The sequence below is a fragment of the Budorcas taxicolor genome, chromosome 1 (genome assembly GCF_023091745.1).
Source record: "Budorcas taxicolor isolate Tak-1 chromosome 1, Takin1.1, whole genome shotgun sequence".
Lineage (NCBI taxonomy): Eukaryota > Metazoa > Chordata > Mammalia > Artiodactyla > Bovidae > Budorcas > Budorcas taxicolor.
The window spans coordinates 144,866,050-144,985,015 of NC_068910.1; the positions used below are offsets into that span (position 1 = coordinate 144,866,050).

The 118,966-nt window shown below is 42.0% G+C and overlaps 4 protein-coding genes and 5 non-coding genes across 10 annotated transcripts; 1 reads left to right on the forward strand and 8 right to left on the reverse strand.

Moving 5' to 3' along the window:
- The first annotated feature begins 20,125 nt into the window (after positions 1 to 20,125).
- Positions 20,126 to 33,070, forward strand: RFC4 (replication factor C subunit 4). The gene is made up of 11 exons (XM_052659969.1): positions 20,126 to 20,362; positions 21,475 to 21,627; positions 23,589 to 23,667; positions 27,241 to 27,320; positions 28,921 to 29,040; positions 30,821 to 30,964; positions 31,135 to 31,255; positions 31,719 to 31,844; positions 32,563 to 32,643; positions 32,717 to 32,833; positions 32,923 to 33,070. The coding sequence occupies exons 2-11, from the start codon at positions 21,497 to 21,499 to the stop codon at positions 33,016 to 33,018; spliced, it is 1,095 nt and encodes a 364-aa protein (XP_052515929.1). The 5' UTR covers positions 20,126 to 20,362; positions 21,475 to 21,496; the 3' UTR covers positions 33,019 to 33,070.
- Positions 33,071 to 33,073: 3 nt separating this feature from the next.
- Positions 33,074 to 39,396, reverse strand: EIF4A2 (eukaryotic translation initiation factor 4A2). 2 transcript variants are annotated; one of them, XM_052659866.1, is made up of 11 exons: positions 39,329 to 39,396; positions 38,492 to 38,537; positions 38,276 to 38,408; positions 37,844 to 37,983; positions 36,904 to 37,072; positions 36,699 to 36,808; positions 36,337 to 36,480; positions 35,899 to 36,036; positions 35,560 to 35,649; positions 35,110 to 35,189; positions 33,074 to 33,855 (listed from the first exon to the last, which is right to left on the reverse strand). In XM_052659866.1, the coding sequence occupies exons 1-11, from the start codon at positions 39,355 to 39,357 to the stop codon at positions 33,711 to 33,713; spliced, it is 1,224 nt and encodes a 407-aa protein (XP_052515826.1). In that variant the 5' UTR covers positions 39,358 to 39,396; the 3' UTR covers positions 33,074 to 33,710. The 2 variants fall into 2 exon arrangements, with proteins under 2 accessions (XP_052515826.1, XP_052515753.1); XM_052659793.1 differs by having other exon boundaries at positions 38,492 to 38,540; positions 39,329 to 39,379.
- Positions 35,395 to 35,533, reverse strand: LOC128058387 (small nucleolar RNA SNORA4). Its single transcript, XR_008200459.1, has one exon. It is a non-coding gene; the product is annotated as a small nucleolar RNA SNORA4 (small nucleolar RNA).
- LOC128058323 (small nucleolar RNA SNORA63) lies at positions 35,716 to 35,847 on the reverse strand. Its single transcript, XR_008200441.1, has one exon. It is a non-coding gene; the product is annotated as a small nucleolar RNA SNORA63 (small nucleolar RNA).
- LOC128058519 (small nucleolar RNA SNORA81) lies at positions 36,121 to 36,297 on the reverse strand. The gene has a single exon (XR_008200496.1). It is a non-coding gene; the product is annotated as a small nucleolar RNA SNORA81 (small nucleolar RNA).
- LOC128058540 (small nucleolar RNA SNORD2) lies at positions 38,086 to 38,154 on the reverse strand. Its single transcript, XR_008200500.1, has one exon. It is a non-coding gene; the product is annotated as a small nucleolar RNA SNORD2 (small nucleolar RNA).
- A 9,620-nt stretch (positions 39,397 to 49,016) lies between the features above and the next one.
- Positions 49,017 to 49,123, reverse strand: LOC128058668 (U6 spliceosomal RNA). Its single transcript, XR_008200510.1, has one exon. It is a non-coding gene; the product is annotated as a U6 spliceosomal RNA (small nuclear RNA).
- A 19,675-nt stretch (positions 49,124 to 68,798) lies between these two features.
- Positions 68,799 to 92,548, reverse strand: KNG1 (kininogen 1). The gene is made up of 10 exons (XM_052647086.1): positions 92,357 to 92,548; positions 90,142 to 90,252; positions 89,062 to 89,146; positions 85,649 to 85,821; positions 84,462 to 84,569; positions 81,237 to 81,321; positions 79,010 to 79,182; positions 71,119 to 71,226; positions 70,915 to 71,001; positions 68,799 to 69,536 (listed from the first exon to the last, which is right to left on the reverse strand). Exons 1-10 carry the CDS (start codon positions 92,546 to 92,548, stop codon positions 68,799 to 68,801), a joined length of 1,860 nt encoding a protein of 619 aa, XP_052503046.1.
- Positions 92,549 to 98,669: 6,121 nt separating this feature from the next.
- HRG (histidine rich glycoprotein) lies at positions 98,670 to 106,801 on the reverse strand. Its single transcript, XM_052649149.1, has 7 exons — positions 106,547 to 106,801; positions 104,700 to 104,816; positions 103,832 to 103,922; positions 102,523 to 102,689; positions 101,493 to 101,573; positions 100,672 to 100,773; positions 98,670 to 99,470 (listed from the first exon to the last, which is right to left on the reverse strand). The coding sequence occupies exons 1-7, from the start codon at positions 106,799 to 106,801 to the stop codon at positions 98,670 to 98,672; spliced, it is 1,614 nt and encodes a 537-aa protein (XP_052505109.1).
- Positions 106,802 to 118,966: the final 12,165 nt, after the last annotated feature.

Below are 118,966 nucleotides of genomic sequence, written 5' to 3' on the forward strand. Positions count from 1 at the left end.
TGTGTCATGGCTACCATTCAATCCCCTGTCAGCATGGCAACTAGGGTACTGAAAAGAGCAGGTCATGTGATCTCTCCCTCCCATAAGTATATCTCCCTCCCATTGCATATATTTTTGCTTAATCGTGATTTTTAAAAAAATAATCTTAATTAAAATAAGTCAGTATAATCAAGACACAGAAGAAACACATCCTGTGGCCTTCCTCCCACTCCATCCCCCAATTCCTAGAAATGACCAAAAAAAGTTTTCATTCCTTTATCTCTTCCAAAGACTTGACTACAATTGCACTTTATCCAAGGCAAACTCAGATACAAAATTAAGACTCTTGTTTTGTCATTCATTCTTTGGACTAACAGCAACCCACTTTCACCAACAAGGAGGCCAGTTCAAATAAGCAACCCTCAGTTCATATGTTTGAGAGCCTGTATCCTTAGAACACTCCTCACACCAAAATTCTCTATTAGTTGAAAGGAGGATGAAGTCCTAAGACAGTCTTTGGTGAGAGTTCTTTTAGGGTGAGATTTTCTAGTTCTGGCAGGGTGAGATTTTCAAGTGGGGGAAACTTTCTGAATGACTTTCAAGTACATCTGGCAGTCTCTAATTGGCCCATTATTTCTGTGTACATAAGTGGGGGCTTTCCAGGCTGAGCAAGGTCATATGGTCGTATCTTGCTTCATCTGAAAGGAAAACTGATGCTCAGCTTTAGAGTACTGCATTAGCAACTCATGTTTTAAAAAATAAGGTAAAATCTAGCTTTTTTTTTGCATTCTTAGCGTACCCAGCACCCATTTTAATACATATTTGTCTTTTACATTCTAATATTAAATGGTTTTTTTTTTTCATATAGTCAGTTTTCAAACGCATGGAGGGGATATTTCAGGATTCTCTATACTGATCATTGTGTGTGTTTATTCTTCATCAGGAGAAAGTATCCTCTTGGCCAATGAAAATAGCATGATGCAAAGCTCTAATATATAAGTAGTAAGGTCATATCTGAAAGTTTATCCACTTATAAAGCTTGATATTTGAGTAAACATGTAATTGGGAGACTGTATTTAAAAAAACTTTCCAACCCCATATTCTGACACGAAATTCGGCATTCAAGAGGACTCCATATACGTTGGCTAAGTCCAGAATTGCTACTGTGGCAATGAGGACTCTGGACCTGGAGTTGGGAAACCTGAATTCCAGTCTCTGCTTCACTACAGGCTGGTTGGATGACCATGCTATGTATTAATGGCCTAGTAGCTGGGAAATGGCCTCCATTATCAGGGACTATAATTCCTACCACCCCTTAAAGCTAGGAGTTAGGATATGACAAAATTTTTACCCATAGAATATTAGAGACTCAGCTAGTCCTGGCTGAATCTTAAAATATTACACCTGTGATTCTTCAATTTCTTCCCTAACAGTGAACAGGAGTGAAGATATGCCTGTGATCCAGTTTTTTGAGGGTTTTTTTTTTTTAGAATTACATATCACTTTTCCCCCAAGTTTATTGAGGGATTATTGAAAAAAATGATCATATATATTTAAAGTGTACAATCTGATGATTTGATATATGTACGTACTGTGAAATGGTTATCAAGATAATTAACACCTCCTTCACCAGAGTTAACTATTTTTGTGTGTGCCTGGTGAAAATGTTTAAGACCTACTCTCAGCAACTTCCAAGTATACAACACGTATTATTAACTAGAGGCCCATGACCCAGTTTTGATCATACAGGCAAAGATGATGTTCTAGGGGGTGGTGGAAAAACCAGAGGAAAGAAATCTGGGAGTCCCAAATGACTGTGTGGAACAGAACAGTCTTCCTACCTGCCCTGGACTGTTAGCTGAGATAGAAATAAACCTATCAATTCATTATATTGTTGGGTTGTTGTTGCAGCAGCTTACTATTCTACTTGGCCTGTGATATCCCTCAAAGAAAACTGTTTGCAAAGAGTCTGGGAAATAAAGGGTATACTAAAAGTATGCAGGTTTCCCTTCTACAGGACTTCTCTGCACCTGGATAAATGTTTCCTTTTCTCCTGTATATTGCAACTTGAGGGAAAAAACTGCTGATCTCTTGTATCCTCTTACTGTTTCTGAAAAACACATCTGGAAAATGCTGACTTAGATGATTTCTATTTCCTCTAAATATTGCATAACGCATGGCTAGTGTTAGTAGGAATTTCGAACAGTATCAAATTTTCCAGAATCAAGGATGCCTTTAGTCTAACTAGTTTTGTCAGAGCATGTTATCTCTAGGATAACAGAGGCAACATTATCTCTAGCGACAACAGGCAACATTATAAAATCATAAAGAATATGAATAATTTTTCAAAAGCTTTAGGGGAAAAAAAGGTTTAGGAGATTTTGATCTCATTGTTCTGTAATCTTTCTTACCTAATCAAATGGAAAGATGACAGAAGTTTTACCCACAGAGGAGTATCTTTTTTGTTGTTGTTTTTGGTTTTACTTTCAAAGGGCTTGAAAAAGGTTTTGCAACCAATTCATTCAGTAGCCTGGGTGACCTGGGAGGCTACTGTGTATAAGGGCCTGGAGAAGAGTACTCAGGGCCCATGGGGATCAGTGAGAGGACAGAATGCCTCTGTCCCAGAGCACCTGAGGCCAGCACCTGGGGGACGTCAGCAGTGGTGACTGGGAGTGAAATGGCTCCTCTGGCAGCCGGTCTGTGACAGGTTTGTGGAGAGGGCCTTCCTGAAACCTCCCTTCCTGACTGGGAGGTTTGAGCACTTCACGTTCTTCCAGTGCCATCAAGTGTGGCCATTTTTGTAGATTTATAAAATGGCTGAGGTCCAAAAGAATGAGAGAGTTTCAGGCTGTTTCCGTAGTGTGCGACTAGCCACCAGATGGTCTAAAGTATTTCAGGGAATCCAAGCGATGTGTTTGGGCTTCCCAGGTGGCTCAGTGGCAAAGAATCCGCCTGCCAGTGCAAGAGACAGGAGATGCGGGTCTGATGCCTGGGTCGGGAAGATCCCCTGGAGGACAAAACGGCAACCCACTCCAGTATTCATGCCTGGGAAATCCCATGGACAAGAGGAACTTGGCGGGCTACAGTCCATTGTGTCAGAAAGAGTCAGACACAACTGAGAGACCGAGCATGCATGCATGCAAGCAACGTGTTTTCTGAGGCTAGTAGTCAGAATCCTGAGGATTCCTCTGTCCAAATGGAGCTCTTACATATTCTTATTGAGAAATGTATTAGCGTGATTGACAAGATAATTGGAGAGACGAAAGCAGAGAAGTCCACTGGGAAATCTATGTGTTCAAAACTGACTATGTGAACATATGTTATAAAAAATGTGAAAATATGCCATTGTAGATTATGCTAGAGTACACTGTCTTTTGACCTGGTAGATTGACTTGGTAACTTATACATGTCCAATGTTGTTAATGCAGCAGTGGGCTCCGAGTGCTTAGAAAAACCCCCAATCTGTTGACCCACAAGCTTGAATTGGATCTAAAACAGGTTTTTCCCCCTCCCTTTAGGGAAGGAATCTGCACAACCTTTCAAGGGTTTCTGCATGCAGGTGGAGGATGTTAGGAGTGGTTTGCCAAGACCCCACTCCCATCATCTTGGTCTGCAGAACTCCCCTGAGGAATCCAGCTGCAGAGCTCCTTTGCTCTGCTCTGCTTCCTCTCCAGCTACACTTCACAGCTGGCTGGCCTACCTGTCCTTCTTCCCTGCAGTTTACAAAGCAGCAATCAGAAGGTGGAGAGGGAAGGACCCACCTCCAAGGCTTAAGTAGGAGTGAAAGGATCAGAGACACAGCCAGGGAGGGGCTGGAGAATTCCAGACATGGCAAGTCAGATGGTCTTCTAAACCGTGGTTGGAACAGTTAGCTCAGGAAGAGCCCTGACTGCTGGTGTTGCTTCCTAGCTTCATGCACACTGGCTGTGAGGACCAAAGGAGGCCATGTCTGTCAAGCACCAGGGCCAGCCTTTAATGGCAGTGTCTTTCTGAACCCTACGGCCCAATGGTCTTGGCCAATACATCCTCCCTGGTGTGTATACATTGCTCCTCTGTGCACAGATGTCCCTCTCTTTCCTCTCCACTTGGAGAAAATACTTGCTCCAGAAGACCCAGCTCACCCCTTCCCTGACTGCATCAGGAAGAGGAAGTGGCAAGGTTCTGTGCCCCCACAGTATTTGTCACACCATGTCACAATGATCCGTTTCCACATCCATCTCCCCCAACCAGACTGAGAGTTTCCCACTCATCTTCATCCCTCCCTGGTCTCTCCTGGTTGCCAGCTCCTTTCTTAGGATGGGGGTAGCCAGGAAATAGGCATTGAATTAAATGAGTGAATACATACATAAATAAGTAAATATTCTTACGGTCAAAATGGAACAATGTGGGTTGGAAAATAATGCAAATAGAAGGAAATAAAATTTCCCAAATTGGGGAAGAACTTTGTTTTAGTGTGCAAATAATAAATATTGTATCCAACCAATTTGAAACACACTCGACTGAGACAGATACTTCGTTGTTAGGAAAGGGAGCATGAGAGGGTGAATCCACAATCATAGCCTAACGTTCTGAAAAATTTCCAACACTCTGCTGAACAACTGTGCCTACGAGCCCCTCTCTGACAGTCTGTCCCTTAGTTTCTGCTCTTTTTTGGCCACAGTTAAAGGGCTTCTTTGTGAACACACGATTTCTATTTTCTTGAATTCTACAGTGATGTTCCGGAGTCTCATGGGAGACAGCCCCCAGCTGCCTCCTGGCCCAATCCATTCCAGGAACAAATCAGGCGACCGAAGATTCAGCCAGATCCCTCATCCAGTAAACAGAGAAGATCAAAACACCCTAACAATTCCCAAACCATTGATTACTAAATCCAAAACTACCTCTAAAACTAAACAACTCCAGAGCTCAGGATGCTGGTGAGTAGCCATGATCGCTCAGCTCTCCACCTACCCTCTGCTCTCTGCTTTGTGGTTGGGGCCATGCATCGCCTTTGCCAGCTGCTCCCAAGTCAGCCTCTGGCAACAGTGCTGAGGAGCGGAGGCTGGGGGAGGGGAAAGGGCTGTGTTTCTCCTTGGGCGCCTGGGTTCCCTTCAGTATTGCCCTAGCAACTGGCCTCCACCCGGAGAGCCCTAGACAGTTCCAGGACCTGAGGTTTACCATTTCCCCAACACTTCACTAAGCAGCCTCATCATACCCCATCCTCCAGCACCAGCTGGCAGTGCCCCTACCCCAGAGCTCTGAATCCAGTTCCCAGGCCTGTCTCTGAGTCCCTAGGGCACCTGTTCCACTGGGCAGTGCTGCCCCCTCAGAGGGCTACCCCCAGCCGGGTGGGGCCACCAACCTCTTCCCTGTTTTCCCTGAGACTTTGGGCTGCACTATACTTCATTATTTTTTTGTTTTGCCTTTTTCATTTTCCAATAGCTGAGTAAAAATTCTTTATTTAAATGTATTAAATGTTTTCTGTTATACCCAGTATGGAGTCTCTATCAGATTGGACTCTGACAGTAACTCTAAAGCTAAATAATTTTAAAAATAAATAAATTTTAAAATCAATTAAGTAAAAATAAAGAACAGAAAAAATTTTAATTTAAAAAGTTAAGAAATTGACAATTAATAGCTCTGAAGATAAAACTAAATAGGTGAAAATGTATGACAAAATTTTGAGAAAATTTTAAAAAACTGAAATTAAGTCTAATAAAATTAAATTTACTTGAAAATAAATAATTCAAAAATAAATAACTAAAAACTAAATCATTCAAACATAAAACAAAATTACATATGTCAAAAGTAAATAAAAATAGATTTAAAAAACTAAAAATAACTCAAAATTACAATAAATGAAGAGAAACTGAAAAATAACTCAGACACTGTCTAAAAATTAATAATTTTAAGTATTAACAAATAATTATCAAAGCTAATTCAAAAATAACTGAAGGTAAGTAACTGATAATGACCTTTGAAAAAAGTAAGTTTGAAAATAAGATGAAAACTACAAAATCAAATAACTAGAAATCTAAAGAACTAAATGGACTTCCTAGGTGACTCAGTGGTAAACAACCGGCCTGTCAAGGCAGGAGACACTGGGTTTGATCCCTGCTGGAGAGAGGCATGGCAACCCACTCCAGTATTCTTGCCTGGAGAATCCCATGGACAGAGGAGCCTGGCAGACCACAGTCCTGCTGCTGCTGCTGCTAAGTCGCTTCAATCGTGTCCGACTCTCTGCGACCCCGTAGACGGCAGCCCACCAGGCTCCCCCGTCCCTGGGATTCTCCAGGCAAGAACTCTGCAGTGAGTTGCCATTTCCTTCTCCAATGCGTGAAAGTGAAAAGTGAAAGTGAAGTCGCTCAGTCGTGTCCCTTAGCGACGCCGTGGACTGCAGCCCACCAGGCTCCTCCCTCCATGGGATTTTCCAGGCAAGAGTACTGGAGTGGGGTGCCATCGCCTTCTCCGGGGCCACAGTCCATGGAGTCGCAAAAGAGTCGGACACAGAGCCACTAAACAACAACTACAACAAAGCACTAAATAGAAATGAAAAAAAAAAAAGAAAGAAAACTGTCCCTCGGGCTGGTCTGCTGTCCCCCGGGTGCCAGTTCGGGTTTCTCCCAGGCTGGGTGAGCCTCCCGGGAGTGCGCCCCGCGTTGAACTGGACCGCTTGGTCCTCAGGCTCGGGGAAGACGGTCCGGTCGCCCCTGCGCAGGACTGCGGATCTGCGGGCTCCCGAGCCCCTGTGCCGCTTCTGCTCCAGTGCGGGCCGGCCTCCGCACCCAAAGCAGCGGCTCCCCGGAATGCAGGCGGGCGGGGCGCCTCGGGGTCTGGAGTGAGTGTCAGTTCTCAGCCTCAGGTCCCCTTCCTGCGCCCGCACACCCTATGCTGGAAACCAGACAGCTTCACCTTGGCTGATGGGGGTCTGTGATCCCCATTTTCCCTTTTCCAACTCAGAATTCTTTCACAAAGAAGTGTCCACGTGGTGCTCATACCCCTACCTCCCGGTCCTCAGGAAAAACCGGTCTTTTTGCGCGGGACGATCTTCCTGCTGTCCCTCCTTCCCGCCCTCCTTCCCTCCATCTCTTCCCTGATGACTGCCCATTTCCCATCTCCTTGGCAGCCTGCGCCAAAAGTCACTGCTCTCCCCTCCGTGGGGAAATCAGAGGGAGGAATACACCTTGCCTCTCTTGTCAAAGAACCAATTAGCCACACACTGTGCACCTGTCCTGTCCCCCGGCTGCTGTCCTTAAAGACACTGCAGAGACAGCCACCCCCACCAAATACGAGCCTACTGTGTGCCTACTAGGATGTCAGCTATTTGTCAAAAGTGAAGTCTCACACAGCTCTAACGACCTTAGCCCCATTTTACAGCTGAGAAGCTGAGATGAGAGAGGAATTATCACTTGGTCTAGTTCCATTGGCCTGTAATCACTGCAGCTGGAATCTACCCCATATTAATACATGGCGCAGGCTCCCAGAGCAGGTAAGGGAGGTGAGCATCTGCAGAGAGAGCCCCAGGCTGAGCATCAGCTGAGTTCCAGATCCCTCAGGAATCTGAGTGCAGGAGAGAGTTTTTAGTTCAGGTGAGAATTCAGGGGGAAGGCACTGGGGCAAGGCCCTCTTCTGGGCAGAGGAGAGGGAGTGGAAGGAGCCTGCAGTTGGGACGGGGTGGGGTGGGGCACAGTACCTCTGGGAGCAGGCAGCCAGCAGTCCGGAGGCCCCCCAAACTGTTCTGGGGCCTGGGGTCCTTCCCAGAGCAGGCAGTGGGGGCTGTGCTAGCAACACGGGGAGCAGCGGGGCAGCCTCCAGAAACACAGGCCAATGCAAGCGCACAGCCTGGTTTAATTCTGGCTCCTGGGAGTTAGTGGGGAGAGCAGAGGAGAGAACCTGGTTCTGCGAGGTGCCTCCCACTGCCCTCCTCCTGTCGTGACTTTGAGGCATCCACAGGAACCCCCAGAGACACTTCTTTAGGGCAATCATCCAGCCTGGGTGCCTTAGACCAGGGGCAGACAGTGAGGACAGAAGGATGGTGGTCTTGCTGGAAGGTTATTAGGGAGAAGCGGAGCAGCTGTGCCCTTGACCACCCCTGTGTGACCCGAAGAGCTGTGTCTCCAGGGGCTGAGGTCTGAGTGACCCAGACAATGCCAGACGCCAGGGGCCCTAGAGGTACCTGCTGGGGATGGGGCTGGGCCTCAATGCAAGGGCACAGCCTGGTTTAATTCCAGCTCCGGGGAGGCTGGCTGCCCATGTTTCAGTGATAGAACATGGGGGGAAATATGGGAACTGAAAGTCCTGAGGACAAGTTCCAGCCCCTCAGGGTAAGCAGCTCCTGGCGTTTACATGATGACCTGCTCCTTACCCTTACTCTGCTGCCAGCCCTACAGGATGGGTGAGGGGTGAGGGTTTCACCTGAGCCCAAGGGCCCTCACACACTTGGCCCTGTACTGACTGCATTATTATAGGGTCATCTGGGCCATCCTTGCCTCCAAGTAAGGATTTGCCTGAGCTGATGACCAATCCTCCGAGCAATGTCAAGACCCAGATGCCACCTCCCTGCTGGGGACACGGGCTCCTCGACTCCTGGAACCACAGGTGAGGGTAGGAGCTCCCATTCTAGTCTAGAGCAGGGTTTTCCTAATGTCATAAAATATGTGAAGTCTGCATCTTAACACAGGGTACACACACATGCAGACAGACACACTGACACGTTTCACAGGACATTACCTTCACTGTGATTGACACCCTTTAATAGTTTGTATTGGGTTAATTCATTTTTATTAATGTAGGTCCAGACCCACTGAGTTGATTTTGTGACCTAATAATGGGTTAAAACCCACAGTTAGAAAAACAGCTTTCTAGGGCAAGGCAGAGGGAGAAAGAAAGGAAACTGGAGTTAGAAAGACGTGGTAAGGACACATGGAAGAAAGAACAGAGGAGACAAGGACAGGGTAGAGAAAGGGGTTCGGTGGGAGGTGGCGCAAGGCCACACAGATGCCTGCCATGACGTCCTTTCCAAACCATCTGCTCCTACACTACATCCTACTCTGTGCGTGGCCTCCGCATCCCCGCGCTTCATGGGGCCCTGGGCTACTTGGTGGCAGGGACAAAAATCTTTTCACTTCTGAAACCCCCACAGCTCCTTGCAGAGGAATTCTTAGAATCAGGCAAAATCTTAGAGAAGATCTCTTAGTTAAAGCTTCTCATTTTCCAGGGGAAGTAAACTGGCTTGAAAGGGCCAACCAGCCAATCAGTGATTATTCACTGTAGTGAAGCCCTGGGCACAGTCAGGATTTGCTCATGGGGGCGAGGGGTGGGGGGTGGTCACAAGCATCAGTTTTCATCCAAAGTGAACACAGCAATATCTACTTTAGAGGTTTAGTGGAAAGATTAGCATTATGTATATCCATCAAGAATGGTCCCTGACTCATCAAAGAAGCTCAACAAATAGCACCTGCTCATTTTAGTAACCAGAGTGGAAAAGAGTCTCAGAACATCACTGGTCACTTCAGGTAAGCTGCTGTCACTAACTCTGGGGGGCTGCCAGCGTCTTCATCCCATCAAAATGGAAATCCTCATAAAGACCGAAGGAAATGACTTTAGAAATGGAAACAGAAAATGTGTGCATTCATACACCAGCAAAAAGACTAGTTCAAACACACAGGTCTTGGCAAACATCCATCTTGGTCACACCAACATTTTATGTTGCGGGACTGTTTTTACATGAATGGAATTATTACCCCACTGATTTCACCCAGTACTGGGGGGAAGACATAACGCTCAGAGGCCCTGGGCTACTCCCAGTCTGTGTGACAGAATAAACGCAGAGGGCTTTGCTGAAATGGATCATATAAATGGGAGAGGAGGGCCAGAAAAATTCACAGTAAGAACTTGAGGGCATTCTCTTCTTCCACAGACAATCTTCAGAACTCATAGCGTGTAAATATAAACATTTTGAAGAATTTAGTTGTAGTGCTTAAAGTTTAGAACACTGGATTGTTATTATGCATTTTAAAAGTTAAATGAACTTATTGAAAGTGAGTTCAGAGGAGAGTTTAAGTTATACTATTCAGATAACACATTTTTTATTCTTCTACTTCTTAACTGTATAATTTGGGGCAAGTTCCTTTACCTCTCTATTCCTCTCTTACCTAATTTATAAAATGGGAACTAAATATGGAACTTATTTCATGAGGTAAATGTAATGATAAGCCAAATACCTATAAAATTTCAACATGCCTCTGGCAGGCTATAAACCTGTAATAATGTTTTATAGTTTTTTAAAAAAAAGAACTCTTTCAGTAAATTTCAGATGTTGATAAACTTTAACAGCAATTATTTTGTTCTAAATGTCTCTTTTCCCTCTGTCCACTAGATGGCAGAATGGAACCACTCTGGATCCCACTGGTTGAGCGGCAGCTCTTCCTGCACAGATTTTAAATGGTTAAACTGTATTTTTGTATTTTGTTTTGGTTCCAAATTTTTCTTTTGTCTAATGAAAAAGAGAGGTAAGCATTGCATATACAAATTTTAGGACAATTTCTAGTGTATCAACAGAGTCATTGGAGAAGGAAATAGCAACCCAGTATTCTTGCCTGGAGAATTCCACGGACAGAGGAGCCCGGCAGGCTACAGTCCATAGGATCGCAGAGTCAGACACGACTGGGCAACTGAACAACAACGAGTTATTTTTGATGGGCAAGAGGCGGGGGTGGGGAGGTGGGGGCGGGTGGTGGCTAGAGCTGCATTAAAGAAGCCCCAGAACTTTCTCCCCTGCTTTTGAAGTACTGGATAGTACCCTTGCGCTAACGTGAATGTAAGCCCCTGAGCCAGGTGCTGTGCTAGGAGCTCCACCTCACTGAACCCCGCAGGGAGATTACAAGGTGTAAACTCCATTTGTGAAATTGGGAACGCAAACTGGGCTCTGTAACAACCTAGATGGGAGGGAAGATCAAGAGGAGGGACATATGTACCCCTCTGGCTGATTCATGTTGATGTTTGGCAGAAAACAACACAATTCTGTAATTATCCCTCAATTAAAAATTAATTTTAAAAATTTTTTAAAGATCAAGAATTTAAGACACATTGAGATTAGGTAACTTGTTCAAAGGAGCAGAGCTGGGCTTAGATTTCAGGAAAGAAGGGTTTTCGGGACTAGCATAGGTTACTAGGCTGAATCAGGACCTTTTGCAGAGTTTTGCTGTGTGTACCAGAGTTTACACCTATACATTTAGACCAGTAAATCTCTGAAGAGTGTGTTTCCTTTTCAAACCAGTCTAGAACCAAGAGAAATCAGAGTTACTAATAATCACTGAGAGGGGATTGGTACTGTTCTCATAAAAATCAAAAGTACCTTCCAGTGAGCTAAGATAATCAATCATCAACATGAACTTTCAAAATATACTTCTTTTAAAGATAAAAATAAAATTTACTCAAGCCAGAAATTTCTTTTTGCATGTTTCATGTAGAAACTGATTTCAGACTAAAAGAAAAAAAATCAGCACTCAGATTGAAGCCTGTTTTATTTTACACACACACACTTGGGTAAGCAAATACTAAAGGAATAAGGCCACCATGCCATAAAACATTATACCCATGTACTTAAATGTATATGAAAGTATGTACTTCAGCTTTTCTTGCCCTCATACGTTCTGAAGACATTTTGCAGTCCTGGCTCACCTGGTCCTGGCACCCTCTCCCTCCTCTCAGCCCACCTGCTGTGTTCCCCGCAGGCCTTGATTCTAGGCCCATCTAAGTTGTGATGGCTCTGTTAATACTGAACTAAACAATACCAGTGGGTTCACCATTCTCTATTCTTCCCTATGTGCACCAAAAGAGAATATAGATGATCTCAAACTGTATATGTTGGTGGGGCAGACTTACACACCCCTGGGTTGGTGATCACACTCCACGTTCAGGTGTGGCTCCCGCCGTGTTGTCCCAGTGGCCCGCCCCGCCCCCCACCCACTGTCTGCACCTATGTTAAACCCGAACTCCTTAGCCTGCTACTAGAGGCTTACCTCCCTCTCCCTCAACCTCATTTCCTTCCACTCTACCCAAGAACCTCTCAAGCCTGGCTCCAGGTCATCAATGAACGTGCTCCCTTGGAGGCAGCTCAGTAATTTTCAAAGGTTCCTGGGTCCACCTTCGTTACCCATGTGATGGGCAGAAGTTGTCCAGGTGTTACAATGGGCCTGCGGCTTGGATTTCCTGCCTTAGGCTCAGGTCCCTGCCAGGACAGGGAGAGACCTTATACCAGGCACCATGCTGCCCCTGCAAAGCCGCCTGCAGCCAGAGCCCCTCCCCAGTGAGCCTGGTGGGGGTGTCCCAGGCCTCCCTGTCACAGGGGGTCAGGCCACACGGGAAGTATGTGTAGAAGTTGTCCTAAACCACGGTGCCTGCTGCCCTCCTTGAGCTGTGCTGCTGTGTCCCACGCAAGGGTCACGCTCTTCTCTTTCCAGCCCACGGCCTCTCTGACTGTAACTCCCTCTGGGTGCAGGCCCCTCCTGCCTGGCTCTCTCCAGAGGCCCTGCCTCCCATTCCTCAGTGGCTCCCAGTGCCCTTCCTGTTGCCTTGTCGCCGGGCTCCAGGATGCCTCACCCAGAGCATGGAGTTATCACGCCCAGCATGTCCCTGTGGTTAAACGGAGGGGGGCAGGGTAGTGGAGGAATGAACGGGGGTGATAACGCCACAGATGCAGTGCCGTGTAAAGCGCTGGACAGGGCTGAGGTCCTGATGTTCCTGACCTGACCACCTTTGGAATCCCCCGCCCCTGATGCCTGATGCCCCGGAATCTGCGTTCTGCCTGCAATCTCATCTCCTCTCAGGGACCAGCCCAAGGCCCTGCCCCTGTTCACTCAGCCACGGGGCATGGAGGCCTCTCTGAATTCCTAGAACCCTTGCTGTTGGCATCCCTTGCAGTAACATTTCATCAGAACTTCTTGGTGAGCCAGGCTCAGGGGACCTGGTTCTGCTGCTGGAAACTTGTGTGAAACTGACCCTCTGTTTGCCTGTCTGAAGAGGGAAGAGGCCAGGACCACTCCTCTGGGGCTGCCTTCCAATTCTGAGGTTTTATGTGTGTAGACTTCTTCCTTCTTATCTGAACTTTATGTTCTTCATTCCCATCACAACCTGGAGGACAGTTCCAGGCTCACAGGGACCCTGTGTTTCTGAACTGGCAACTGAAAAATGGGTTTGTCCTAAGATGGTGAAGTGATTTTTCAATTTGACACTCCTAGGCTTATATTTTCTTTCCCCATCTCTTAACTGTTTTCTGGGAAAATTTTAATTAGGATACTGAATTGCGTTAAGGCCACTGACTAAGCCCTCCACATTCCACAAATACAGATTTCCAGACACCAAATCTAGAGATTCAGTAGGTTGGCTGGTTGGGAAATCTTCACTAGTGACAAGCCCAAGTGATTCTGAAGGTCCTGAGAAACATTACTCTGGGGATAAAAGATATTCAGGATGATCTAGAGAGTAGGAATTTGTTTCTGTGATATTTTCTGTCTTTATGAGGAAAAGCGTGGTAGGTCTCCTTGAGAGATGGTGCCTGAGGGGAGAGGAGTGCTCCGTGGTTTCTGTAAACAGCAGGTTGGACTTTGAACAGTGCAGAAGGTATAATGGCCCATGCTATCAGACTCACACGCAGCCTCCATCTCTGGCACCAGAGCCTCTGTTCATTGGACTCACGCGCAGCCTCCATCTCTGGCACCACAGCCTCTGTTCATTGGACTCACGTGCAGCCTCCATCTCTGGCACCACAGCCTCTGTTCATGAAATCACTGTCCAGCACCAGGATGGCCAAGGGCAGGGGCTGGCTGAGCACACCTGGAAGAGTCATTCTGTTTGGTTGACAGTACCTTTCCCAGGGGCTGCAAGGAGGTCACACCAGTCAGTCCTAAAGGAAATCAGTCCTGGGTGTTCTTTGGAAGGACTGATGCTCAAGCTGAAACTCCAATACCTTGGCCACTTGATGTGAAGAACTGACTCATTTGAAAAGACCCTGATGCTGGGAAAGACTGAAGGTGGGAGAAGGGGATGACAGAGGATGAGATGGTTGGATGGTATCACCGACTGGATGGGTGTGAGTTTGAGCAACCTCTGGGAGTTGGTGATGGACAGGGAAGCCTGGCATGCTGCAGTCCATGGGGTCGCAAAGAGTTGGATACAACTGAGTGACTAAACTGAACTGAACCTCTCGCAGGGGAGATGCTCGCTACTGGGTGTTGACAGATGTTACAGAGATGTTCACACTCCATGCCCACTGCTTTGGTCCACGTGCCACACACCCCTGCCCCAGACACCTTCATCTCCCATTCCCCCGTCTTCCTCCTTTCAAGTCTCTGGGCAACCAGCCAAGTGTGACCACTACCCACGAGTCTCTGGGCATGCCCAGGCCTCTTCCCTTTCTTCACGAAGTGGATGACCATATACACTGCCTGCTGCTGTCATCAGAGGGGGATGCTCCTTCCTGCAGTCTCTAGGAGCCACCCCGAGTGAGGCTGCAGAGCAGCTGTGGTCCATTTTTGTCTGTACTCACACACCAGGAGACCTGTCCATGAGCCAAGCTTAGCCTTTATCCTCCTCTGTCAGCTTGTCATTGGAATCCTCCATGCAGTCTGAGGCAGGCAGGTTGTAGAGTGGCCCCCATGACCGCTGCATCCTGGTGTTCATTCTCTCGGGTAATCTCCTCTTCAGTGTGGGAAAGTTCGGCAACTTGCTTCTCATCAGTGGAATAAAGCAAAGGCAATGGGATGTACATGAGAATCCGTACAGAATACATGACATAAGATGGTAAGGCCCCCGGGCTTCCCTGGTGGCTCACTGGTCATAAATCTGCCTGCCAATGCAGGGGACACGGGTTTGGTCCTTGATCTGGGGAGATCCCACATGCCAAGTGACAAGAGAGTCGGTGCACCACAGCTACTGAAGCCCACATGCCTAGCGCCCGTGTTCCACACAAAAGAAACCACTGCAATGAGAAGCCCATGCCCACCAGGAGGGCAGCCCCTGCCCACTGCAGCGAGAGAAATCCCCCACGCAGCAACGAAGACCCAGTGGGGCCATCAATAAATAAATCTTAAAAAAAAAAAAAAAAAAAAAGATGGTAAGGCCCATCTTGCAAGGCATTCCTCGTGACTCATTTGCTTTGAAGGAGCAAGTGACTATGTTATGAGCTGCCACATGGAAGGAACAGGTGACAAGGACCTAAAGTGGGGGGGTCTCTCCAACGGCCAATCAGAAACCAAGCCCCTCAATGTGGCAGTGGGCAAGGAACTGGATTCTGACAAATAAGTACATGCAGCTGGGACTGAATCACCCCGTAGTTGATCCTCAGATAATACAACAGCCCGTCCATGTCTCAATCACAGTTTTGTGAGAACCTGAAGAAGAGGGCCCAGCTAAGTCATGCTCAAGCTGTGACCCACAGAAACTATGAAATAACTAGTATCTACTAATGTAGGCTGCAGGAGGAGAAAGGGACGACCGAGGATGAGACGCCTGGATGGCATCACTGACTCGATGGACGTGAATCTGAGTGAACTCCGGGAGCTGGTGGACAGGGAGGCCTGGCGTGCTGCGATTCATGGGGTCGCAAAGACTCGGACACGACTGAGCGACTGAACTGAACTGAATGTAGGCTGCTAAGTTTATAATGTAGTTAGGCAACAATAGAAAGCTAATCCACATCCATATGAGCTGAGACAGAGGCACTGGTACAAAGTATAGTTGACAGAGGAACATGGGGCCAGCTGCTCATGCAGCTTGCTTATATTCCTGATTCATGGCTGTTTCCAGACCTACCACCTCCACCTGATGATGGAGTGCTGCTGACCCCTCCCAGCCTTAAGGCTTGGTGAATGTGACAGAACCCAGCTCCTGGGGGCAAATCTGGATACTCAGTCACTTTACGTCCCAGGTTAGGTGTGTAATCTCTGCCAGGGCCCGTTAGCACAGGAGGGTCTTTTTTCTGAATGCTTCTCTGATGCAGATGGCATAGATTTCCACCTATGGCCAAGCCCCAGGGGCCTGTGCTGCAATCCTGCTCTCCTCCACTGGCATCTTTTCTCACCAGACAACTCTAGTCCCATAGTGTCTACGTGGAGCCCACTGGCTGCACTGCCCACAAGCAGTGGATGCCTGTACCTCAGCCTCGATCTGCTACACAACCCGTGCCTGCTGTAAGTGTTCCTTGTCATTAAGGAAATAAATGAGAGCAGTATTTCTAAATATGGAATGTGCTGCCTCCAGAATCCAAAAGGCCTGCCACGCATCGTGCTTTCTTCCTAGTTGTGGGAGATGTCAGATAATAATTTGTCCTAATGCAGTGGAGATGGGAGGGCACGCCCCAAGCCACTGGATTTCTAAAAACCTCACTGATGTGGTGACCCCCTGAATTTTCATCTAGCCTTTATTCTGCCCTCTGGAATGCATGTGTCTTAGTCTTCCATGTATTTGCCACTTCTTACTCATTTGATCATTTAATATAATAGGTGATGTGATCTTCTGCCCATGTCCTTAAAACTATATTACGGGGGCTTAACTGGCAGCTCAGTGGTAAAGAATGCACCCGTCAGTGCAAGACTCACAGGTTCCATCCCTGGTCCAGGAAGATCCCACATGCTGAGGAGTAACTGAGCACATGCGCCACGACTCCTGAGCCTGCGCTTTAGAGCCCAGGAACCACAGCTACTAAAGCCCAAGCGCCCCGGAGCCCATGCTCCAGACAAGAGGAGTCACTTCAGTGAGAAGGCTGCAACGGCACCAAGAGTAGCCTCCGCTCTCCACAACTAGCGAAAGCCCATGCAGCAACACAGACCTAGCAGAGCCAAAAATAAATAAATGAAAGACTATATTATGGCAAAGGGCCATGGGGCTGCAGAAAGCAGGGCACAATGGCAAAGGGTAGATTTAGCATAGCTTCAGGGTAACACTGTGAGTGTATTCTGTGTCCTGGCCTACGTGGATGTGAGCTGCTCTGGTCCTCTGATACGGATGGAAACAAATCCATCCATACGCTTATCAGATTGATGGCTGTAAACTGTCTATCTAACGCCATTTTAATCTGATCTAGCAAAGATAGCTCACATCTGTAATTGGGAGGCTACTGCTTGGTTGAGCCTATGGTAACCCACTGCTATACTCCAAGATAAATCTAGTTTTAATAGGGACCATACTGATGGATGGAAAAGGCATGTGATAGAGACCACTATTCCTGCTTATTTCAGCTTGGGGGAGCACCATTATTTGCCATATACTTCATACAGTATTGTTTCTGACTTACCATCCTGGCTGGGAAGTGTAAGGTGGTTTCGGTCTAGTTGGCTTTCTCTACTAGCCCTTCCCACACAGGACAAGGAACCATCGTGGTTATTGCCAGTACCTAAGTGTGGCTGCTCCAGTTAGTCCTTTCAGAACCAGGGAAATGACCAGCAGGTGAGTTTGTGGAGCCAGTGACCTACCAGGAGCCAGAGCTAGGTCCAAACTCCATTTATTACCTGACACCTATCCATCCATTTCAACAAAGGCGTTCTATGAGGGTGCTTTGGGTCCCTAGATTGAGTACCTCAACTCACACCTTGTAGCCAATAGTCCTTGAAAGGTTTTCATGTCCTTTCCCTTATAGTTGCATGAATAAATGACTTTGGGCAAGGACTGAGGAAATCACTACTCATGTTGCCAAAATTCAGCGTCTGTGCACTAGTGCAGAAAGGCAAAGGGGGCCACAGTGGACTAATCAGGACCATGTGTCCTGCCATGAAGGGGGTTAGCGAGGAGTCTTCCAGTGTTCAAGGAGCAGGGCATGATCAGCTTGTGGACATTCTTCTGACTGGTTGGTGGTGAGGTATTTGGGAGTCAACATCAGATCTTTATCAACTTTATTTAGGTATAATTTACATAAAATAAAAATGTACAAACATTAAGTGTACATTTTGATGGTTTTGACAGTGTAAACCAGTGACCAGATAGGTAACCTGTTTGCTTTTTATACTGTCCAGAAGCACAAGCTGGAAACAAGATTGCCAGGATAAATATCAATAACCTCAGATATGCAGATGACACCACCCTGATGGCAGAAAGTGAAGAGGAACTAAAAAGCCTCTTGATGAAAGAGAAAATGGAGAGTGAAAGTTGGCTTAAAGCTCAACACTCAGAAAACGAAGATCATGGCATCTAGTCCCATCACTTCATGGCAAATAGATGGGGAAACAGTGGAAACAGTGTCAGACTTTATTTATTTGGGCTCCAAAATCACTGCAAATGATGACTGCAGCCATGAAATTAAAAGATGCTTACTTCTTGGAAGAAAAGTTATGACCAACCTAGACAGCATATTAAAAAGCAGAGATATTACTTTGACAACAAAGGTCCCTCTAGTCAAGGCTATGGTTTTTCCAGTGGTCATGTATGGACGTGACAGTTGGACTGTGAAGAAAGCTGAGAGCTGAAGAATTGATGCTTTTGAACTGTGGTGTTGGAGAAGACTCTTGAGAGTCCCTTGGACTGTAAGGAGATCCAACCAGTCCATTCTAAAGGAGATCAGTCCTGGGTGTTCATTGGAAGGACTGATGCTGAGGCTGAAACTCCAATACTTTGGCCACCTCATGTGAAGAGTTGACTCATTGGAAAAGACTCTGATGCTGGGAGGGATTGAGGGCAGGAGGAGAAGGGGACGACAGAGGATGAGATGGCTGGATGGCATCACCGATTCGATGGACATGAGTTTGGGTGAACTCTAGGAGTTGGTGATGGACAGGGAGGCCTGGCATGCTGCGATTCATGGAGTCGCAAAGAGTCGGACACGACTCAGCGACTGAACTGAGAGATTATATCAGGCCCTGCCTGTGAGTAAGCGTCTTTTAATTTCATGGCTGCAATCACCATCTGCAGTGACTGATCTGAAATGAACTGAACTGCCTGTGAGAGTTACAAAGTAGCACAAAGCACCCTTAATCTGGTTAACCCCTTGATTAGGCTAGGCCTGGGATGTATGTACTCATAGCCCCCTACTTCCTCTGCATAACACAATGCACTATCCCTGTCCTAGGCTACCTGTAAAGCTACCTGAGGGCAAGATCCAGCTTGTTCTCTGCCCCATCCCCAGCACCCCGCAGCCTAAGGACACGCCATAAGCATTTGTTGAAAGACAAATGAATAAACATGTAAAGTTAAAAACGCGTGATGAGTTTATGCCAAAGAAAATATTCATCTGGAGAAGACCCAGATCAATCCTGCGCATTAGAGTAATTAGAAAAAGGCCTGAAACTAAAGTAGTATTTCAAACGGGTTAAATTTCAGTAACATTTAGAAAACACTCAAAGCTAAAACAAGCAATGGGCAAAGATAAAAAGGGTGGCCTCAAACACTTGCCTAGAGGACACATTGCCTGTACTCTGGTGGCGCACCACCAGATTTCTGGGCAGGACTCCAGGATTAGCTGACCATAGCTGCACGGCAATGTCCTCCCGCTCACCAACGGACAGACACTAATAGAGATAATAAGCCATATGCACCCAAAATGGCAAGGAAAGGCATCTTCTTCAGTTCCCGCTCACCGTGAGCCTCGCGACGACCAAGCCGAAGGGAGAGGACAGGGATCTCCAGGGCGCCCTCTTCTGGCGAAGGAGAGACTCCATCCTCCCCTATTCTCGTCCTTCTTTAGGGTAAAACAGGTTGCAGGCCGAATTGTGTCGCCGCAGAAATGTCAGTGGCACGCCCCATGACTGCCAAAGCATTAACAGTGCGGTACAGGTTCCGCAGGCTCGTCCCCACAAAGAGAGTGGACCTGCGGGATTCGAGGCCCTGTACTCACCTCCCCAACCACCCTGGAGGGTCGGCTCTCGGAGCCCTCCCTGTCCCCAGCCGCTGAGGACGCGGGTTCGCGGCCCCAGCGTCTCCTCCAGAAGGCCGTGCTCAAGTTCCCTTGCCTGCAGCCTCGAGTCGGAGGGGTGCGCGAGAGCAGGGTGGAGCTTTACTTACACCACCGCATTCATTCCCATCCCACCTACAGCGTACCCGAAAATCTGCGTGTCTCATCAGTTTGGACACTGCAGACTGGGAGGACACGGCTCCCTTAAGGCTGGGCGCGCGCGGCGGACCGGAAGTGACGTGGCGTGCGGCGTATTCCCGCCCTGCCCTTCGCCGCCCTTCGGTGGCGGGAAGTCAGGCTGCTTGCTGAAGGCGGCAGCTGTTAAGTGTCCCCCCTCTGCGGCTCGGGGCTTCCTGGGCCTGAGAGTCTCAGCTTGGGGGACGAAGCTAAGACTTCGTGACCACCTCGCCCTTTCCCTGTCCCGGGAATCTCAGGAACGAGCCGGCGGCGTCCTCGCTCTCGATACGAGCGACTGAAAGGCCCAGGCACTGCCGGGGAACACACGCGGGGAACCGGGAAGAACAGGTGACCAGCCGGAGGAATTGCGAGGATTACCTTCGCCTTTCTCCACTCGCGCCTTCGATGCCCCTGTGATGTCTTCCACCCCTTGCGCGCCCCTTGGTGTACGGGTAGCTCAGTCTTATCATCCTTCAGAGCCCTGCTTTGGGCGATATTACAGCCTGTGGCAGGGATGGACAAATCCAACAACGTTAAAAACCTTAGTTTACAGATATTAACAGTCTGTTTTATTCATTGATTATATACCCCTATGCTAAGCACAGAGCTATGTATTTGCACAGTTCTTTTGACTCAGTTGCCTTATGAAATGGGCCTTTAGATTCTTTTACAGAAGGGGAAACTGGATCTGATAAATGGTAATTCAGTCATCAAATCTTACAGAGCATCTATTCTGTGCCAGGCCTTGGAAGCACAACAGTGAAAAAAAATTGCACTTCCAAAAAAATAAAATTGCTACTAATGCTGGAGATTTTCAGGCAAACTATCCCTAAAAACAGCCTTGTGCTGCTTGGGTGAATGTTTACTTGAATGTTAATACTTATTTTCTGGGTGAGATTTTGAATTTTTTAAACTCCTCATGCTTTTTTGCATTGTTTCGATTTCTTCAAATGAGCATGCAATCAGAGAAACAGCTATTTACATTTTAACATCAGTGTCTCCTCTCCCCCAGTTCCCTCCCCACAAAAGCTTCTGAAGACAAGCACAGGCTCTGCCAGTAAAATAGGCTCTTAAGTGGAGCTCTAGGCCCATGAGAAGCAGAGGGTTTTCATTTGTGGTCCTGGTACTCCTAATTTTTGAGTCCATTCTAGGGTCTGAGCTAGAGCTAGGCTGATGACTGTTGAGACCCCTATACAGTCTGGCCATTAATGCCATCGTACTTAACAAAAAGTTAGAAGTCCTTTTTTCTATAACTCCCTCACTATAAGTAGATTTTAAGTTCCTTTAGCACTTTGGCCTGTTTATGTCCCACTAGTCCTCAGTAGAATGCATTCAGATGCTAGGTCACGGAGTGATGTCCTTCGGGTAGTAGTTATTGAACGTCTATACGGGGTTAAGTGTGCTTTCAGGCTATACTTCCTCATAATGGTTTCAAAAGAGCTGTTCCCTTTCTGTCTTAGACCTGGTCAGGGTGAAGTAACCATGCAGGCATTTCTAAAAGGCACATCTCTCAGCACTAAACCACCGCCGACTAAGGATCGAGGAGTGACTGCCGCCGCCAGAAGTAGTGGAGAGAACAAGAAAGCCAAACCTGTTCCGTGGGTGGAGAAATAGTAAGAACACGCTCTTTTGTTGAAATGATAAATTACCTCTCAGACCAGTTTTGAGTCACTTTTTCTTTTTAACCTAAGAGGAGGATGATTTGCCTTGCTTATGAAGTGAAGCCGCTCAGTTGTGTCCTACTCTCTGTGACCCCGTGGACTGTAGCCTACCAGGCTCCTCCATCCATGGGATTTTCCAGGCAAGAATACTGGAGGGGCTTGCCATTTCCTTCTCTAGGAGATCTTCCGGACCCAGGGATCGAACCTGGGTCTCCCACATTGTAGGCAGGCGCTTTACCATCTGAGCCGCCAGGGAAATCCTTGCCTTGCTTAAGTGTTGCCAGTTAGGACTTCCGTAGTGGTCCAGTGGCTCAGACTCTGTGCTCCCAATGCAGAGGGCCCAGGTTCTATCCCTGGTGGGGGAACTAGATCCTACATGCCGCAACTAAGAGTTCACATGCCAAAGCAAAAATCAAAGATCCTGTATGCTGCAGCTAAGACCTGGCACAGCCAAATAAACAAATAACATTTTTCAAAAAATAATCATCTTTAAAAGAAAATCACCCAATTGTATAAGTCATAGAACCTTGGAACTGAAATGTACCTTAGAATACTCTAGCTCAATTCACTTATTTTCTGCATGAATTACAGCCTTCTCTGTAACTGAGGTCTGTGATTTTGCGGGCTGAGATACAGCAGTGAAGAATGCAAAGTTTCTATAAGCTGACCATAAGCTCTTAGGAGTTTTGCTTAAGTCCACGTAATCTGTTCCTCTTTTCATTACTAGTAACTGTAAATTGTTGAGTTTTTGTTTATACATTTTTGACAAAAACAACACTGATGGGGCTGTTAAATTTCAGTCAGTTAAGTGATATTATAACAAGTAGTTGTAACCGCTAGTGTACCCTCAGTTATTACCAAAGAATTGCAGATTACTTATAAGCCAAGTAAGGCCTTCGTAAGTTGTGTTTGGCATCAATAATGGTTTTAAAAATGGGAAATTTCACATAAAAGTCTAGAATCTTTTTACTAAATAAATTACACAAAGGTTAAAATCTAGATTTTCAGCTTCTCAGATTAGGCAGCACTGTATCCAGGTTCTGACCTGAAAACATTTAAGTGGAATACTACTCATTCTGGAAAGGTCGTATCTTCCTCACTTCACCATAGTCCCTACTAGCGTCTCTTGTCTTAAACTTGCATTTTTCACTCTTGTTATCTGCCTGGACTCTGCAGGTATTTGAATACGAAACCCTGGTTTATAATACATACTGGTTTTCTAAGATAACATCTGATAGAAATTCTGTCTGGGGTTGGCCTGATTACTTAGAGAAGTATAAACAGAGAAGAGCTTTTGATTAGTTAACTAAGCACAAAGCCTAACCTTAGTGTTGGGTAACTTAGCTTAACATCATTAGTTATGTAAAACAGAAGTTACTCTTCATATTGATTAACCTTGTTATTTTGTTAGTGCCCAAGTGAATAGGTATGTGAATAGGTATGCGTTTTTTGTGCACTTAGGTGATAAAAGAAATTGGTTTTAACCAATTAACAACACAGTAACATATATAACTGTATTAACCATAATTGTTACCTATTTTAAGGTTGCTAACTAGGTCTCTCTTTTCAGTTTCGGTGCATGTTGTCAAAACATGTTAACTTACTAGGCAAGTGTTCACTTTACATTTTGAACTGGTTGGCATTTGTGATGTTATAAAATAAAATCCTATTGCATAATTTTTGTAAGCACAACAGATGCAAACAATGCATCTGGAAGAGTGAAGAGTCACTTCATTTTATTCCTCAGTATGTATTTGGCTGAACTGAATGCAGATGGGGTTTCCATTTCCAGTTATGAAAGTTTCTCATTTCGTTACTGATATGAGAGAATTATCATTGGTATTTTAACAAAAGGAAAGACTTCTTTGGCTACTGTAATATACTAAATAAGTTTTTCTCCCCCCCGCCCACAGTCGCCCAAAATGTGTGGATGAAGTTGCTTTCCAGGAAGAAGTGGTTGCAGTCCTTAAAAAGTCTTTAGAAGGAGCTGATGTGAGTAGCATATGCTATCTGGAGTCCTAAAGTCATTGGGAGATGTAAGAATTCATGCACCGTCTTCCTTCCTTTATAGCCTCCAGTCCCTTTTAAATACTATTCTGTATATACACGGTAGGCCCTATATTACTATTTGTACAGTGGAGGAGTAGTTCAACAAATACTTGTTGAGCATCTCTTCTATCCTATGGTGGCATTGTTATAAGGTACACAAGTGGAAATCATTAAGCAAGATAGACTGGGTCCCTTTGCTCGTGAGCTTTCATTTAGGTAGGGAGAGAGAATAAACATGTAAGCACAATAAATGAGAGAATTATAGATAATGATAGCTACCATCCTAAAGGAAATCAACCCTGAATATTCATTGGAAGGACTGATGCTGAAACTGAAGCTCCGATATTTTGGCCATCTGATGTGAAGAGCCTCATTGGAAAAGACCCTGATGCTTGGAAAGATTGAGGGCAGGAGGAGAAGGGAGTGACAGAGGACGAGATGGTCGGATGGCATCATTGACTCAATGGACATGAGTTTGAGCAAACTCCAGGAGACAGTGAAGGACAGGAAAGTTGGGTGTGCTACAGTCCATAGGGTTGCAAAGAGTCAAAAACTACTTAGCACCTGAACAACAACAATAGATACTGTGAAGAAGAGTCAAAGATTCTTTGAAAGTATGATTGCTCACCTAATTTTAGGATTTGAACTCTCAACACAATACCAAAAAGAGTGTTCTATTTACAGCATCATGTCACCTGCTGTGATATATAGGATAAAATGTCCTTGAGTGAGTTGCATTTTTTATTAATTCAGAGACAAGATAAGCCCATGTGAAAAATTAGCAGTTTAAAATTGTATAAGGCAAAGTGTTATAAGAGCTTAGGGGAGGAAGGGAAACAGTTGCAGATGACAGTAGGATGTGGTTTTTGCTTTATTCCGAAAATTTTCTTCCTTCCTCTCAACCTGGCTGTTTTGAATTAGAGATTCTTTGGATTTTGATGCCATTGTTCTCGTCCTAGAATTACAGTGCAACAGTATATATTTTCAAAGAAGTTATATCTATAAAACTGTTGAATCTTCTTCACTAGTATTTGTCTTAATTTGACCCACGTACCTTTAGCTTTTAATTTTATAATGGCATACAATTTAAATTGCATGCTAATATTTACACAGATTGCAGGACATGATGTTTTTTAATTGCTATGATTCATCAACTCCTTAAAAAAATGAAGTGGGATTATGATCCAGTTCTTGACTTTATGGCATGTAATTTACAAGGCTGAATTAAGAACTTTCTTCTTTAGCCACTTGTTTAATAATTTGTTTCTTTTCAGATTTAAGTTTTTTGAAACTTAGAGTTGAAGTAATTTTTAATTCTAGAGAGTAAAGGAAATTAAAATGGATAACCTGTATAGCACAGGGAATTCTGCTTACTGTTATATGGCAGCCTGGATGGGAGGGGAGTTTGGGAGAGAATGGATAGTTGTATATGTATGATTGACTCCCTTACCTGTCCATCTGAAACTGTCACAACACTGTTAATCAGCTATATTCTAATACAAACAATTTTTTTTAAAGAGTAAAGCAAAATAATTCATTCCTTTATTTACACTAAAGTATATTAAAGTAGAATTATGAGAGTTTTTTTCAGAAATCAATTTTTAGAACTGATATTGCATGTACAGTCCTTGAATGCTCTATATGTATATGTTATCAGACTATTACATAATGTAAAGCTTAATAATTTTATTGTATTTTAAAGAATTTATTGTATGTAGTAGTTGACTGGATGAATCATTACAACTACTGAAGTAGTTGGAGCCAAGTAAAAATGAAGTCTTAAAAATGAAGATGGCTGGGAGGTTTTGTTTTTGTTTTTAAATAGTGAATCTCAGTTTGTATCTTAAACTGTATGTTACCAGTTTAACAGTAATAGTTTTTTAATATATTTATGTATTGGTTTATTTTCTTGGCACATACTGAGTACTGCAGGAGATGCTAAGAACATAGATGTGAGTAGAGCAAATAAGATTCTATTCAAGCTTTCAGTATAGTGAGGTGAATGGGTATTTTAAGTTAAACCCAACAGCTAAATAAATAACAATAGATAATTGCAAATTACATCAAGTGCAACAGAGACCAATGGGAGAATAAAAGAAGAGACCCTCTTTAGATTGGGTGGTCAGGGAAGGCGTCTGACTTGTCGTATGGGAGGAGTTGATAAACAGAAGAATGGAGTCACACTTCAGCTCATGGGGAAGTATGTGTGCAGGCCAGAAAGTGCTTAGCTGTTGGAGGCCATTGTGAGTTGGAATCTAGAAGGAGAGAGGTGGTGAGAGAATCATGGACATCCTTGTAGGTTATAGTAAGCAGGTTGACTTGGGGATGTGTTTTGCTTTTCTCAGTAGAGTATGAACATGGCGAATAGCTTTAAGTAGCAAGTAGTGTGGCATCTGATTTGAGTGAGGAATGAATGGATGGGAAGAGGGAGGAGGGGCAGGAGTGGAAGCAAATAAACCTTTACTGCTTAGCTTCCTATGTGCAGTGATTGCCATGCATGAAAGGACACACTGAAGAGTGTAGTTTCACAGACAAAGACAAATACCATATGATACAGCTTATGTACGGAAATTTTTAAAAAAAGATACAAATGAGCTTATCTAAAATAGAGAGCCAACAAGGACTATTTTTACTGTATAGCACAGGGAACTCTGCTTAATACTCAACCTAAATGGGGAAAGAATTTGAAAAAAAGATACATGCCTATATATATAACTGAATCACTGTGCTCTACACCTGAAACTACCAATTATTTTCCAATATAAAATCAAAAAAAGTTTTCTTAAGTATACAGTTTCATAACAGTACTTACTAGAATTTAGTTCATTTGTTAATCTGTACCACAGATCAGTTGACTGATGAGCCAAGCCAGCTAGATTTAAGGTTTGAAAGAACTAGTTATTTAATCTTATCCTGTCTTCTACTGATGAAATCTGTGCAGGCATCCCTACAGGCAGGGCACATAATCACAATGTGGACTACTGTGTGACAATAGATGCTTTTTTTTTTTTGCTGTTTCTATTCTTGGAACTTTAGCTCATGGAAAGCCCCAGTATGCCATTTTCATTCCTTTTTCCTTGATATTGGCCAAATCCAATTTGGTCAATGTCCCTTTTGAAGCAACTGACATCTTTATAAAATCTTGCCCAGTCATGAGTTCAGATGTGAGATAAGGAACAGACAGAGAAGCTCTGGATTTCATTCAGAAATAAAAGGTTTTAAATTCCAGCTTTGAAAATCCCGCCTAAGTATTAGATTAGATATAGAACAATTCTAAGTGTTGATTTAGTTTAAGATACTAGAAAGACATCTTGGAGAAAAATTATAGTGTTTGTGAAAAAGCAGGATTTAGTACGATTATTACTGTAATACCAGTTATATTAAGAAATCTTTGTTTTCAGACATATATGCCCTATTAAAGAAGTCATTGTACTCTTCCATAGACATTTTCAGTCATTTTTAACCTGTGTGTATCAGAATATAATTTTTTAAAACATAAAATCTTAACTTCTGCAGCTCCCTAATCTCTTATTTTACGGGCCACCTGGAACTGGAAAAACATCAACTATTTTGGCAGCAGCTAGAGAACTCTTTGGGTAAGTTGAAACCTCTCTCTTTTTAAGACTTGACACTAAGAATTCTAGTACTGCTTTTCTTTCTCTAAAACTTTGCATTTGGTTTTTCTGTGAGTTTGTTGTTGGGTTGATTTTTGTTCTGAATTTTTTTCTTAATAATCCAGTGGACTGTTTTCAGTTCCTCCCCTCCAGTAAATTAGCTTGCCTATACCTTTTGTAACCTTTATTCTGAAACTTGTTCAAGTGTTTGAATGTACTACAAGGAGCCTTGTGATTTTTTTTTCACCACTTTAAAACTCGTTGTCATTTTGGAGACTAGAGGATCCTGTCTGCAGTCATGCTTATAGTTTCATCACTCTTAATGGTCATGTTCACGTCTCTGTCATAGAATTTGCTATTTTGATGCTACTGATGTGGACCACCCCTTCCTGAGTTCTTTCTTGCTCTGGACTTCCCAGGGCCTACCTCCAGAGTGGCTGGCCAGCTCCATGCCCTCAAGTATCCTGAGTGTAAGCAGAGTGTCATAGTTGATGCAGTATGATTCCAGGTACAGCAGAAAATCTCTGTGAGCCACCTGCTTAGAGTCCTCTTCCTAGACTGACTGTGTTTGGCTTAGCCAGCTGTTGTAGTAATGGGGCCCGGAGCCCTTTATCTAAAGTTAAAAGATATATTTCAGCCCCTGTCTGGTATCCATGCAAAATGCACCAACATAACAGCATCTGTCTTTAATTTATCCAGGATTTTAATATCAGGCATATGGCCTAAGGGTACATTTGAAATCCTACACATGAAAATAATTAGATGCCTCTGAAACCACAGAATACGTAAGGATAATTAGTTCTGTTGAGATGTCAAGGAAGACAAAAGGGGAAGCTGCTCTGAACCTAGTATTTTGACAGAATATTTGTTTTCTCAAGAAAATTTTAAAGGAGCTTTTTTGACAATTCCGATCCAGTCTGAACCATCCTTAGCAATGCAGTCATAAAGAAGCTGTTAAGTATAGTTTACTATTAGTTGTTCTAGAGTTAAATTAGTCCAAATTATATAACTTGTAGAAAGGACTTAATTGTAAATCCCACATATAATAGTATATGTGGTTTTAAAATAGAAAATACATGTTCACAGCTTTCTAGATATTTATGCCCATAGAAAAATGCAGAGGATGTCATGCTATTTAGGAAAAAGAGAGACTAAATTCCTACTCCTGGCCAGCCACTCTGGAGACAGGAATCTCTTATGTAACATATTTAAAACTAAATGTTTAGCAATAGAAGGATGTTACCAGTCTTAGGTTAGAAAGTCATAGCTATTAAAATGGTTTTTACAGTGTTTATCATGACATGGCAAGATGTTTATGAACAGTACAAAGTAGAAAATTGATTCAAAATTTAGCACATTATGTGGTATCATCTACCTTTTTTTTTTTTTTTAATGTATCAGAAAAAAGCCAGAATGTGTATGACTTTGCAAAAGAGAAAATACAGGACTGTGTGCCTTATATCCATGTTGTTAACTAGGTGTATTTTAAACTATTGAAAAATGTACAGATGTTAAAATATGGTTTAAACCTGATTTACTTATATGCTCTATGATGTTTCTCTCTTTTTTTATTTTGACATAGGCCTGAACTTTTTCGATTAAGAGTTCTTGAGTTAAATGCATCTGATGAACGTGGAATACAAGTAGTTAGAGAGAAAGTTAAGAATTTTGCCCAATTAACTGTGTCAGGAAGCCGTTCAGAGTAAGTAAGCTCACCTTCCCTTTTTTATACCATGTCTTTGTATTTGTTTAAAATACATTTCTGCCAAAATTTCAACTTTTTTCATATTAGATCATATTTTTATCTGAATTATTTAAAATTAGAAATGACCTTTCCATTATTAACTAATTTTAAGTTATTTAGCCATCAGGGGTTTTTAGTTGATATTTTGTCTAAGGAGTATTCGTTAGTCAAATATGGTTTGGTGGTACACTCAAAATAAAAATCCTGATTTTTAATAATAATTCAATAGGGATGTTTAGTCAACTGTGTATACTCCTTAGGTGACAAAGTTCAAAGGTTAAATTTTTGGTACCTGGCATATATTTAATTTTATATGAGGGCACACTTGGGAATTTGTAGAAAGTAAAGGACAGTTTTTGATATCTACCTTGGATTGACAATATATATATATATATCATATACTTGATAAGGGACTTAGATCAAGAATAAAGAATTCTTACAACTCAGTAATAAAAAGACAACCCAATTTAAAAATGGGCAAAGGATGTGAATAGACATTACTCCAAGGACGATGTTGCTATTGTTGAGTTGCTAAGTCATGTCCAACTCTCTTGAAACCCCATGGACTGTAGCCCACCAGGCTCCTCTATCCATGAGGTTTCCCAGGTAAGAATATTGGAGTGGATTGCCATTTCCTCCTCCAGGGGATCTTCCCAACCCAGGGATTGAACCCGAGTCTTCTGCATTAGCCAGCGGGTTCTTTACCACTGAGCCACCAAGGAAGCCCAAGGATGATAAACAAAATAGTCAATAAGCATATTTCAACATGCTCATCAACATCATGAGCCATTAGAGAAATGCAAATCAAACCCATGTTGAAATACCATTTACACCCATTTAGAATGGCTATATGGAGAAGGCAATGGCAACCCACTCCAGTACTCTTGCCTGGAAAATCCCATGGACAAAGGAGCCTGGTAGGCTGCAGTCTGTGGGGTCACGAAGAGTCGGACACAACAGAGCGATTTCACTTTCACTTTTTACTTTCATGCATTGGAGAAGGAAATGGCAACCCACTCCAGTGTTCTTGCCTGGAGAATCCCAGGGATGGCAGAGCCTGGTGGGCTGCCGTCTTTGGGGTCGCACAGAGTCGGACATGACTGAAGTGACTTAGCAGCAGCAGCAGCAGAATGACTATAATCAAAAAGACAGGAAAAACTGGTATTACCAAGGATGTGGAGAAATCAGAACTCTTAAACATTGCTGGTTGTAATGTAAAATGGCACAGCCACTTTGAAAACAGTTGGCAGTTCCTCTAAAAGTTAAATATGACCCAGCAATTCCAGCCCTACAATATATACTGACAGGATATGAAAATATATACACATGTACACAAATGTTTATAGCTGCAGCTTTTATAATAGTCAGAACATGGAAAAAACCCAATATCCATCAACTAAAGAATGGACGAATGATAGTATATTCATCCATTTGGCAATAAAAGGAATTGAAATAATGAGATACAACATGGTTGAACCTTAAAAACATTAAGCAAAAGAAGCCAGTCACAAAAGACAGCATATTATGTTGACAATATATGATTCCATTTGTGTTGTGTCCAGAATAGGCAAACCTGTGGGAACAGAAGGTAGAGATTCCTGATTGCCTATGGCTGGGAAAGTTGGGAAAGAAATGACTCCTAATGGACACAGGGTTTCCTTTTAGAGTGATGAGAACATTCTAAAGTAGATTGTGATAATGATGTATGAATTAACTCCTGTGTATTTCTCTGAATCAGTGGAAAGCCATGTCCTCCTTTTAAAATTGTGATTCTGGATGAAGCAGATTCTATGACCTCAGCTGCTCAGGCAGCTTTAAGACGTACCATGGAGAAAGAGTCTAAAACCACCCGATTCTGTCTCATCTGTAACTATGTCAGCCGGTATGTGTATTGCCCTAAAGATAAAGATACCAGGGATAGCCCCAAACAGAGAAAAAAAAGTTTCAAGGTTACCCTTAGTTTCCCCTTCATCAAATCTTGATTTGTTCTTAATAAAGTTCTTTGAGGGAGTTTTTGTAGACAATGACTTATTTTTTCCCAATATTTTACAGAATAATTGAACCTCTGACCTCTAGATGTTCTAAATTCCGCTTCAAACCTCTGTCAGATAAAATTCAGCAGCAGCGGTTAGTAGACATCGCTGATAAAGAACACGTCAAAATTAGCAATGAGGTAATTACTGTTACAGCTACTGTAAATTAGTAATGCCTTTGATGAATGCCTATGAAGAGGCCCTTTCTGAAAGAGTCAATTTTGTATTGCTTCAATTTCTGATGCCAGTTGCTCAGGCAAAGTTAAATGAACAACTGGAACTGGAATGTACATGTTCCTGTTGCTATTAGAAATTTATGTCAATATTGCAGACTCAAAGCTGAGGCAGATTTCATACATAGACTACAAATTCAACAGCAAACCTCTGTATAGTCATTACTAATTATTATGTGCAAGACTTAGGTATGATGCAATTCTGCTAATGATAGAATATATACACCCCTCATTCATTGCAACAGAATGTAACCATAATTTATGTAATCAAGGCTGTCTCCATGAATCCTGCCACTGCAGAATTGACATTCTTTCTTAAATTCATCCTTAATTGGCCATTACAGGTTAAGAACAACTTTTTTCTCTTTAGGGAATAGCTTATCTTGTTAAAGTGTCAGAAGGAGACTTAAGAAAAGCCATTACATTTCTTCAAAGTGCTACTCGACTAACTGGTGGAAAGGAAGTCACAGAAAAAGTGATCACAGATATTGCTGGGGTAAGAGCACTGGGTATCCTAAAATTCTTTTAGTTAGACTTTTTTGTGATTTAAATTTACTTCAGCAAATAGAGTGCTTATTATGTGCTATCTATTCAAGCTGCTTTAACAAATGCCATAGGCTGGTTTATAAACAGAATTCTCAGTTCTAAAGGCTGGGAATTAAAGATCAAGTGCCCACAGATCCAGTGCTGAGGATACTTCCTAGTTCAGACCTGTTCATACCTCCCTGCATCCTTCTATGATAAAGGAATATTTTGTAAGGGCATAAATTCAATTTGCGAGGGCTGCACTCTTGACTAATCACCTCCCAGTGGTGTCACCTCCAAATACTATCATGTTTAGTCTGTAGCTTATAGTAGTAGCTGGGGAATCAGATACCAGGCAGGGATGTGGCAGTTGAAGGGTGGGTCCTATCCAAGGGATAAGTGACTAAAGGAATTCTCTTGTGCCAAACCCTTGTCTTCAGATAGTCCTTTCCAAACTTAGCTCAACCAATCAACGAGCCTCTGTATTGACATCTTGGAGAAAAGATTTTTGTCAATGCCTTCCTCTGGTTACATGGCAATGCCTGATCTTTATGCATTGGCATGCATAATCAAGGCTGGACCTACCTATCTGGACTGCAAAACGTGTGCTGCCTGAAGCATTTAACAGGGAGTGGGCACAAGACTGGTACAGAAGTAACTGTCTTCACCCCCAAAACTAATTCTTTTAGGTAGTACCAGCTAAGACAATTGATGGAGTATTTGCTGCCTGTCAGAGTGGCTCTTTCGACAAACTAGAAGCTGTGGTAAAGGTAAAGTGACTTTACTAGCCGTGGGGAAGGGTGAAGGGATAAGAATGCTAAAATATGTACGTTTTGGTTATAGGACTTAATACATGAGGGCCACGCAGCAACTCAACTTGTAAATCAACTCCATGATGTGGTGGTAGAAAATGATAACCTTTCTGATAAACAGAAGTCTATTATTACAGAAAAACTTGCTGTAAGTAGCCATTTTCTACATCTCAGCACAACATACACACCACACCTACAAAAGGACAGTTTTACTTACTATGTTTCACTTTCTTATAGGAAGTTGATAAATGCTTAGCAGACGGCGCTGATGAACATCTGCAGCTGATCAGCCTCTGTGCTACTGTGATGCAGCAGTTAACTCAGAATTGCTAAAACTCTCTTCAGTATGTGTTTCATAAACAATTTATAATAAAATAACCAAAGCACCTTTAAAGTGAATATACAATTTATTTAACATTCAAACTTCATTAAGACATGTGCAATATGGCAATTTTACTGGGGGTTTAACCCTACCTAGGATGATTGCTTGCTGGGGTTTAGCAACAGGGTCCAGTTCACACTTAACACTAATTAAATACTTTATTGAATAAATATAATACCAAACAAAATGCATTCAAATGCTAAAAAAAAAAATCAATTTTAAAGGCCTTTCTATTCAGGCTAATGACAAACACAATAAAGGCAGATATGCTAGTTTAACATAATTGGCTGATTTTATACAGCACTTATATCTTTTAGTCCACAAGTATATTATTAAATGATAGAGAACATCTAATACAACCATTTCTACAGAACTAGGAAATAAATTTCTAAGAAAGAAAGATTTTACAGACCCCATCTTTTATACCCACCCCAACAGTCTAACTCTAAAGAGGATAAAGCCAATGACTTTCCTCACAAGAGCTCACGACTAATGTCGCTTTGCTATCAAAATCTGTATTTCTGATCCGTTATGAGCATCGAGACAAGATTCAAATATTCCCAAAGAAAGAAGCACAATGCACGTTGTGATCGCCTATTCAGCAACAGCGAGCACTGCATTCAAAACTATCTCATCCCAGGAATTAAATAAGGTCGGCCACATTCATTGGCATTTCCTCCACTGTAGTATTGTAGAAAGTCTCAATGTCACGAAGAATCCTCTTGTCTTCTTCAGTAACAAAGTTTATAGCCACACCTTTCCTCCCAAATCGACCCCCTCTGCCAATTCTGTGTGAGGAAAAGAAATCAGTCATTAGAATATATTCCTTCTCACATGCTGCATGAACTACTGAACATGATGATCCACTTGTTAACCATCAGCTGCTGTTTACTTATCAAGGTTATAGTTCGTGCTTCTAATTGGAGCACTAGCTGCTCATCAATATCTAGAGAAAAAAATCTTCCTCTGCAGTTAGTGCCAAAAGGATTCAAGGCTTGTCTGGCTGCAAAATGAGATTTCATCAGGTGTTTTGAGCATTACTTTTTTTTAAAGCAGATGACAGTATTGTGTTTGGGGTAGTGAATTTAAAGCCCATACCAAAGTGGGCCAGCCAAGAGCAGATGTCGGCCTGGGACAGATGTAAAACACCAGGGATAAAACAAAGAAGTTATGTAATCCATTTCGACGCTCTTCTGGAACTGTAAACTGCAAATACAAATGCTTCAAGGTTAACTATTGTCTAAAACTTAACAACTTTTTCCAGTGGGAAAACAAGTATTTGGTATGGTAACCCAAACTTATCACTGCTTTTTTGCTCAGTTTCACACGTTGTAACTCAAATTACTCAAACGTGTTTACCTCCAAAACATCTCTTTAACCTTCCTGATAGAAACCAGACAATATAAACCACCTAACAGGCTAATATACAAAATGCCTTAGCTGGAGCATGTTAAAATATCAAATAATCATGACAAAAAAAAAAAACAAGTATAAATACCGACTCGCTCTTTATTCAAACAGTGTGCTGTTTCGCTTATGATTCCACGTCCTAAATTACGTCAACGCCGTTTCTGAGTGCCATCTCGTCATCAACTGCTGCTATCGACTCCTGTATTTTTTAAAAAGTCTTTTTTTACATCATATAACAAAGTACAATTCAATTTACTTAGGGATAAAGCCACTATAACTAAACCAGGGACTGCTCAAATTGCTACCAGACAACACCAAGAAAATCCCAACTATAGAGGAATCATCAAGAAATCACATGGACACAAGAGCATCACTAAAAATAAAGTTCAAAAATAAGACCAACAGATCTAAAACAACCTAATCTGTATGCAGAGTCCACAATTTGGGCAACGTTCACAACTGTTTTCCCACTGTGCACAATCTTCCCAAGTACAGTTTTAATTATATCCTACCAAGATACTATGCCTTAATACTTAATTCCCTGATTTGAAGTTACCTTTCAGACAATTTAGTCAGTAGAAAAGCAATGAGTTACACCAATACATTACTAAGTCAAGATGCCACCTACTCACCTGTGAATATAATTTTCACGATTGGTAGGTAGATCATAGTTTATAACCAATGACACTTGTTGCACATCAATTCCACGAGCCTGAAATACAGTGATAATGATGTTCAAATTCTATGTAATATAGGGGCTTCCCTAGTGGCTCAGCAGTAAACATTTGCCTGCAGTGAACGAAGGAGATGTGTGTTCAATTCCTGAGGTCTCCTGGGGAAGGAAATGGCAACCCACTCCTATATTCTTGCTAGGGAAATTCCATGGGCAGACAAGCCTGGTGGGCTACAGTCCGTGTGATGTAGGCCACAAAACAGTAATGAACTATACTAAGTGGTATAGCTCACTGTGGAGCATGGCCTTCTTTATTCTCCCAAATAGCCTGAAGTTGGTAAAGGCCATTAAAAAACCTTCCCCCAATAACAAACTTTTGGTGGATTAAAAAGAGCATTGAGAGACTTACCAACAAGTCAGTAGTGATCAGAACACGGCTTGACCCTGATCGAAATTCCCTCATGATAACATCTCTTTCTTTCTGGTCCATGTCACCATGCTGCAAAGTAACAAACCTATTAATTCAAGAATCACCAATCAAATCAGTAACTTAAACTTTATCAACATGTATGAGACCAAGCGTCCCTGGCTGCTACTGGAGCATAGCAGACAGGTATAGTAAAGAAACAACTTTATTTTTAGCAGGGGGAACGACAACACAGCACTTAGCAGCTATATTGTAGTCTAAATCCTGCTTTAGTGAAAGTAAAGGCTTCAATTACCATTACTAGGTTAGAATACCTCTTACCAGGGCAGAAACTGTGAAGTCCCTGGCATGCATTTTCTCTGTGAGCCAGTCCACCTTGCGCCTTGTATTGAGAAAAATAACAGCCTGTGTAATTGTCAGTGTCTCGTACAAGTCACAAAGTGTATCCAACTTCCATTCCTACAAGATTTCAAAGAGAAAGTAATAGTCACAAGCTTTCCAGCTTACATTATTTAAAAACTCATTTATTAGACTGGTCTAAAGACATATTGCACCAAATCTTAAGACAAAGGACACTGGACATTAAGAAAGAGGTCCACCCCAGTCTTTACAATCTAGTGCAGTTTCTCTTCTTCTTGTTTAATACTCTGCTAGCATTATTACAAAAACCAAGGTTATCTTGGTTTCTGTAATTTTAGCACAGTGCTTATACAAGAAGGTAAAAACCTAACTTTTTATTTTAACAATTAGAAAAATTACCTCTCTCTCAACATTAATATAAAACTGCTTGATTCCTTCAAGGGTCAATTCTTCCTTCTTCACCAAAATTCGAATTGGATCTCTCATAAATTTTTTGGTCACTTCCAACACATCCGTTGGCATTGTGGCAGAAAGCAACACCACCTTAAAAAGATATGTTGTCACGCGTAGTTAGCACAACTTCCACAATACTCAAGGGAAAACATTTTGAAGTCAAGCACCTCTGAACATGGAATTATGCCAGACAGAAATAAGTTACGCATCAGTTGCTGTTAAGTAGGGGGAATGACACAGAACACTTCAACTGTAATAGTGCCAGTGTTTAATTTCCAGCAATTTTAGGAGACTGAAACAAAGCTCACCTGAATACTAGTATTTAATTTTTGGAAAATCTCATAGATTTGATCCTTAAACCCTCGGCTCAGCATTTCATCTGCTTCATCCAAAACGAACATTTTGATCCATTTTGGAGCTGTTAAAAAATAAGAGTCATGCCATCATATCTAAACTCTCAGGCATACTATTTGCTTTATTATAGTAAAAACTTTACTCATCAGCAATACTTACAGAGATATCTTCTGTTTAACATATCAAACACTCTCCCTGGTGTTCCAACAACAATATGTGGTGCTTCAGCCTGCAGTTTTTGCATTTCATTTCTAACATTTGTTCCACCAATGCAGGCATGACAAGTTGCTCCCATATAATCTCCAAGTGCCAGAATTACCTTTTGGATCTGAAAGCCAAAAGCCTTAATTACTATCCTGCAGAGTTACAGGCTTGTGACTAAACTTCGAAAGCATAATGGCAAATATCTGGTCTGCAAATAGCTTTAATGCATGCACAGCACTTAACTACTTCCAAGCTTAAAATGCAGACCAATCTAACTACCTCAAAATAAACTGTGAAAACATCTTGTGCCTCATCAAACTTTGAATCCTAATGCCCCAGATTATCAGCTAGATAGAGAACAAAAAATACTTCCTGCACTATCCTTTACTGTGTAGCAAAGTGTAAGTAGTGATTAAAAAAAAAAAAGTAGATTTAGCTGAAGTTACTATTTATCCCTGAAGGATACTGCGACTTAATAATCTTAGCCTTAATAAAGCCTACAGGTATATTAGCAAGGCTTTACTGCAAAGCCAATAGAGCAGTGAGCTTTGAAAACGCAGCATGCAACAGATGTATCACAAACTACTGAGACTGTCAAAGGAGAACATGTCACTGCAGTTTTCATGTTGCACAACTGCATTCAAATGTAAAAATGAAAACGGGTCTAGTCCACTCTGAACAGAAATCTTCAGTTTCTCAATCTGTTACACAACCCTGCAAACCATACCTGTACACCCAGTTCCTGTCTAGCTTTCAACAAAACTCCCTGCATGCATGGACAGTCAAAAGGAGGGCTCTATAGGACAAATTTATACTAAGCTTTAAATTCTCACAGTTGTGAAACCTGAAACCTATGCAACACGCAAGCAGTTTTTTTCATCTACACTATCAATACCTGTTGAGCCAGTTCTCTGGTGGGGGCCAATACTAGTGCTTGGGTCTCCTTGAACTCAATCTCCAACTGTTGCAGGATGGAAATAGCAAATGTGGCTGTCTTGCCAGTACCTGACTGAGCTTGAGCAATCACATCATACCCTAAAAAAAGTAGGATACATATTTACCGATCCCACATCAAACCATTACTTCTAGTTCACACCATGTATTCCATTTGGAACATGAATTATGCCCAAACAATAAAAGTGATCAGCAGTGAGTATTCTCTTCATTTCAGGTCAGTCCCGAAAGATGATTGCCATCATTTCACTTTAAGGAATACAAATAAGTGCTAGTTTCCCAAAAGGTAATTTTCCCATATTAGAGGGGAAAAGATCCAGGTCTATGTTGAACAGTTAACTCATCTTTAAGAAGCGTCAACACGTTCTTTTACCTTTAATACATGGAATAATAGCTCTCTGCTGAATAGCTGATGGCTTCTCAAAACCATAAGCATAGATGCCCCGAAGAAGAGACTCCTTTAAGTTCATATCATCAAAGTTATCAACAATCTCATTCCAGTTGCTCTGAAAGTTAAAAAAAATAAAGGAATAAATGGGATGAACCAACCCACCTTTCCAACGTTCCAAATTCCACATCTATTTCTTACCTCGATGACACCATCGGGGTCCATTCCCTCTGGGCCGCCATGTTCTCTGCTGACAAAAATAACTGCAGTTAGAGAACATCCCTTCCCCATAACTGCACATTCAGAGGGATAAAAGCCCTTTTATAACCGGTCTGACCCGGTCGCCCTCCCCGGCACGTGTAAACTTTCCAAACGAGAGAAGATGGTGCCGTAGGGCACAAGGCGTACTGCGCGCCCACTCAAAGGTTAGGGACCAGGGACGCCCGGAAACCCTACGGACGCAGGCCCTGCCCCCCAGTCCCGAGCGCCGGGCGCTCCCCTCTCCGCCACGGACCATCTCGCGAGAGCTCCACGCGCCGAGCTCCGCCCCTAACACTGCGCAAGCCGGGGTGATTGACGCGGGCCGAGGCCCGGCAAGGCCTTGCCAACGGTTCGCCGGGAACGTGTGGCCGGCCCGGCCCGGCCTCTAGCCGCCGCCGTCCTACCCCTACCCAAACCTATCGTCTAGCGCTCCCAAACCGCGCGACTGGCCGCGAATAAAGCTTAGGGGCCCAGTTACACTGTACCGACTGCGGACTGCGCCACGGCTTCCACTAAACGCCGGGCTCCGCAGAGGCAGGGGAAACGGCCGCGATTTCAAGGCGTATTTGGGAACACACACTCTTTTACCACCCAGTTTTCATACTTACCCCACAACCCAGGCCCTACCCACCATGGAAGCTTCTCGAAGGACACTGGGGTACTGTACCCCAAGGCAATGCCTAAAACCCAGAATTCCCTGCCTCCTGACCACCTATTACAGTCTCCACCGGAGCCTTAGGACCTATACCACAGAGCACCACCGAGAAAGCGCCATACCTGTTATAATCCGCGGAGCCACCAGACATGATCCGAAGAACCACTCAGTGCCGGACTGAAAAGACAGCCGGGCCGCGCCACCCGTTTTTTATAGGCTCGCGGCCGGAACCCGTTTTCTGCGGAGGAATTTTCCTTCGCGCTTCGGCAACCACAAAATTGAGACCCTAAAGTGCTTATCTCAGAAAATATCCTAAGCAAATCGGTGTTAAAACCCAAATTAGGTTATTTGCCGATATTACAGGGCTGCTGAGAATCCCAGGACCCTGGGGAAGGTTGGAACTCTTTGCTCTGCAGCGGAAGAATATTGCAGCAAACGGTGGGACGACCGCGTTCCCGGCCCGCCCTGTTCCTACGGGGTTTCCGCATCCCCGAAGCAGAGGCAGCTGGGGCGCTGGACAGGACCGAGAGACGGAAACCTGGGGCGCCCGGGGCTCTGGGCTCCCCCGGCTTCCCCTCCGGTTAGTGGGGCCAAGCTCGCCAATCCCGCGGCGCTCCGTGCCGGAGGGGCAGGCAAGTCTATACGCTGCACTGGAGGGGACTCGGGTTATTCCGCCTGTTCCCACCGCTACCTAACTTGAAGATGAAGAGCCTCCTGGCCTTTCGCGGGAGCATTTAACATCCTGCAGACCTTGACTATGTGAAATTACTGCTTCGGAAAATGTCGGCTACCCAACATGTCCTGGAAGGTCCCGTTTACCGTGTATCGTGCAGGGCGAGAAGAAATAGTATGCTCTGCACATATCTCTGGGGTAGCCACCTCCATTCTTCTCATGTTGCCGCTGGTCTTTTCTCATTCTCTCTTTAATACAATGCTTATAATGTTTTAGCAGGCTTGAGAAATGGCAGATAAAATCATTGTGAACTTTTGCAAATATAGGGGTAATATTCCTTGAAACGCAAGCATTTAAATGGATACTTCCCCGTCAGGTACAGCTCCATGCTGCTTTGGAATTACATAGGTTTTGGTTCTGGTCTTTTTTTTTTTTCTCTAAAGATTTTTTGAATTATAACTGCTTGTATATAATGAATGTTGATTTATTGAAACTGAAAGCAATATAATCCTTGCTGCTTAATTAAGCTCCATGATTCGTAAAGCTCCAGAGGTTTTCCAACTGTAGCCCTAACCCAGCCTCGTTAATAAAAGCAAACAGAATAGTATGTTTAGTCATCTAACTTAAAAATACCGTCCCACTCATACCGCAAGATAACACGAATACTCCAGAAAATATTTTCTCATTAATTCAGAAGGACGGCCTAAAGTATGATAACTAGAGAAAATGACTCAACTTTCTATATTTGTTTATTATATTCAACAGAGTTGGTTCTAAATACCAGTTTTTAAATTTTTTTTATAAAATTATCATGCTGGAAATTCTGACAAAAAGTTATACCCAGATGACAAAGTGTACTTGGCCCTCCATCCAGGGATTTCGCTCCCAATCCATCCCTTCATAATGTTCAAATCCAGATTTGAAATAATGCCAGACATTTTCTGAGAATGGAGGTCAGAGGTCCTTGTTGGCTCATCCAAAACCTACTGAAAATCTCCTGGGATCCAGGAAACTGAAGAAAATACTTAATTAGAAATGTGGCCAACAGTTAAGTCTCACTTGAGTCTTTGGTGAATCAGTCAACCATGGGGGAAATCACTCAACAATTAACACCTAATTGTTGAGTGATTTCCTTAGGTTTAGCACTACTGTTACATGCTGTGGAGGATTTCCAGAGTATTTTAACAGGAAATAATCAAGGACTAAAACTCTGGTTTTAGGTCACAGTTGCTCAAGGGGTTTCAAGGTAAGAAAGCTCCTTAATCTAAAATTCAGCAAAAATCTAGACCCACATACCCTGCAAGTCTCAAATGTATCTCAAATAAATGCTGTGTTGACTACGTTTTCAAGTGCTTACTCAATAACATTGATAAGTAAAACATGAGATAAAGACCCAAACAAAACAGACACTTTAACAAAGTTTTGCATATCAACACAGAGCATACAGTTAAACTTTTTACTTACCCGAGATCTAAAAATAGATGGTGGTCTCTAAGTCAACTACAAACTGCCTCTTTGCTAAGCGGGAACATAGGAGGCTATTTATACCGCTAATATACTAAAACTGGGCTTCTATCCCTTTGTGAGCCACAATTGTAAATCTATCTAGCAATTATAAGTCAATGTTCAGCAGAGGAATCAAGGAATTAGTATAGATTTGTCAGTATGACATGAAAAAACAGTAAAAAAACATTAAAAGAGTATGCTTTATGTTGGGTGATGTAACCCTATAGAAAGGACCCAGTATTCTCATGATTCAGCGACATTCAACGACAACTACATTGTGTGCCTTCTTGCCAATCTAACATTGGTTTAAGGCCTCAGCTGATTTTTAAGCAACAGCTATGCATTTAAAGGAATGTCTTGGTAAACTATTGATACACAAAAGTTTGTTAAGGTGTGTTTGGATCTTTTGAGCTGGCTTCTCTGGTGGCTCAGGTGGTAAAGCATCTGCCTACAATACAGGAGAGTTGGGTTTGATCCCTGGGTCAGTAGGATCCCTTGGAGAAGGGAATGGCTACCCACTCCAGTATTCTTGCCTGGAGAAGTCCATGGACAGAGGAGCAGTCTGTCCAGGGGGTCACAAAGAATCAGGCATAACTGAATAACTTTCACTTTGGATCTTTAGTTCATTTATTACTTATTAATGTCGTGTATTATTTAGTAAACACAAGATAATACATCCATCTATACGTGTTTAGGAAGAATTGCCTTGAACTGAACAGGAACAGTGCCTCTTTATTATTCGGTTACTGGAGGAAATTAAGAGGCTAGATTCTGCTTGAATGGCAGCAATGTCCACTGAAGCAATTTGGACAGTGGCACTCCCTGCCGCATTCTTCACAATAACGTATTTTCCTTTGCTGCTTGGCTTGTGGGATCTTAGTTCCGCAACCATAGGTTGAACCTGGACTTTTGGCACTGAAATTACTGAGTCCTAACCACAAGAACACCAGGGAAGTGCCCTTCACAATGACTTTTAAAACATCTATGTGAAGATAGGTAAATATATTAATAGAGTTGAAAAAATGGAAAAAATTGAGGAGGACCATGGAATGGGGTGTTGAACAAGGACAAGTTTATACTCATTAATCCAAGGTTACGTTCTATTGTGTAATCAAGATATGGAGGTTTTTCTAGCTCTACCCTTATAAAAACTGAAATAAAGATACATTGTTGTACTTCAAATCAATACATCTTAAACCATGGTATGGGTAAAAATCAATAGGAAGAGCTCTCTGAAATGCAGATTATGGGGGACTCCACCCTCCCAACCCAGATCCAGTGATCTAATCTGAGGTGGGGCCAGCTTTTTATTTTGGAAAATTCTAAACCTAAGGAAGAGTTGCAAGAAAATGCAACAAATGCCAAATGTTTCACACACCAATTGTTAACGGTTCACTACATTTATTTTCTCTCATATTTATCCGTGACTTTTTCTTAACTTCTGAAAGTCACAAACGTAGTGACTCTTCAGTCCTAATGCTTCAGCACTACATCCTGAAAACAATGATACTCTTTTCATAAAAGCACAGAAGTATCATTATACTCCCAAATTTACTATTGATGTAATAATAACTTTAACAGTATTCAACACTTCTCAAATGTCCCAGCAATTTACTTTGTGACCTTACAAACAAAAATCTAGGATTTTCTCATCAGAAATTCTATTACATATATGTGTGTATACATTGTATGTGTGTGTAGTGTGTGCTTGTGTGTCTTCAGTTCTGTTCAGTTCAGTCGCTCAGTCATGTCTGACCCTTTGCGACCCCATGAATCGCAGCACGCCAGGCCTCCCTGTCCATCACCAACTCCCGGAGTTCACTCAGACTCACGTCCATCGAGTCAGTGATGCCATCCAGCCATCTCATCCTCTGTTGTCCCCTTCTCCTCCTGCCCCCAATCCCTCCCAGCATCAGAGTCTTTTCCAATGAGTCAACTCATCGCATGAGGTGGCCAAAGTACTGGAGTTTCAGCTTTAGCATCATTCCTTCCAAAGAAATCCCAGGGCTGATCTCCTTCAGAATGGACTGGTTGGATCTCCTTGCAGTCCAGGGGCCCTCAAGAGTCTTCTCCAACACCACAGTTCAAAAGCATCAATTCTTTGGCGCTCAGCCTTCTTCACAGTCCAACTCTCACATCCATACATGACCACAGGAAAAACCATAGCCTTGACTAGACGGACCTTAGTCCGCAAAGTAATGTGTCTGCTTTTGAATATGCTATCTAGGTTGGTCATAACTTTTCTTCCAAGGAGTAAACGTCTTTTAATTTCATGGCTGCAGTCACCATCGGCAGTGATTTTGGAGCCCAAAACAATGAAGTCTGACACTGTTTCCCCATCTATTTCCCATGAAGTGATGGGACCAGATGCCATGATCTTCGTTTTCTGAATGTTGAGTTTAAGCCAACTTTTTCACTCTCCACTTTCACTTTCATCAAGAGGCTTTTTACTTCCTCTTCACTTTCTGCTGTAAGGGTCGTGTCATCTGCATATCTGAGGTTATTGATATTTTTCCCAGCAATCTTGATTCCAGCTTGTGTTTCTTCCAGTCCAGCGTTTCTCATGATGTACTCTGCATATAAGTTAAATAAGCAGGGTGACAATATACAGCCTTGACGTACTCCTTTTCCTATTTGAAACCAGTCTGTTGTTCCATGTCCTGTTCTAACTGTTGCTTCCTGACCTGCATACAAGTTTCTCAAGAGGCAGGTCAGATGGTCTGGTATTCCCATCTCTTTCAGAATTTTCCACAGTTTATTGTGATCCACACAGTTAAAGGCTTTGGCATAGTCAATAAAGCAGAAATAGGTGTTTTTCTGGAACTCTCTTGCTTTTTCCATGATCCAGCAGATGTTGGCAATTTGATCTCTGGTTCCTCTGCCTTTTCTAAAACCAGCTTGAACATCAGGAAGTTCACGGTTCACGTATTGCTGAAACCTGGCTTGGAGAATTTTGAGCATTACTTTACTAGCGTGTGAGATGAGTGCAATTGTGTGGTAGTTTGAGCATTTTTTGGCATTGCCTTTCTTTGACCTCATAAATCTGGTTTGGCTGTTGCACTTGCCTGTCATAACACTGACATTTTTGAAGATTCCAGACCAGTTTGTTTCTTTGTTTTAGAATGTCCCTCACTTTGAATTTCTCTGATCATTCCTTCATTATAGATTCGTCTTCAATATTTTTGGCAAGAATATTACATGTAGGTGGCAAAGCATCTTCCCCAATCCTTCAGGTTAGGAGGTGTTAGAATTAGCCATTACCCTGTGTGATTTTGATTCAGGTTAGTCTATAGTCAATACAGTTTCCCAGGTGACTCAGTAGTAAAAGAATCCTCCTGCCAAGCAGGAGATGTGGTTTTGATCCCTGAGTCAGGAAGATCCCCAGGGGGAAGAAATGGCAACCTACTCCAGTATTCTTTCCGGGAAAAACCCCATGGACAGGGGAGCCTGCCAGGCTCAGTCCATGGGGTTGCAAGAGTTGGACACAACTTAACAACTAAACAATGATAGACAATACTTTGACAGAAACCTGCCTTTAAACATTTTTGAAAATTTATGTTTTATTTGAAGAAATGAAACTTGGTCAGAGTTTTGTATTATCAGCTCAAATCTTTTATTTAAACTGCTAAAAGCATTCAGTTCAGTTCAGTTCAATCACTCAGTCGTGTCCGACTCTGAGACCCCATGGACTGCTGCATGCCAGGCTTCCCTGTCCATCACCAACTCTCAGAGCTTACTCAAACTCATGTCCATTGAGTTGGTGATACCATCCAACCATCTCGTCCTCAGTCTTTCCTAGCATCAGGTCTTTTCAAATGAGTCAGTTCTTTGCATCAGGTGGCCAAAGTATTGGAGTTCCAGCTTCAGCATCAGTCCTTCCAATGAATATTCAGGACTGATTTCCTTTAGCATGGACTGGTTGGATCTCCTTGCAGTCCAAGGGACTCTCAGGAGTCTTCTCCAACACCACAGTTCAAAAGCATCAATTATTTGGCACTCAGCTTTCTTTATGGCCCAACTCTCATATTCATATATGACTACTGGAAAAACCATAGCTTTGACTAGATGGACCTTTGTTGGCAAAGTAATGTCTCTGCTCTTTCATATGCTGTCTAGGTTGGTCATAGCTTTTCTTTCAAGGAGCAAGCATCTTTTAATTTCATGGCTGCCATAACCATCTTCAGTGATTTTGGATTCCAAGAAAATAACGTCTGTCACTGTTTCCATTGTTTCCAGTCTATTTGCCACGAAGTGATGGGACTAGATGCCCTGATCTTAGTTTTCTGAATGTTAAGTTTAAACCAACTTTTTCACTCTCCTCTTTCATTTTCATCAAGAGGCTCTTTAGTTCTTCTTCGCTTTCTGCCATAAGGGTGGGATCATCTGCCTATCTGAGGTTATTGATACTTCTCCTGGCTAAAAGCATTAACAAGAAATAAATAACTAGTATGGTATAGTGCTGGGTCCTTGCAGACACCAAGAAAATTAAAGGGGGCACAATTCTTGCTTTGGATCCAATTGAGAAAGTAAAATAGCACATACAAACAACTTAAGAGAACAATTTTCCATCAGGTGATTAAAGATTACAAAACTTTATAATACTTGCTAAGAAAACATACTCTTATGTGGTTGGGAGTTAAGTGTAATATTTTTGAGGCTATTTTAGCAGTATGAAGAATTAGATTGCATACGTCCTTTGACCCAACAATTCCAGTTAAGAGTTTTAGGCTGGGCATGTAATAGCACAAGAACCCAAAACTCTGTCCCTCTTGCCCACCTGTCTTCCCTTCCCCACCCCCACTCCCCTCAGTGCACATTCCTTTCCTCGTTATTTTGAGACAGCTTAAATGCCTGCCAAAATTAGATTGGTTAATAAGTTATATACCACGCACATTAGTTAGTCTCTTCTGGGAAGAGAGAATAGACACTCTTTCCCTATTTCTCCCACTTAGTACAACTCAAACCCCTGCATGTTATGTATACAGCAAACCCAAGAACACTGAGAGGTACAGGTACTAGGAACTTGGAGATGGACTTGGTGGTTAAGTTCCCTGGGTTTTCCTCTTGCGTCATCTATCCCCAGTTGGAAATGAAGAAGATGGCAACCCAGATAAGCTAACAGGCAACAGATCAAAAACAAGATCCAGCAAAAGTCTGCTCCTTCTAGCCAGAAGCTGAAGAAAAGGGGCATCCTAGGAAGACAGAAAAGCTTCAGACAATAATCTATTCCAGCCAAACACCAGAGAAGAAACTAAACTGTGGTCCTACTCACAACCACACCAGCAAAGGCCAAGGGGGAAGCCTATGATTCCACCCCCACAAGACTCATGGGGCACCTTGGTATTCCCACCACTGCCACTGTGGTGTCACAGAGATCTCAGGGAAGCCTACACTTCCATACCCAGCAGGCAGTAACCAAGGCACTGTTTTCTCCTCACCAGGGTGGTGGCAATTCAGAACATCAGGATGCTCGCCATCTCACAGTGGCGACAAGGCCACTTGTCACTGTGCTGGTGGAGAGCACCTGGGAGCTGGAATTCCCAGCCCCGCCCAACAGTAACAAGGGACAGCTGAGGGAGGCTCGTAGGGGACTTTCACCTCCTCCTGGCAATAGAGAGGTGGTGCCAGAGCAGTGTCAGAGAAAGCCAGCTAAAACAAAAGATCAAATAACCATGTGAAAAAACGCTCATTATCGCTGATCGCTAGAGAAACGCAATCAAAGCACAAGGAGATGGCGCTTCACAGCCATTAGAATAGCCATGATAAAAAAAAAAAAGGCAACAGCACAGAAAGAACTAGAGCAGGCAAGGGCTGGGAGAAACTGAAACCCTTGTACATTGCCGCTTATGGCGACTCTTTAAAAAGTAAACTCAGTGAGAATTCCCTGGCAGTCCTAAAATCAAGTTGTCAGCAGAGCTGTCTCTGGTCCTTCTGAAGGTCTTAGGGAAAAGTCTGTTTTTTCCTTTTCCACCTTCTAAAGGCTGCCCGTACTCCTTGGCTCCTGGCCACATCCCTCTGCTTCCATTATTGCCACATCTGTTCTCTGACCTTCTCCCTTTCTTCATATAAGGACTTGTGGTTCCAGTGGGTCCACCTGGATAATCCAGAACAATCCCCCCACCTTGGAACTTTAACTTAATCACACCTGAACAGTCCCTTTTGCCATGTAAGATAACATAGTCATAGGTTTGGGGGATTAGGATGTAGACATATTTGGGGGGACATTATTCTGCCTGCCACAATGACCAATCAGCTTTGTTGAATAGTGTATAAAGTAAGAACCAAGAGGAGACAGTAATGACATTATTAAAATAAAGTTGAAAATTTCTAAGAAGTTGTGCATTTTAGTACAAAAATGGCAAAATTATTATTGTTATTTGCTTCTTTTATTCTTAGGTTAAACAAACCAATGACCAATGATGGAAAGTGTTTGTTTTTCACTGCTGGCAGTAATTCCTTACACATATAGTAAGCACTTAAGTATTTTTGAATGAATGAGTGAATAACTATAAGAATAAATAGTAGAACTACAAAGATCAAGGAATATTATCTATTTCCTATAGTGATTTGTAATGTTGATATGCTGTTTAAACTACTCTTTAAATTTTCTTTTAAAGATTAAAACTACTCCTGCTATTCATATTCAAAAAGGATATATCCTGATGTCTGTCCCCTTTAGCTTATATGACCATTTCTGTCCTTTGGATTTGTAGGCCTGCATTTATTTACTAAAATGATGATGATTTACATAAAGGTGCTTTTAAAAAAATATTTATTTTTATTTATTTGCACCAGGTCTTAGTTGCTGCACAGCTGCAGTATGTAGGATCTTTAGTTGCACCTGTGGGATCTAGTTCCCTGACCAGGGATCTAACCCAGGCCCCATGCATTAAAAGCATGGAGTCTTAGCCACCGGACAACCAGGTAAGTCATTACATAAGAGTGCTTTTAATAAGAAGCTGTTTTAAACTATCTGGACTCTAAAACAAATTGAGTTCTACTTGCAATTTTTTATCTTACTTTTTGGTTGCACAAGCAATAATTTAAAAACAATAAAGGGCATTTTAAAAATAAAATTTCTACTAACCCTACTACATTAAGGAACAAAGCTCAGCATTTTCCTCCTGTTCACTGCTCCATCCAATACCACCACTGCTTTGGCATTGTTACTTCTGCTGATGTTGTTTGTGAATTTTGTATGGTGAATTTGCCCACATTTAAAAGTGAGCCTAGAGCATGGGCTGGATAGTGGTGGTCCTTAGGTCCAATCTGTGCATCTGAAGCTGGGTTGCAGTAGACGTAGAAGTGAAGTGGCAGTTTAAGGACTTCATTTCCTTGGAATAAATCCAGGCATTCTTCAACTATTCAGGCTTCATAATTTTTACCATACTTGAGTACCATCTGAATTATTTACCTATTTTTTTATAAGTCAATTTATATTTACTTTTCTTGAGTTAAATCACAGGTTTAATTTGTTGTATTTTCTGTTTTTTTTTTCTTTTTTTGTGTGTGTGAAATGTCTTATTTTATTTTTAATTTTTATTTTTACTTTATTTTACTTTAGAATACTGTATTGGTTTTGCCATACATTGACATGAATCCACCACTGGTGTACATGCATTCCCAAACATAAAAATATGGAACGCTTCACGAATTTGCGTGTCATCCTTGTGCAGGGGCCATGCTAATCTTCTCTGTATCATTCCAATTTTAGTATATGTGCTGCCGAAGCGAGCACTGTATTTTCTAATACTGATTAAAATAATTACCTGTAGGGACTTGCCTGGTGATCCAGTGGTTAAGACTCTGTATTCCCAATGCAGGGGGTCCCCAGGTTCAATCCCTGGTCAGGGAACTAGATCCCACATGCCGCAGCTAAGACCTGATGCGGCCAAATGAAAGAATATTAAATAAAATAATTACCTAAAAAATCAAAATAAATACTGTGAATCAATATAGTTCATCTGAACTTTTGTGTTTGGGATGCACTGTTTCAGATGGATTGTAGACCTATGAAACTTGTAGTCATTAGCAAGACCCTGGCAGAGGGAAATTAGATCTTGGTTTCCAGTTTTGAATTCTGAATGAAAGGCCAGCTAAAATCAGTGACTAGCCAGATAAATATTAACCATCAGTTGTTTCTGATGAAAGCTTTTTTTATTATATTAATAAGACTTAAAAAAAGGGGGATGACTCTGCCATCATCCTGACTCCCATAGAGAGGCTGAGGTGATGCATAACTAGCTGGTGTTCCCTGACCTAGTTACACTAGCTGTTTGGGAAGGCCTTTGAGTCTGAAAAGAGAAGGTGGTCAAGGCATCATGCCCTTTGCTTGCTAGAAGCTTTTATTTTTCTTTTCCTTCAAAATCCTTTTGAAAAGTAACTTTAAATTTTTATACTTACAGTTGATCCAAAGAGAAGGAATTATATAAGACAGCTTATTCAGTGTCATTGAATAAGCTTTGGAAGAGGGGGTGCAGTCAAGAAACCTATTATGTTAAATACTTGAAATTTTCAAAGTATCAGGCTGACCATCATCCTCTTCATTAAGAAGGCAAGAACTAGAAATATGTACAATCTGGTGGTATCATGAATAAGCAGACCAGAGCATCAGAGGGAAAGTCTTACTTCATTGTAATTTATAAGGCTCTGTCTCTTGTTACATTCAATAAGAAATATCAAAAATTGTCCTGATATGTCCACTGCTACTTAGCTGTTTTTCCTGAGCTGATCATTCACGTTTAAACACCCTTCTATTGCAAAGCAAACACTTTGCAGTGTTTCCTTAATCTACAGAATATGTTTGCAGTAGAAAGTAGAATTTGTTCACTTAAATAGTCGTTGCACTATAATAGCCTTAATTTAATATGACCTATCTTTCTCTATAACCTGATGTCTTTTCAGTTCAGTTGATTAAAAAACCCAGGCCCTGTGTTTAGCTTTTTGTTCACTGTACAAGTTTGAAAAAAGAAAAAAGATGATTCTAATAGATTTAACTCTAAATACACCTCAAAACTGCTCTGGGGACTTCCCTGGTGGTCCAGTGGTTAATAATCCATCTGCAAATGCAAGGAACATGAGTTAATCCCTGGTCTGGGAATATCCCACATGCTGTGGAGCAACTCAGCCCATGGGCCCCAACTACTGAAACCGGCTTGCCTAGAGCCCGTGCTCCACTGCAAGAGAAGCCACGGCAATGAGAAGCCAGTGCACCACGACTAGCAAGTAAACCCCACTCACCAAAACTAAAGAAAAGCCCTCACACAGCAAGGAAGATCCAGTGCAGCCCAAATAAAGAAATTAAAAACAACAAACAAAAAACTGCTTGGCCTGAACTCCCTGTCCGGCCCAAGAAGGGGAAAAGCAGAAACTCTGGGGCCTTCAGTGGAATGCTTCCTGTTTTTCTTGCTCTGATTCAGGATTAGCTGCTCAACCTGTTAGACTCACTGAAAGGAGAATCTATCAAATGAACTAAAAAATGAGATGCTGAGGTTAAAAAGTAGAGTCAGGGAGTGCATTCTTACATAAATTTAGCTTAATCTGCCCAAAGGTATTTGATAAAATAGAAGGATACTGGTAGACTGTAGGAATCACTGAGGGGATAGACTCTCAACAAAGTACAGATTGAGGAGTAATTACTATGTTTTCCTTGTTGTCCTTCAGTCGCTCAGTCACATCCAACTCTTTGCAACCCCATGGACCGCAGCACACCAGGCTTCTGTCCTTCACCATCTCCCAGATCTTGCTCAAACTCATGTCCATTGAGTCGGTGATGCCAATCAGTCATCTTATCCTCTGTCATCCCCTTCTCCTGCCTTCAATCTTTCCCAACATCAAGGTCTTTTCCAATGAATCAGTTCTTCATATCAGGAGGCCAAAGTATTAGAGCTTCAGCATCAGTCCTCCCAATCAATCAGTTCAGTTTAGCCGCTCAGTCATGTCCGATTCTTTCCAATGAATATTCAGGACTGATTCCTTTAGGATGGACTGGTTTGATCTCCTTGCAGTCCAAGGAACTCTCAAGAGTATTCTCCAACACCACAGTTCAAAAGCATCAATTCTTCGGCACTCAGCTTTATTTATGGTCCAACTCTAACATCCATACATGACTACTAGAAAAAACATAGCTTTGACTAGACAGACCCTTGTCGGTAAAGTAATATCTCTGCTTTTTAATAGGCTATCTAGATTGATCATAGCTTTTCTTCCAAGGAGCAAGCATCTTTTAACTTCATGGCTGTAGTCACCAATTTGGGTTGCCTTCCTTCTTTGACCCTGATTCCTAGAGGCAAAAAAAAAAACTGTGGAGGGATTGGAAGGTACAAAGATTAGAGAGATTAAATGATTTGCTTCAAAATGCTTGCATTTCAATGCATTCCTTGAGAGAATAGCGATGATAAGTCCCCCTGGGCAATCCCTTAAGCTAACTAGTGGGAACTGAGGTTTCAACTCAGTTCAGTTCAGTTCAGTTCAGTTGCTCAGTCACGTCCGACTCTGCGACACCATGAATTGCAGCACGCCAGGCCTCCCTGTCCATCACCAACTCCCGGAGTTCACTCAGACTTACATCCATCGAGTCCGTGATGCCATCCAGCCATCTCATCCTCTGTCGTCCCCTTCTCCTCCTGCCCTCAATCCCTCCCAGCATCAGAGTCTTTTCCAGTGAGTCAACTCTTCGCATGAGGTGGCCAAAGGACTGGAGTTTCAGCTTTAGCATCATTCCTTCCAAAGAACACCCAGGGCTGGTCTCCTTTAAAATGGACTGGTTGGATCTCCTTGCAGTCCAGGGGACTCTCAAGAGTCTTCTCCAACACCACAGTTCAAAGCATCAGCTTTCTTCACAGTCCAACTCTCACATCCATACATGACTACTGGAAAAACCATAGCCTTGACTAGACGGACCTTTGTTGGCAAAGTAATCTCTCTGCTTTGAATATGCTATCTAGGTTGGTCATAACTTTCTTTCCAAGGAGTAAGTGTCTTTTAATTTCATGGCTGCAGTCACCATCTGCAGTGATTTTGGACCCCCCAAAAATAAAGTCTGACACTGTTTCCACGTCTATTTCCCATGACATGATAGGACCAGATGCCATGATCTTCATTTTCTGAATGTTGAGCTTTAAGTCAACCTTTTCACTCTCCTCTTTCACTTTCATCAAGAGGCTTTTGAGTTCCTCTTCACTTTCTATTATAAGGGTGGTGTCATCTGCATATCTGAGGTTATTGATATTTCTCCCAGCAGTCTTGATTTCAGCTTGTGGTTCTTCCAGTCCAGCGTTTCTCATGATGTACTCTGCATAGAAGTTAAATAAGCAGGGTGACAACATACAGCCTTGACGTACTCCTTTTCCTATTTGGAACCAGTCTGTTGTTCCATGTCCAGTTCTAACTGTTGCTTCCTGACCTGCATATAGGTTTCTCAAGAGGCAGGTCAGGTGGTCTGGTATTCCCATCTCTTGAAGAATTTTCCACAGTTTCTTGTGATCCACACAGTCAAAGGCTACTGCTAAGTAGTTTGTGGATCTAGGTAGATTGTTAGACTCCTAAGGGTATCAGTGGCCCCACCTTTTCTCCACCCCACCCTCCTCCTTCAAATGGGGACCTATATTATTTAAGTCTTGATATTTGGTTAAAGTTAGAAGGCTGGTAGTTAACCTCTGCCATCTCTTGAAAGCTCATTAAAATTATGGTAAAAATCTTGTTGAAAAGACTTAAACATTCAAGAAAATGGGAAAAGAGACAACAGCCCACTAAACTTACATTGGAAAACAAATGGGAAAATCATGAGACAATTAGCAGATGGGAAAAAGCTTAGTCCTAAATTCAGAGCGGGGAAAGTTGATAAGCAACTTCATTTATATTGCAGAGTAATCAAAAGACTAAGAAATTGGTAGGGCCGTGTTCTTGTGGGGATGTGAGATTAAAACATGAACACTGGTTGAAAGTCTGTTGAAAACACATGTTAGAAAGTGCCAAAGCAGAGAGAAGCAAGCACATTTCTACCCTCAATCACCTCCAGGCTCTGCTGGATTCCAGGAGCCCAGAATAAGTGCCTATGCGGCCAAACCCAGGTTTGTGTGCATGAACCTGGAAGTTCATGTTTGGCCTCACTAGGTCAAACAAACTGAAAGGTCAGGGTTTGGAGCAGAGAAAGGTTTACTGCAAGGGCCAAGCAAGCAGTACAGGCAGTGGTGCATGCTCAAAAGACCCTGGACACCAGCTCTTTCTTTGCTGACCCTGGATTAGAACTCTGTGGCTGCAGAGAAAACTCAGGAATAAAAATAGAGAAAGTGACCCGTTAGGCTGAAATCACTGACAACCCTACAAGAAGTAAAGGAGGAAAAATAAACCCAGGGATCAGAAAAGCCAACAGAGCAGTTAATTAAACCTTAGAGTGATTGTTAAATTGAAGTTTCCTAGAACAATGGGAGGAGAAGGCAATGGCACCCCACTCCAGTACTCTTGCCTGGAAAATCCCATGGACGGAGGAGCCTGGTGGGCTGCAGTCCATGGGGTCTCGAAGAGTCAGACACGACAGCAACTTCACTTTCACTTTTCACTTTCACGCATTGGAGAAGGAAATGGCAACCCACTCCAGTGTTCTTGCCTGGAGAGTCCCAGGGACGGGGCAGCCTGGCGGGCTGCCGTCTATGGGGTCGCACAGAGTCGGACATGACTGAAGTGACTTAGCAGCATAATCTGGAAGAGCATTATTATATGACCTTTTTGATAGGCAGTTATACACACAGTACAAAATGCAAAAGAACAAAAGTAGATGGTAATTCATATTCCTCTCCCCAGAGGTAACCTCTGCTACTTGCTTCTTGAGTATGGGCAGTATTTCCGGCCACTTTAACCCAGGTTTTTCACAATCTTTAACCAATGGGTTGGTCCTTCCTTCCTGCCTTCTCCTCCTCTCTTTCTTCTCCTCTTCTCCTTTTTCTTCTTTGAAATTTCTATTTTAACATCACCCTTGATTACTCTAAGATGGCAAAATCAATGAAGGCGTTACTATATATATGTGCAGCCTTAAAACAAAACTTTTTTTACAATCTATCCAGTGAAGTGTATCCAGCTATTATTAACAGGCAGAGTGTTCCAGACCTGGAAATAAACTATTTCTTAGAAGTCTTTTCTCAAATAATCATTGTGTCACCTTTCTACATGTGCTGTTTCCACGCATCCCAATCATTAGGGCACGCTCATATTAACAGCTCTTCACTGAGTTCCCAAGGAAGGGAGGAGTGCTACCAGGGCAAAGACTAATAGAGTTTTGCCAAGAGAATGCACTGGTCATAGCAAACACCCTCTTGCAACAACACAAGAGAAGACCCTACACATGGACATCACCAGATGGTCAACACCGAAATCAGATTGATTGTATTCTTTGCAGCCAAAGATGGAGAAGCTCTATACAGTCAACAAAAACAAGACCAGGAGCTGACTGTGGCTCAGATCACGAACTCCTTATTATCAAATTCAGACTTAAATTGAAGAAAGTAGGGAAAACCGCTAGACCATTCAGGTATGACCTAAATCAAATCCCTTATGATTATACAGTGGAAGTGAGAAATAGATTTAAGGGCCTAGATCTGATAGAGTGCCTGGTGAACTATGGAATGAGGTTCGTGACATTGTACAGGAGACTGGGATCAAGACCATCCCCATGGAAAAGAAATGCAAAAAAGCAAAATGGCTGTCTGGGGAGGTCTTACAAATAGCTGTGAAAAGAAGAGAGGCGAAAAGCAAAGGAAAAAAGGAAAGATATAAGCATCTGAATGCAGAGTTCCAAAGAATAGCAAGAAGAGATAAAAAAGCCTTCTTCAGCAATCAGTGCAAAGACATAGAGGAAAAGAACAGAATGGGAAAGACTAGCGATCTCTTCAAGAAAATTAGAGATACCAAGGGAACATTTCATGCAAAGATGGGCTCAACAAAGGACAGAAATGGTATGGACCTAACAGAAGCAGAAGATATTAAGAAGAGGTGGCAAGAATACACGGAAGAACTGTACAAAAAAGATCTTCACGACCCAGATAGTCATGATGATGTGATCACTAATCTAGAGCCAGACATCTTGGAAAGTGAAGTCAAGTGGGCCTTAGAAAGCATCACTACGAACAAAGCTAGTGGAGGTGACGGAATTCCAGTTGAGCTGTTTCAAATCCTGAAAGATGATGCTGTGAAAGTGCTGCACTCAATATGCCAGCAAATTTGGAAAACTCAGCAGTGGCCACAGGACTGGAAAAGGTCAGTTTTCATTCCAATCCCAAAGAAAGGCAATACCAAAGAATGCTCAAACTACCGCACAATTGCACTCATCTCACATGCTAGTAAAGTAATGCTCAAAATTCTTCAAGACAGGCTTCAGCAATATGTGAACCATGAATGCCCTGATGTTCAATCTGGTTTTAGAAAAGGCAGAGGAACCAGAGATCAAATTGCCAACATTTGCTGGATCATCGAAAAAGCAAAAGAGTTCCAGAAAAACATCTATTTCTGCTTTATTGACTATGCCAAAGCCTTTGACTGTGTGGATCACAAGAAACTGTGGAAAATTCTGAAAGAGATGGGAATACCAGACCACCTGACCTGCCTCTTGAGAAACCTGTATGTAGGTCAGGAAGCAACAGTTAGAACTGAACATGGAACAACAGACTGGTTCCAAATAGGAAAAGGAGTACATCAAGGCTGTATATTGTCACCCTGCTTATTTAACTTCTATGTAGAGTACATCATGAGAAACGCTGGACTGGAAGAAACACAAGCTGGAATCAAGATTGCCAGGAGAAATATCAATGAGCTCAGATATGCAGATGACACCACCCTTATGGCAGAAAGTGAAGAGGAACTCAAAAGCCTCTTGATGAAAGTGAAAGAGGAGAGTGAAAAGGTTGGCTTAAAGCTCAACATTCAGAAAACAAAAATCATGGCATCCGGTCCCATCACTTCATGGGAAATGGATGGGGAAACAGTGGAAACAGTGTCAGACTTTATTTTTGGGGGGTCCAAAATCACTGCAGATGGTGACTGCAGCCATGAAATTAAAAGACGCTTACTCCTTGGAAGAAATGTTATGACCAACCTAGATAGTATAGTCAAAAGCAGAGACATTACTTTGCCGACTAAGGTCCGTCTAGTCAAGGCTATGGGTTTTCCAGTGGTCGTGTATGGATGTGAGAGTTGGACTGTGAAGAAGGCTGAGCGCCAAAGAATTGATGCTTTTGAACTGTGGAGTTGGAGAAGACTCTTGAGAATCCCTTGGACTGCAAGGAGATCCAACCAGTCTATTCTGAAGGAGATCCACCCTGGGATTTCTTTGGAAGGAATGATGCTAAAGCTGAAACTCCAGTACTTTGGCCACCTCATGAGAAGAGTTGACTCATTGGAAAAGATTCTGATGCTAGGATGGATTGGGGGCAGGAGGAGAAGGGGACGACCCAGGATGAGATGGCTGGATGGCATCACAGACTCGATGGACTTGAGTCTGAGTGAACTCCAGGAGATGGTGATGAACAGGGAGTCCTGGCGTGCTGCTATTCATGGGGTCGCAAAGAGTCGGACATGACTGAGCGACTGAACTGAACCATCGTTTTCAACATTGAAGTGCTGACCAAAAAAACAGCAGCTTTTACAAGACTCTGGAGCAATTCTGGGAAAACTATAGCAGATAAATCAGGCCCATTCACTCCTGGACTCCCTTTCTTGTTGGCAGGTGCTGACCTGAACGAGATAAGGGAGTCAATCTTGGTTACCATGGGGAGCAACAAAGATGGTTGGGGTGAAAATGATATCCTGTGAGTGCCCAGATCTTCTGAATTTGTGGTTAAGTTGTAGAAATGATATATGATAAGGTGGCCCAAAAAGACTGGACAGTTGATAAAAATAATGGCAAAAGTGACTGAAAATTAAACATGGATATATTATAACAGCCATAGAGAGGTGACAGTGGAAAATATAATTTTTAGTAGTGAGGAACCTCGGTACAATCATGAAGTACTCAAAAGTACCCCAAGGATCAGTATAAATATTGACACACTTGGGAAAGGAGAGAGGGCACACACAGAGGTGTGACAATTTTCACTCCCATGTCAGAATATAATTTAGGAAAAGAACTTCCACCTGCTTCATGTTAACAATAAACAACTTGCCCAGAGACCAATTTTCCTTTCCTAAACAAGTCTCCTCTGTTATACACATATTTTAAAAATTATTAACCTTAGTATAACTTGGATATGCACATATGCGCTCATGCATGATACAGTCATCTAAGTTTAAATAACAATACTTAAAGCTTTAAAACTCCAGCTCTTAAAACAACTTTATCAAGTATATCATCATTTGATGTTTATGTATATAATGGCTCATCAGGTAAAGAATCTGCCTGCAATGCAGGCCAGGAGATGCAGGTTTGATCCCTGGGTTGCGAAGATCACCTAGAGGAAGAAATGGCAACCCACTCCAGTATTCTTGCCTGGGAAATCCCAGAGACAGTGGGGCCTGATGGGCTACAGTCCATGGAATTGCAGAGAGTTGGACATGACTGAGCGACAAGCATGCACATGCTTTTTTATCTTGGGTATTCTGAATAAAAAGTGTTCATGCATAAATGAGAAAACATGTATAAAACCATGCATAGATATTATGTAGGAACTATGAATTTCAGTTTTTATTTCTCTCTCTGTTGGGAGACCATTCACCATGGGTTTCTCAGGATTCTGCACATCCTAAGAGCAGAAGCAATGACTTCCTTTGTTCTGGACTATCTTTCAAAGATGTCTGTACAGTGAACAACCAGGAAATAGAAACTGTTTCTCCCTCCAGAGCAAAGGATGTGTTTTATTTACTGCCCATCATGATAATGTCCCCCTCCAGTATAAAGGTTAGATGGTCTTACTGCTGATTGGGAAATATCTGTGTTCTTTAAACTCATGTGTCCTCTCTGGTAAATGCAGTCCACTATGTGGGCACTGCAGGTCCATCCTGACCCTCTTTGTGTCACTCTGTAGAAACTGGCACACAGGAGACTGATGAAGTGCTGGGTTGCTGGGACGAATACTGACTCTGACCCAGGCATCTTATGTTTCCTCCCAATGTCCATGAAACTGGGGATGACTAGCCTGTTGGCTGAAATTAGAGTAAAATCTTAGATTCTTCACAGTTCTTGGTTCTCTGAATTTTGATATTTTTTTAAGTTCCCAGAGAAATATTGATTCATCTCAATAAACTATTAGTCGAAGTTCCCAAAGACAGTCTACAATTTTAGACAAATATATTAAGTGGGCATTAAAGTCCAATGCTGATTTTAAATTTTTATCAGAGAGCTGTCATAAATTATAGGCTTATACATAAAAGGTAGTGGAGAAACTCCATAATAAATTACAGTATGGTCTAAGATTTTTGAGACTAATTTCTAAAGATACCAGTCATTCAAATAAAAACTCAATCCAGTTGTATGTCTATGTACATGTTTATATGTTTTAAGCAATAATAATTTATAGGGCAAGTGTTTAGAATTTTGGAACTTTAATTTAGCATTTTGTAAAATGTTGAATTTCTCACATGAAATAAAATGCTATGTTTGCATTTTTATTTCTCACAAAGCAAAACCAGGAGAAATACAGCTACCTTCCATATCCAGAATATATGAAATAAATTAGTAAACTATTTGAATAGTATTATATAAATCTGGCTTATAGTTTACTGTTTATTTACTTTTATTCATGTATTTTAAAAGTAACATGAAAACCTTAAATCTTTGTTAAAAGGATTTTTCAAAGTCTTTTCAGTTGGAAGCTGTATCTTTATAATTCATCATCTTACAAATGAAAGGGGTCTCCTGTATTTGTTTAATCTTTTCCTTCCCTTTTAATAACTACTCACTGTTGGCCTGTGGTCACTCTGCTATATTTTACATTATAAATTCTATCTCTATTTTTTACAGTATAAATAAGAGAGACAACAGTTCGTTCAATGAAGTTAAATTTTCCTTTTTCTCATCTGAAAATGTTTTGAGAGTATTTATAGTAGAAAATGATAGTGTTTAAATTTGTATTATTAATAAATTATATTAAATTAGTATTAAAATATATAAATTATATATAAATTATTATTAAATTTGGATAAAAATTTAGTTATCTTTATACATTTATATGTTTTAAATTTTATTTTGGTTAGAGTTTTAACTCTCATCTAAATTTAAAATTTTCCACTTGGAAGTTACCTTTTCCTAGAAAAAAGACCTTTTAAGTTTCAGTTTTCTGATGACTGATGTTAACCTACTTGATTCCTTTCTATAAACTCTAGAGTGTAATTTTATTGCCAGGCACTTGCAGAGTGACAACCCAGCATTTATCTTTCTTCACAGCTTAGAGAATTTCCCATCAGGCTTAATGTTTCACTCTTTTTGGAGAATCTTTATGATCCTTTCCCTTAGACTCACTCATAAGTCTTAGTGGTCTGTCACCAATTATAGGAGGCCCATTGAATTTGAGAAATTTAACTCGACTTCCTTTTCTAATTTCTTCCATGCTTGAGTCATCCTATATAATGCAAAGACTTCTACCAAGGGAGGCCCTTGTCCTCTGTCTTTTGTGGCATATCTACACTGGTCCTCCAGGACAGAAATCTTTTGCTGCTTCAGAAAGGCTATGGTGCCTTTCAGAGTCCTACATCTTCCTGGGTACATAAGAACTTTCATATAGGAAAAAAATCCACAGCATATGACAAAAGGAATTGGTGAACTCTTAGGCAAACTGAAATGATGCAGCAAGCAGCCCTCTAAGAACAATGAAAAGAAAGGATGGCAATACATTCATTAAAAAGAAAAAGCACTTTCTTCAGGTGGCCTTGAGTAGCCCGTGAGGCTCCTCTGTCCATAGGATTTTCCCTGACAAGAATACTGGAGTGAGTTACTATTCCTCCAGGGGATCTTCCCCATCCAGGATCGAACCTGCATTGCAGGAAGATTCTTTACTGGTAAGCCACTACGAACATCCCACAAAGACTGTCACTTCTGCATTTATCCTCTGGGAGGCAGCAGTTCCCCATATAGGAGGAAAGAAACCAGGGGGAAGGTGAGGGCCACTTGTGCTCTTTAATTTGTTTCTCATTTTTCCTGGCCATGAGGGAAAACTTGCTTCTTGCTGGGGCTGAACTCTAACAAAGAATCCTCACTCACTTGAATAAGATTTAAGCTGAATCACCTTTCAAATTTAGAACCACTTGTTCAGAAAGTACAGACTACTGTGAGTCAGCTGCTCAGATGAGTCTCCACCTATTTTATGGCTCTACCTTTTGTAGCATCTCTAGAGTAACAGCAACAACAAATACCATACTTACTGAATTTTCTTACCCGCTACAGTTTCTCAGCAGTGTATCATTATTAAAACGTTGTTCATATATTTATCACAGTTGTGAATGAATTTATGAAAATCAAATCTATGGGCATAAAAAGTGGTCATGATATATATTGAGTAAAAAATAGAGATTATATGTTATATTTATGAGATAATTTCCATTTTGGAATACCCATACCTTCAGGTAGTTGGAGAAAATATTTCTGAAAAGTCATAACCAAAATTTCAACAGTAGTTTCCTTTGGCTGATGAGATTGAAAGCAGTCAAAGTGTTAGTCACTTAGTTGTGTCTGACTCTGCCACCCCATGAACTGTAGCCTGCCAGGCTCCCCTGTCCATGAAATTCTCCAGGCAAGAATACTGGAGTGGATTGCCATTCCTTTCTCCAGGGAATCTCTCCGATCCAGGGATCAAAACCAGGTCTCCTGCATTGCAGGCAGATTCTTTATCATCTGAGTCACTAGAGGAAGTCTGATGAGATGACAGGAGTTTTTATTTCTTGCTTACCTTATTCTATATTTTCTACATTTTCCACACTAAAGTATGTTCTATAAAATAGTATATAAAAAGAAAGAATACAGATGTCAGGAACCTTAGAGAAAAATTAATAGTGAATTTCAACATTTATATGAATATTTGCATGTGAATAGCCTCCATCCTAGTCCTACATTTTCCTGTCTTATGTTCTGGTTTTTATTGGTTAATATTTACCTAGAATTAGCACATAGAACTTCGGTACAGTTGTTTAGGGCTTCCCTGATGACTCAACTGGTAGAAAATCTGCCTACAATTCAGGAGACACAGGAGAAAATCCCTGGGTCAGGAAGATTCCCTGGAGAAGGAAATGACAACTCACTCCAGTATTGTTGCCTGAAAAATTCCATGAACAGAGGAGCCTGGTGGGCTATAGTTTATGGGATTGCAAAGAACTGATACAACACAGCACCAAACAAAAGTTGTTTTGAGGTGAATAAGATTTTGGAATGAGGGTATAGATGTTCAAAACAGAGATGAAATGCGGGAGAGAGGTATCTGCTCATTATTAGTCTTTCAGGGCAACTGAGCAAATGTCACTGCCTACCTCTTTCTCCTCTTGGTCCATAGGTACTAGATTGCCTCATTACAGAATTCTAGAATCTTGGAGGACAGTGAGCCATCCATGTCATTCTGCCCTGCCCGCCTACCCAGCTCAGAGACCCTCCCCAGAATACCTCTAACTTCTGACCTCTTCTTCAGCACCTCTGGAAATGTGGAGCTCAGTACTTTAGCCTGAAATACTCTTTCCCTTGGTCTGCCTGGGACACTTCTATGCATCATTCAATATTCAAATCAGGTGTGCAGTTTCTGTGAGGCCCAGTCATTGGTTTTCAAAGTGTGGATTCTGAGATCAGAAAGACAGTTCAATCCTGCTTCGCCTCCTAACACTTGCTATGTGATTTTAGCCATCTTATCTCACCCCTCTGAGGTTTTCTTACTTGTAAAATGGGGTTCACAGATTGAAAATGCATATGGGCTCTTCAGATATGTCCAGAACATAGCAAGCAAGTAATAAACGGCAACTGCTGCCATTAACATCAGTGGTTTCAACCCTGACCTGCAGATTAAAATAACCTGCAAAGCTTTTAAAACATGATTTAATAGGTCTGGGATGATGCTGTAACAGAGTTTGTATTTTCCAAAAGTTGCCCAAGCCTGCCAGGTGGGGAACTGTTACACCAGCAGTTCTGAAAGTCTGTTACCTGAACTGGAAGCACCAGCATCTCCTGGGAACCTGTTAGAAACTCAAATTCCAGGGCCCCACCACACACCCACCTTGTAAGAAACTCTGGAGATGGGCCCCAGCAATTCAGGTTTTAACAAGCCTTCCAGGAGAGTCTGATACATGCTAACGTTTATGAACCACTGCACTAGTTGGAAGCAGAACCACTGTGAGAACCACAGTATGAGGAATTTATCTTAGAAATTAGACTTTACACCATTGCGGGAGGGGCTAGGGAAGTAAGATCCAGGGAAAGGGCAAGAACTGTTTGTCTTGTTCAATGTGTATGAATTTTTAGGGCTTAATGCTGTGCCATACACAAGTTCAGTTTACTTCAATTCAGGAAATGTTGACTGAACACTAAATTTCTTTATGGCAATGTGCCTGGGCCCTGGCAATACAATGCTGTAAGAGGCATCTCAGGTTGCTTATAGCCTCTCAGACTCAACTCTTCCCTCCTGCTCTCACTGCGCCTTAAGCACACCTCTACCTGCTGCTGTAATCATTATGCTGATCTATATACACTTCTTAAAAGTTATAATTTACGTTTATTTGATAATGATGGGTGTGATAAAAATTGTATACTTTTCGTATGTTTATTGACCTTTAAATTTTTTATTTATTTTAATTGGAGGCTAATTACCTTACAATATTGTGGTGGTTTTTTCCATACATTGACATGAATCACCCATGCAGGTACATGTGTCCCCCCATCCTGAATCTGCCTCCCACCTCCCTCCCCACCCCATCCCTCTAGGTTGTCCCAGAGAACCAGCTTTGAGTGCCCTGCTTCATGCATCGAACTTGCACTGGTCATCTATTTTACATATGCTAACTATATATACACGTTTATATGTCTATGTCCACCACTAAATTGGATCTTCTTAGGGCAGGAACAAACTTTACTTATTCCTAGGAGATGCTTAAAGCTAGTTGTATTCTTGGGCCTGGCTCTGTGTTCCAAAGCCATGGGTTGTGTTCCCCTAGCGAAAAAAGATAGGAGGGAAAAGCCTGGTGTATGAGTCAAGGTTTGATCAGGAAAGCAGAACCACTGTGAAGATTACAGTACAAAGAATTTACCTTAGAAATCAGACTTTACACCATGGTGGGAGGGGCTAGGGAAGTAAGACTCAGGGAAAAGGAGTTGAAAGGTTACAAATCAGCCCTCCTCAGGCACTGGTACTTAAAAAAAAAAAAAAGACCTATCTTATATTGGAGCATAGTTGATTAACAACGTTGTGTTAATTTCAGGTGTATAGCAAAGCGATTCAGTTATACATATATATGTACCTATTTTAAAACTTCTTTTCCAACATTGATTATTACAGAATATTAAGCAGAGTTCCTTGTTCTATACAGAGGCATTGGTGCTGTTAGAAACCAGAACTTTTAGGGAAATCTGGACAAACATATTCGGCTGCCAGAGGGACAGTGAGGGAGAATTGGTGAAGACATCTGTGGAAGATTGTGGTCCTGGTGGGACTCGTGTGGCTGGAGGTCCACATGGCTGGTATTGCCCGGGGGGGTGGGGGGGGGGTTGTCACATTCAAAGCAGGGAAGATGAGACCAGCAGGAGTGAGCAGCATCTCTGCGTCTTACCCCACAACTTTTGGGAGTTGAAGCACTGCTTCATTTCATTTTCTCAATCACAAATGAATTTCTCCTCTGAACAACTCTAGCCTAGAGCCACATAGTAAAGGGTTTTTTTTCTTTTAATAATTCCTATTTAGCCCAGCTGACACAGTACTAAGTCACTCAGCTGGCAAATATTACTCCACTAAAAAACTTGTATTAATGTTCTCTCCAGGAGCTAGTGTTTCATCCATTTTTAAACTGCAGTGATAGAATAGTGTTATTTCCAGACACAATAGAGTACCATCTCCAAACGTCATGTAGTTAAGATAAAAGGCAGGAGAGCTGTTATAACAAAGGTCTGTTGCTAGTTTCGGGTTTCTAGATCAGTAGTAGAAGTTAAGGTTATTTTCAGAGAATGATCTCTTCACGTTCTTTTTGATATAAGGAGTCACGTCATTGCAGGTTCTCATATGTTTTCTACAGGCTTAGTCCATAAAACTAAGCTATCTAATGCTACCTCCCCATTTATATGACAGGTCCCACATGGATTATTTCAATCCTAGTTAGACTAGGAAACCGAGTCCAAAATGGCAGTGGCTAAAAGACAAGGAAGGGAAAAGCCCTTGAAAATAGAACAAAGGAAGGTCAAAGGAAGGTCCAAGGACCTGAGTGAGGACCTCAGGTAGAACAAACAGCACTCCTGGCTAGCCCAATTTACATAGGGCAGACCCAGGGGGAGGAAAAAACAAATAAAAAGAGGAGCCAAAGCGCAGGCTTTCTCCCTCTCTCTCTCTCTCTCCCCCTCCCCACCTCCACCCCCACCGCATGCTGGCGCGCTCCCCCACTCTCTCCTCTTTGCGTCTTTGAGTCGGCATGCCCTCAGCCTTGAGGATGGATTCTCTTGCTATTTTCTAAATAAAATAGAGCTGTAACACTGATTTGTCTAAGAGCTATAACACGGTCTGTCCAAGACCCGAGAGCTGTGACGTGCTGAGGGCTTTAATGTCCGTCGCTCCAAATCTTTATTGTGATGAGAAAGAACCGAGGAGCATATACTCGCCTGACAAATCTAAACTCCCACTTGGCAGCACAGGGAACTATACTCAATATCTCTTCATAACCTATAATGGAAAAGAATCTTAAAAAGAATACATCTACCTATCTATCTGTATATATACACGGAGGTATACACACATATGGGCTTCCCAGCTGGTGCTAGTGGTAAAGAACCTGCCTGCCAATGCAGATGTAAGAAATACAGGTTCAATCCCTGAGTCGGGAAGATCCCCCAGAGGAGGGCATGGTAACCCACTCCAGTATTCTTGCCTGGAGAATTCCATGGACAGAGGAAACTGGTGGGCTACAGTCATAGGGTCGCAAAGAGTCAGGCATGACTGGAGAGATTTTGCACTCGTATATACACATGTCAATCATTTGCTGTACAGTTGAAAGTAATGCAACATGTTAGGTCAACTATATTTCAATAAAACTTTTTTTTAAGAACCATCTCACTTGGGCTTCATTTTCTCTCTCCACTTTGGTCCTTCCACCTCTTCAACATCTTCCCATCACATTAGTCAAGTTCACTGCTCCCCAAAGATGCTGCTTGGATTAAATATCTGTTCCCTATGCTTTGTCTTGGTTTCCCAAAGGGATTGTAAGCTCTTCAAGGGAAAGCATTCATGTCTTTTGAAATTTTTCTCTTCTTTTTGCTTTGAGGCTCCCATAGGCTGAACGTGAAGTGAAGTGAAGTGAAGCGAAAGTCACTCAGTCACATCCAACTCTTTGCGACACTATGGACTTCTTCATGGAATTTTCCAGGCCAGAATACTAGAATGGGTAGCTTTTCCCTACTCCAGGGGATCTTCCCAACCCAGGGATCGAACCCAGGTCTCCTGCAGTGCAGACGGATGCTTTACTGGCTGAGCCACAAGGGAAGTAAAAGAATACTGGAGTGGGTAGCCTATCCCTTCTCCAGCAGCTCTTCCTGACCCAGGAATCGAACTGGGGTCTCCTGCATTACAGGCGGATTCTTTACCGACTGAGCTATCAGGGAAGCATATAGGCTGAATATGTGAACCCAACTCGACTAAAGATGAGTAGAAGCACCAATCACCACACACATGCTCCGAGCACTCAGGACACCTCAAACATGTGATGAGCTGTCAAGTATTTAAACTAAGACTGACAAAAAAGACACACCCACTTCTGCCATCTTGTTGATGGCATATTCATCTTACTCTGTAATTCTTTAAAAAGATTGCACAAGTTTCTTTTTGTTGACTGCCCCTTCAGTCTGGACAGTACAATGGAGGGGAATGTCTTAAATAAAAACTCAACATTTAAGATACAATAAAAATATTTCTTTTTCTCAGGACTGACTATGTAAATAGCTAATGCCTATGCTTGACTCTATTCTAGTTTACCATGAGCAGGACTCAGAATAGCACCAGATATAATGAAATATTTCATAAGGGTTTTGGAGTTAAATCATAATCATCCCAGAGTCAGAAATTATCTTGATGTGTTTTTTGTAATGACAATATTGATAATACTGTAAAGCCCCATGATAGCACAGTGTGATAAAGTTCAAAGGTCTGAGTTTGAATACCAGCTCTGTCACATATTAACTCTGTGACTCTGGGAAGGGCTCTATGAGCTACAGCTTCCTCATTGTAAAGGAAAGGTGATCACGGAGACCTCAGAGTGGTGGTGAGGATTAAGTTACACCACGAAAGGAGGCTTCAATAAGTGTTTGTTACAGAAAATCCTAAATCTCTTATCTTTTATTCTAATGGTTTTCTATTTCTTTTCTTTTACCCAGATCAGAAAGATAATTTTACATTTTCTTTCAACTTTTTTGAGACTCAGTATTTTTTGATAATGAGAAGTTGGTAGATATATTAACAAAAGATTTTTTTCTTTTTTGGTAATAATTTAGATCATAAAAAACTAATATAAGACAAAATCTCTCAGCATTGGGTTGGGAATCAGGAGGAGAAGGAAGAAAGAAAGGGAGAGAGTCCTTAGATCCATGGTGGAAACATGACCCACTACCCCTTGATTGAACACCCATGACAAGGTCTCTGTGATAGGGAAGCCCCAGCTAAGGGATCCTGCCTCAGTGAACAAGAATGCTCCAGGGCTGCACTGTGAGCCCCTAGGGCAGAGCCCTAGTGCTGGCTCTCTGATCATCTTGACTTGGCTGCAGGTTGGTTGTGACTGAAAGGAGACCAGCATGAATTAACCAGGAGGGGAACATAAGGACAGAACTTTATTTCACTCAGTCACAGAGGGATAAAATGGCATTCTTCTCTATTTAAATTCTACCCCATCTTCTCGTCCTTCCACGCAGGGCTGCTGACAGAGGTTGTCGGGTCTATTGTGCCAACCGTGGAGATTCTGCCGGTAAATTGACCTCACCCTGAGGTGCCGGCTCTGCCCCTGCCTCTTGAGGTCGGCCCTTGTACTCGCAGGACCTTACGTGCCTCTGTAAGTATAGTAAAACTCTGTTAATCTGAGGTTGTCTTTCAAAGATAGGGTGGTGAAGCCACTAATTGACAAGATGAGACCTTTTCCTGAGATCATTGGTACTTTATTTGCAAGTACAGATAATATTTGGAATGAAATAAAAACTCAGTGGCTCAAATGCATCCAATAAATTGAAGAAACAGTGACGTGCATCCGCAGGTGAGTGTAGGTGTACAAAGCCCTATTTCCCTAGGCAAAAGCACAGCAGGGGTTGTGAAAGACATGCCTCCCTCACATTATCAGTAAATTAAAGATAATCATATTATTCTTTCCTGCAAAAGTCCATATACTTCAATGTTATAGCAAAAGAAAATGCAAGTATAAAGGCTAGAAAGAATTTCTCATAAAATCTCTGAACAAAATTTGCATCACATCTCATGATATTCCCCTATCAATTATTAAAAAAAATATTTCCTCAAGCAGGCCAGCCTTTGTATTACTTCTGCTTTCCATCCTTATCATTAAACTCAGAGCTATTGAACAGTAAGGGTTACTCAGTCTAAAGCTGGCAACATACAAACAAACAGAAAACTCCTATTTGAAAGCCCTATTGCAAAGCGTAGTTAATGAGCAAACAGAAACTACTGACTTACAAGAAACACTCTCACCCAGAAAGAGAATTATCAGCATAGTTTTGTCACATGGGAGTAACTGTTTGAGATTACTAGCCCATTTTGGAAACAGAAAGTCAATTTATTTTCTCTGTCCTCCCTTTGGCCAATCTGTCTTTCTTTCTTATTCTCTTTGACCTCTGGAGGTTTTTATTATTTTTCTTCCTCCATTAAGAAGTTCAGCATTCAGTCTCTTAACTTCTCTTATTGCCACATATGGACCAGATGTTACAGTTTATGCAAAATGTCAAGAATCTTTGTATGAAAATTGATGATGTACATTTTAAGGTACACATTCATTATCAGAAAAGCAACTGCAGTAGGCCACAGTATATTAGTTTGTCCATTTTCTGTGCTAGTTAAGAAAATTTGGGAGGAGAGCTCAGAAAGGAGTTAGAATTCTGCACAAAGTTTTATGTCATCCATAGAGATTGATGTTGTTCCCATGGGGAGTCTCACCATTTATTTCTCTCTAGGCTGTTCTGAATGTTCATGGGTTTTGGTGTATTATATGAGGATCTTTGGACAATGGGGACAGGGGTTGATGAGATGTTAAAGAAATAACCCTGGCTGCCTAAATTAAGAAAGAGCATCAATGAGATCAAAATCATGAGACTCTTTCATTTCCACAGTTGGATTCACTCCATTAACTGGCTTCCAGGGGCGACCAGGACATTTGGGGGAGGTTGTCTCTGGAAAATCCGAAATCAATTTAAATGCAAGGCTATTTGGCTCTATCTGGATGTCAGGGATCCAGTCATCATCACTCTCTGTGGGAGGTGGTAGTGTACTAGGCATCACAGTTGCAATGAGATCTGAGTCCTGAAAGCCAGGAAAGGTAACGGCTACACCTGGCTGGGCTGGGGAAGGGAGTGTTGTCTCCTCTGTCTTCTCTCGCATCTGTGCAGAGGATGTAGTGCTATCTTCATAAGAACTTGCCAAATAGTGTGTCCTCCAATCATACTGCTTTCCATGGTTTTTTCCTTTGTTTTTATGTTTTCCGTGGCCATGACCATGCTTATGTCCATGGCCAAGACCATGCTTATGTCCTAGGCCAAGACCATGACCCCTATGGCGCCCATGACCTTGCTCATGCTCATGTTTATGGCCAGGGCCAAGGCCATGTAATTTTATTTGCTTTCCATGGTCCCAGCCATGCCCATGAGTGGGTCCTTGTTCTTTTCCTGAATCCTGCTCTTCATCTTGTACAGGTGACATGGCAGAGTGGGGTAGACTTACAGTTGTTTTTTCTTCAGGTTTCATCACTTGTACTGATCGGAAAGGTGAAAAACCCGGAGGCCTTTTCATGAGTAAGGTCTAAACAGGAAATATTAAAATGAATGCATTACTGTGAAAACCACACTATCAAAGAAGAAAGAAGGGATGGGGGCCTGACAATGTTATCTCAGTTTACGATGGGGAATGTCTTTGCCAGATTTTAAGTGCTATATACATTAATATTCCATAAAGGATGAAAATGAATAATTTTTTCCTCTTTTGCTTGATTTAATAATTTAGAGATATTGATTCTTGTTCCTAATAATACTCTAAAATAGAGAGTTTTTAATCAGGAAAAACTGGATGGTTAACTACATAATCTTTAGGGTACTCTCTAAGCCTATGATTCTATAAGCCATGGCACATTATTTATTAATTGATACTATTTCTATTAGCACATTACTGCTTTTTATCCAAAAAGACCTGAACTGGTTTTAAGAATGGAATATATAAGCAGCATATATCCACAGTCACTCCGTTGAATTGAAACACAGGATATATATGTTCACAAGCTTGAAACACAGCCTTTGTATAATATTTGTATTAGACTATATACATACCTACATATGGCAAAAACCTAAATGCAGAACAAAGGGAGCAGAGGCAACTTGTATTGAAGCTATGGATTTGTGGGTCATTTCTACCTACACACTTACTACCTGTGAGAATGTGGTGGCTGGAGGCAGTGTTTGGTGATTCAAAGAGCATGGTCTTTGAGGTCAAACAAGCCAGCGCCTAGTAGTTCTCAGTATGATGGTGAACAGAGTAGGCTCTGATTTTACCTAGATTTGTATCTGAGCACCACTAGCTTCACTTTCCTTGTATGTAAAATAGGAATGATAAAATCACCTGCCTCGTAGAGTTGTCAGGAGAAAAATATGTCTCAATGTCAAGTCCTCAGTACAGGGTCTAAGATGGAGGAAGCACTTGATAAAGTTATTATCCACTTTAGGACTTTAGCATCTTTGTAATTTTTAGTGTCTCAATCTTGAAAGTAGGGAAAGTACTACTTACCTCCCAGGGTTCTTCTAAGAAGTAAAAAAATGATGCGACCTAATGCTTCTCAAACTTGCATATGGGTATCACTTTCCTGGGGACTGTGTTAAAATATAGCTTTTGATTCAGGAAATGTAGAGTGGGGTGTGCGACCTGCATTTTTCCCAAGCTCCTTGGATGTGCTTCCCTAAGAGAACCTGTGTTCTCACGGGACACTGGCCGTGTCGGAGAAGTGATTAAGGGGACAGCCGCTCTCCCTTTCTAGCCATAAGAAGAGAGATCAGCACAGAAATGTGTGTTCTCCCCATTTAAAAAAGATAGTCCTCTCCAATTCATGTAAATAGTGGTTCATTTTCAACCTCCAAATATGATTTTCAGAATGAGCATAGCTAACCCAAACCAACTGCAATTAGAATCATACCCGTCCAAGTGATTGACAGTTGACAGTAGGGTAAACTTTTTCCTCCCAAGGCACCACATAAACATCAGCATCACAGTTTAGAATTAGCTATCCATGAAAATTGAAGCCAAAAGAAAAAACAGTGTTATTCATGGGATACATATATAAGCATAAAACATCATACAGATTTCCAGGGAATCAGTAAGACAGCTGCATTATACTCACACCATGTTTATTGATCTCACAACTCTTGGTCAGCTCTTCATTACTTCCCTTAGAACATGTGGTTTCCCTTGCTATGAACACAATAGAATACTTTTTTCCAGCTACCACCTGGAAAGTGAATTAGCACCAAATAGGAGCTTAATTAATGCTGTGTAATAAATCATACATTTTTATCATAAGGGCTTTTAGGGGAGAATCTTGATATTTTAATTATGTACTGAACAAAGGAGAGTAACCCTCAAAAAGTACAAATATTTGATAACAAACCTTGTATGCACATTAAAATATTTGGCAATTGGGCTTATTTCCTTTTTTAAATGGGAAAAGAAAACAATGCTATCATTTTAATTTTTCTATTTTCCTGAGTTTTATTGTTCAGCAACTGCAAGATTCACCAGAAATTCAAAGGCTCAAGTCATAATATGTAGAATCTAGGACAAGTAAGAAGAAAACTTAAATATTTCCTTTAAACACACCTTTTTGTTCTACCAAAGCTTGAATCAGAGAAAAGCCTCTCGATGAAAGTGAAAGAGGAGAGTGAAAAAGTTGGCTTAAAGCTCAACATTCAGAAAACTAAGATCATGGCATCTGGTCCCATCACTTCATGGGAAATAGATGGGGAAACAGTGGAAACAGTGTCAGACTTTATTTTTTTGGGCTCCAAAATCACTGCAGATGGTGATTGCAGCCATGAAATTTAAAGATGCTTACTCCTTGGAAGGAAAGTTATGACCAACCTAGATAGCATATTCAAAAGCAGAGACATTACTTTGACAACAAAGGTCCCTCTAGTCAAGGCTATGGTTTTTCGAGTAGTCATGTATGGATGTGAGAGTTGGACTGTGAAAAAAGCTGAGTGCTGAAGAATTGATGCTTTTGAACTGTGATGTTGGAGAAGACTCTTGAGAATCCCTTGGCCTGAAAGGAGATCCAACCAGTCCATTCTAAAGGAGATCAGACCTGGGTGTTCTTTGGAAGGAATGATGCTAAAGCTGAAACTCCAATACTTTGGCCACCTCATGCGAAGAGTTGACTCATTGGAAAAGACTCTGATGCTGGGAGGGATTGGGGGCAGGAGGAGAAGGGGACGACAGAGGATGAGATGGCTGGATGGCATCACCGACTCGATGGACATGAGTTTGAGTGAACTCTGGGAGATGGTGATGGACAGGGAGTCCTGGCGTGCTGCAATTCATGGGGTCGCAAAGAGTCAGACACGACTAAGCGACTGAACTGAACTGAACTGAACTGCTATAGAAAATATGTGGATTAAATTATGTGATTAGGAAAGTTCTTTGGATTTCTAGCTTGCTTCTCTGAGGGTTTTTTTTTTTTAATATTAAGAAACTATTTTAAGCTCTAGCAAGTTTTAATCATTATAAATACTGCCTTCTGTTAATATTTGTGGCCCAATTTTTTTCTTTTTGGTCTAGAATACATGTACTATATTTACTTAAAAAGTAAAAGTCATTGTGTGGTTTTTTTCAATACACTGACTTCAACAAAATTGCAAGCACAGTTTTTTTTTTAAAAAAGCGTACAGCCTTTATATACTTGAGAAATATACTTTATAAAATGTTTTAAAAATATATATATAAATTTAAAAGGTAGTTAACGTGACTCAATTTTCAGACTAAGTTATTCAGCATTTCATTCTAGGATTTAAATGTGTATATGCATAATATTATATAGTTATCAAAAAGAATATATTATACATACCTGTTTCCTGGAAGGTTGACCATTATTGAAAAAATAAAGTTACGGAGTGATAGTATAATTCCACAACATAAGTCTTCCCTTTTTCTTTGTGTTTTTTGAAAAGCATGGAGGAATTACAATGGGAGGAGGATGAGGAGAGCAGAGAACAGGAAGAGCTAAACTACTCCTCTACCTTTTCTGGCATCGTTTTCTAGGTAAGCACAGTAAAATTTATAAGACAAATTTGATAACTTGTAAAACTCCAGACGTGTATAAGCTGGCCAGGGAAGTCCAAAAAGTGTTTTAGAGTATATCCATTGGTGATCATGAATTATGTTGCTTAGTTTGAGAGTATACTTTAATCCAGTTTTCTGACATTGTTGTTGTTATTTAGTCACTCAGTTGTGTCCAGTTCTATTGAAACCCCATGGATTGTAGCCCACCAGACTCCTCTGTCCATGGGATTTCCCAGGCAAGAATATTGGGGTGGGTTACCATTTCCTTCTCCAGGGGATCTTCCTGACCCAGGGATTGAACCCCAGTCTCCTGCACTGGACTTTACCTCTGAGCCACAGTTGATTAATATGATGTTGCCTAGAAAAGTTGACAATATATGACAAAACTCACAGCTGTTGGCTCAATTCTATTCAGGGTCCAGAGGGGAGGAATAAAGTGGACCTGGTCATGGCAACCCACTCCAGTGTTCTTTCCTGGAGGACCCCAGGGACGGGGGAGCCTGGTGGGCTGCCGTCTATGGAGTCGCACAGAGTCGGACACAACTGAAGCGACTTAGCAGCAGCAGTAATATCTTGTGTTCAAGAACCTCAAAATTGCATCTATATTGCTGTTCTTATCAGAAGTCTTCCCTGCTTAAGTCTATCCTGTCCAAGTTTTGTTTTTAAAGTATAGAATACTACTTAGTAATGTAAGTTCCAATCCTAAAACATTTAAACTAAATAAGCTAGAAAGGTATAAAAAACATTCATCAGTTCTTAGGATGATGAGGCTTTTCATAGGTGAAAAGCAGAGGAAAGAACCTAAAAGAAGGGGGAAAATGTCAAAATCTAACTAGACAAAAATGAAAACTGATTCTCAAATGTCACAGTGAATAAGATAAAAAGGTAAACTGGAAAAAATATGATGTAGGGTCAGTATTCTTATACACAGAAAGCCCAACACTAAGGAAATGAACCAAAGACATAACCAGCTCTTTTGGAGAAGTTAAAAAGATAATTACTATAATGAGAAAATAGAGAAATTAAGGAAACAATTCCATTCACTATTGCAATGAAAAGAATAAAGTACTTAGGAATATATCTACCTAAAGAAACTAAAGACCTATATATAGAAAACTATAAAACACTGGTGAAAGAAATCAAAGAGGACACTAATAGATGGAGAAATATACCATGTTCATGGATTGGAAGAATCAATATAGTGAAAATGAATATACGACCTAAAGCAATGTATAGATTCAATGCAATCCTCATCAAGCTACCAATGGTATTTTTCACAGAGCTAGAACAAATAATTTCACAATTTGTATGGAAATACAAAAAACCTCGAATAGCCAAAGCAATCTTGAGAAAGAAGAATGGAACTGGAGGAATCAACCTGCCTGACTTCAGGCTCTACTACAAAGCCACAGTCATCAAGACAGTATGGTACTGGCACAAAGACAGAAATATAGATCAATGGAACAAAATAGAAAGCCCAGAGATAAGTCCACACACCTATGGACACCTTATCTTTGACAAAGGAGGCAAGAATATACAATGGATTAAAGACAATCTCTTTAACAAGTGGTGCTGGGAAAACTGGTCAACCACTTGTAAAAGAATGAAACTAGAACACTTTCTAACACCATACACAAAATAAACTCAAAATGGATTAAAGATCTAAACGTAAGGCCAGAAACTATAAAACCCCTAGTGGAGAACATAGGCAAAACACTCTCTGACATACATCACAGCAGGATCCTCTATGACCAACCTCCCAGGATACTGGAAATAAAAGCAAAAATAAACAAATGGGATCTAATTAAACTTAAAAGCTTCTGCACAACAAAGGAAACTATAAGCAAGGTGAAAAGACAGCCTTCTGAATGGGAGAAAATAATAGCAAATGAAGCAACTGACAAACAACTATCTCAAAAATATACAAGCAACTCCTACAGCTCAATTCCAGAAAAATAAAAGACCCAATCAAAAAATGGGCCAAAGAACTAAATAGACATTTCTCCAAAGAAGACATACAGATGGCTAACAAACACATGAAAAGATGCTCAACATCACTCATTATCAGAGAAATGCAAATCAAAACCACAATGAGGTACCATTTCATGCCAGTCAGAATGGCTGCAATCCAAAAGTCTACAAGCAATAAATGCTGGAGAGGGTGTGGAGAAAAGGGAACCCTCTTATACTGTTGGTGGGAATGCAAACTAGTACAGCCACTACGGAGAACAGTGTGGAGATTCCTTAAAAAACTGGAAATAGAACTGCGTTATGACCCAGCAATCCCACTGCTGGGCATACACACAGAGGAAACCAGAATTGAAAGAGACATGTGTACCCCAATGTTCATTGCAGCACTGTTTATAATAGCCAGGACATGGAAGCAACCTAGATGTCCATCAGCAGACGAATGGATAAAGCTGTGGTACATATACACAATGGAGTATTACTTAGCCGTTAAAAAGAATACATTTGAATCAGTTCTAATGAGGTGGATGAAATTGGAGCCTATTATACAGAGTGAAGTAAGCGAGAAAGAAAAACACCAATACAGTATACTAATGCATACATATGCAATTTATAAAGATGGTAACAATAACCCTGTATGCGAGACAGCAAAAGAGACACAGATGTATAGAACAGTCTTTTGGACTCTGGGAGAGGGAGAGGGTGGGATGATTTGGGAGAATGGCATTGAAACATGCATAATATCATATATGAAATGAGTTGCCAGTCCAGGTTCAATGCATGATACTGGATGCTTGGGGCTGGTACACTGAGATGACCCAGAGGGATGGTATGGGGAGGGAGGAGGGAGGGGGGTTCAGGATGGGGAACACGTGTATACCTGTGGTGGATACATGTTGATGTATGGCAAAACCAATACAATATTGTAAAGTAATTAACCTCCAGTTAAAATAAATAAATTTTATATTAAAAAAAGATCATTACTCCTGAACAAGTTGACCTTCAATAATAACCAAGGATAAACACATTTAAAAAACTATACAATATCATGTTTAACCTTGCATCTTGTCAAGGATAAAAAACAGAGATGACACCTGGTCAGGTGCGGGAAACATGGAATCTCAGTCACTGCTGGTAGTATTTGAATAGGTCAAGTCAAGACCATCAGCCAGTGTCTTACATCCACATGGTGTGAATGAAAATTGACATAATTGCAAATTATTTGGTGATCTGTCAATTTGTATCATAAATCTTAAACATCTACATATTCCTTGACCTTTCTAGGACTTTTTGTCAAAGGAAAATTCCTGAATGTGCACCCATAGATCCTTGAAGTGTATTTATCTCAGCAGAGGCAGGGAAGAACATTGACAGCAGCCATGGGGATAGGGCAAAATGAACGGTATATGACAGAAATCACAACCATTCACATGAGGAAACAAAGGATTTATGAAATGTTTGGTATCTGAAATATGAAACCAACCTGGAATGGACATGTACCCAAATAGGACTAAACATGCAAAGCCAAGGCAAGACTAAAATTGTAAAACAAATTAGCAATTTGGCAAATGGGTCACTAAGAGACTGGCTATTGCAAATTCATTATGGTAAGCTGATTTCCAATAAATCAGCTGCTTCCACTAGGGCTGCCTTGAGTGACCAAATCACTCTCTTTAAATGCAAAAATAAGTAAAGAGTCACCTCTTAAAAGTAAATTTGAAATTCTCACAATATTCCAGATTAGTTTAGCAAGTAAAGGGATGTAGCTTATTCTATTGTGGCTTTCCTTGGACCCTTAGCATAAACACATCCATTCTAGTATGTTGACTAATTTACAGAAAGAACTGGGACTACCAAGAGGACTAGATATACACATTGAGAATGAGTGGTTCTCTCCTGACAGCAACTCTTTGACATGCATTATGTGGTGGAGTACTGGACTGTTCCTGCATCAGTAAGAATAAGGGAATTTTACAGAAAAACAGAGTGAGAAGAAAAGCTGACAAAGACAAGAGCAGCATGAATTGGTACTCCTTTCAAGTAAGTCTAACATGGGTTATGTGCTAGTGAAATCAGGGAGAGGATATGGCATCCAGAAATAAGTGTCTGAGTAGGAGAGAAATCATAGTGTCAGTTTTGATTTATTTTAATACGGTTCAGATCTTCCTCCCCACCAGCATATAAAACTAATACAGGAAATAAGGAAGATTACAATAAACAGCCCACTGTGACATCAGCTAAAAGCTATGAATAATCTGAGACATTTCTTTTCAGTACTTTTTTCTGTACTTTTTAATAACATGATCGAGAACAGAATGTTTATTCAATTTTATGGCCTATTTTTGCATAGTATAACACAAGCATTTTCTACATCAAGAACTCCTCACAAAGATGGTTTAAAATTGCTGCTTTATACTGCATTGTAAGGATATGCTAGATACAATTTGATCAGTTCTATATTATTGATCATTTTGAGAGTTTACCATTTTATTTTTTGCTTTTACAGTTAAAGCTGCAATGAATATTATTGTATTTAAAGACTTTTCTATTTTATATTTCTAGAAATTCAATTACTGAGCCAGAATTATGAACTTTTAAAGTGAGATTTTCTTTGTAGACTATAAAAATCATATTTTGTGTGTGTTAACCACTTAGTCATGTCTGACTTTTTGCCACCCCATGGACTGTAGCCCGCCAGGCTCCTCTGTCCATGGAATTCTCCAGGCAAGAATACTAGGGTGGGTTGCCATTCCCTTCTCCAGGGGACTTTCCCAACCCAGGGATTGAACCTAGGTCTCCACAATTGCAGGCAGATTCTTTATCATCTCAGCCATCAGGGAAGCCTAAAAAAATCATGTATGTTTGCTATAGTAGTTTTATCCCTTTGGTCATGTTGCACAGCTTGTGGGATCTTAGTTCCCTGACCAGAGTTTGAACCATGCCCTCAGTAGTGACAGTGTGAAGTCCTAACCACTAGACTTCCAGGGAATTCCCAGTTTGGCTCCTTTTCGATGACTTTTCTTTAGCTTGTATTTAGGAAAGCCAGTTCTGAGGTTCCATAATAGGAATCTGTCCATAAATACATTGGTCATATGCTGTTGGAGTTTGAAGGGATTTGGGCTTTTCTGATCCAGCCACAAAGGTTTCATGAGTCTGAATAACTGCCCAGGGTCACCCAGAATGTGAGGGGCAGATGCTGTTGCAGAGCTAGGCCCTCTGACCTCCAAACAAGGATACTCCTTCACCTCTACTGACAGGCATGGAAGGAGAGATGAATTTCTAGAAGGTACAATTGTAGAGGGGAAGGCACCGCAGGCAGGGAAAAAATGAGACAGAGATGAGCATGCAAAGAAAGTTTGGGCAATGACTGGCTGATGTGGCTGAGCCCAAGGCACTGAGTGATGTTATAATGAGAGCTGGATCTACAGAGGCAGAGGATAAATCTTGTTTTTCCTAGCTCTCAATTTTCTTAATTATACAAGTTGCTAGTACTTATATGGCACTTTAGATTTTGAGAAGTGATTGACATATGTTATTTTTTGACCCTTCCTGTAGTCCTTTATGGGCTTCCCTTGTAGCTCAGTCAGTAAAGAAACTGCCTGCAGGGCAGGAGACCCGGGTTCAATCCCTGGGTTGGGAAGATCCCCTGGAGAAGGAAATGGCAACCCACTCCAATATCCTTCCTTGGAAAATCTCATGGACAGAGGAGCCTGGAGGGCTGCAGTCCATGGGGTCGCAAAGAGTCAGGCACTACTGAGCAACTAACACTTACTATAGTCCTTCATGGCTAGAAAATGGAGACAGTGCTTTAAATGACTTGTCCAAGATCACACATCAAGCATGCTGTGAGGTTGGGACTTGAAATTCAAGTCTACCAAATTCCATTTGTGAGGTATACTGTTTCCCAATCCAGAGCCAAGATCAGTGGCAACATTAGTAAACAATTTGCAATCACTATAATTTACAGACTATCACTATAATTTACAGACCTGTACTGTTGCTTTTTTCACAGTGTCAATCTTGAAATAGAAGGTTCCATTATTCTCTGCATTAAGCTTTGCAATAGAATGGTTCAGAGGCTCCTCCAGTTCTGGACTGTCAACAGGTATAGGTTTGGGGCAGCCAACACAAAGCCTGGTGGGTGGTTGTACAAAATCCTCCCCTGAAAGAGGCAGATTTCACGTCAGTGTGTGCCCTGAAGTAGCAATCTAGCCTAGTACCTTTTCCACATGTGATCCAGCATCCACTGACAGAGGGCCACGTGGCAGCCCAAGATCCAGCAGTGGAGGTTGTCTGTCAGACCTCCAACTGACTATCTCTCCTCTTTTCCTCTTCTAAAAGCCAAGTGTGTTTAGGGAAACTTTCAATCAGAAGGTGACTCAATCAATATGCTGCCCTTTTCTAAAGTTTTTGCATTTTTGATGGAAACTGTAAAAAGCAATGCTTAACATAAAGGAATGATTTTCTAGTGGGAAAACTTTAAATCCTGTGATTCTGGTGAGCAGGAAACTTCAGTAATGCTTCATATTGTGCAATGTACACAACTATCTTCCACGTATAAGAAAAGCCAGCCCTTGGTATAAGAATATTCAAGATGAGTCCAGATGTTCAAGCTGGATTTAGAAAAGACAGAGGAACCAGAGATCAAATTGCCAACATCCATTGGATCATCGAAAAAGCAAGAGAGTTCCAGAAAAACACCCATTTCTGCTTTATTGACTATCTCAAAGTCTTTGACTGTGAATCACAACCAAATGTGGAAGATTCTTCAAGAGGTAGGAATACCAGACCACTTGACCTGCCTCTTGAGAAATCTGTGTGCAGGTCAAGCCGTGAACAGTTAGAAATGGACATGGAACAACAGACTGGTTCCAAATCAGGAAAGGAGTATGTCAAGGCTGTATGTTGTCACCCTGCTTATTTAACTTATATGCAGAGTACATCATAGAAATGCTGGGCTGGATGAAACACAAGCTGGAATAAAGATTGCCAGGAGAAATACCAGTAACCTCAGATATGCAGATAACACCACCCTTATGGCAGAAAGCGAAGAAGAACTAAAGAGCCTCTTGATGAAAGTGAAAGAGGAGAGTGGAAAAAGTTGGCTTAAAGCTCAACATTCAGAAAACGAAGATCATGGCATCTGGTCCCATCACTTCATGGGAAATAGATGGGGAAACAGTGGAAACAGTGACTGACTTTATTTTGGGGGGCTCCAAAATCACTGCAGATGGTGACAGTAGTCAATTAAAAGACGCTTACTCCTTGCAAGAAAAGTTATGGCCAACCTAAACAACATATTAAAAAGCAGAGACATTACTTAGCCAACAAAGGTTCATCTAGTCAATGCTATAGTTTTTCCAATAGTCATGTATGGATGTGAGAGTTGGACTAAAAAGAAAGCTGAGCGCCAAAGAACTGATGCTTTTGAACTGTGGTGTTGGAGAAGATTCCAGAGAGTCTCTTGGACTGCATGGAGATCCAACCAGTCCATCCTAAAGGAAATCAGTTCTGAATATTCATTAGAAGAATTGATGCTGAAGCTGAAACTCCAATACTTTGGCCACCAGATGCGAAGAACTGACTCATTTGAAAAGACCCTGATGCTGGGAAAGATCGAGGGTGGGAGGAGAAAGGGACGACAGAGGATGAGATGGTTGGATGGCATCACTGACACTATGGACATGAATTTGAGTAAGCTCCGGGAGTTGGTGATGGACAGGGAAGCCTGGCATGCTGCAGTCCATGGGGTCACAGAGCATCCGACATGACTGAGCTGACTGGTATAAGAAATACTAACTTGACCTTAAATGTGCACTATCACCCTTTCCGCATATTATAACATGCAAAGGGGAAAAACCTATAATTGAAAAGATCTTATTCTGATTATTTAAAAATGAGATACAGCTTCCCCAGTTCACAATATCTGATGCAGAGACAGCTGGTACACAAGAAAGACCAGCTGATGTAATCGAAGGGCAGCTTTGCCCAGAAAACATAAATTTTTCCTTCTGTCACTGTGTTCTCTTTGGCCACTTGCTGAGCAGTCTCAGGTGTACTTGCTGTAGCACAGCAGGGCAGGGATGGGACCCAGTGTTCCTAGTAAGGTCTGTGGGTCATGTAGACTTTATCATGGGAACCAAAGCACAATAACTATGGAAAGACCTAGCCAGTTGTCTGGGACCAGCATGAACACCAACACACATTATCCCTTACCTGGATAAAGGTCACATTTCTGCAAGAAGGAAGCAATTCTTAGCTGGAGATCCACATATGCCTTATCTGAACATTCACCAATATCCTGTTTTTTTAAAAGCATATAAGAGCATAAATTAAAAACATTTTTAAGAATCTTTAAATGACTAGTAAAATTAAAAATAGGATGTTGACTCTGCAAATTATTGTATAGAGAAAAACAAAGCAAAACATAGTCTATACGCAAAAGACAAAAAAAAAGAAACAATGAAAAAGTAGCATCACCACCAACAAATACACACACAAACACACAGAGACATGAAATAAGATGACAAGAATACCTAATGTAGAAATAGTAGCTATACAAGTGAGTGGGTAACATTTTCTTTTAGCAAGACAAAGACTTTCAGATTAAGTTAAAACCAAAGTCAAGGTACTCCATCTTCAAGAATAATAGCATATAATAAAAAACATAATGAAAGATTAAACATAATGGCAAGGGACTTTCTGTGGTGGTCTAGTAGTTAAGTCCCCATGCTTCCACTCCAGGAGGCATGGGTTTGATTCCTGGTTGAGGAACTAAGATACTACAGGCTGGGTAGCACAACCAAAAAATAAAAAAAATTCAAAATTTTAATAGAGTAAAATAAACATAAAGGACAAGCAAAGCCATATGAAGCAAGGGTTAAGTCATTCAGTCATGTCTGACTCTTTGTGATCCCATGGACCGTAGCCTGCCAGACTCCTCTGTCCATGGGATTCTCCAGGCAAGAATACTGGAGTGGGTTGCCATTTCCTGCTCCAGGGGATCTTCCCGACCCAGGGACGGAATCTGTGTCTCTTGCGTCTCCTGCATTGGCAGGCAGATTTTTTACCAACTGCATCACCACCCAAAACACAGAAATAGCTTTATTCTAAAAGATATTAGTTGAGGTATTAATTATAACAAAAACAGAAACAACATATTTTGTTGCTTTTGAACACAGGACCAAAAGTAGGAAAGTAATTTAAAAAGCAATCTATGGTATCTTCACTGGGATATTAAAAGTTATTTAAAAAGAAGTTTATCAAGAGTTTTGAAGACATAGAAAAAAATGTCACATATAAAGTAATTACAACTAATAAAACTCACACACAAAAACAGTCAAAATTGGCCATATTCCCCACCAAAAAAAGATAAGAAGGATATACACTCAGATAACTTTGAGTGTTTGGATATATGATGTAACATTATTTTTTTCCTTTGTTTTCTTATTGTCTTGAAGATGCCTATAAATGTATATTTCCAACAAAAGAACACACATGAATATAATAAATGTCATGTTTTTTAAAGATATAGGAAATACCACACTTACAATACCTTAATTTTGGATGGGGAGAAGTATACTGGAGGTAACTCAAAAGTTCTCAGTATCACCAGCACCTTTGGTCTACCTGAGAAACTTTTGATCATCTGACCCCAGACCAATTAAATCAGAAGGTCTGGGGGAATGGTTTGGGAATAGGTGTTTTTTAAAGCTAGGCTAGTGATTCTAAGGTAAAACATGACTAAGAACTACTTAGGAAACTCCTTAAATCTTTGCTTTTCAAATTTTAATGTGCAGATGAATTGCCTGAGAATCTTGTTACTGATAATATACAGATTCTCATTCAGTAGATGTAGGTGGACTTGAGATTCTACTTTTCTAAGAAGCTCCCTGGTGTTGCTGATGCTGCTGCTCTATGGACCACACTTTGAATAGCAAGGCCTTAAATCTTACCAGTTGTGGGCAAAATAATTCATTTGCATTTTATGTTATTTAATTACTGTAATAACTCTGTGAGATAGATACTATTATTCTTCACGATTTTACAGATGAAGAAGTGAAAGCTTAGGAAAATTATACCAAAATCTGACTGGCTTTGTTGCCTCAACCAGCCTGTGCATTTCTGTGTGGCAAAGCAAAAACTTAACTGGGGCTTTTATAAACAGATGGAGCAAGATTAAAGCTAGATAACATTTAGGCCTATATAACCTCAATTTGAAGCTAAGCATAAAAAACAGAAGATGTTATAGATGCTTAAAAGGCCAGATTCAATTCAAACTGACAAAGTTACACAGTGACTAGAACCTATGATTTTAGAGGGTTTCTCTCTCTCTCTTTTTTTTTACTATTTTAAAAAATTCTGGTAAAATATATTTACAATTTGCCATCTTAACCATTTAAAAATAATTTATTTATTTTGGGCTGTACTTGGCCCTTGCTGCTGTACGGGCTCTCCTCTAGCTGCAGCGAGGGGGCTACTCTCTGGTTGCTGTCCAGGCTTCTCACTGCAGTGGCTTCTCTCATTGCAGAGTACAGGCTTTAGGGTGCTTGGGCTTCAGTGGTTGCAAGTCCTGGGCTCTAGAGCACAGGCTCAGTATTTGGGGCACACCAGCCTAGCTGCTCTGCGGCATGTAGGATATTCCCTGGTCAGGGATTGAACCCATGTCTCCTGCATTAGCAGGAAGATGGCTTTACCACTGAGCCACCAGGGAAGCTCCTTAACCATTTTTAAGTGTATAATTCAGGGACATTTTAGAGGGTTGTGCAACCATCCCTACTATCTATTTCTAATAGTTCTCATCACCTAGAATGACTAGGCGAACAGACTTGCAGCCACCTCTTGCTTAAAGCACAGCCTTCTGCTAAAGTGCATATACCCCTGGGAGGGACCTCATGCCTGATCATCTTAACGTGCATTAACTCCTGCTACCTTGAGATGCTCTCTTTTAACATAATTTTGGTTCCGTAATAAGATATCATCCTAGAAAGCGTCACTAAGGGAGAGAGACTCAGGATGTATTTATTAAAGAGAAAAGTAGGGGAGGGAGGGTGAGAAAACAAGCAGAGACAGTTGGAAGTATTGTCCTGGGTAGAGTTCAGAAGCCTTGTCAAGCTGTTGAGCACACAGAAGGAAAAAGAGATAGGAAAGCATGAAGACATGAAAAGACAAACTTGACTGTGGCATCTTTTGTCTCAGGCTATTGCTAGTCCCCGGATATAACTGTAGATGCTTATTGCCAGATGTGTAGACTCTGACCCTTGGGTAAGCAGCTTGACAGGTGACGTGACTTTCAGATTCTCAATGGGACATGAAATGGAACAGTTGAATGTCATCTAAAATTTTAGTGACTGAGTCTTCCTGTACAGCTGAGTTCCCACACCTGTAAATACTGGACACAAAAGGCTAAGAACTTTATAATTAGATTTTTTGCCTACTTACACCATTTGAAAGGGACTTGCAGTCTGGAGTTAAGAATAGAAATTTCTCCTTGGAACAATTAGTTTGTGCAATTGAGTAAGTAATTTCATAGTTCCATCCAGCCACCACCTGAAACAATTTTGGATTGAATATTTAAAGGTCAGTTTAAACATTATTCACAGTGTTAGAAGGAGCTTAGAATAATATCTGGCATTTGGTAAGTGCTCAAAAATACAAACTATTATTATTACTAGGCAAAAGTCATTACCAAATTAATATTGAGCACTTTATGATGCTCACACCCTTCAACACAACACACACATACACACATACAGCTATGCATCTGAAAATGAAAAGCAATTTATAGATAGAGTTACTGTATTTTCTTAAGTAAGACCCAGCAATATTTCCTCTGTGGGCAGCAGGAAAAAAAAATGATCTGTTAAATTTTGTAAAATATTAATAATGCTAGACAGCTGGGCAGTAAGATTTCTCCTGCTTTATCTGAGGTGGGTCCCACCCTGATAGCTGGATATGAACAGAACCAAGAAGAGCTTGCATCTTGCATGAAGGCAAGCTCCAGAAGGCCAGCTAAAGGTCAGTTAAAAGCAAGGAATGCTACTGACCAAAGTGAGTCCTCCATAATTAGAGGCTGAAATTCAAAGGGCCCAGTCAACTGTCAGTAAAGGCTTCAATGGAAAAACCAGATTTATTAATACAAGTATTTGCTCTTTTCTCTGATGAAACAGAGACTATAATTTAGAGGGTACCCAGCAACTGTGCCAACCTTTTTAGGTACATTTTAATATTGGGGGGGGGGTCATGTTTGCCTCATGGTAGCTAGGTGATGATAGAGTCTTCTTAAACTCCTAAGGCCAGAATGACTTTCTTTTTCACCAACGACTTTTCCATTTCACAGCACAGCAGAGCTGACCACCCATTTATTAAAAACAAATCTCCCAGGAAGGAAGTCTGATTGGCCTCCTTTCCCGTCTTTATACATTGCAGCATCCAAATCACTGTGCCTATGGAGAAAGCCTTTGTCTCCCCGAGCTGGTCATATGAGAACACGGAAGAGTTCCTCACCACCACCTGTGGAATCATGTTGTCCTCTGGCCAAATATTTATTTTAGGTAAAGAAATTCTAAACCTTAAAGGTCTAACACATTTTAGCAATACTATGGCAAGAGAAAAATGAAAGAACAGACCTGTCTTTGGGCTCTTTTTACTTCTTTCAGATCAAAGAGGTGGGGATGATCGGTGTTGTTGTTAAAATGTTGGATGGCATGTCTCAGAACAGGCTCCAAGTCAGGGCTCGTGGTAGATATGGGATGCACACAGCCAAGGCAGTCATACTGGGCTGTCACCACGGGGCCCTCGGCTTGACAAACAGTAGGCAAAAGGGCAGCGTTAAGGAGCGAAACCTATATTCACATACATTGCCCTGAATAAGTCAGATAATTCATCAATAAAAAGCCTTGGTAACAAACTTTCCAGTAAATCCTAGTAAGCACTAGAAAAGGGAACACGAGACTGCTTTTGAGTCAGAGGGAAGGCCAACCATTTGCTTAGGAACATCTTGTATGCATTCTGTTGTGCATGGTTATTTAAAATTTATTTTAAAGTCACTTAAAATTACAGGAGTGATACATGAATCTATCTTCATAAAAATCAAAACATTACAGATGTATTTTAATTTACTTTTCAGTGTTAATGAAAGCTGCTTGAAGCTGGACTCGGGGTGTAATACATTCTGTATCCTTTCTACTGAACAAACATGTATTTCACACCTGCTATAACATGTCCTGTGCTGAGCCTGGCTGTGTGGATACATAAATTCATTAGTAATGTTCACTGCCATGAAGAAGTTGGACAAAGTCAAGGGGGAGAGATAGAACTGGAGATGGATGATTTCAATATAATTCAGCAAGAACTCGGCAAGGCAGGAGCCAAGAGTAAGCGCAAGAAAGACTTTTCTGAGGAAAAGAGACTGAGCTAAGAAGGGTGAAGAACAGTCAAGGTAACCTCACAACCTGAGGTGTGAGGCCTGAGAAGGGACAAGTGGGTCTGGATGAAGCGGGATAAGGCAGGGACAGAGGTGTGGGACAAGGGGTGCACACATCTTATCAGTTTATAGCAGGAGACAGGGAGGGGTGATCTGAGGTCTGAGCAGTCGGCGGGGAAGCAGGGGCTTCCCTGGTAGCTCAGCTGGTAAAGAATCCTCCTGCAGTGCAGGAGACCTCGCCTCGATTCGTGGGTGGGGAAGATTCCCCAGGAGATGGGATAGGCTTTCCACTCCAGTATTCTTGGGCTTCCCTAGTGGCTCGTGGCTCAGACGATAAAGAATCCGCCTGCAATGCTGGAGACCTGGGTTCCACAAAGAGTTGGACACGATTGAGCACAGAACTCAGCAGTCAGTAGAGAGGCCTCTGGTGCGCAGCCTGAGCTGTGCTCTGTAGGCCTGGATTCCCATCTCCCTGGGTCACCCTCTCCTCTGACGACCCTGATGTAAGCTATGGCGCCCTCTCCTGGAAGAGGCACATATTCACAACTTTCTCCACTCAGCTGGGGGCCTTCCTAGACCTTCTGAAGGGAATTAAGAATGGAGTGCAAGCCCTTAGGGCTTCCCGATGGCTCAGTATTCTTGCCTGGAGAATTCCATGGACAGAGGAGCCTGGCGGGCTACAGTCCACGGGGTCGCAAAGAGCTGGACACAACTGCGCGACTTAGGACACTTTTCCTGCAAGAACGGGCAGCCACTGAACGCGTTTTGATAAAACAGTGTAAAATATGTTTTAAAGGAGAGAGTTTGTATTAGATTACCAGTGTCCATAACAGACAGCCTCCCCACCCTCTCACCCCCCCCCCCCCCCCATCAGTGACAGCACATGTGGCAAAAAGGGGAAGTAACGGAGTCCTGGGTCCCTTGACCCTGGGGCTCTCACTATCCAAGGGGGTAAGATCCCTCAGTCAGCAGCTCAGCACAACCCCCTTTGCAACTGTGTGTCAGCTTTCTTTCCATAAACGTGTCAGGAAAAGACTTACTGGGAAATATTCACAGCTTTACCCCCTCCTTTCCTTGTAGAAGTTAGATTGAATCAGGGTAATAGGCAAAGTCAAAAAAACCCGAGGGGATTACATGAGAAAGATGAGAGAAATTACTGATGTGAAAACAAACAAACATAGATGAACACAGGAGATAAAAGGAGCAGATGGAGAAAAGCCCAGAGGCTGGTTTGCCTGACCTCAAGGGCAGCTCCCAACTAGGGTAGGGGAAGAGATGGAGCAAACTTCTGAGGGTGAGAAGAGCAGGGAAATATGCAAACTCAGTTTTTCTGGGTAACAGAATGATTTTCCACCCTGCCCCAATTTCTAGAGAGACTTTTAAATTAAAATAAAGATTTAAAATTTTGAAATTCCAAAACATATCTGGCCAAAAATGTTTCCGATAAAGGACTGTGGACCTAGCAATAATTTCTGAAGGTGTGGCAGAGAGTATTTTCTCTCATGGTACATATGTGCTGTGCTCTGGATAATGTTAAAATCTGCTTACAATATAGAGTTCTTAAGCTGAATAATAAAAAGCTATTCTCATCAGAAAACTTTAATGACTTGTGATTTCTGTTTTGGACTATCTTTCTTTGAATGCAACTTCTTGCACGAATGGGAACTCAAGGGATGTAGTTTTTGTGGGTATGCTATGGATGATTAAGGCTGAAACAGAAGAGTCACCACGACGGTGAGGTTCCCCAGGGTGGCTGAAGATGCTGTTCTGGAGCTCGCTTGTAAGCAAAGGCCAGTTCCAGGATGGCTTTTGCGACTAACATCACCTAGGTGTGTCCATCCTTCTGTACCTGGCACCTCTGCCACAAGAGGGAAGGAGCTAACAGTGGTTATCTTCTGATAAGCTGCTCCATACTTAGAATCTAAAGGAATTTCATTTATGAAGGGTCTATTCCAACCACTCTGCTAATTACTAGCTGTGGGATCTTGGGCAAGATACTTGCCTGCTGTAGGCCTTAGTTTCTTCATTTGTGAACTGGGATATTACTATTTGACTCACAGAGTTGTTGTGAGGATTAGATATGTTACTGCATATGAAGTGGTTAGAACTGTGACTGGTAATAAGCGCTCAATAAATGTTAATTGTTACTACTTTTATCTTGATTTCCTTAATACATTATTATGATTACATCTTCAGATGTATCATCTAGCTTCATCCGAAAGAATGGTACAAAGTGGAAATTATTGTTATCTCCTTTCACAGGTAAGGAAAAACGAAGAAAGTGAGGGCTTTGAAAGATTCCAGGCCAGATCTGACTCAAAACCTGTGCTTTTCTCATGCTAGGAACGCTACCTACAGTTGAGGCCAGTTCTGTCTTCTCATTGTTTCGTACACACCTAATACAACGCAGCTCCTGAGGAAGAGAATACGGATAAGACCAAGGGGATGATTGGCATGAGCCTGGGCACACCTCAGGAGTCTGCCGCTCCACCCCCTCCAGCGCCCCCACAAGGCTACAAATGGTATCGCCACTGCCGCCCTCAGGTAAGAGTTTTTGGCACCCTACGGAAAAGGTTCATTTCCCCCCAGGGCAGCTCCAGCAAACACATCAGCTACCTGGAGTGATCAGGCAGGTCTGGGTAGCCACGGAGAACTTCATATTCCCTCTCTTGGCCACGGTCGCTGTGCACTCTCCTGTGGCCTAGGGGGGAAAAAAAGATTGAAAAAAAAAAGATTTATTCTAAACTTCCAGATGAAATCCACTTAGTACTATTGCTAAATATGGCTTTACTTTTTAAAATCTTGTCGAGATATTTTTTTTTTCTAAGCAGAGTTTTGAGACACAAGGATAAGTATTTTTCAGCCAAATCATTATTTTTTAAAAGTCACCAATATTCATGAGATAGAGGAGAGGCACTCTAAATGATGAGATTTTAAAGTATGAATCTTTGTTTTGAGCCCTGGAGATATTTCCTTTCATCAAGATGCACACCATGGCTGTGAATCAGCCTGCTAAACTCTCCTCTTGATTAACTTCTCAATTTCAGTGTTCAAACTGCATCCTGGAAGCCAGGGTTTTGACATTGAAGAAATGGCTCCCTGGATTATGAGCAGACTGGCTTGGTTCCTGGCAGGCAGCATCACAATCTCCCTCAATTATTATGGGCAAACCAGCAGCTGTGCTGTGCCAGGGCAGGGTAGGCATTAGGTTAAGACCCCTTGTTATTAAAACAAAACTGTTTGCATAATGTGTCTCATTTTTTCCTTCAACAAGATCATGAAGTCAATTTGATCGCCCCTTGCAAGGGAGCACGCTGGTGGCAGCTGGTGGAAGGTAGAGCAGGATTCATACTCAGGACTGTTCAGTTGAAGCAGCCACACTCTCCACTCACCAGCCCCAGATCTCAGCCAAGTATTGATCTATTGCCTCTCTGGGGCCTGGCCCACATATCCCTGTCAGTCATTAGAGTCCCCTTCCTCTGGGACAGCTTTCTCCATGTTTAACTGAGTGCCTCTCTACGCCCCTTCTTCCTATGTGAGAATACAGACATCAAGCATTTGACTGTTCTACACAGTTGAGGGTGTATGTGCCTCCTATAAAAGCAGCCAGCAATATGAATCATCTCCAGCACTGTGGACAAGTCTAGCACACTTGGCAGAGAAAAATGGAGCCTCAGGAACGGTCAATACACTCACAGCTTGTGCAGAGTCCTTGTAGTCACAGTCCTGCCAAGTTTTGTCACTTTGAAAAGGACAGTCGCCCTCCTTGATTTGGTACTTCAAGGAATAAAATATGTCAGGATTATCCTGAAAAACAGCAACCATGGATTGGTAGGTCTCATCTAACTGACCCAATAGCACATCATTTGAGATCTTGTACAGTTATGAATATTTGACCTCTATTTGATTCAATTAAGGCAAAAACATTTATTAAAATATTGAAAAAATATTGAAAGTTTATAAATATTTGCTTGGAAGAAATTCATAATATACTATTTACAAATATACATATTTTTAAGTTACAAAGTAGATCCAAAGTATTAGCCTATTTTTGTAGAAACCAATTTATACATAAATATATGATTTTTAAAAGTCTGGAAAACTATGCAATGAAACTGTTAAAATATGTGTCTTTCAGTGGTGGGAGTAGAGTTCTCTTTCGGTTTTCTCTTTAAACAAACATTCCTGAATTATCTATTTTAAAAATTAACATCTATCATTTTTACAGTTAGAAAACAAACCATACACCTTTTTAAACTTTCCCAAAAAAGTAGCAGTTATCTGGATGGTGAGATTAATTATGAGTAATTTTAGTATTTTTGTTTGCATTGTTTTGCTCTTTAGTCTAGTATTTCATGAAATAATAAATAAACCTTTTAAAGTTTAAAGGTGCTGAATTAGATGAGCTTCCAGATGCAAAGTCTGGGACCTCAGAGAGGATGTTGCCCAGCTTTTCCGTTGGTAGGTGAGAGTAGGGAGGCCCCAGGTGGATGGCATATGGCTTAGGCAGCCTCCCCACCTTGGAAAAGCAGAGCCAGCCCGGGATTGCAGGTCTCTTGACTCATTGGAAAGTGCTCTCTCCACAGTATTTGCATCAACAAAATAGACTCTGAAGTTCCTTCCAGGTTTCAGATTTTAATAAAACCTATGTGATCATGGTATAGGCAGTGTCCACATGACAAAGTAAAGATGACTAGTGATTCTATGGACATTTTAGAATAAACTAGAATAAACCACATTTGCCAAGGATATCAACTAATAAAGACAACACCAATAAACTGTTGCTAGAGAACACTAGGACTCACATGTGTGCACAAGTTTGTGAAACAGAAAGACTGGATTTCCAGAAAACAACAACAAAAAACCTCTATCCACTGGACTTTTTCCTTTTTCCTTATTGTATCAAATAGCCGTTTTTTTTTTTTTCTCCACCAAAGTAATCAATTGCTTAGCTATCACAGAAACACAGTGTTTTATAGTGAAATTCATTTAAATAAACTATTGAAAGGTTTGTATTTCTTAAAGTCACACACGCTGTCAGGCTTTGTCTCCATCCTGTGTGTGTCAATCAGTGATTAAAAAAAAAACCAAACTAAAACCCAGCTGGAACATGGCTGTTACCTTGATGCAATGAGCCACATTGATTTCATGAGAGACATTTGGTTCAACACAGCTGACTCCTCTTAGACAAACCTTCCCTTTCCCCAAGCATAACTGAGGTTTAGTTGACAAATAAAAGTTGTATGTATATTGTGCAATGATTACCACAAACAAGCTAATTAACACACCCATCACTTCACATAGTTACCTTCATTTTTGTAGTGAGAACACTTAATCTTTTAACAAATTTCCAGTAAAGCTTTAATAGCTGTAATCACCGCACTGTGCATTCGATCCTCAGTACCTAGTCATCTTATAACTGGACATTTGTGCCCTTTGACCAGTATTTCCCCATTTCCTCCACTGCCCAGTTCTGGCAATCACCATTCTACTTTTGGCGTTTGTGAGATGGAATTTTTAGATTCCACACAAATAAGGTTGTATATTTCTTAGATGTACTCCTTTAAGAATGGGCTTTCCTGGTGGCTCAGTGATAAAGAATCCAGGAGATGTGGGTTTGACCCCTGGGTCAGGAAGATTCCCCTAGAGAAGGAAATGGCAACCCACTCCAGTATTCTTTCCTGGGAAATTTCATGGACAGAGGAGACTGGCAGGCTACAGTCCATGGGATCGCAAAAGAGTCAGACGTGACTTAGCAACTAACAACCACAAAGCTTCCCTTTTATTGTCAGTTCTCTGGTGATTGGGGTGCGTGTGTGGGGGTGGGGTGGGGTTGGGGGTGAATGAGGCCTGGGCTCCAAGTGACAGCACAAATCCCAAGTGACCTCAGGGTTAAACACAGCTCACTCACCGTTCTGCTGACCTCGGTTACGCGGTACAGTACAAACTGGTTGCCACTTTTGTTTCCACTGTTATATTTCTTCAGAGCAGTGTCCACAGCTTTAAATACATCCTGGTCATTGCAGTCGATTTCTTGAGAGGACTCTTGAGTTAAACTTGGTAGCAGCCTGGAGCAAAGGAAAAGGATGGTGATTAATTTCATGATTTAACAGTCTCCCTTTAGGAGTTTCACCAGGAATTGGGAGCCAACTGGGAGCCAAGACAGTGATTTTAACTAGCTTCAGCCTCTGTCTCCTCTGGGCTCTGCTCTCTCTGTCTCAGTGCTCCGGGACCCTGGCTGATTCCTGCTGCCATGCACTATTTGCCCTATTCCAAAAGGACAAAGGACCCTGCTGGGTTATCCAAGCAGATTTCAGGCTGAAACATTACAACACTGGGGTGGTTGGCCTGCTTGTTTGCATTTGGGGCACATGTAGGAGCACAGAGCTCATTTCCCGGTGATTGCACAACTTTGTTTAGCAAATCAGAGCAGACTCTCATAAAGGAGGAGGAAAAAACCCACCAGTCACCTCTGTTATTCCCTTGTGACTTTCCCAAAGCCATTTATGAAGGTCACTGCACGTGACAACAATGCCACAGTAGGTACAATATGCAGACACCTTTCAGTAAAATTTCTCTGCAGGATAACTAGCTGCAGAGAAGCAAGCTGCCAGCAGTCATATTGCAGGCCTGGAGAACCCATGCACAGGGACATAGCGGGTGCTGCTGGGGGCAGGGGTGTCCCACATCAGGATATTGGTGCAACTAAAAATAAAACATGGACATCCTTTCTGTGGTCTGTGGTCAAGACAGGCTCTCTCTCCACTCACTTGCATTAGTTCTAGAAAGGAAAATGCTCCCCGAGGGTGGAGGAGACAGAGAAGAAGCATAAGAAGAGATGAGTTGGGTGAAGCCCTGCATCCCCAGTCCTTGCTTCTGGTTTGGTGGCTGTGGGTGTCCTTCACTGCCAAGTCTCAGCCACCTGTCTGAGAAGGATCAATTATTCAGGGAAGGGTGGTTTAAGAGTAGGCTAAAGATGAGGGCTAGTCCCTACAAGATGTTTACCCTCAAGTCTTCTCCCCTCCCCCACAAAAAAGATGATTGCCTTCTTTGTCGCTGATAGGGTCTCTAGCTCAGCAATTCGGTCTCCCCAAGAGTCCTTGGAAAAGAGGAGTTAGTGTGGACTGAATGGTGGCCTTGCAGCAGAGCGGCAGGAAATGACACTTGATTGTCACCCGAACTCGAGTCCAGACTAGCTCTGCTCCTTCATTGCTCTGTGATCCTGAGCCAGTCAGGGTCTCAAAACCTTTCTGAGCTTCAGTTTCCTCCTCTGTAAAATGTAGACTACTATCTTCACTTTTATTTTTTAAGAAGTGATTGTTAATATAATACATGCACAGCGCCTGCTAATTAGTTCTTACAAATTATAAATACATTTAGAGTAGGATGGTTAAGAATCCATGACTTATGGAAGTGGTTTCATGTGCATGGTGATGGTATATGTGTGGTGTGGTGTGTAGGGAAAAAAGCTAAGGGTGAGAGAGACTTGGGTAAATTCCTAGGCGAGAAGGAATGGTAAAGAAGGAGACGTGGGTTTGATCCCTGGGTTGGGGAGATCCGCTGGGGAAGGAAATGGCAACTCATTCTAGTATTCTCACCTGGGAAATCTCATGAACAGAGGAACCTGGTGGGCTACAATCCGTGGGGTTACAAATGGTCAGGTATGACTCAGCAACTAAAATCAAAAACACATGAGATGATGGATGTTAACTAAACCTATTGTGATGATTATTTCACAGTTATGTAAATCAAATCATCATGCTATACACCTAAAATTTATACAGTGATGTGTGTCAATTCAGAGAAGGCAGTGGCACCCCACTCCAGTACTCTTGCCTGGAAAATCCCGTGAACAGAGGAGCCTGGAAGGCTGCAGTCCATGGGGTCGCTGAGGATCGGACATAACTGAGCAACTTCCCTTTCACTTTTCACTTTCATGCATTGGAGAAGGAAATGGCAACCCACTCCAGTGTTCTTGCCTGAAGAATCCCAGGGACAGGGGAGCCTGGTGGACTGCTGTCTATGGGGTCGCACAGAGTCGGACATGACTGAAGTGACTTAGCAGCAGTGTGTCAATTATTTCTTAATAAAACTGACAGAAAAATTAAAAACACAGGACTTGGCAGTGTATGTGCACATGTGTGTGTGCAGTCACACAGTTGTGTCCACTCTTGCAACACCATGGACTGTAACCTGACAGGATCCTCCATCCGTGAGAGTCTCCAGGCAAGAATACTGGAGTGTGTTACCAGTTCTTCTTCAGGTGATTTTCCCCACCCATGGACTGAACCCATGTCTCCTGCATCTCGTCTCCTGCATTACAGGAAGATTCTTTACCACTGTGCCACCTACAGGAAATAAAATAAACAGCAAAGGTTGTGACTTTGGAGGAGGTCGACCTGGGTTGTAATCCCAGCCCCACAATTTACTTACTGTAAGATCCTAAAAAAGTAATTAAACTTCTTTGGGCCTCATCTTTCTTCTCTAAAAATTAGTCATCGTGGATGCCTATTTTCCTTTTCTCCTTGAAATACAGCTAGGCTTCATTTCCTGAAGCCACAGTGATGGTACTAGTATTCAATACTAGTGTTTAATAACGAGTACCATGAAAACACTGACCAAGCAGACCAGATACAACTCATCAGAAGAGTCACCAGCGATAGACAATTAGTGGCACACCCCACTGAATGCCAGCCCTGCAGAATCATATTTCTCCATGAAGGCATGGACACAGTGCTGGCAGCTTAATTAGAGAGTAGAGTAAGGTGAAATCCAGGAAGATCAAAAAAAAAAAATACATAGCTTAATAACTCTCAGAAGCATTTGAGCAGTATTTTATAATTTATTAAGTCTTTTCACAAACATTGCTTGAATTATTAAAACAGTTTCCTGGAAAACACAGTATTGAGTCCTCTCAATTCATTTCAATTAAATGCATTCATAATATGCAAACAGTTGATACAGGTGAAAAAAGGGGTAAGAAAGGATTCCTACTTTAGGGATTTTACATTGTGCTAGAGGTTTGGACAATATACCATTGATTGCTTCTTGTCTAGATGCTTTTTTTACATGATAGCTAAAAAGTACGTGAATGTTTAACTTTTGCTATAATTAGTAAATTGTGGGGCTGGGATTAGAACCAGATCAATGACCTTCAAAGTCACACTCTTTCTTGTTGGTTGTGTATGTAACTATACGGGCTTCCCAGGTGGCTCAGTGGGTAAAGAATCCATCTGCAATGCAGGAGATACAGGAGACATAGGTTCAATCCCTGGGTTGGGAAGATCTCCCTGGAGGAGGGCATGGCAACCCACTCCAGTATTCTTGCCTGGAGAATCCCACGGACAGAAGATCCTGGCGGGCTACAGTCCATGGGGTTACAAAGAGTCGGACAGGACTGAAGCGACTGAGCATGCATGCACGCACACACCTGTATATACAGGGAAATCCTGTTGAAACTGGACCCTTTGGGGCCTTCCTGGGACAAAACCCCACCCCGTGCCCTCTGCCTGCCTCTTGTTTGTAAAAAGTTTCCTAAACCTTCCCTGAGTTCCAAAGAGCAGATTCACACAATTACTAACTAGGGAAGTGAGGTAGTACAAAAACAAAGGAAAAGCAAGCCCAATATAATCTTAAACCATGACTTTTATTTTAAACTGATATCTTGCTTTATGACCCCAAATTGCCCTGTGGCTTTAACCAACTGGCTCCAAGAGGGCTTAAAATATATGACACTGGAGGGGTGGAGTGGGGCGGTGTGGGGAGTCAATTAAGAACCGAAACTCCTGACCCATCACAAAGGCCCTGAGAAATAATAAAATGCCTCAGTCATTGCTATTACTCTCTCCTAGAGAGAAATTGAGGGATCACAAGACATTGATTGACTGATTTGCTTTGCAGGAACCCATAGATTAATCACAAGAACACATCTAGTCACAAGACAGTGCCAGGGTATCTGCAACTGAGACATCCTGAAATCACAAAGATCCCCTCTCCTTTACCTTTTGTGCCTTTCAGAAACTTGTGCCCCGGGCAGTCAGCAAGATTAATTGAATTTGACACAAGTCTAGCTCTCCCATCATCTATGTTGGTGCCTCTTCATCTAATAAACCTTTCTTTGATCCAAACTCTTTTTTGGCCTCACAGTATGTCAGGCACACAAAGTTAGGTTCAACAACACTCTAGGCTGGGGGGCGCAGGTGGGTAGGGAGGAGTGGGGAGGGCGGGGGGGGGGGGGTGCAGGGGAACGGTTGCTTTTGCTCTTTAACATTTATTTTTATTTATTTGTTTGACTCATCGGGTCTTAGTTGCGGCATGCAGGACCTTCTGTCTTCTTCGCGGTATGTAGGATCTGTAGCTGCAGCATGCAAACTCTTGGTTGTGGCATATGATCTCTATGTGATCTCCAGTTCCCTGACCAGGGATTGAACATGGATCCCCTGCATTAGGAACGTGGAGTCTCAGCCACTGGACCGCCAGGGAAGTCAGTTGACAACACTGCATTTGAGTCTTCACTTGAAATACCACCATCATCAGCCTGTATTCCATTCCAGCTCTTGGACTGTGCATCTTCAGTGACCTTCTTACGCTTCAAGTTTCACTTTCTCTATCTTTGTGCATTTCTCTTTCTTCCCAGCTTAAGAACTTGGTCTCTTTCACCCTTAGCTTTTTTCCCTGTCCCTGACCACCCCGACCCCGCCCCGCTCCATCCCCCAGCCTCACCATTAGAATCTACCTCCTTCTGCCAAACCCACACACCTGAAAGTGTTCATTAAGTCAGGTGGAGAGAATCTGAAATCTTGTTTTTGTCGTTCAGTCTCTAAGTCATGTCCCACCCTTTGCAACCCCATGGACTGCAGCACGTCAGGCTTCTCTGTCCTTCACTCTCCTGATTTTAGCCTGTGTCTGAACACTTGATATTTTCCCTGGTGGTTCAGCAGAATAGAATCCACCTTCAGTGGTGGAGAGATGGGTTCAATCCCTGGGCTGGGAAGATTCCCTGGAAAAGGAAATGGAAACCCATTCCAGTATTCTCACCTAGAGAATTCCATGGACAGAGGAACCTGGAGGGTTACAGTCCATGGGGTCGCAAAAAGTCAGGCATGACTTAGCGGCTAAACAAAAAAACCAAAATACTTGAGACTTGATGTGGGAAGAAGGGAAAAGAAAGATTTGAGTGTGAAAAAGGAGTCTGTTGGCAGTGAAAATAAAGTGAAAAGAGGCTCTTATCTGAGACTACTCTGGGGAGAAGATAGGAAAAGGACAGCAGAGGGCATCTCAGTCCTGCTTTCTAGAAGCGTAGCCTGGAGGCAGCAGGATCTCAGGAACAGAGCCATATGACCATGTGGAATGACCTCCTGGCAGTCATTCCATTAGCTGTCTTACAGAGATTCCTGTATCACCAGTTTGATATAGAAAAAGCAGGTAAACTAGACCTAAAGAGTCATGTGAACAGAGCAGTAAGCATTCCTCAGCAGGGGGACCTGGTGGGCCAATGGTGAAGAATCACACCTCCTTCTCATGCCTACCACACAAACACCTTGGCACTATGAGAGTAAAACCCTAGAACTGCTTTGTGTGGGGAGTAGCAGAAAGTCCAAGAAGGCCTGAGGTTAAATTTCCCATTAGCTCAGTAAGGATGCCAACTTAAAATAGAAATTAATTTGTTCCAAAAATAAAGTCGTATTTTTTGTGCACTTGAATTTATGGTTACGATTCATGCTTGCAGCCTTTTTTTTAAAAAAACAATTTATAGCATGAGCTTTGTTTCCTTAATAATTGAATTGAGAATTTGTTTTCCCAAAAGGAAATTTAGGGGACTGGATAACAAGTGGAAGAGAATTTGGGTCGCTTTTATAAAAATAATCCTTTTAATGATAGTAAATTCCTTCTTGGTAGGTCCAGCCTCAGCATAAGTACCAGCAAAGGAAAAATGCCAGAATTAAAGGAGTTTAATCCAAGAAAGAAATTTTGAGGATCAGAGATTTGTTTCAAGTGATATAGTAGCCAGTGATGGACTTAACTTCCAATCTGTAGCACTGATATCTTTCCTCTCCTTTCCTTTTGTCTGTCTATTCTTATGTCATTTCCTCCCCTATCCACATTTTGCCCTATCCTAAGTATGAAAGTAAGGTTATAATAACTTGCCATTTTGCATATATTACTGGTCACATTTTATTTATGGTTCTCATTCAGGACGTGACTTATTTTTCCCCATCAAGGATTTATTTTGGCAATGTATACGCAAAAAACTTTGAGATATGTAGAAACTTAACGTTGAATGTCCCGGGACATGATTCAGAGGCTGACTGGGGGAAGGCCTGGATTTCTGGCTGTAGGGGATTATTGTGGTTTGGCGATGAGAAGGTGGGAAAATTGGCTTCTGGAAGAGGGAGAACTTCACCTTTCTTTAGTGAAGGAAGTCGGTGAATATATCCAATTGGTCTCCAGTGGAAGCGAAGGTGTCCTTCACCTGGACCTCTTTTTTTGGAGTGCCAAGGTGGTGGGCCATGGCCTTGGCGATGGTGGTCTTGGGGACCTTGGCTATGTGGTGGTGGGTCACAGGGTCCATGGTCGTAGAAATCATGGTCATGGGGGTGGTGTCCATGAGGATGGTGTCCATGGGGATGATGTCCATGAGGATGGTGTCCATGGGGGTGGTGTCCATGGGGATGATGTCCATGAGGATGGTGTCCATGGGGGTGGTGTCCATGGGGGTGGTGCTCATCAGAACTATGGTCATGAGGGGGCCTATGTTTACCCTTGGTGCCAAAGGGAGGGTGAGGACATCTTAACCCTGGAGGGGGAAATGGTAGAGGAACACTTGCTTGAAATGGTGGACTGTCTGAGTGATTTTTGTGTTCTAGAGGAGGTGGGCATCTAAAGTTATGTGACTCATGGGGATGACCATGATCTTTAGATCCACTGGGCTTAAATGGAGGCCTTCCAGCAGGAAAATGCTCATGCTCGCCAGAGTGGAAGGGACGGCCCAAATGATGTTGCACACCACTGAAGTTTCTATGTTCCTGATGATGGAAACAGAAGAGTGGATATCATCATGTAACACAGAAAGAAGCTGGATGTTTAATTTAATTTATGTCAGTAGCACTAGATTTTAGATTCCACAACTATTTTTAAAAGTAGGATATCAAAAAAGGATTTCTCAAATTCTTATCTAGCCAACTCTCATTCAAAATACAAACAAAATCAAAATACAAACAAAACTATCATTTACTATCATCATTATTTCACAACAGAAATATTTTAATAATCAAATAACATTTGATTATTTTAATATTTTTGTTATTTTCTGACTCTTGAGTCAGAAACTTAATCTCAGAGTAAAGAGTAGTCCTTTAGATGAAATAAATGTTATGTTGTGAAAACACTCATTATTATCCTTCCCATCTCAATATAAACTGATGAAATTATACTATAAAATGATCCTTATCTATAGATCAACCTTTGGAAAATTAGTGCCTTATAATTTATATTCTCAACAAGTCAAGGTTTTATGGTACAAACATCTCCTACTCCTAAAGAATGATCAACTACCACTGTGTACTTCTCCTTGTTCAGATTTTAATTTTTAAGAAATCTGTGGAGCCATGTTCATGGTGAGAAGCCTGCCCCCTCCACTTGGGGTGGTGCTGGTACATGGGCACTTGGATTATGCTCAGGTTTTGTTTTTTTTCTGATATAAAAAACACTGTGAAGAATATCTTGGTATCGAATAAAAACTTTCTGGGACATATGTAAACTACTGTTTTGAGTCTTATTTCATACACGTTTATATAGTAGATTTTAGTCTCATTCATTTTTTAGGTTCTATGCCTAATATTGAAAGCTAGGAATTAAGTGTCAGCACTGGAGTTCTGACTACAAGAGCTACTTTCAATTCATTAGAGGTTGGTTGAATTAATCATGATTTTACTTTTCCGGCCAGTCTTACCCTTCTCAATTCTTGGGGGATGGGGAGAAATCCATATTTTCCGTGTCATATCAGCAATTTGTACTGTCCCAATTGTACTTTCCCTGTTCTCTCTGTATTTCTCCTCCTTGTCATCCCTACTGCCTCATCCACCATCTCTCTTTCTCCCTCTTCTGTCCCTCTTACACATACACACACAATACACACCAACAACCATAAGAACAATATATGCTGTGTGTGTGAAAATATCACCTAGTTTGGTGCTGATCATGACAAAGCCTATTTAAGCAACCCACCTTAAGGTTGAAGACTTCACAGTTTGTGACAATGGTTTTTGGGGTTTCCGAGTCAGAGGCTTCCACATCATAGAACAAATCTGCTCTGCAGAATCCAAAGATCTGTAAAGAAACGATAAACCTGTTAGGGTGTGTGTGTTTGAGTGTGTATGTGCAGATGGTAGCAAAGTATCCAGCTTTGTTGTGAACTCCCAGACATTTGGGAAAGGAAAAGAGGCTCTAGAAAAATCAGGGTGGTTGTTGTTCAGTCATTAGGTTGTGTCCTGAGGAGGGTAAAATACTCCAGAAAATAAGGAGATCTTCATGCAGATACCTGAGTATCAAAGGATAAGTGACTAGGGGAACAATCCCTTTGCTTGAGCATCAGAAAGACTGGATTCTAACCTCAGCTCGGTTGTGAACATCAGGTTGTGAACATCAGGCAGGACCCTTTGCTGAGCCTCAGTTACCTCTTTGTCAAATGGAGTCACTGTGAAGTGTAAATGAGGTGACATGAGTGATAGTGTTCTTGGGTGTCAGGTCTTAATACAAGCTAGTTATCTGTTTTAGTTTAATCCTAATGGATTAAAAAAAAAATCCAGTGCTAAGTGTAGGTAAATAACATGAATACTTTTATAATATATGTGATACTCTCACGATTCACTTAACTGCTCTGTGCCTTAGGTTCCCCGTCTGTAAATCAGGAATAAAAGTAGTATCTACTTCGTAGGGCAGCAGCGAATTAATAGGTAATATATGTAAAGCACTTAGAAGGATGCCTGGCACATAATAAGTGGTTTCTGAATGTTACCTAGCACTTCACAGACACTGATTATACTCACATGAGAGTGTCTGGGAAAGTGGTGACCGGAACAGTTCCTCACAGAGAAGTCCAGGAAGTAACTGGTACCTTTCCCTCCTCTCTAGAACAAATTGAATTCAAGCAGTTTCAAGAACATAAAAAGTTAAAAAAAAAAAAAGCAGTAGATGCTTACTTTCCAACATACTATAAAGTACTATGAGGATTCAAAATCTCCAATATGCACCATTTTTCTCTGCCTTTAAGAAATTTATCACATGAGTGATAAGGTGAATACTAACTATTTCATTGAAAATTTCAACTAATAAATACAGACATAACTAAGGGTAGTGTGAAAAATCAACCTTTGTGCCTCTCATTCTCAGAGGTACCACTATCATCCACTTGATGGATTTTTCCTTCAAGCCTTTTCCTAAATATGTTACACATATACACATATATCTAACTATTTAACATAAATGGAATCATAGTCTTAAGTATTGTTCTGTAACCTACTTTTTCCATTAGCAATATATCTTGAAACTCTTTCCAGTGCATAAACATTCAAAATGTTGTTTTCAGTAATTGTGGCGTATCCATTCCATTGTTTGCATGCACCATAATCTACTTAACTGCATTTACAAATGCATGAGCGACATCAACTAGCTGCTGTGCAAGGCTAGCTTGGGTGGGAAGCGCTGAGGTCCTTGGACTGGGAGGCAGAACTGTCTCACTCCAGCCACACCACTAGGAGTGGTGAGGTGGGTGCTCTGAGTCTCTGTTTTCCATCATAATACAGGAGATTAGGACCAGATGATTATAATGACTCATGTAAGTTTTATTCTTCTCTTCTGTCTTTCCCTCTTCCTTGTTTGGGTTTTTCCTTTTCTCTGTTCAATATTCACACACAGATACCCACAACTCCAAAGAACTGAAGGAGGGAGCCTCAATTTAAAAGGTCTCAAATTAAAAGGTCAAGTAAGGGCAGCAAAGAGGCTCAGGGCTGCTAAGCTCACACCGGCTGCGCTGGACTCTGGGCCCTCGGTGCTAGCTAAACATTAGAGGAGACTCACCGCTCTCACAGCCCTCATCACTTTGTCCACTCTGAAAGGAGCAAAGTCACTGTTCTCCCTTTTGTACTCCTCCAGGGCGTTGTCAGCTTGTTCTCTGTAGAGCTCAGTACCCTCAAAGAAATCGAAGAGCACTGGGCTGTCTATAGTATTGGTCAGTGCCGAAGAGACTGGAGAAAGAAATGGGCAGTTTTGCGGTTACTGAGTTGGAAGCAGTAATGTCAATGTCGGGACTTGACACATGTAAGCGTGATGGCAAGAATAACAATAGCTTCCATTTTACAGATGGAAATTGAGGCTTAGAGAGGTAACTTGTCCAAGATCAAGCCAGTCAATCAGTGGCTGAGCTAAACTTAAACCCAGATCCTTCTAACGCTCGAGTCTCTGTTGTGACCCCTATTCATGACAACCCATCACTCATAAAGTGCTAATATTTTAATGAACGCTTCCCCGTCCCTGCCAAGGAGAGAGGCATCGTTAACACAAAATGTTGCCCAGAGAAGAGAAGATGCAGCTCAATCTTTCTCTATGGCAACCTTGTGTGGGAGTTGCTTGACAGTCGAATTTTTATATATTGAACCATGTTAAGATTAATTATTTTTTAAAAGAAATTCTGTGATAATTCTTTTGAAAAGGTGAATTTAAAAGGTGTATTGTAATTTAGAGTCAGTGCCGGTCGAATAGGGTCATGTCTTTGCCACACTTTGGCTCTGTTCCCCAGGCTGGGTCATTGAATCTCCTTGAGGTTTATTTTATATCTAAAATAGAAAGTATTGTAACCTTTACTTCATAATCTTGTGAGATTAAACAAGTTAATATACGTATAACTGCTTTGTGAGCATATGCAACTTTCAGTCGTTGAAGTCAATACTTGAACGCTAAGTACTTTGCAAAGTATACTACACAGGCTATCTATTTAATTCTGGGAAGAGCCTGAAGGGATAATATTATTGTTATCTTCATTTTACAAAGGAGGAAAGCTTGAAGAAGTAACTTGCCCTTAAAACCATACAACTAGTAAGTGTTGAGGTTGGGGTTCAAACTCAAATCGGAACCCAGAGCCTGTGTTGTCTACAATGATGTCATACAGCCCCTTGTAAATTTCTGTTTTTAGATGTTGAATTTCTATAAAAGAAGATGTGCTAGTGATAGGGAAAAATCTTCTCTTCTCAAGAGAGCAAGTAATAATTGTATCCACAAGGGCAGGAACCATTTCTGATACATACTTCATAGACTTCTATGATGAATACCACTGTTTGATTGAATTTTGTATGAACCTAGAATTAATTAGCATTTTAACAGACAATCATACCAGAACTTGTGGTGCAGTTAAAGTCATTCACTCTAAGATCCTCAGACCCAGCCAAACGTGTTATAGTGATTACCTTACATTGTCCAATCACCTGTAAGAAAGAGAGGTTTATATTATAGCCTACTTCTTTCCTTAGGTTCACCTGAGGGAACAAAAATGTGAGGCAGCATGCACCTACTATCCATTTGAAATTATTGTGCTTCCTCTCGCCAAACCTTGTCTCAAAAACCTGTATTTTCTTAGCATAGTTCTGTGAGCTGGATATGCTACAAGCATCCAAAATCCTCATGAGAACCACAGAGAAAGTGTTGAAAGAGATAATGACCATATCCCAAACATTTTCAAGGAAAAAAAAAGCTAAAACTGCTGGATATGTAGTCGTCATATTTTCTGGAACTGAAATCTTATATCTTTGCTCATTTATCTTTGCATCTTCCTCCGTGGCAGAGAACCTGGGCTCTGAGAACCCATGTGCAATGTGCAGAACAAGACTCAATTCCTTATGGTGACTGCAACTAATCCCTTTGGCCATTTCTGTTAGGGAAACCAGTATTCACATTTACAGGTTCAGAGGTTCTTAGACATTAGGTGATTTGCCCAAGATCTCACAGCTGGTCATGCTATGACATGGGACCATAAGCCCCACTGACTTTTCTTGAACTGGATTCCCGGTATGGCTCTCAAGAAAATACTACTCGAAGTCAACATAGTCCTTATAAGCCGAGACGCAGAAGTTTTGCTCTTATTGTTTTAGTGTGTAAGCTCAGGTGTGCAACCACCCTGGGCAAGAAGATATTTCTGCTTCCTTCTATCTATTGATAGAAGTCTGGAATGCTAACAGGAGAGGAATAGTACCCGGTTTACTTACTATTTCAGATGGACGACGAGAAACATCCGGCTCACAGTCATCCCAGTGCTTCCTGGATAGGACTGGACAGTCAGATTCTTTCACATCCAAGACTAAATAGTAGACAGCTGTGGATTCCTGGGGAATGCCAAGAAAGCAATGGCCGGGTAGCATGTGGAAAACCAGAGTTTTCCAAGAAAAATAAGCTCTTTATTTCTTAAATGGAATTCCTGCCATTCCTGTCATTCCACTCCTCTCCAAGTCATTGCAGGTGCCCTACCTTTGTATCATTTGATCTGTTTATTTAATAGAAAGCATAGAGAGTTTTTAACTGGTCATAATATTGCTTCTGCCCATGAATTTTAAAGAGCAATCACAAAAAGGCAGTGTTGGTTTGGGGGGAAGTATTGAAGGTACAAGACTAGAATATAAGCAATGCCAGCCATATTATGGCCTCCATTCTGTATGTACAGCTGTGTCCTCTCATCCAGTTCTATTCCTGAACTTGGGCTTCTTGTCTTTTTTTTTTTTTTTAATAGATTGACTCTTTTTTTTTTTCCTTTGGCAGCATGTGGGATCCTAGTTCCCTGACGAGGGATCAAACCTGTTCCCCTTACAGTGGAAACTCAGAGTCCTAACCACTGGACCATCAGGGGAATCCCAGATTTCTTGTCTTGATTTCAACTTGCCCAAAGCTCAATTCACTCTCTTCGCTTACAAACTAGCTCTGTCCCTCTACCTCCTTTGTCTAATCAGAGATGCCATTATTTATTGCCTTAGTCTTTGGCTTAAGGAATGTCTCTCTTCCAAGATGATGGCTGTTCCAAAACCCACAGAGAACCTCTGGACCCCCTCTGCCTTTGTTCTGTTTCTCCATACCTTCCTTCCAGATTCCCTACAGAGAGGTGGTATACCAGGAATTCTCCTAGAAGGCCATTATCCAAGCCATTATGCTGTTCAAATCCTGCTCATTCTTCAGGATGTAAATGAAGCCTTCTCCCATCCATCATAATTGACCTTCCATTTGATCCCTCCAGCATTTATTCCACTCAGTTAGTCACCTGAGTATATCCCATCTTACCCAGTTCATCTATATATGTGTGTGTGAGGTGATGATTATTTCCTTGAGAGCAAAGCCCATAGTTTATTATAATCTTTCTTTTATAGGAGTTAGCCTTTGATTGGGCTCTGCATAAGTGCTTATAAGTATTTAGAGGCTGATCAAGGACATAATGACTATGCTTAGTAGCTTCAGTCATGTCCAACTCTTTGCGACTGCATGGACTGTAGCCCAACAGTTTCCTCTATCCATGGGATTTTCCAGGCAAGAATCCTGGAGTGGGTTGACCTGCCCTCCTCCAGGGGATCTTCCCGACCCAGAGGTCGAACCCACGTCTCCTATGTCTCCTGCATTGGCACAAGGGTGCTTTACCATCAGTGCCACCTGGGAAGTCCAGGACATACTAGTAACAGATATTAATTCAAAGGATAAGAGAACAGTTAGAGCAGCCCTGAGGGCTTCCCAGGTAGCACAGTGGTAAAGAATCTGCCTGCCAATACAGGAGATGCAAGAGACACGGGTTCGATCCCTGGGTGGTGAAGATCCCCTGGAAGAGGAAATGGCAACCCACTCCAGTATTCTTGCTTGGGAAGTCCATGGACAGAGGGGCCTGGCGAGCTACAGTTCATGGGGTTGAGAAGAGTCGGACATGACGGAACACAGTACAGCGCAGAGCAGCCCAGAAATGAAACCAACAACCCTGACCAAAGCCAATCCACTGTGCAAAGTGGCAGGCTTAGGAGCTAGCGTCTCCTCTGGCCCTGGTCGATCACCTCCCCACTCAGCGCTGCCGTGGGACGCTCCTCACCACTCTTTCCAAGTGGGCATCAGCGACCCGCAGCAACTGGAAAAGGTAGCCATCCCACCGTCGTTTATTGATCAGGTCCAGAGCTTTCGCAGCCACGGGCTCAACGGCATCGCAGCCTGTGGGACTCACGGCGCAAGAACACTGCTGTGTGATCAGAAGGATGGACAGCAGTGCTGCAGGGAGTGCCTTCATCTTGTTAAAGTGTGAAAAGCACCCCTTCCTCTGGGGTACCGCGGCAGACAAGTTTATACACATTTTCCGAAACGCACACACAACTGATTAAGCAAGATTTTATACATTTTTGTTATGTAACCGGGGATGTTCACCTTGACCCCTGGTTCAAATATCTGTCAACATTCTGTAAATGATTAGTGGGCCCTGGGGACAGAAAGTTGAAACATGCCATGTTTATAAACATTCCTCGTTTTGAGGCTAATGCCCTCAAAACCACGTGTCCCAACAGGGGGAAGACAGTGAGATGTTTTATAGTAATTGTTCAGAGACAGTGTGATCAGCTTGTGGTCATTCTTCTAATGGGTTTGAGGTGAGGTAAGTAGGAGTCAGCATCATCAACCCTCAGGCCTGACAGGTCTGGGGTCTGTGTGTTTGGAGGCAGCATACCATCATTAATTGTTAACTTCTCCCACCTGGAGGGGGTTTCAGTATCTGCAAAACAGCTTAAAGATATTGTTGTGTATAATGGTTGAAGAGGAAATGACCTAGGCTCAAGGCTACTCTTGACTGTTTCTCCCTGTGCATGCTAAGTCACTTCAGTCATGCCGGACTCTATGTGATCCCATGGACTATAGCCTGCCAGGCCCCCTGTCCATGGGATTCTCTAGGCAAGAATACTGGAGTGGGTTGCCATTTCCTCCTCCAGGGGATCTTCCCCACCCAGCGATCAAATCCGCATCTCTCTCTTACATCTCCTGTATTGGCAAGCAGGTTCTTTACCACTAATACCACCTGGGGGTCCCCTCCCTTTTCAAATGAACAACTGCTTGAATTCAAAGTCAGGGAAGGTCATGGAGGCTAAATGAAGGCTGTTCCCTGTAATCAAAGAAATGGGGGACACAGAAAAACTGTGTGCCCAGGAGCCCCACAGGGTCCTGCTCAGTACCACCTGGGAAAAAGTTGGGAGCACACTGCCATTCTAGTTCTTTGCGACCCTTGAAGGATGCGAAAGACAATTAGTTCATGTAGAAGAGGAAGGTGGTGAAGGTAGCCACCAAGTCATTCAATGCCCTTCCCAGAGATAGGGTTAGAGGGCATATACCATTGGGTGAGGGACCCAGGACTGGGGGATAGGGCTGAGATTAAGCTAATCCCCCATCTGCACCCCTCCTGAAAAAACAGTATGAGTGCACAGATCCCTCATACCAGTAGAGCCCAGCAGCATCAGAAAGGATGAGGAGAAGTCAACCCAGGCTGCCTCCCCACTACCAGTGACTTACAGCACCTGCCTTCCTCCCCAGTCTTCTTGCAGTGTCAGAGTCTACGGCCATGGCTCTCAGCCTTGAATTCGTATTGGAGTCACCTGAGGAGCTTTTCAAAATCCTTATGTCCAGGCTTCCCCCAGAGCAATTAAACCAGGGGCTTTCGGAGTGGACCCAGGTGTTGGTAGTTTTCCCAATGTGCAGTCGAGGCTGAGAACCGGTTGGGCTTTGGACACAACCCCAGGGAATGGAAAGAATTTGAAGAGAGAAACCATGGGGAAGGTGTATGGAATGAGACCTCACTTCCCAGAGTCGTAGTCTGATGTAGTGAGTGTTAAAAGGGGAAGAAATCCGTCTTGAACTTTATTTGAGATTGTACCTTTAATATTAGTAACACTAGCTTTTAAATATCCAAACCAGACGGCTTCAGTGTAATTTAGGATGACAGGAATAGTATGGAATCTGGCCAAGGTGTTACTCAGCGGCTCCAACCCAGGGAGGGAGGGGAAGGTCATTGATTAGAACACAACCGTATTATGTTTCAATGGATTTCAGGTTGAGCTCCTTAATTAGGCTTTTCTAGTATTGCTACACTGGCCACACCCAATATTGAGTGCCCTGGGTGAGTCAAATGCTGGTGGAGGGAAAGAGATTGGAACATTAAGGGGACGGAAGAGGGCGCTGACAGTGAGAATCAGCTTTTCCTGAACACTGTTGTAGAAGGACTGATGCTGAAGCTGAAACTCCAATACTTTGGCCACCTGATGAGAAGAACTGACTCATTTGAAGAGATCCTGATGCTGGGAAAGATTGAAGGCAGGAGGAGAAGGGGACGGCAGAGGATGAGATGGTCGATGGCGTCATCCACTCAATGGGCATGAGTTTGAGTAAACTCCAGGAGTTGATGATGGACAGGGAGGCCTGGCGTGCTGCAGTCCATGCGGTCGCAAAGACTCGGAGGTGAGTGAATGACTGAACTGAACTGAACTGCTGTGTTAAGACCTAGGGGCAGTCATGAGGGCCATGCATTCTCTTCTTGCTTTATTTTTTGGCCATGCCGTGTGGCGTATGGGCTGTTAGTTCCCTGACCAGAGATTGAAACCATGCTTCCTGCATTCGAAGCACAGAGTCCCAACCACCAGACCACCAGGGAAGTCCCTTCCCCCTGCTTTATCCAACCTTAAAGACAAATAGTGTACTAGCGATGTGTTATGTTTCTTGCTAGACCCTGACTGAAATAGGGTCAAAGACATCAACTGATACCCCGACTGAGTCATTTTTCCATCTTAAAGGAGGCAGATAAGGGTAATAGTGTGTGAATGTTGTCTATTGCTCTTAAGCAAATTATACCAAGGCATATGAACCTCTTCTGGGAAATAGCTCCCCGGAGGGAGGAGAATAGTCATATCTGCAAAATCCCTGTTGTATGAGTTTGCTAGGACTTCCAGAACAAAGTACCACAGACTGGGTGGCTTAAACAATAGAAGTAATTCTTTCATAATTCTAGAGACTAAGAATTCCAAGATCAAGGTGTCAGAGGACTGGTTTCTTCTGAGGCTTGCACATGGCCATCTTCTCTCTGTCCCCACGTGTTCTTCCCTCTGTATGCTAAATCTCCTCTTCTTATAAGGACACATACTGAATTAAGGCCCACCAATGGCAACCCACTCCAATACTCTTGCCTGGCCAATCCCATGGACAGAGGAGCCTGGTACGCTGCAGTCCATGGGGTCGCTAAGAGTCGGACACAACTGAGCGACTTCACTTTCAATTTTCACTTTCATGCATTGGAGAAGGAAATGGCAACCCACTCCAGTGTTCTTGCCTGGAGAATCCCAGGAACAGGGGACCCTGGTGGGCTGCCGTCTCTGGGGTCACACAGAGTGGGACACAACTGAAGCAACTTAGCAGCAGCAGCAGCAGCTAATGACTTCATTGTTAACCTAATTACCTCTTTAAAGACCTTACTTCCAAATACAGTCACATCCTGAGAAACTGGGGACTAGGACTTCAGTATTTGAATTTTATGGGGACACAATGCAGCCCATAGCACCTGTCCAATTTAAAAAGATGTGTGTGTATATATATATATGTGTGTATATGTGCAACCACATATATTTGTGTGTATATGTGTATAATATGTATGTATAAACATTCATTATTATATAGTTTTTTAAATTAAAAAATTGGGAGTAAATGTTATCTGGTTCCTTAATTTCTGCTCTGGGAAAAAATTTTAAAGGAGTCAGAAAGTTCCCTAACTTGAAACAATGTTTTGTTCTTCCCAGGCCTAACCACAGGCTACAGGTAAATGTCATTTCCATCTACCCATCATTAAATTTATCAGGTTCTAGGGCTTGAAGACAATTCAGACGTGAGAAAAAAAAAATCCACCTTCAAGTGGAAGGTTTTGCAGACAATATCTGACCAATACTTGGTGTTGAAATGACTGGAATAAAGGAGTGAAGTTCAATCCCATGGACAGAGGAGCCTGGTGGGCCGCAGTCCATGGGGTCGCTAAGAGTCGGACACGACTGAGCGACTTCACTTTCACTTTTCACTTTCATGCATTGGAGAAGGAAATGTCAACCCACTCCAGTGTTCTTGCCTGGAGAATCCCAGGAACAGGGGAGCCTGGTGGGCTGCCATCTCTGGGGTCACACAGAATCGGACACGACTGAAGGGACGCAGCAGCAGCAGCAGCAGCAGCAGCTACAGAAGTTCTGATAAATCCCAGTCTCTTGATATCCTTTAATTTTCATATTATTTGATCTAAAGAATCACACTATGCTTTTGTGAAAAATTAACAGAAATCTCAATTACATAGAGTTGGGAAACCAGAAGGGGGAGCACTCATGCCCTGTGACAATGGCTGCTGCTGCTAAGTCGCTTCAGTCGTGTCCAACTCTGTGCAACCCCATAGACGGCAGCCCACTAGGCTCCTCTGTCCCTGGGATTCTCCAGGCAAGAACACTGGAGTAGGTTGCCATTTCCTTCTCCAATGCATGAACTGAAAAGTGAAAGTGAAGTCGCTCAGTTGTGTCCGACTCTCAGCTACCCCATGGACTGCAGCCTACCAGGCTCCTCCATCCATGGGGTTTTCCAGGCAAGAGTACCGGAGTGGGGTGCCATTGCCTTCTCCAGAGCCAGAGCCCAACAAACAAGAAGAGAGACTTCTGTCCTGGCAACGGCTTAGCCAATGAAAAGCCACAGACTCTGTTTACTACAGCTCTCTCAACTTTCTTTTCCTCTTTATAAAAGTTTTCCTTCCCTTGCTGTCTGGGGAGTTCTCTGCAGCTCTCTGAGTTTACAAACCCTAAATTGCAATTTTCTGCTGATCCCATCTTCGCTGGAGAGATAGCTGGCAGTGTATTTGTTTCAGACCAACATTTTGGTGGCCTGTACAAGGCCCAGAGAAGATGCCCAGCAGCTCCAGGTTTGGTGAACAAACAGGTGTGGTATCCAGTTGGACCAATTGTTGCTCATGGCTTTTCTTGCCCAGGAGTTTGAAGGTATAGCTTTCTCCCGGATTTGAGCTTATACCTTCTTTGCTTTCTTCAGTTCAGTTGCTCAGTTGTGTCTGACTCTCCTCAACCCCATGGACTGCAGCGCGCCAGGCCTCCCTGTCCATCACCAACTCCCGAAGTTTACCCAAACTCATGTCCAAACTTGAGTCAGTGATGCCATCCAACCATCTCATCCTCTATCATCCCCTTCTCCCCTTGCCTTCAATCTTTTCCAGCATCAGGGTCTTTTCCAGAGAGTCGGTTCTTCGCATCAGGAGGCCAAAATATTGGAGTTTTAGCTTCAGTATCAGTCCTTCCAATGAACACTCAGGACTGATCTCCTTTAGGATGAACTGGTTGGATCTTCTTGCAGTCCAAAGCTCCAGACTTTATTCAGCATCTATTTTAAGGTTTCCCCTTTTTGGTTATGGCCTTGTTCGGCACCTGAAGTTGGCACTTCTGCCTAGCTTGAGATCAGGCTGTTTCACTGAACCTGGCTAGGCTTCACCTATTCCCTTTGGAACAAATATTGCTTCAACAAAGGATACCTGAAGCTGGGTATCCTTTGACTCATTCCTCGGGGAACAGGGGATTTTTTTCTGAATCAGCGCAGAGTTTTTCAGCCTTTGGCATACTCCTTTGGAAGCACTGTCTTCTAGAGACTGGCTTTAAAAAGCCTTCAGTCTGGATCCTTTAGACTTTCAAGGTGTCTCAGTGGTAAAGAATCTGCCTGCCAATGCAAAATGATGCAGGAGATGTGGTTTGATTCCTGCATGGGGAAGATCCCCCGCAGGAAGAAGTGGCAACCCACTCCAATATTCTTGCCTGGAAAATCCCATGGACAGAGGAGCCTGGTGGGCTACAGTCCATAGGGTCACAAAGAGTCAGATACAACCAAGCATACACATACAAACACACACACACACACACACACAGATACTTATACTGGATCCTTTAGGATCAAGCTATCTCCTTAAGACTGGCTGGGATTGGCCTGCTAGCTGTTTGAGCTATTTGTGCTATAAGATATTTGAGTTATTTGAAATTGTTCTTCAAGAAAAGTTATGACCAACCTAGATAGTATATTCAAGAGCAGAGACATTACTTTTCCGACTAAAGTCCGCCTAGTCAAGGCTATGGTTTTTCCAGTGGTCATGTATGGATGTGGGAGTTGGACTGTGAAAAAGGCTGAGCGCTGAAGAATTGATGCTTTTGAACTGTGGTGTTGGAGAAGACTCTTGAGGGTCCCTTGGACTGCAAGGAGATCCAACCAGTCCATTCTGAAGGAGATCAGCCCTGGGATTTCTTTGGAAGGAATGATGCTAAAGCTGAAGCTCCAGTACTTTGGACACCTCATGCAAAGAGCTGACTCATTGGAAAAGACTCTGATGCTGGGAGAGATTGGGGGCAGGAGAAGAAGGGGACGACCCAGGATGAGATGGCTGGATGGCATCACGGACTCGATGGACGTGAGTCTGAGTGAACTCCGGGAGATGGACAGGGAGGCCTGGCGTGCTGCAATTCATGGGGTCGCAAAGAGTCGAACATGACTGAGCGACTGAACTGAACTGAACTGAACTGTAGAGGAAAAACTCTAAGAAATGGGATCTTAGTTATAAAAGTATTTTTTCAAGGTGCTCCCCATTACAGAGATTCCTGCTGATTTTATGTCTCAACACCTTCCTCATATTCATTTCTAACTAAGTAAATGGACTTGACCAAGGCAATTTAGAATGCCAGTGGCAATTGTGGGGGACTTTTGCAATTCACAAATTCAATTTCCTTAAAATTGAACTGGACTACAAGAGGTCAAAAATTTCCAGAACTGAGTGGAATGCTAATTTCACTCGTTATTTTGAGACCTCTCAACTGTTATCAGGAGTCTGAAATTGCCTCTACAAAAGATTAACTGAGGCAAACAAGTGATGGAAGAAAGGTAAAAGGGCTCCCAAAGCCCGAAGCTCTTCTTCCTTGGTTTCTTTGTCCCAGGCGTTGCCTCTGGCATCATATTCTTCTTTCTTTTCTATGATGCCTGTGCCTCCAATGTATCTTCCAATCCCTCAGACAAATTCTCCCACCAAACCTTCCTTTTTCTCTGAAACTCCCCCCACTCCCTTACCAGCTTGGTTTCTCTGACTTTTATCAGCTAGTTCATACGCTCATTGGTGAAGACCAGCTCCAGTTTTGGATGAAAACCACTAACCTGGGGAAGTCCTGAGAAGTCTGTAGAATTACAGCTGGGAGTCTAGTCCACTGACTTACCATAATATATGATCAGGCTTAGGCAATCTCTAGCAACTTCATTAAAAAATTCCCAGGGATTTTCCAAAGTCTGTTGATGGGAACAAAATCCAGGCTGGCAAACAAAACTCTGATGAACCAGTTCATGAATATCACAGTAGACTTTGGATTCTGGTCTTTCATACGATGTTGATTCCACATGGGTAGCTTTTAACTCTATGTTTATTAATGGGGTGAACCAGGATCTTTCCCTTCTAAAACAAGGATCAGGAAATAATGCAACTATGTATGCTCAGATTTATTGAATCTGGCAAACCAGCTCTCTCATTCTCTAGATGAGTCACCTCGAAGGAAGACAGCCAAAATCTTAATATTCAACTCCAAAAAATGAAGACACCTAAATGAAATGAAAACCTTCCTGGCTTCCTCTACTATTGCAAAGGACCAGAACTTTGGAAAAGAGATTGTTATAAATTTAACTGCTTTAGGTACCCTCAGCCCTCTAACCAGGCTTTCCAGCATCCTCCTGATTGTCGATGATGAAGCTCCAAGGAACTATAGGAGCTCTTCCCAATAATCCCTCTTAAATGCCTTAGAGAAACATTTTTCTGGATTGGGGGTGAATCTTCTCCAGTCCTAAATGACACTAGAGCCATACTATTTTTGTACTTAATATATATGTTTTATTGAAGTATATAGTTGACTTACAATAGAGCCATACTCTTTGTTGTTGTTATTCAGTTGCTAATTCGTGTCCAACTCTTTGCAATCCCATGGACTATAACATGCCAGACTCTCCTGTCCTTCACTATCTACTGGAGTTTGCTCAGACTCATGTCCTTTGAGTCCATGATGCTATCTAAACATCTTATCCTCTGTCACCCACTTCTCCTCCCGTCCTGAATCTTTTCCAGCATCAGAGTCTTTTATAAAGTATTGGAGCTTCAGCATCAGTCCTTCCAATGAGTTTCTGGGGTTGATTTCCTCTAGAATATACTCTTGTACTCAACCCAAAGCTATAGACAGGACTTTCCTTGAAGCGCTAAAACAGTTCAGACAGTGGGGCACCCCAGTGAGCCTCAAGAGGTTCCTGTGTCTGAACTCATTCCCTTTTGTTTAGGCCTTTTGAGAGATATCCACACTTTCCCATTAGTTCCTCTCAGTCATTTCAGTCACTCATTTGTGTCTGACTCTTTATGACCCCATGGTCTGCACTACTCCAGGCTTCCCTGTCCTCTGCCTTCATTAATTTATTAGAGACTCCTTAGAGAAGTATACTGGAATGTCTCTCTCCAAAAAGGGGGGCATAATTCTAGAAAACTGACAGTCATCATCAAAGTGACCCATGAGGTGAATTAAATGATCTTTTGATCTTTTATTTGTTCCATCTCTGACAGCGGTAGAGCAGATTCTGGAAACACTGATCATTTGTCTCTATTGAATCAGCTACCACTTTCCTTATGGGCACAATCCATAGTATACTTCCCATCAAGATTCAAGTAGATCCCTCAAAACTTCTTCCCAGAATTAATCAATACCCTATTTGTAAAGAAACCCTTCAAGGCATAAAGCCCATAATAGAAGATTACAAGGCTTAAGGCCTCATTTTCCCTTGTACATTAATAGCTCCTGCATACTTCCCATATTACCGGTGAGAAAATCTAAGGACCAAGTGTTGAGATTTGTCCAGGACCTCTGAGCAATAAGCAACATTGTTAACCCTCATACCTTACTAACATCCATTCTCACTGGAAGTAAATTTTTTTTACTGTAATTGATTTATGCAGTGCATTCTTCAGTATTCTAGTTAATGAAGCTAGCCAGTACCTGTTTGTCTTTACTTGGGAAGAAAAAATTTCACCTGGAAAGCAATGTCTCAGGGTTATACTGACAGTCCTTCTGAAGGCTGATCTAAAATATTCTTTCTTTATTTTGATTTTTGGCCATGCCATGGGGCTTGTGGGATCTCAATTCCCTGACCAGGGATTGAATCCTTGCCCTTGGCAGTGAAAGCGCAGAATCCTAACCAGCGACTGCCAGGGAATTCCCTGGGCTGAAGGCTGATTGGGATGATATAAAGTTCCCTAGGGGTTTTACTTTGTTGTAACAGGTGGATCCTTTTCTTCTTTGCTGTCTTTCTTAAGCCTTCTCACAGGAAGACAGCATCCACTTGCTAAATCTTTTAGCCTTAAAGGGACTTAAGGTTGTCAAGGAAAAATTGTAGTTTGTCCAAAACCAGGTTTGATATTTAGAGCATCTGATAACAGAACAAGGTCTAGACTGAGATCCAAAAAAGACCTCACAGTGTCCTAAGTCCTATCAGACCTAAAACTAAGCACAGCTGTGAGGTTTTCTCAGGCTAGTTGGTTACTAATGAAATTAGATTCCAAATTTCTTTCTTATGGCCAAACCTCTATGTTTTATTCAACAATAAAGGCTGCAATTTTGTGGGAAGAACTGACAACACAGTCTTCAAGGCCTTAAAGGAGAGTCTGATGAACTCTCACTTGACTTCAGTTATCCCAATGATCAGATTCCCCTTTTCCTTTTTGTACGTGAAGAGGAGGGGAATGCCTTAGGGTACTCACCAAAAACACAGGGACCACCGTCACCTCACAGGGTATTGTGGCCAGCAACTGGATCCTGTGGCAGAGGGACACCTCCCTTGCCTTAGAGCGATTACAGCCACTGCCCTTTTGGTTAAGACCACTGAGAAAATTGTCGTGGGATCCTCATTAACTATTTTTGTACTTCATACAGTTAGAAGCCTCCTGAACTCTTATCATGCTCAACATTTCTCAGCCAGTCACCTCACCTCTTATGAAGTCCTTTTGTAACTGTTGCTCACATAACTCTTTTATGTTGTAATAGCCTTAACCTGGCTATGGTTCTGCCCTCACTGACAAAGTCCTTAGGAGTGCTTAATGCTGATAAAGCTGATCCATCTAATGACCTGTGGGAAATTCCACTGGTAACACTAGTTTCTCATGGTTCGCTGATGGGTTTTATTTAAAGGTGACAATGGCAAATATTGTCCTGGGAATACCTTCTGTTCTCCTTTTGATGAGGTTGAGGCAGCATCTTTACCTAAGGCTACTTTGACCTAACAGGCTGAATTATATGCTCTTACACAGGCTTGTTCTTAAGCCAAGGACAAAACTGCCATTATTTATATTGATGGTAGCTATACTTTCAGAGTAGCTCATGATTTTAGAATCTCATGGGGGAAAATGCAGCTTCCTTACTTCTCTGGAAATAAAATTTTTTAATGGCTGCTATGTTTAGGAATTATTAAAAGAACTGCTTTAACCTATTGCTTTAGCTATTATTAAGGTCCCTGGGGCATTCTAAACCTGACTTTCTAAGAGAAATTCACCTTTTTGAGATTTCTGCAAGGAGTGCTGCCCTTAAAGGGACCAACAGCAGCCAAACCCCTGTCATGGTCCAAAGGGATATTTCTCAAGTGATAATTTAGAAAAACTAGCTACAGAGGCCCCAAAACTGGCCTCAGAAAAAGAAAAAACAAGATTTTTCAGCAACTGTCGGTTTGGTAGAAAGAGAAATCTCTAGTTTGGACCAAATAACAACCCAGTTCTACTGGTGACTCTAAAATTCCCGCTTCTCACCACTGTACATGCATTAAACCATTGGTATCCTTACAAAATAACTTCATGAACCAACACTGGATTTCAGGCAGCTTGCTCCATCCAATGGATATAAGAATATTTCAGTCATAGTCTGCATGTTTTCACACCAAAGTGAAGCCTTCCCTTGCAGACAGGCTACTGCCTCTTCTGTGGCTAAAGTCCTCCTGGGAAAGATTCTCCCTATCTGGGGAGCTCATCTTAAACTTCAGAGTGATCGAGGAACACAGTTTACTTGCCAGGCGTTTTGATAAATATGTGCTGTTTGGTCGCATTTACACTGTCATTGTGCTCACCAGCCTCAGTCCTCTGGCTTGAAAACATCGTTAAGACTCATTTGGAAAAATCTGTAGAAGCCCTCCAACTACCTCGACCAAAAGCACTGCTATTAGTCCCTCTAGTTCTCAGATCTGCCCCTTTTGGAACTCAAAATTCGCACCCTTTGAGATGGTCACAGGACACCCAATGCACTTGGCTCCTGCCTCTTTTGACCCACAGCTGATAAAGGAGAGATATTCCAATACTGAAAAGGGCTAATTGTTTCTATTAAAAATAACCATGTTTTGGTAAAGCAATCTTTTCACGCTGTGCCCTTAGGGAAAAAAGACCTTAAACATCATACCTTGCAACTGGAGATTTTGTTTGGTTTGAAAAGACGTCATCAGAGGAACTATCCTTCAACCTTATGGAAAGGCCTCTATCAGGTACTGCTAACCAGCTCTTGTGCCACCAAACTCCAAAGAAAAGACTCTTGGATTAACATGACACATCTAATGAAAGTGCCAAACCCTAATTGGACCTGCCCATCATCTGGTGACCTGAGAGTAAAGATTTCCCAGAACGGAAGCAAATGATGTCTGATGAGACAACTTTCCAAAGATACTCAGACCAGGCCTGTTGGAAGTTTGTTAACAGAATTTTGATGATATAATGCTTCAGATGATCTCCAATGTCTAGGATCTTGACAAAATATTAACTTTAGATGAAAGGACCTGAGAGTTCCCTACCCTTTTATGTCATTTAAATGCAACCTAAATAGGTTTGTAATCTTTGTACTTTCCCTCCGATTTGAGACACTACACTCAGGAGAGCTCCTTCCTGACACTGAATGACAAAAAGCCATGGAAGTCAGAAAACCCGACTCTTGATCAATGGTATTTTCAGAGAAAGATCTTGATCAAAAGGGGAGAAATGTAAAAAAATAATAAACCAGAAACCTCAATTAAATAGAGTTGGGAGCCAGAAGGAGGAGCTCTCACCTGTGACAACAGCACAGCCCAAGAGGAAAAAGAAAGACCTTCCCTTCCTGGCAACAACTCAGCCAAGGAAAAACCATGGACTTTTTGTTTAGTGTGGCCCTCCCAACTTCATTTTCCTCTCTATGAAGGCTTTCTCCTTCTCTTGCTGTTTGGGGATTTGGTGTGGCTCTCCACAGTTGCAGATCCCAAATCACAGTCCTCTACTGTCCCTTGAATCATCTTTGCTGGAGAAATATCTTCAGTCTATTTGTTTTAGGTCAACATCAGAATGATGAAGATATTTGTAAGGCCCTACATTAGAGACACTTGGCTAAAAGCAAGAAGTCATTACAAA

Coding starts and splice junctions, on each gene's coding strand:
- RFC4 (XM_052659969.1), top strand. CDS start 21,497: ATGCAGGCATTTCTAAAAGGCACATCTCTCAGCACTAAACCACCGCCG. Junction 31,845..32,562: donor TGATCACAGATATTGCTGGG/GTAAGAGCACTG, acceptor TAATTCTTTTAG/GTAGTACCAGCTAAGACAAT. Junction 32,644..32,716: donor AACTAGAAGCTGTGGTAAAG/GTAAAGTGACTT, acceptor TTTTGGTTATAG/GACTTAATACATGAGGGCCA.
- EIF4A2 (XM_052659793.1), bottom strand. CDS start 39,357: ATGTCTGGTGGCTCCGCGGATTATAACAG. Junction 37,984..38,275: donor TATTATTCCATGTATTAAAG/GTAAAAGAACGT, acceptor TACTTTTTTTAG/GGTATGATGTGATTGCTCAA. Junction 33,856..35,109: donor CGTGAAAATTATATTCACAG/GTGAGTAGGTGG, acceptor TTCCTCACACAG/AATTGGCAGAGGGGGTCGAT.
- KNG1 (XM_052647086.1), bottom strand. CDS start 92,548: ATGAAATTAATCACCATCCTTTTCCTTTGCTCCAGGCTGCTACCAAGT. Junction 84,570..85,648: donor TAAAAAGAGCCCAAAGACAG/GTCTGTTCTTTC, acceptor AAATTGTTTCAG/GTGGTGGCTGGATGGAACTA. Junction 71,002..71,118: donor GTGAGATCAATAAACATGGT/GTGAGTATAATG, acceptor TTTCATGGATAG/CTAATTCTAAACTGTGATGC.
- HRG (XM_052649149.1), bottom strand. CDS start 106,801: ATGTGTATAAACTTGTCTGCCGCGGTACCCCAGAGGAAGGGGTGCTTT. Junction 100,774..101,492: donor ACTTTCCCAGACACTCTCAT/GTGAGTATAATC, acceptor GTTTCTTTACAG/ATCTTTGGATTCTGCAGAGC. Junction 99,471..100,671: donor GTGAAGTCTTCAACCTTAAG/GTGGGTTGCTTA, acceptor TTCCATCATCAG/GAACATAGAAACTTCAGTGG.